Here is a 143,833-nt window from a genome sequence, read left to right as displayed (position 1 = left end):
GCTGTCTTTACCGGAGTACCAACTTCAGCCTCTTGAAAGCAGGGACATTTTCATCCATTTGAGCTCAAGCACCTCCTTGCCTTCATCCCAACCTACACTTGACTTTGAGCTGCACTGTCTTCCAAACTAGAAATCGGCTGCAACTACTAAAATCTCAAACCAGACACTTGCAACTTGGCTAAGGCACTGGGACCCAAGCTGAACGGAGCATCACAGCAGCTCCTCTGGATGCATCAGTGGGACCTGGCTCAGGACCTTGTGCTCTGGAGAAAAGGTGCTGCGGAAAACGGGGCTGTGCTCAGTTGCATCTTTTTTGGTGTCACAGCTATCAGCAGTGATCCTCGCACAGCTGAAGTGTTGCATTTGCTCTTTGGGCCCCCAAACAGGTTATTTGTTTTCATTTTGTTTTTCAAAATATTAAGTTCATGAAGGCTGCTTGAAAGAAAAAAGATGGGCCAGGCTTTATTCTGTCTTCTGGGATAGGCAAAAATATACTCTAAAAATTTATGATGTATCTACATGAAAAGAGCAACTCAAAACTCCATTAACTCAAAACTCCATGAACTTCTATTTTTTAAAGTCACTTATCTAAACCTGTAACTTTCTCAACTACTTGCAAGGGGGTTTTTTGCAGTCAGATTGTCACCATAATGCTTAGAACTGAGAGCTTTAGGTATTTTTAATAGTTTCATTTTGCTGGTATATGTCTCATCTTGTGATTTATAGCGTGCCCTTGTGACTGAAATCCAAGGATTAGGAATTTGCATCCTCACAGAAGTCCTGCAGGAAAACTGCACTTCAGGAAAGCAAGTTCTAGGCACACAAGGTAAAGTTAAATTCCTGACATATTTCCATTGAGTGAAGTCAGAGAATGAATCAGCTAGAACAAAGTTAGCGTGTGAGGGAATGTCTGTTGATACCCCGTGCTTTTGAAAAACAGATCAGCAGCTTCAAATAACAAATGAGAATGTTCCAGGTAATATCAATTATTGTTCCTAGGTTCTTATTTTAAGTGATGATAATAAACAACCTTTTGTTTTGACATTTTTGGCAATGTCACAGAGCCAAAATATCCCAAATCTGTATTTTCCTTCATGTTTATGAACATGAAATGGCCTCAAGCTCCACCAGGGGAGGTTTAGGCTGGACATTAGGAAAAAATTTTTCACGGAAAGGGTCATTGGTCCCTGGCAGAGGCTGCCCAGGGAGGGGGTTGAGTCCCCTTCCCTGGAGGGGTTTAAGGGACGGGTGGACGAGGTGCTGAGGGACATGGGTTAGTGATTGATGGGGATGGCTGGACTCGATGATCTGGTGGGTCTCTTCCAACCTAGTTATTCTATGATTCTATGATCTGATGTTGTGGGTACATATAAAGAAAATAAACTCATTGTGCCCATATTGCAATACCCAGCTTTCATTCCGAGGTCATTGATCCAAGTATGTTTTTCAAAACATTCTACGTGCAAATGGCTTTGGCACCAGGATTAGCAGCTTTGAAATTTGTTTTCACAAACCTCCACAAAATATGGCAACAGAAATAAAAACTCCAGGCAGAAAGCATAATAAATGGAAATAATACCTCTGGCTGAGTAAGGCTGAACTTGCCTTCAGTCTGTTCAGCCCTCTCACAGTTAAGGTCCCATCCCTGCGAGTGTTATTCATCCAGACAGGTGATTGAGATATCCAGTTATTCATTTACAGAGGGAAAGTTCAAAGCCAGGCAGGAAACAACTGAGTGGAGACCCAGGATTCAACAGGAATTTGGGGGAAGCGAAGTAAGAGGACAGAATAGAGATTTAATTTTCTAGCCTTCAAATTCTTGCTAGGGAATAAAACCTTTCAATTAAGAAGCAAGTTCATATTGCCCTCCGAAGCCTTTTTTAAGGCTAGTAAAGCAGAACTAATTTTCCTTTGTACCTCATCTTGTCTGGCTCAGTCTGTCCACCCAGAATGCCCGAGGCTCTTGTATTTGGCCACGTCAGGAGCTTTTTCTTCTGATCCTGTGGGCTGTGTGCCCACGTCTGTGTTTCTTGTGTTTCTCTTATACACCGGCTGACGCTTCATTCTGCCTTAAACATCTTCAAAATCTGACTAAGCCTTTGCCAGTGCCCGAATATCATCTGAGGAATTGTCAAAGGCATCATCATTTCCTTTTTTAATCTCCCTTGGGTATGACCCGCCCTTTATTGCTTTCAGGTAAGAATCCTGCAAGAGATGAGGAAGCAATAAGTGCGAGAAAGGTCACCGAGTTCAGAAGCTTTACAGAAGTAATTATTGCTGGAAATTGCAAATAGTAAACTCTGCTTGTTTAATGTGCTAATAGCTAGGCTGTGCCTCTGTACTTTGCCCTGGGGCAGAAGGTGGAGTTGAGCGCTTCTGTCCTGAGTGGGCAGAGAGCAGAAACCTGCCACCTGCCTCCTAACCTGCTCCTCACCTGCCCTGCGAGCATCCGCACTGGCACAGGTGTGTGTGTCCCAGCCTCCCGTCTGCAGGGGGCTGGAGGGGAGGAATACTGATGACAGAGCAAGACCTAACTCTGTGTATTCAGTGCCTGTTTCAGTGTTCAAGGTGAGCGAGGAACCCCGAGTCAGACTGGGTGCTTCCCTTTGATCTCACCTCTAGTTATTGCAGAGCTTGATTTTAGTATGATAGGAGGATAAATGGGAAGAAGCCTGGATTTAACTGACATTTGAAATAGAAATGCAACCTCAAACTTGTAAAAAATATCTTTAAAGGAAATCCATACAGTAATTCTACACAGAAAAATTGACTTGGTGTCAGCTGGGGCTTAAAAATACAGTAATATTTTTGAGTCTTGAAAGGCAAAAAGCTTCCTCTAATAGCTGTGCTTTGTCAAACAAAGCTGACAGGAGCCTTCTGAGTTACACAGACAGTGTCAGAGGCAGGGGCTGCGATGCTACAAGCAGCGCAATGTGTCGCACATGGTTCCAGGCAGCCTTCCAAGCAGTCAGAGCAGGCACAGGTGAAGCTCTTGTCACCATGGGCTTGTTCTCACACAACAGATTCTGCTGTTCTCCACCTTTGTCTTGCATCACTTTTTTTTTTAAGTCAATAGGCTCATGTTGAGTGTTTGTTGGAAAAAGGAGGCGTTAACACTATATTCATGTGCTGTGAGGAAGGTGGGCACAGCTTGGACTCAAAGAAAATAAGTGTGGAAGTAAGATTTAGCTGAGTAAGGGAGAAGAAATAGTCAAAGGGTTTACAGGTGTATTCTTAAGCAACACTGCATTACTTACTGTCCTGAAATACAGTGCATAGGCACTGTTGAGTCCTGTTGTAGCCTTTAAATGTACTTAGAGAGAAACGCAGCAGAGGCAGATAACTGCTGCCATGCTCACTGTGCCTGACACTGAAAGGGGACCTAAAACCCCACGCTTGATAGCAGCAGGGAAATGCATTAAAACTTTTGCAAATGCTTACACCAACCTTATTCTATATGTAGGCTGTACTGGAACGCCAGCCCACAAGAGCTGGCTGTGACTTCACAGCTGTTGAAGTTGCAATCACAAGATGAAATCAATGCTGTAACTACAGCTGCAGAAATTCCAGAAATTCCTGCTTGAGGTTGCCTGCAATTCAAATCAGGGTGGGAGCCCAGGAGAACTAGTGCTAATGCTGATCTCTCTCTCGCTGTTCCTCCCAAAATAGCTGCTTGCTTTTCTTAAAAGAAAATGTGGTTTACCCTAAATTTATCAGGAAAGACCAGATAATGGGATGATATAAACTGGCATAGCTCCACAAATGTCAATGAGCATTTAATTTCTGGGGGAATTTCTGCATTACTTGGCAGGAGGAGCTGCTGCTTTGCGATGGGCAGTAGGGTCTGTGAATATTAAAGCCTGGGCATTAAGGTATATTGTTACTTAGTGATTAAGCTATAATGTTTTATTTTAACAAGTTTGCTTTGTCTTAATCATTGAATCCAGTCCGCTGGCACTCACACTTAATGACTTTCTGAATGTATCGCATTATACCTACCTGGAATTAACAATTCTGTTTTTCAAATGAACCATTGTTTGTGCCTTTCAAAAATTCTGGCAAAATGCATTTGACTGTAAACTCTGCAATCAGGGACTTGTCACGGTGCTTTTAGATCTCCAGATGTTTTGCTTATTTGCAAGTCCAACACATGCACTGTAGTTTAATCAAGGGAAAAACAGAAGGTTTTTTTCAGTGTCTCATCTCTTGATCACAAGCTCTTAGTGAATGACTGGAGAATTTATGAGATACAGATGCAGCCCTCGGCTCCGGTGACAAGATTATGTATAGTGTAGTGTAAAAACTACACCCTGGCTGCAAATGCTATGCAGTTGTTAGAGTCATGTGCCATTTTTTATGAAGGAGTCTATAATACGAACTCTTGGATTTCTAGCATCCTGGGTTTATAAATATTTCGGAGGTTAAAAATAAGATGAACAGCTCTGTCTAGTGGCAATTTCAATAACTACATCGGAGGGTCATTACTTCTAACAGAATTCAGCCCATATGTGTTGAATCAAGTGAGTTTAAAAATAGCTGGTTGGCTTGCTTTTACACATGGCAAATGCTCCCAGTACTTCGGGAGAGACACTGGATAAACATATGAGGCCATATTCCGCTGTGAGTTTTCTCCTAGTTCTTTTAAGTGATTTGCTGTCTTTATTTCATTGTCGCCAAAAGCAATAAAAATCCCTGGTGCTTTGCCAGTCCTAAAGCTGTGGTCAGAATCTGTAAGGCCCTGTGCTCTCCCTTCCCCAGAAGCACTCGGTGCTGGATGTTCAAAATCCATCTCACGCTCCTGAGCCTGTTGGATGCGCTGGAAGCCTTGCAGGAACAGATGTCATTTTGGTTTGGGTTTTGTGCAAGCTCCATGATATTTCCCTCCGTAGTTCTTAACAAAGCCACATAAATTGGCAAACTAGTATGAACCCTGCCAAAAAGTGGGGGTGGGGGACCCCTACGGGAACGGCTTTAAGCCTGTAAAGGTCCTATTTCTGACACCACCACTGGAGGAGAACTCCTTTTGGACTCCATGCACTCAGCTGATGTGGAAAGCACAAGTATTTTTTATTGATTTTAAAAGACCATTACTCCATTCTCTACGTGTCTTAATATCAGGAGCTGAGGTGCCTCCAGTGCTGGGATGGAAGGTAACACCTGGTGGGCATCGCCCCTGCGATGGGCTCAGAGCAGAGGGGACGCTGGCTTGTGATGGAGAGACGGCTGCCTTCAGTTGCCTGTGGATACTGGGAGCAGAAATACAGCTACAAATAGGACATTATTGTGCCTCCTCGGTGGAGAAATCTTAGCTTAGAGTACACATGCTCAAAGGTTATACTAGACTGTGGCCAAAAGGTACGTTGTCTCCAGGCTGTTTCTTTTGTACAGTGAGTAACATATCTACCCAACAACATTGTGTATTCCTCACAACAGCCCTTTGGATAGCTTGCTACCTTCTGAAGGAAACTCTAAAACGCTGTAAAAAATCTAAATCACTTTGAATCTTCTCCAAAATTCACAAAAAGATGACATTTCCTGCAATATCAAAATTATTTATAACATTGCTCTTCAGAGATCTTCATTTAACCTCATGATTTTGGTACCATAAAATGCATTGCCTGATGTCTGCAACAGGGACAAAATCATACAAATCAGCTGGTGACTATTTTGTTAACAATTTTGTTTTCTCTGTCTCAAAGGATGCTTTCATAAATTCCTAATAGGCTAATGGGGTTGGGGTTTTGTTCAGGTTGGTGCAGAGGCAAGTGACTAGTGTTCCTCTTGCTGGAAGGTGTAAGGGGACAGCAAATGTTTACTTTATTTGCAGATGACCTGGATACCCCAGGTTTCTGCATGCAAACAGTATTAGTTTCATATCTTGAGGTTCAGTTAAAGAAATCAGCTGGACCAAACAGTCTGTGCACTAATAGCGATGATTCTGACTGGGGCATTTAGCAGCTGGTATAAGGAATACCTCTGGATTAAAGCATATTGCCCAGATGCTCCTTCCACTTGGTCCTTGGCAGTCCCTGGGTGCCAAGGTGTTATCTCTAGTCTGTAAAGTTTTAGCAGCCTGACGCCCACGTGCTTGCTCTTGCTATTCTTGCTCTGTCGTACTGAGTTGTGCGCTCTTCAAGATGAGAGGTTTTTAAAACTCAGAGCCAGCCCACCTGCCCTCCTCCACACCTGCCCACTCCTTCTTATCTTTAATGGGCTGGTAGAGAATGATTCAAAGCATGTTGATGGCAAAAAAAAATACTTTTCTATCAAAAGGGAAAGTGGGCGTGAAGGGAGAAGCTCGTTAAGTTGCTGGAATAAGAATTGATGTGTAGATTTGTGGTGTATAAGTGCATCTGCATCTGTGCATAGTGCTGCCAAGATCCAAACCTAGAACTGCCTTTATTAATTGTGGTAAATCCAAGTAAGTAAGCACAAGGAATAAAGAGATTGCATAAAGCATTTCAGGGTAAAGATTCAGCGTGCTGTCCTTGTCTAATGACTCTAGTTTACAGGAGGATCAAAGGCCAGAGCTGAAAAGGTGGAAGATAAGCTCACTAGAAGTAGCTCAGCATTTCAGATGAACTGCATACCCAATGTCTGTGCTGTGGTAAGAGGTTAGAGCTAAAGAGCAGATGCTGTGTAGATTGCAAAGAAGTGGCACAATCCTTTTATATTTAAAACTCCCTTGAAACAAGGACTTTGCCTTTTCAAGGCAAGCAACAAGGCTTTATCTTGTAACCATGGCAAGCAGGTAAAGACAGAAACAGAGCTGTGACTAGTCAAAAGAGTCATATGCAGCAGAACTCCAATGTGAAGTCTCAACTTGCATATTTGTCTGAAATCTCCAATGGAGGCTACAGAATTTTAAAAAAGGAATGCATTCTTGTTAAATCCGTCTCCTCCCTTGCAACACCTCCACTCAGCAACATAGCCTGCAGCTTTGACTCGCTTTTTGCATAAGCAAAGACTGAAGATAAGGAGAGAGAAAGGAGAATAGAAACCTGCAGTTTGCAGATTGCCCTGCCCAGGAAGAATTTAGGACTTGGATTCAATTGCTTTCTCTGGGGTTTCTTTATCCCACTTCTAGGCAAGGGCTTCTCACCCTGTGCCCCAGCAGCCTGGAGCTGTTGCCATTCCCTGTTATACCAAATTGAACCTGGCCACTTAGGTTTTTCAGTTATTTCGTCCAGTATTTTAAAGCCAGAGGTCTTGGATCGTGTCTCCTTTTTCTCGTTCTCCCCTTGCGCCGGCTTTCTTTTTTATACCTCCTTTTATAAGTTCTGACTCATTTCACTCTCTCTGTGTGCTCTCATTTGGCATCTCCCATGATGTCTGCTTGCCAGTTCCTTGCAATCCCCAAGTCTCCTGCACTCAGTATGTTTCTTGTCCGCCTGCCAATTCTCAGACTTTAAACTTCAGTATTTCTAGGATCTGCTCTCTTGAGATTTTTCTTCCTTTATTTATTTCCTCTCCTTTTTTTTTAATATTTCTAATCACTCCTCCTTTGGCCCTGCCTTGAACTCCCTCTAAGCATAAGGAAAACCAGAACGCTCTTTTGCAACCTGGCTTGGAGCATATTGGAATCAGAAGGGCGATATAGAGATTTGTTTAAATATGCTCCTGCAGGCTTTATTCAAAGTGCAAGGGTCTCTCAGCTGCCTCTTTAAAGAGGAAGGGCTGTAAATAACCCCAAATTCAAAGTTTTAATATGCGTAATGATTGATACATGCTAAACACTTCCATTTGTTGACAAATGTCGGGAAGGCAAGATGACAGGGAGCGTTTTTCTGGCAATTTTATTTTGTCCTCTCTATTTGCGATAAAGGGTGTTTCCCACAAACACTCATGTGCAGCTGAATGAGAAAAACTGATTTACAGGGGAGAAAACATTCTGGGATTTTTTTTGATGCCAACACTGTGATAATTATTGCAAATTTGAAACAAGTATACCAATTCACACGTTCACAACTGTACTTTTTTACTAATGGCTCTTTTATTCTCTTTACAAACACATTTCTATGTCTTCTTTTAAGCTCACTGCTGTTTTGGAATTCTGTTGCTGTCTTTGTGATTCCAGTTCATATCAAATGGATGTTTTGCCTGCTTCATTATACAACCAAAAATATGGATGTTGATACCATATACTTGCGTATTTTAACATTAAATGCTCACAGTCACTCTCTCATACTCTTCTTTTCCTTTGTCTTTATTTTGTCTTCATGGGAAAAAGGCACAGAAAGAGGTTAAGACTGTGGATCTAGAAATACTTAGGTGCTTGCAGAAGAACTTGCCAGTGTATGCAGGAATTGCTCTGATCTACGTGAGACATTGCTCCAAGCTGTATCAGACTTAGTAGCTGGCTGAACATTAGATGCAGGCTTGGTTTCCAACTAGCAGTGCTAAGGCAGTAATTTCTCCTGTCATATTTGCCAATTATCACTAACATCACAATTGCGTACTGACAAATACAAATAGAGAGGGGAACTGTCATCTCTTCCCTAGGCTAGAATCTTGTGTTATTCATTAATCTATTTAATTTGTATTAAAAAGGCCATATGGACATACAGCAATGAATGTTCTTTGCAAATTTAACCCCTTCTTTCCCCATGTAGTAAGTCAGTCTTTATTTCTACAAAGTATATGTACTATTGGAATAAACCTATGCGCTGGAATGAAAAATTGATTAAGTCAATGAGAATCTCTCTTTCCACTAAGCTGAACTAATCTGTATTCATATACAATATAGATACATTTATAATCAGATCTTTCTGTGTATTTTGCAGAATAATTTTGATCATATTGGTCATCTACAATATGTGACTGATCAGGTGAGTCAGACAGTACTATTATTTTACTTGAGTAGATGTTTATAACTTCTTTTGTGGTAATGTTAACCTGATTTAATTGCCTGGTAAGGATGTCTACATATATATACACACACATATCATACTTACATATACATGTAAGTATTTAAAAACACAAATTTCCCAGCCAATGCCAGCCAGAAGGTTTCTTTATCTTTGCCTTAGGGTTCCTATAAACTCTAACTACAGTGAAAAACTGGGCAGATTTCTCTGTTATAGACTCTCAAGTAGTCTGTGGTGGAACAGTTTTATAAATAACTGTTTTCTGTTTACTCTCATGAGTTGCAAGTGACAGCGGTGGGACTCTGGTTAAAGTACGTTATGTTTCTTATTAGTGCCAGATGTGTTTGTTCATCATGGCTAAAATACTGCAGTGACTACCAAAGGAATTAGGCCTTAAGTGGAGTCTGAAATGTAAACCCCAGGGTGCTGTTCTCCAGTGATTCATGTAAGCTGTCTTTCATTTGTTTGCTCCTTAAATTCTCATGTTAAAGACACCCTAATCTGTAAGTATAACTGTCACTTAACAATGCCTGCATTTAAAGCGCTCTGCTAAGCATCACTGCTCTTCGCAGCAGCTGTAGCAAAGAGAGCAAGCAGAAAAGTCCTAGAACTAAACACTGAATTTTGCTGAAGGAGAATCTGTCATAGAATAGAATCATAGAATCATTGAGGTTGGAAAAGACCTCTGAGATCACCAAGTCCAACCATCACCCCAAGTACCTACTTTGCACAGTTCAAACGTGAGTGAATTCTACACCAACGCATCTACGAAACAATCACAGTTGTACCTCTGCGATCAACGCCCTGCAGAGAATACTGTGACTTCTCAGATCAGCTGTAGGCACTGTTCTACTCCTCAATCTTGTTAACTATCACTTTCAAGACCCTAGTATAATTTGGTCGTACTTGTTTTGAATTACAACAAAGAGAGAGAGATAAGCATGCTCCTGGCAGCCATAAAGCAGCACAGCCAGCAGTACAACAGCCAATAAGCAGAAAGAAAAATGACACATTCCAGGGTTCTTTTTAATATATTAGAGCAAGGCAGGAAAAAAAAAAAAAAAAAAAAAGAGAAGAGGGACACACACAACGACAACCAGGCCAAAGTGACCCGGGCGATTCAGGTCAGCCAGCTTTTGTATTTTAACTCTGAACATAAAAAATGCTGTGTTCAATGTTACACCTGGCAAGACCCTCCCAGCCTCTTGGACCTCTGCTCCTCTGAAGGATTAAAAAGCAAAGAAAACCAAAATACTGAGTGAACAATGTGCTACTGAACTGCTACAGCTAGGTTTACCAACTCCTTTAACAGCCTCCTACATGAGCTAATGAAATGACGTTTCACACCAAAACACATCAGGGTTTGAAATAACCTTGCATTTCTTTCTTTCCAATTTGTGATGTATTTACTGTTAGGATAGAGACTTCTGGGTTTCCTTTTGTTGTTCACACATAAATAAGAAATCAGATCTCTTGGTCCCACAGAGGCCAATATTGTCCCCTTTTTAATCACAGATGGGAAAGTTTCACTCTTTAAACTGGTGGGTCATCCACCACCTCCCTGCCTTTCTCTGAGTAGAGAAGACTCAGAACTATCACAGTGGATGTCAGAAATACAGTCTCTTTGAAACTACAGAAGATCTTTGGATTATACCTCTTGACCGCTACTTCCTCGTCCTGGTGTTTTTTCAAGTCCCATTTCAACCACTATTCACTTTAAGAATTACAGCAGTAAGAATTCCTGAATGCATCAGGGTTTCTGGCATACACCTCAGATCCAATGAAAAGCTATCTGAAAGCACAACAGACTCGTATGCGGGTTTCCCTGCGTGCGTTTTCCAAGGAGAGTTAGTAACAGGCACCAGAACAAGTAGAGAATGGCTGGTACTTGCTGCAGCATGCGAAGTGAAGATCAGAAAAAGGACCATTCCTTCATGTCTGCTCAGTGCCAGGCATTAACCTAGAGAATATCAGGCAGGAATGTAAGATGGAAGGCTGTAATAGATAAGGACAGTGTGCAGTGGAGGCATCTTGTGAGTCAAAGGCAATGGGAGAAAAAACAGTGTCTGGAGCTCAGGGTCAGTTGATATGTGTTCAAATAACACGTGGTGCTCATTGGTTCTGTTTAAACTAGTTCATCTCCTACAAACCATTGCGTTTTTCTCCCTCAAATATCTAGTATTAATTCTGATGTAATATGCAAGCTAACGTGTATATTTTATTCTGATCTGTGTAGGAAAATAGCTATTAATTAATGTCCAACAGTGATTATCACACTAGATGTCTTAGCTGCACTCTATTTGATGCGGGCAGAATTTAAATGGGACTGGGTCAGCAGTAATTTAGCCTCATTAAGAGTGTGGGGTTTGGACTCTTTGATGGAGTCTTACTGCTGAGCTCTATGTAGATTTGAAAAGAACACAGGGAACTTGTGTGGATGTAAATGAGAACAAAACTTAATACATAACTACTCTCTTTAAGCATCTGCTTTTCCTTTTATGTGTGCAAGGGAAAGGGACAGGTAGGAAAACATAAATGCATGATTGTGTGATCTGTGAATTAATTGCATTGATAGATTGATAACCTCACCTTGTGGAGAGAAGTGAATAGAAATGTGTACTGGATAAGTTGTTATGTGGACAAATTGCATAATACTGTGCATTAATTTCTTTAGGAAAAGCTTTACCTCTAAAATTCAGATTGCTGGCTTAGCTTGAGTCTCAGGCAAGGATACAAATCTTGCTCCTCACCTAATGAGAACAAAGACAGGCCTAATGATGACAATTCTAGGAGATTCTACACCTCATACATGTTTTGCATAACCCGAAAGGATAAAAGTTGTCTTCCTTTCATAAAAACAATTGTCATTTTGTGTACAGTAGAATGTGCCATATCCCCGTAATTTGCTTGTGTTGCCAAATGGCATCAGGTGCCAGTAGTCCTGGATGTTACCTTGAGGTCTTTTCCTTCCTTACTGCAGATCGTGGGCCTTCATAGTGTTCTAGCAAACCAGCCTGGAGAGCTGGCACAGATGCATCAGCCCCAGAGTGGAAATCCATCCCTGGGAAAGCCTCATGAGAGGGTGACCCACCTCAGCTTAGGCTCAGGCTTAGACTCAGGCTCTTCTAGGTTCACATCAGACTGTAATACTAGGGAGCTGCGTGTAAGTAAGATGGGAATTATGCTTCTCTAACAAACTGGCAAGGAAAAGCAGTGGATTTCAAGTTTTCCTGTACCTTTAATCTTGTACTTTATCATCTGTCTCCAGGTGAGATCAGGCAGTCATGGAAAAGCCTCCATGAATTCAGCTTAGGCAGCCTTTGGAAGTAGATGAAAAATGCTGTTAGGAATGAGCGTAAAGTTTTGAGGGAGGCTTGGGGAGAAAGTTTCTTCCATTTGTAATCGAGCAGTTAAGCCAGGGTAACTTTTTTGCTGACTTTATCTCCTCAAGGACAGGGAAATCTAACTTTTTCTTCGTTTGCTTTTCACATTTCTGTTACACCTAGGCTCTTTTTTGGACTAAAATAAGGTGAATGAAGAGTGAATGTACTTCTGTTACTACATGGTGAAGCAATAGCTAAGATCAAATGCTTTTCACACTTTTTCCACCTTCAAAGTTGTAGTCATACTACATTTTCAGCTGGAGGCTTGCAAAGGTTAGTTGGAAACAAGCTTATCAGCCTAGGAATGTAAGTCATGAACTTCTTTAGCTCTTTATCTAGCAGGAGAATTTGAATATAGGAGAAACAAAGGACTAATAGGCCTTGGATTTTAATATCATAGATGCTGTAATGTCTGTTACTGCAGCACACAGAACAACTGACCCTTGAGCAGCCCGCTAACTAGGAGCCTGTAATTTCTTTATACATAAAAACTAAACCAGAGTTGTGTATGGTCAGGTGCTAACGAGGTGGGTGCTGATGAGGGATGGGTGCTGCTGGCTGGACACAGGGCAAGTGAGTCCTAGAGCAAAGGAGAGAATCTTTTCCCTTTTTTCCTTTCTAGCAAGGAAAGAAAGGGAAACTGTGAAGCCATTCTTTGAAGCTCTTCGTTGTGATTTCTGAAGACATTTCGAAAGCCTTTCAGCACCTGCTAATTTTCTGTGAGGTGAAGGAGATAACAGGAACATCAGACTGTGCTCAGCTCTTCTGCTGTCCATCCACGAGTATGTGGAACAAACCACTCTGCAGAGCAGATGTGATCTATGGCATGCCCACATTTCCCCAGGGAAAAGTATTCTAGCTCAGGTCCTGGATGGGACCTGCTCTAAACACGACTCAGATTTGATTGATGCATGAACAGCAGTTCTTGTAGTCTTGGGTCAACACTGGGTGGCTCTGGGACCATGGCGAGTCCCACATCACACATAGGGTCATTGGGCACTGGAACAGGCTGCCCAGGAGGGTGGTTGAGTCCCCTTCCCTGGAGGGGTTTAAGGGACAGATGGACAAGGTGCTGAGGGACATGGTTTAGTGATTGATGGGAATGGTTGGACTCGATGATCCGGTGGGTCTCTTCCAACCTGGTGATTCTGTGATTCTAAGATAAGGGAGGGAGCCATGCGCACAGTGTTGGGGATGAGGTATTGTGATGATTTCTGGTACAGTAACTGCTGATAGACCCTGCCCCTTCTGCCCCATCAGAGTCCGTCTCGCTGCTAGGCAGGGCATAAAGAAGCCTAACAGCAATGTTCTCTCAAACTATGGAAATCAAACCAGAGGCCTTATTTATCAAAATGATTAAGTCATGTATTCATTTTCACTGACTGGAGGTTTGGCCTGTGAATACAGAATTTGGAACTGCTTGTTGTTCATTTGTTTTTCCATGTCTTGGACATTCTCACTCCAGTCATGTTTTGTTCCATCAACATCCATTTCCCTGTAAGAACACAGTGTCTGCTCAGCAGTGGCTTTGTAATAGGAATTAATCTCTAAAGCAGGACACTTGTGCTTTCTTGTCTTACCTTTAGTGGATGCTGAAATATATGAAATAAGACCTAATTTTTTAGGAATCATAGCAACTATCCCTACTTTACATGTTATTATTTTTTTAAAAGGACTCCTTTACTAATTTTACTCTTTATTAAGTGAATAGTCTTTAATAGTGTTTGTCACAAATTGCATTTAAATCTGTACTGTTCTGGGTTTTTTTTCAGAACAGCCTTTTCACTTCTTCTCAAAAGAAAATGAGAATGAACAAAATGTGAAGCATGTGTTAGTGAAATGATGGGGTACAGACTGGCAGAGAAAGTGGATCAAAAAAATAAGTCTTGAAATCTCTCTCTTAAAGGATTGAAAAGTTGTCTGCTTCCTTGCTTGTTAATGGGGGTCTATTGTAACTGCTAGCTCAGCCGCTTCTGTTTAGCTTTGTGAAGAGCTTTTCATACTGTATTTTTTTAAATACAGGACTAAAACCATGCTGAGCTTTTCTTTTGCCCCGACAAGAGCTTTTATGTCTATGCACTGGCTGCCTTCCACTTGCTATCTTGTTCTTTAGTCCTGGGCACAGCTCTGTATGCCTCAGAAATAGGCAGCGCTACCATCCTGGCATCACCTCTGGTTACCAGGAGCTTCTGGAAGAAGCAGCCCATTTTCTGATTCATTACTTGCCTGTCTTCCCTTTGCATAAATGAGACAAATAATTGTTCCCTTTGGGAGGGATAGGGACAATGGAAAATAGAAACTTTCTTGATAAAGAGAGCTCAGACTCTTTGTCAGTGACGAGTCGTCTGTGAATATTTGTATTTCCCCAAACAAACATGTGCTTTACATGTATGCTGATAGTCTATTAAATGTCCTTAACCTCAGCTGCTCTATCCAGCAGGTCTGGAAGTATGCATGGCATGCAGAATAGTCTGCCAGCAGGTACTAGTGATGATGCTATGAGGAAAATAATTGATGACAGAGGGATTTCTAAGATAAATGTTTTGAAAGAAAATTCTGTGTGAACGTATGAGCATATACAGCTATGAGACTAATGTAAATAACCATGCTAACAGAAGAAAATTACTTGCTTTAACTTTAGCTTGCTAAACAGCATGGTTGGCATTGTTTTGTGCCTCTCTTAACAGTCTGAGTAAAGAATTCAAGAGCTGAATGGGCAGAAAACCAGAGCTCCCCTTTCAGCCGTATTTCCCCCTGGGACTGCTGTATCACTCGACAAGGACTGGCTTCTAGAGCCGTGCCAGGGGCCTCTCAGATCCTTTCTGTACAGCTTGCTTACAGCTTTGCCAGCACTCCCATCCTTGATAAACGGGATGTGGCCATTTAGTCTGCGCTGGGATCATTTGTGTAGGTGCTGGGAGCTGTGCAGTGACTCTGCCCTTGTCCCTGTTCCTGGGTCTCTGCTGCTTCTGAGCAGAAATGTCCTTCATGTGCAGACCTTGGGCAGCCTGATCTAGTGGGAGGTGTCCCTGCCCATGGCAGGGGGCTTAGAAGATCTTTGAGGTCCCTTCCAACCCAAACTATGCTATGATTCTATGATTCTACAAGCAATTCTAGGAAAGCCAGACAGCTGTGGATGCATTTGATGACTGTGGACAGAAGGAACATAGATCACTAGGGAAGAAAAAAAAGTGCAGTTATACATATAAGCCTATATATTTAATAATATATATTTAATAATATATTTATAATATATTTAATAAAATGCCCAAATAATTTATTAATGAAAGTGGGTAGAATAAAAGCAGCATTTAAATGTTCATCCCAAAACAATGCATCCCTCTTCCCTGTTTCTGTGATGAATACCAGCGTATAACAGCTTCAGTAGGGACAGTGGCCACGTTTCCATACAGGCTGGTAGAATAAAGACAGGGAATTCACTGTGGCGCTTGGCTCCTGCTGGACTCTCTTAAGCATGTTGAGGGCTGCCAGCAAGATCTCAGAGGCGTGTATTGTCTGCTGTGTGAATGAGATTCCCATTACAGGGAAGAAGCCAAAGGCTCGCAATTTAACAATCTGATTTAATTATCTTAATGGATTAAGGCCATACTTCCATCGTGCTTCCAAAGAACTAAAGAACTAGAATGCCACTTTTTGAAGGAAGAGGTGACTGATAAGATTTGAGATAGTTGGAGTTGATAATTTTAAACAGACAAGGAGCAGAGTGGCTGCAATCTGTCATTCTGAGTTTTCAAAGAATACACAATTCATTGAAACATAGTGGAAAAATTATTTGTATGAGGTTTATAAAAACAAGGTCTCGCAGGATTAAGATGCATGAAACTAGAAGGAAAGATTTTCCTTATCACTACCCTCTGCCTTTCTGTATTATTTTCTGTTTGTGTAGAACTTCACATAACAGATGCAGATTTTTAAACTGAAGATCTGATTTCCCAGCTGTGCTGGAACTGCATGTGCAGTGACATAAAATAATGGATAACTGAGAACCCCTTTTTTCTTTAATTATTATTTTTCCCAAAAAAATGTTTGGTTCAAAAGACAACTTGTGTATATAACACCAAATGTTTTTGTTCTTAAAATCTCAGGTGCAATAACGCAAGGAATTTATTAAAACAGGTATGGACTGGTGTTAAAATACAGTTTTCTTTCTGAAATCATTACCATGAATTAAATGAGTTGGGTAATTAAGGATCAGAATTGGACTGTGCAAAGGGCAAAGAAAGGTCTCTAATTATATAGTAGTTTAAATCTTTCACTCAAATTAGGGTGCTGTGAGAATGGCTATTTTTGGACCTGAATTTTAGAGCCGGCCTCTTTTCTTGTAATTCAATGTACTTCTGATAGACCTGCTGTGTTTCAAAGAGCAGCTTTCAAAACTCGTGTCACAGAAGCTTGCTCTTCATATGTTTATCCTCTGTTGGAAGCGTCTCAGTTTTTGTAGCTGTAATTTTGGATGGCTAGCTACGGTTAAGTAGTTCAGTCCAAGAATATCAGTGTGGTTTTTCTCATTGTGATTGGACTGTTCTGTTAATGGTTTACTTAAAACAAAGTTACATATTTGTTGTGGAGTTGCCTGGCCAGTCATAACTATCTGGAGTATTTCAAGTATTTCTAGGTTTCCCCTCCCCAGGATAAGAACAACTGCAGCTGGCTGTCCTTTCTAATGTCTCTTACTTCTGGTTTAAATCATAGAATCATAAAATCATAGAATAGTTTGAATTGGAAGGGACCTTAAAGATCTTCTAGTTCCAATCCCCCTGCCATGGACAGAGACACCTCCCACTACATCATGTTTCTCTTGGTGTTCTCAGGAGATTTGGGAATGGCTTTTTAAACTTTGAATTACTGATTAATTGGAGCATGATACCTAGTGGGCTGTTCTGTCTGTTACCATGCACAAAGACTCCACTGCAAAGCCTACTAAATTGAGTGAAGAGGCTTCTGATGCCTTGACTATCATCCAAGCTATCCATCCAGCTCGCAAGGGCAGAAAACAATTTGTTTCAATCTCTTTGCAAATTATTTTGCTTACCATTACCCATGTGGCCAAGGTAGGAAGGGCCATCCAGATGTTTTCCCTGCACATTTTCATGGACTATGGATGGAGGTGTCATGAATACGGATGACATTTACCAAAGGTCTCTTATACAGTGCAGCTGAATTCTGCCTTTGGTGGGAGCAGCTGATCAGAGCATTTCTGATACGGGGCAGTTTTTAATGACCTACATAGCAGTAATTACCATTGTGCATCTGGTCAGACGTTTCTGCCTTGTCTTCACATAGGATCAGAGTATTTCCAGTTCTTGTGATGTTTTGGTGCTGAGTGATTACAGTAACACAAAAAGAAGGCCATTTCAGAATCGGGTTCCTCACAGTGGAGTTACTGCGGTGAGCGTTATCATTGAAAAAGTTAAACATCAACAGCAAAGAAAAGAGAATCAGAGTGCAGGATGAAGGATCATGTGCCTGTTTCATTAAGGCATGTCTTCTTATTCTGCAGAAGCCTTTCAGATGTTTATTTAGTGTCTTAATTTGTTCTACTCATTGTTCGTTCTTCTAACAAGTTATTTATTTTTATCCCACTAAAAAGAACAAAGTAGAAAAAAGAAAAGCTATCTGACTGTTGTGGATTGTAGATGATTTGCACTCTGCTGTTTCTCTGGATGGCCTAAATTGAGTGTCAAAGCTATGGGAAGACTCCCCTCCACATTCCAACTGTACATGGTGAACTATAATTTTTATTATATGCCCATTGGATCTGTGTAAACCTGGTATGTATAAATTGAGCTTAAAAATTAATTCTGAATCAGTAAACTCATTTAGGACTATTCACAAAGGAGTTTGGACAGACTTAATTGAATGGGTGATAAGGAATTATTAGTTATACAACCTGAGAGGTGTGGGTTGTGCCATGGTTCAGGCAGTAACGTAAGACCAAATTCCTTTCCTGTGAGCTTTACTGTATGGCTGTTGCCAAGCCACAAGAGTCCATAAAGGCACATGCAAACTAGCCTAGAGTAAAATCCAGAGAAAGTGTCTGGGCAGAGAAACATCTTGCTTGACAAAAATGAACATTTTCCGCCGTTCAGCATGAGAGTTTGCCACTTGCAAGCATTTTAAGACCTGAGCTAGGTCTTAAAAACACCAAAGAGCCTATATAACTCAAAGTGAGATGACCAAGATAATTTGTTTTGGTTATTTTGCTACTTAAAGAATCAATTAATTATGATACAGAGCAACTAGGTATCAAGGTATGTAAACTGCCTTATAGCACATTATCTTCTCTCTTAGAAAAACATGTTCTCTGTTTCCTTTTAGCTTCTGGCTTTTACCACTGAAAACCACAGGAACATAGACTGCATCATAGCATTGACTAGGGATGTTATCCCTTGCTTCAGTAACTCTCGTTCAGCCAGTAGGGTACCCAGGAGGGTGGTTCTAACTGTTGGCCTGACAAATGCCAGTCTAATTCAGTACTGTAGGAGAAAGGATGCCAGCAATTTAGTGTCTCTTTTCTTATTTATCCAATTTTTTAAGGGAGAAAGAATATGCAGAAACAAGAACTGAAAGCAAACTGCTGCTTATAGTTCTCTTTTTTAGGTTTTCCAAGTAATGACACGAAGATAAGAATTTTTTTCTCTTGCTTTCAGACTGCATTTTAAAATATTTTCAGCCACTATATTTGTCTTTCATTTCCTGAGAAACTTTGGATAAAACTGTAAATGAAACATAAGCACTTTGATGTCTCGCATGAATCCAAAAGTGTATTTAACAGCACAAAGCTTGCTAGGAAGGAACCAGGCAAAATTTTCTGAGAGCTGTGATGAAACGTTCTTGCTGTATGTGTGCGTGCCTTAATCCACTCTTATCTTTTTCTCTTCTATGCCCCAGAGGAACATAATTAACATTTAAAAACACCTCAGTACAATATACATACTATCAGGTTGCAAAACTGAAAACCCAAAGCACAGTACGTAACACCATGAACAAATATGAGCAGTGTTGCAACAGGAACCACAATCCACCAAGCTCCTTCTAATCATTCAGAAGACCTCAGAGCATTGTCACCTCAGCGGTAAAACCACTGAGAAGTTGCAGTCCATGTTCCAGCTCAAATGGCTTTTCCCAGGTCCCTAAAGCTGCCTGGAAACCAGCACTTCTCATAGTTGCTGCTCAGCTTGATGGATGATGAGAACAGCCGAGGTGGTGTCCCAGCACATTCAGGGCAGCTCATCTCTTGTTTCCAAAGCCATCAAGTTGAGTGCCATGTTTGCTTCTAGTTTCAGGTACTTGTAAGGCCTTTATAAAGTCAGTGGAGCTCAGCTGAGTAAGTCCTCATCCCTCAAGAAAGGCTCGTGCCTACTAAAGCTCTTCCCAACTAGGTAAAATATGTGAACTGGAAGCTGCCTGAGCAGCCTGCTCTTTGTTAGGCACACGCTAAAGCACGCTGGCCAGCTGACCTCCTGGAATAAATAAGTTCACATAACTCTCACGCTCATTTTTTTTTTCAGAGTAACTTGAAAAGTATTTTAACTTTTTATTAACATTTATAAAACACTTATTCTCCCCGGCAGCTGTGCTGGGCAAGGTTTCTGCTTATTTTGGGTCCAATATTGCCTCTCTGGAAGAATGCCTTTTTCAAGGTCTTAATCACCTTCAGTCTGATTTAAGGGATGAAATTAGTCTGTCGCTAATTTTGAAACCAACTGAAAAGATCTAAAAATGTTTTGTCTGAGGGGACTTGTTTCACAGATAAAATTAATGATCTCAGCCAAACACGCTGCTTAGGCTAGCTGTTCTCCTTACCAGAGCCTTTGGCAAAGCGATCCTTTGTCTCTCTGCTGGTTTTCCTTCCTTTTGAATCCAGAGTTCTTCTCTTTTGGGATTCTGCTCTGCTCTTGGCTCCACTGAGTGTCTCTACCCCCACTTTCTCTCTCTCTTTTCACTCTGGTTAGAAGCGTACAATGAATTCTCAGACTTATCACTCTGCTGCTAACTCACCGCTGTTTCAGCTGGCTCCACTTCCCTGCAGTGTTCTGTTTTACACACCCCCTCCTCTCTGTCTTCCTCATGACTGCAGTGATCAGTGCGAGAATTCCAATTGCCAGAATTACCATTTACAAACCATGCAGTAAGTGTGGTTTGTAAGCTGTGCTTCTGTAACACTTTGTAGTACTGAGACCTGGACACACACGTTTTCACCTCAGCCTGTGGAGACATCTGCCCCTGCTTTGATTCTGCAGGATGAAGTGGTTCCCAGGGTTTGTTATGGTGGGAGATATACTGCTAGCAAAGTTGTGTTTGAAAAAACACTCTGATTCTCTGCTATTACTTCTAATCTGCACCAATCAGAGGCTGTTGGAAAGGAGATCTGAGAGGACAATTGGAGATCTCCTTTATGTAGGATATCAAGCTGTAGAAAGCACTAGTGGTTTATATTTCTTATTGCAGCAGTGGTGTAGCAGAAGTGAGGCTAAAGTGTATGACTCCCTGGGCAATCCTTCTTTATATACTGACTCCTGGCTGGTCACAGGCATGTCATTTATGTCTTCGTGACTTGACAATAAGCTAAGGAGAATGGTCCTCACCAGTAGAGCAAAGTGCAATGACAGCACTCGAGCTGAGTACCAAGACAAGCACTTTTAAGAGATGCTTGAGCTGCTTAGACAATGGTTGTGCTTTCAACACAAAGTGCTACATCTACTTTCTGAGATACCCTTTTGTGTACTTTTTTTACATATACGTCCATAGATACATATATGCAAACATAAAACCATGTATTATTTAAGTATGAGAATTATTTTCGCAGAGCTATACAAGTTCTTGTGCGTTGTATATATAATTCTGTTCACTATTAATAGTCTCCGATCTTAATTAACATAATGTCAAGAGAAGTGAATAACGAAAATAATTTCAGAAGGGCTTATTGTCTGAAGAAGAAAGATAATCCGTTCAGAAAACGGTGGTGTAGGGGATGAGAATGGAGGAGCTTCAGTCTGGGATGTGTCTGCATTCTAAGGATCTTTTGATAAACAGAGCTATAAATGAACTTCAAAGTTCTTTACAGTAGGTTAGGAAATAAGTCACAGCCAAGGTGAAAGATGAAGAAAGGGCTTAGAGAATATGATCTAAGTGAGAAGAGCACTTAAGTGACTGCTGAAAAATAAGAGCATGAATATGACTGGAGAGGAGACAACTTTAGAAAACTTGAGCTTAAAGAAACCAGCTAGTAGCTGAATTTTGGCACACACAACAACAGACTAAATCCCTCCAATTAAACTGTATTTGAGCTCATTAGTGGCTTCAGAGTTGAATTAGGAACACTTCTAATAGCTTGAAGTGGAAAGATAATAAAAATAAGTGCCAATTTTTCACAATGCTTAGGAAAGGAACAATCTTATATATACTGCTATGGGTCAAAAAAAAAAGTCATTACCGAAAGACTCCTTGTGCATTATTTGGACACTACATTGTGCACAGTGCATTGCTGAGTGGAAAGACTGGTGAAATGTGAGAACAGCCTCTCACTAAGTAGGTCGGGGAACTCTATCGAACTCAAAGTTATTCAGGTCCAATTAGTCCTCTTGCAGCCAAAATCATGGTCTCGTTGAAGTTAATACTAAAACTCCCACAGCTTTTCGCAGAACCAGGGTCTCGCCCATTGTGTATGCGTCCATGCATAGTTTCCACTGAAGGAACTTCAGCCAAGAAGCTAAGTGAAGCGTGGAATGTGAATGTGGAGAATACAAATGGGAGACTTGAGTCGAAGGAGGAACGGCACACTGGAGAGTCTCAGCTCATTACAGACAAGCAGATACACTCCAGATTTCCTCATTTTCTGATTTTGTTGCTGTGGTATTCATAAAATTCCAGCATTTTAATGGAGCAAAGGGAAAATCTGGTGCATAACTAGGAGTTAATCAGTTGCTTGAAACTAAAGCAGCTTCAGCATTTCTGACAATCAGCCCATTAAATAGTCATGAGAGATTCAGGTCTAAAAATCTCAGCCCCCATGCACAGACGCTCCCCCACCTGTAGGGGCTGCAGCACAGAGGTTAGCGTATTCCTGTGGGGTTACCTGGTGCTCACATTCAGCAGTTGGCACTGGGCAAGAGGAACCACATCTTAGCTGAAACTGTGGAGCAAGTTGTCCAGCTCCAGCGGCGTAGAGAAGTCTGGATAGTCACAGCCTGGAAGGGGCCACAGAATCAGTAACTTGCTGGCTCTGACTGCAAAGAGTGACAGTGGTGAATCAAACCCATCAATTATTATCTATCATAACGGAAGCAGACGAAAAACATAGTTGCTCTCCAATTCTATTTTTTTTTAATTTCTATATGAGCAGAATGATCATTCCTTTAAAAAAAAAAAAAAACAAACCAAAACCAGACACCCCAAACCCCAACAAAACCCCAAAATAATAAGAAGCAGCTCTTTGGAAACATACCCATAGTCGTGATCCTCTCTTCCTTCTGTCACTTGTTAAGGCATTTTCTGTGCAACATGCAGAGAAAGAGAGAATAAAGAAAGAAGAGACACAGAGCATAGCATCCTTTAACTGCAAAGGCATCTTTTTTGCAGGCTCCCAGCCACAAAATGTTTTCAGCCATGGCAAGCAATGCATCAGTCCTTTTGTTAGGAAATGTTTGAAGTATCTGATCTTCCTGCTAAATTGTTTAAATAGCAACATCTCATGAACTACAGTAATCAGTTAAAAGAGTTTATATATACATTTTTCAGAGACTTTTCCTTAACAGTGCTCCTATAGAAAGGATATTCTTAGGATTATTGAGGTGAAGCTCACTGTCAGAATTTCAAATATGTCAGTGGAATCCTGAAACTGGATGAACGATGTATATAAATAAACTGGAGATGAAGGAACCCAGTTTTCAGTTTCACAATTCTATCTTAAAATTCAAATTCATTACACATTTGCAAAGAACAAAAATTAGAGATAGATGTAATTTTCTGAAAGCCTGATAATCTTTTACAGAACTTACCTACTTTGACAATAGACAGGTCTCATCCTACTGGACCGAATTTACTCCACTGGAGTCCATGTGAGCTTTACTAGTGAAAATGGTGTAGCTGTAAACCCTGTTGGAGAATAAAAACAGAGAAGGATATATAATCCAAGCAAGGCAGGAAATGCTTTTCACATCAAAATTTGAAATACCACATACGTGCACACAAAATTTGCTTAAGATATTGAAATCTCAAATCCTTCCTGCTGGAAAATTCCCAGGCACCTCAATATATGACAGAGTTGGAAGGTAGCTTCCTTCTCTCACAGCAGGAGATGATCTCTGGACCCACTTCGGATGCAGTAAATTAAGAGACATCATCAAGAAATACTGCTGTTGAAGTATCTGGGTGACAAGTAATGTCAGCCTAAGCATTAGTAAACATAAGGTTATTTTTATGATCATGTAGCCAAGAAATTTGTAACTTCCATTACAAGAGTCAAAGAGATAGTAGGACCTCAATCATTGGTCATGTATCTCAGGGTACTCATTTTTTCTCACTCTGTTTGCTGTTCTGTTCCAGGCTACGTCCCTGTTTAACAGTGAGAACAGCATCTTGTTTCAGCCTATGAGCGTTAACAAGTTCTTCATTGCTACAGTACAGTGTGATTTGGCTTTCCCCTAAGTGCTTTTAGTTAATGCTGCAAAGCTTTCTGCTATTGCTGATCATTTTAACAACAGTGAAAACAATTAAGAGGGAGATATAAATAATCAAAGAATCTATCTTCTGCTGTCTTTGATTGTTCAGAGTAAAATCTCTCGCAGTCTACAGTTGTATAGAAAAGCAAGAGGAGGGAGAAGCTATGAGGGCTGTACCCGTTCTCCATGGTGTGGCTGGAAATGCATCGCAATTGCCTCTGTTGCTGGAGTAACAAGTGTCCCGTTCACTAAAATTCGGCTCCTCCCATTAGCAAGAAGCTTCAGTCCCGTGCAGTTCATGTCCCTGCCAGAGTGGAGAAAGCAGTAGCAGAAATATTTCACCCGTGGCCTGGCACCACCACGCTTACATCTTGTCTTGTCTTCAGTTTGTAGTGACCTCTGTCGCTCCTGTTGCTGTGGCAGGGGGTTGTGAGACAGTAAGAGTCTTATTCCTTCATGCATGCTCATTATGAGATGGAGACTTGCCCTAATCTTCTGAGAACAGCTGGTTCTTTTGCAGCTGACTGTAAACGCTGCCCAGAGTCATGAGAAGAGTTTAAAAAGAATGTTAATCATATTAATATTTCATAGCTGCTAGTTAATACAGATGGGGGACACAGCCGATTTCACTGTAGATCGAACAGCACCTGCACTCTCCTTAGAACCATTTCACCCCGTCCCTTTGGCTTGTTGGTTTTTACATTAAGTTCTTATAAAAAGCTAAATAGGTTTTAACCTGTACCCTTTCCAAAGCTCTGTTTAATCTCACTATTACTTGTTGGCTTGTTACCTTGAAAGAATCTCTTATTTGTGTCTGAGTAACAAGATATAATTCTGCTGTACTGAGTTGGAGAGAAGAAAATGGTGTATTTAATATACCTAAAATATGTAAAGTATGATAGTGATTACACTGCTGTGTATTGAGGATTATCCTCCAGGATGCATACAATGAAACTGCAATTGCAACTGCAAAGCACAGGTATTAAATTCATAAATGAAGCCAGAGTCTTGCTAATTCTTCCTCTCTTTGATTTCACAGAGAGGAAAAGTATGCTCTTGATTTGGACATTGGGCAAAAGATCCCCCATTCTCCTTTGGTAGATTTGCAGGGATTAACCACATTTACCACTGAAAATATCTGTGCATGTCTTGTAATCTCTATCTGTGCCATGCTAGTTACGACAAACGCATTCTGCTGGATATCAAGGCATGGTTAGTGGTGAGCAGGTAGAGAGACACTTTCTGCTTTGGTGCAAATTCATAACACTTTCTTTCAGGTCTTTTGTACCAGCTAGGAAGCGGTGGATTGACTGAAAGTTTTCACTAGTAAATGCTCACAGTCACTAACTGGATTAACCCAACTGCTGAAAGCTTCACAGGCAGAATTCTTCCTTCTACATCATGGGGTATAACTGGCCTTGGTTTTTACACTGGTCAGCGATGTCACTGTCCGTGAGGGCCCCTGCAGACGGACACACTCTCCCTTGCTGGTGCTCAGCTCATCCTGGGCTTTTTCACTTCTAAAAGAGTACCTCAGTGATTTTATACTGAGACCTGGCTTTGCATGAGGGGTTAATAACTATGGCTACATTCCTTTCTTCATTAAATAGCTGATTTTACTTCTCTTACGATGGCAATTTTATTGTGAGGGTTTTATTTCTTTTTTACTGTGTATGAAATTGAACACTGAGGGGGCTGTTCAGAAACCAGAGTCATTCTTGTAATTGCATCACAGTTAATAAGTATGTGTAAGAGAATAATCTTGTGAAAGCTGATTACCTCGGTTATTAATAATTAGGATTTAAGTAATATGTTGAAACTATATCCAATTCCTTGGCAATTTCGTATGGAACATTGAGAGGTAATTTTAGAAATAACCCTGTGTGTGAATTAGCTTTAGAATGAATGCATACGGCTGTGAAACTCTTAAGTGACAACTGAACCAGCATTTCAGGTCATGCTCACGGTTTCTCATTGTTTGGTTTGCTTGTTTGAAGCTGGCCTGGCTGTTTGAAGTTTTGCCTCATTTGTGAAACAGACAAATTTGTCAATTTTCATTTCATTGTGCTTTGCTTAATTTTATTCTTTGTAAAATTTTTGGCTTTTTCCTGAATTCTTCTGGTAGAAGAATTAATACATCTGAAGTTTATGTGTGCATACGCCTGGCTGGCTGTTCCTTATCATAGAATCACAGAATCTTAGAATAGTTTGGGTTGGAAGGGACCTTAAAGATCATCTAGTTCCACCCCCTGCCATGGGCAGGGACACCTCCCACTGGATCAGGCTGCTCAAGGCCCATCCAGCCTGGCCTTGAACCCCTCCAGGGATGGGGCAGCCACCCCTGCTCTGGGCAACCTGGGCCAGGGCCTCATCACTCTCATAGTGAAGAAATTCCTTCTTATGTCTAGCCTAAATCTGCTCCTTGCCAGTTTATCCCCGTTGCTCCTTGTCCTATCACTCCAAGCCTTTGTGAACAGCCCCTCCACAGCTTTCTTGTAGCCCCTTCAGCTACTGGAAGGTCACGTTCTCCTCTGCGTTATTTTTCTGACTGTTTACTACCTACTGAACAGGCTCGGTATTAATAATATTTTTAATATCTTTTAAAAGGAAAGAGAGCCCATTTAATCTACACTGTTTTCCTCTGGTTCAGTAATATATGAACTCTTGCAAGTCTGGAGAGAACAATTCATAAGCTAACATTTTTTTTTCTGGTCCTCTCTGTTCAGGTTTAGCCAGGAGCTTAAGCAGTTGCTCATCTCAAAGGAAGCAAGAGAACAGGCCTTATGAGGAACGGCTGAGAGAGCTGGGGGTGTTTAGCCTGGCTAAGAGGAGGCTGAGGGGAGACCTCATTGCTCTCTACAACTACCTGAAAGGAGGTTGTGGAGAGGAGGGAGCTGGGCTCTTCTCCCAAGGGACAGGGGAGGAGGCTGCTGGCAGCGCATCGAGCCCTCCGAGGGCCGCGGCATCGCCTCCCCGCAGCCCTGGAGGGGCTGCGGGGAGGCGATGCCGCGGCCCTCGGAGGGCTCGATGCGCTGGTGGCTCGTTTAGGACCTGGGAAACGTGCCTCTTGCCGAGCCCGGGACTCGCTCCGTGCAGGCGGGGCGGGGCTGGAGGGGCGGGGCGGCTCGGCTCGGCGGCTGTTTCCCCGAGGAGCCGCGCTCGGCTCCGCTCCCCTCCCGCCGCCCGCTCGGGCTCCGGGCAGGCGGGGAGCGGGGCTGAGGGGGTGGGGGAGCTTCTGCGGCGGCCGTGACCCTGGGAAAAGAGGAGAAACCGGGAAAAGAGCCACGGGGGAAGAGGAGGCAGGAGGGAGAGACGGGGAGGAGACCCCGGGAAAAGAGGAGCCGCGCCGGAGTGAGACCTGCGGAAAGGAGGAGCTGCTTGAGAGGCACTGGGGAAAGGAGCCAGGAGGGGGACACCGGTAAAAAAAGCCGCTCGGGAAGCACCGGGAGAAGAGGAGACACCGGGAAAAGGAGCCGGGTGAGAGAAGAGGAGGCACCGGGAAGAGAGGAGCGGCTTGGGAGGCACCAGGAAAAGGAGCCGCTCGGGAGGCCCCGGGAAAAGAGGAGCCCGGTGGGAGAAGAGGAGACACCGGGAAAAGGAGCCTCGGGGGGGAGGCACCGGGGAAAAAACCACTCGGGAAGCCCCGGTTATAAAGGAGACACCGGGAAAAGAGGAGCCAGGAGGGAGACACCGGGGAAAGGAGCCCGGTGGGAGAAGAGGAGACACCGGGAAGAGAGGAGGCACCGGGAAAAGGAGCCCCTCGGGAGACACCGGGAAAAGAGCCACTCGGGAAGCCCCGGTTAAAAAGGAGACACCGGGAAAAGAGGAGCCAGGAGGGAGACACCGGGGAAAGGAGCCCGGTGGGAGAAGAGGAGACACCGGGAAGAGAGGAGACGCCGGGAAAAGGAGCCTTGAGGGGGAGAGGCCCCGCGAAGAGGAGCCGGGAGGAAGGGAAGCACCAGGCAAAGGAGCCGCTCGGATGGCCTCGCAGCCGCCCCCCGGCAGCAGGGCCCGGCCGCAGTCGTACCGCAGCCCCAGCGGGGTGCTGGTCACCGACTTCCCGCTGGAGGAGCGGGGCTCCCCGCACAACGGGTCCGTCCCGCGGCCCGCACCCCGCTCCCCGCGGTGCCCGGAGCCGGGGGGAGCCGGTCTGGAGCCGCAGCAGGTGGTGCTGAGCACCCACAGCCCCGCGGCGCTCAAGGTGGGCACGCAGCAGATCATCCCCAAGAGCTTGGCCTCGGACGTCAAAGGGACCAAGAGCCAGCACGCCGAGGCCAGCAGGAGAGCCTTGAAGGCTCGAAGCGTCGTGGAGAGCATCAACGTGCCCTTGGTGGCCGGTGGAGAAGAAGAGGCTGATGGTGACCTGGACAGCCCCGGGACCCTGCGGCGAGGGCTGCGCTCCACGTCCTACCGCAGGGCCGTGGTGAGCGGCGTGGATTTGGACGGCGCTTCCAACCTCAAGAAGAAGAACAGGATGTCCCAGCCCGTGCTCAAAGCCGTCGTTGAGGATAGAGAGAAGTTCTCCAGCCTGGGGAGGATAAAGGTTAGTGATGCCCCCCAGGGAGGGGGTTGAGTCCCCTTCCCTGGAGGGGTTTAAGGGACGGGTGGACGAGGTGCTGAGGGACATGGGTTAGTGATTGATGGGGATGGTTGGACTCAATGATCCAGTGGGTCTCTTCCAACCTGGTGATTCTATGAGTCTATGCTGGTGGGTGATGCATTGATGTCAGTGCCGTGGGTCGTGCCAGTCTTTGTGCTTTCCACAAATGCGGTTTGATTTTCTGCTATCACAAAACTTTCCGTAGGAGTTGATGGGTTCCACCGGTCACTTCAAGTGGTGTTTTTCAAAGCAAAGCTGGGAGGGTTGAAGGGACTTTTTCCAAGGCACGGAGTGATAACGAGGGGGAATGGGTTTAAGTTGGAAGGGGAAGATTTAGATTAGATGTTGGGAAGAAATTCTTTTCAACGAAGACCCTGGCCCAGGTTGCCCAGAGCAGGGGTGGCTGCCCCATCCCTGGAGGTGTTCATGGTGAGGTTGGATGCGGCTTGGAGCCGCTCTTCCTTTGGGAGGTGTCCCTGCCCATGACAGGGGTGGGACTGGATGGGCTTGAAGGTCCCTTCCAACCCAAACCACTCTATGATGCTGTGAAGAGGCAGAGGCTTCAGGGAGGCAGCTCCATGTGCTGGTGGCAGCCACTCACACATGTTTCCTGATGGATTCCCCGGCACATCTGGGTTTTCTTTCGCAATCGAACTGATGTTTTGAAACCTGTTTCTCAGAAAGTAGTAAACAAGAGGAAAAGGAGTAACTCCCAGGAGTAACCAGACTGGCAGAAAAAGGAACTCCCTCCTTGCTCCTCTGAGACACTAAATCTAAAGTGGTTTTAAAAATCAGAGTCTGAAATAAAGGCCACTTAAATATCTTTTTGGAGCTTAATTTTAATGCCTGCAAGTAAAAGCAGAATGCCTGGTTTTAATTCTTGACTTTAATCCCTTTGGAGTAGTAGATTTACACTGAGTGTTAATGTATTAATATTAAATTATGAAGACTTACTGAAAATATCCCTTTACTTGAGTATGTCCTATTGTTATCTTATATTGCCTTCTATTTAAATATAATTCATGGCTTTTTATAAAATACATTGGTAGATTTTTGAGGAGGGTTTGGAATTGCATAATAAGGTACTCCAGGCTAAGGGCTAATGTTGTAGCTATTAAAGTAATTATCAGCTTTATGACAATTTTCAACCCAATTAATAACTGTGGCTAGGGGAGCTTTTGTGAAAATGCTGCAAGTGGTGAAATAGCGATAGATCAAACTGTGAACGGCTGCTAAGGAGGGAGGTGCTGTGGTTTGGTTTGGGTTTGGTAGTAGACTTTTATCAGTAAGTTGTGTTTCAAATGGGAGGACATGACCTTGTCCTGTCTTTACACACAAAACTCCTTTTTCTAGTATCCTTTTTTTTTTTAAGTAGGCTTCTTAGACTGTATGACTGGTTGCACTGAAACAGCTGTTTTATTTCAAAGGTTTGTTTTGGTCTCAAAACGTTTGTTTAGAAAATACTTGAAGTGGTGGCTCTTTGCAGAGTGCCTGGAAAGAGAGAGATGCTCAGTCATGTGCCTTTGCCCTCACAGAAATGCCCAGTGACAGTGGAGTAAGCAACACGTTCGCTGAACTCCTGTAAAGCCAATATATTGGGCTTTTGAAATGTAGGAAGAATGAAGCATTTGGGGCAGATATATAAAAACAATGCACAAGAGGAGGAAAACTAGAGTAGCTTTTCACTGTCTGGGGTGAAGCGGTGTTTTCATGAATAGTTGTCCAACATCAGATGTTTACAGATTAGGGGCTGTTAATTTGGTGCCTAAGAACTTCTATTTTATTTGATATTTGTTACTGTCAGTTATTTTGTGTTGTTGTTCTAACGTGTCTGTATCTCTGTCTCCTGTCAACGTTGTCAGAAGATGATGATGCTGAGAGGACAAGGGACGTTTGATGGGGAAGGTAAGTCCTTTCTTTATCTGTGCAGACTTGATAACATCCTCAGTCACCACAGAAATGAACTTCAGGGTCCTTTTGCACACTTCTTTCCTACATGGTCAAAGCCTGAGTACCTTGTTCTTATTAAACTGCCTAAGCTATGGAGTCACAGCTTTGGCACTGGCCGTGCTTCAGGGTGTGTTTTAAAGAATATAGAATAGAAGGCTGAGAATCTTTTTTTTTTTTTTTTTTGCTACCTTTTCAGCTTAAACCCCTGACCCTCCTAAAAGATGAACTGATTGATGTCTCTGTCCCTGCCATAATGGTTCTGTAGGATTACGTAGGTGAGGATTTTCCTCCAGCTGGGACTGCCTTCCTGCCTGTTCTGTGTGACTCTGCACAGGTTCAAGAGGTGGCTTTTCTGGATCAGCTGACACGGCTGGGGTCATCGCTTGCAGGGTCCTGGATGGTTGTTAAAGGGTTCGTGGTTCATGCTGCTCTTTCCCTTCTCCTCATAAGGCAAGGGTGTTGGGGTGAATTCCTTGACTTTGTAATCCTTTTCTTCTCCTGATACCTAGGCTTCAAGTTTAAGTGGCAGAAACCCACTGTCCGTATATCTGCTTTTTTATGTTACTCATTAATTCTGGGCTTTGCCAAGTTTGCCACTTTACCTAATATTTCAACAAGAAAAAAAGTTCTGTCCTGGCTGTGAGTCTGTGGAAGTTTAGTTATAACTGCTACTCCCTTGGCTTTTCTCTGCTTAATGCCTCTTGAAGGTCACATCAGCTGCTGTGCCACCCTCCTTTTTCTCTTGTTTCTATTTTCAGAGCTTTCCACTTTGTTGTATTTGCATCACTGCCTGTCCTGCTCTTATTTTTGCTTTTTCTCACACCATCTCCTAATGATGTTCTCTAGAATCTCTTCCAATGGCTCCCCCTTATCCTGGACTGATCCCAACTAATAAATTTCTTTGGAATGCCTCTCAGAATTCAGTTATGGTACACAATTTCCTGTGTTAAAAGTGTGTGAACTATATAGAGGCATTCCAAAGGACAGATGAAAAAGGCCACACCCTGGAGAGTACTTGAGCAGGGCTGTATGGTCTGGGCAGGTGGGTCAAATCTACTAGCCCAACGAAGGACCTCAGGAGTTGCAGCTGTGTGGCCACACCTTTCACTTGTTTTCCCTTTCCTTTGCAGGGGAAAATTGGATATTGTCCAAAGCCTGGCCCATCTCTAGGTTACCTTTTAGAGCTTGCTTTCCTAACAGCTTAATTTTGTGTAGGTTATTCTGCTCTTGAATTTCTCTGCTTTTGAGAAGGCTGTGCGGTCAAGGAGGCAGGGAAATTGCAAGGGTCTACTCCACCCGTGGGTCGCTTTGCCATGGATATCGCTGGATCAGTACTGGCAGCACTGAAATTTCTAATGAGTGTGTTTTGGTCCAAGGGTCACAGGCCTCATGCTTATTCAAGCAAGCTTTGAAGGTTCTATTTAGAGTAGTTCTGACCTGAAATTTCTGAAATTTGGATCATTTCCTTCTCTTAGTGAAGCATGAAGACAGCACTTAAAGCTGACAGAATAAAAGTTGGCATGAGTAGTGGACTGGCCTTTCTGATTAAAATAGCTAGACCTTCAGGTTACTAACTCTGCTCTGCTGATGTCCTTGTTCTGATTTTAAATTGCTGCCACTTATGAAATATTGTAAAGTGAAACAAGGGAGAAAAAATGGTTTTGTTTCCTTTTCCTGACAAAGGACACGTCTGTTTTTTAATTCAGTCAGCGTGAATCTTGTTGGTAGCGGTACAGCGATCCATTGTTACTGTACTGCACCATTGTTCATCCCAAATAAGATACTGTCTTTGTCTCTTGGAGTTTGGCAACAGTACATTGACATTGTGGTTTCTTTTATTGTTTTGATGCTACTTATAATTTTTATGAAAGCAACTAAGCCAACTTTCTAGCAATTAATGGTATGCTGCTGTTGTTTTATAGAAAACGCTGTATTATATCAGAACTATAAAGAAAAAGCTCTGGACATAGATTCTGATGAAGAGTCTGAGCCTCGAGAGCAGAAACTGCATGAAAAGGTTGTTTTTCACCATAAGCCCCTGAGGTCAACGTGGAGTCAGCTGTCTGTTGTGAGTATTTCATCATTGTATAGTCAGACAAAGAGCAGTGAAGAGTGTATAGAAGCAAATCTTTTTACTTGCTACTGGGGTCTTTGGCTGAAGTTTGTCATCTTTTCCATTCCAAAATATAATGTGTCACTGAGTATATTTTTATTGACGAGTTTGCGACTATTCAGGTGTTGCTAATCCAAATCGCAAGGTCTCAACTTAGCTTTCGTATAGGTTTTATGCAACGTAATTGCAACGGATTAAAGCATAAATCAGTCCATTTTAGTAGGTACAGACTGATGCTCGTGCCAGAATCTGTTTCCCAGGTTACCTGACACCTCCCCTTTTCTAGCGCAAGTGTTTGTAGGCTCATGTGGCCACACAACAGGCTGGTTGGAGTATCTGAATTGAAACACCAAGAAAAAAAAAAAAAGAGGTGCTTTACATTTGCTTTGAACAAAGCAAGTAGTTTAAATGTAGTTAATTTGCCTAATCTCACAGAAAAGTTTGTGTATAATGAAGTCAAATTGGGATTTTTTTGCCTTCTAGGCAAACTGGCAGTTAAATGTTCAGCAGCTGAGGTTTTCTGGAAGGAATGCTATTCAGTAATAATAATAATAATAATAATTTAAAAAACGTTAATTTGTCATGAGACCAAGATAGTATAAAGATCTCAGTAAGAACCATTCCTATGCCATGCTTACAGTTTTATAAACCGATTTGTTCTTTACAGTTTCTGGCACAGCAGAATTGTCTTTATGTGATTTATAAGATTGGAGGTGGGAGAGTATATGGGAAAAGCTAGTGCACTGTGAAAACAGTGTGGGAATATGAATCCCATAGTGTCTATGTTTATAACTCTTTGGAAGAATTATATGCTGTCAATGTGCGTTAAAAAGTGAGTGTGGAATTGTGATGGGAAGTCAGCTGGAAGATGTCAGTGTGTTGGGTTCCAACATACATTAGGAAAGGGGAAGGATAATGTTTATGGTATTTGCTAGCAGACACTGTGCTAGGAAATGAAGGGGAAAGGCAGCAAACGAATCTGCTCTTTGTGCAGGACGGTGCTTTGGCAGCTGATGCAGTTCTGGACAGGCTTTCTGTTTGAGGGGGGCAGTGAAGCCATCAGGTTTGGAGCTGTCAAGTCTTTTATGATAAAAACATGCTTTTTTAAAATTCTTATCTTCTTGCCATGTACACAGAAATCTGAAACTGTAATTAAACTTTGTGGAGCACACTTAAAGACTCAGAAATAGGGTGCTATTTAAATACAGTTCCTGTCGAATTCCTCCCTTGAACCCTTTTCCTCTTTAGATTCCTGTTGCAGATTAGACAGCTGGCAGTCGCTAAGCAGATGACGAGGTAAAGAGCCAGCTTATCTACTATCTCTGTTCCTTCCAACCTTCATCTGTTAGTTTAAAAGTTTAACTTAGGGAGAATAATTATTATTTCCAAAATATGTTCCAAAAGTATCTTTTGAGAACTTTGAAAAATTTCCAGCAGATCACAGGCCCTGGTACCAGCTTGTGTATATTAAATGTTCCAACAGATCATAGAATCATACAATAGTTTGGGTTGGAAGGGACCTTAAAGATCATCTAGTTGAACCCCCCTGCAATGGGAAGGGACATCCCACTAGATCGCTGCCCAAGGCCAGATGTAGCATTCGGTTGATATGGATAATGACAATACATTTTATTGCACAGGCGAAGAACCACATTATTGGTCAGGCTGAAAGGGACCTTTTGAGATCACCTTGTCCACCTCCCAGCTCAAGGAAGGATGATTAGAGGAAGCTGTCCAGGCTGTGTCCAGTCAGGTTTTTATTATCTCTATGGGTGGAGACCGTGCCGCCTCCCTGGCCAAACTCTGGTGGAGTTTGACCACTGCATCTGGCTGGCAGACTTTGAACTTAAATGTCTGGTTTTCCCACTCTTTACTGCCTAGCCTGGAGAATATGATGCATGTTTGCTTTTTGTTACTGCTGTCCGTGCCGTGGTGATTCTTATGAACAATCTTGAGAGCTAGCACTGGAAACAGATGTCCCATAGTATGGGTAATGCTCAGAATAATTGGACTATTTAATATTAAATGGGTGGTTTAGCATCAAGTTCTCCATTTCATGCCCAGTAGTTTATGTAGCACTGCATCAAGATTTTGTGTGGTGTTTCTATCCTGAAACTCTTTCCAAACTTTCTGATTCGTTTAAAAAGCTGCCACAAGTTGCTCTCACACTGTCACCTTTCCCCTACTCCCTTTTCTTAGTAGTATCAAACAAAAACTACCTGGTTTTACTGTCCAGAATCTTCAGGGCTAATCTTTGTGTTAGCTCTTATTTCTCTCCTGATATCCAAAGGCTTATGTTCAGTTTGGTTTATGCCACAGGTACCTAGATTTCTCAAATACTTCTGGTGCGTTCCTTATTTTGTAGGAGCTTCTTGTACATAAGCACAGAGTTACCTGTCATTCTTTCATCCTTCCTCCTCATTTTCATGGTTGAATCGGTCTTAAAAGAGTTGCTGAGAAAAGCAAGATGGTATCAGGAGCTGTGCTGTTGGGCCTCTTCAGTTCTTTTTGGCTATGTTTTTAGCTTATGTTAAACTTTTGTTTGCATGTTGTTACAAATATGATTTTTAGGTTATTTCAGCTAAAACATTTTGGGCACCTCAAAAATAGGAACTGAATTTTCTTTAGATGGGTAGATGAGGTACTCGGGGACATGGTTTAGTGGCACATAGGCATGTTTGGACTCGATGATCTAAGAGGTCTTTTCCAAGCTAAGGATTCTATATTAAGCAAATTTTCATGGAGTATGCCAAAAGTAGTCTCCATATTGGTCCTCTTTCTCTTTGGAAGTGTTGCTGTTGATTAGGCGTTAAGGTTGAGCTGTTTGCTTACATGATGAATTTACATGTGTACTTTTCGTGTCCACACCTATATATGATGAAATAATGATCACAAAGCACAGCTAGAGGATTTTGAGCATGAGTGCAGTAGTTGCTGCATTTACCTCGCTGGCGATTTGCAGTTACTGTACAACAGGAAGTGCTGAAATATCTTGGATACGTTCATAGGTATTTCCTGTGTCGCATATTTTTAGAAAAGTCCTCCCCTGCATCCAGGAAAAAGGGACGTTGTGCTTCCTAGCGAGTGCTTTAATGCTTTCAGGTTGTTGATTGAAGGGTACTTTAGTAGTTTAGTAGAAAAGGATCTAATTAGTTCCTGCTGGGTATTCAGAGTGTGTGCTTGTGGTGACAGAGGAATCTGTGCCTTGGGTTAAACAGAAGAATTGCTCGAGCACTGGAACATCCATGTTATTTTTATAGGTATGTACATGGGTGCACATACTTCAGTGAGCCTGCAAACCAAAGAGCAGCGCTTCTTAGTGTTGTTCCGTCTTTACTCTTGAGCCTTCTATCCAGGTTTGTGGTGCCTGGTATGCAGGAATGAGATGAGGAATAATACACCCTTTAAAATTCCTAGGAATAAGTGGAGTAAGGAGAGAAAACTCTTGTCGCAGGGTTGAGGGTGGCAGTACAGGGATGTTTATGCAGGACTTTGCCATGACTGTTTAGGGTCACAGAGCTCCTCCAGAATAATATTTTGGCCAGCAAACTACCTGTCAAGGTAGCTTATCGATGCCTTTAGGTGTGTCAAACAAATAAAGACACTAAGATTTCTCAGGCTGACTCGGAAAATGGACCTTGTGATGTATGTGTGTCAGTCAAGAAGTCTAACTGAAAAGGAGAGAGTGGTTTTAGTGTTTGTGTGTGTGTGTGTGCAGAACCCAGGGATTTGTGCATGCTGGCTGTGGCTCTGCTGTGCAGGCTTTCCCTGCAGTAGTTCTGCGTTTGTGTCTTGGGATAGTTTTTAAATGAAATTTCGTTCTTTTGATGTGTCAAATAACAGATGTTATTGACTTAATTTCTGTTTCTGCTGCCTCATTGCTGTCTATCTCAAGCAGGCAAATTCTGTAGCTGAATTCTTAGTACAGGGTTTTGATAGTTCTGTTTTTTTAATCACGTTTTTCTACAAAAAATGTTAATTTTTTAAATTTATATTTTAGGTAAAGAAGAACGGGTTATCAGAAGCCATCAGCCAGGAAGAAAGAAAAAGACAGGAGGTATTATTTAAAGTGGTTGTTTGGGGATGCACTGCATGCCTGATTTAATACTCTGTCTGTTGATAAGGAGACAAGTTCATCACACTGCTTCCTGTCCTAGAGTGAAGTGTCTTCTCTCCCCAGGGAGAGTAAATAAACAAAGCTGACTGGTTGCTGATGTGTCGCTGCCACGGGTGTCCTGCCAGCATCTGTGGGTCTGGCTGCAGGAGAGGTTTTTCGGAATTCTGGTTCCTGGCCTGTTTGGTGGCCATGCGGTTGCAGCGGCAGGTGCTGCTATGTGTGGTGCCAGGAAGGTGTGCGATCAACCTCGCCTTTACAGAGGGTTGGAGGTGATGCATACATTTTTGAAGGCAGTAAGAACCAAAGAACAGCTTTTTACAGTGCCCTTTGGTTGTCACTAATCCTGTGAGTAATTCTGGGCATGCAAGCGCTGCGTCTGGTGTAACTAACCTTTCCCTGTCACACTGAAATCAAGTAGCTGTATCCATGCTGTCAGCAGCACAGATAACAGCAGCAATTACCAATGTAGTTACCTTTTCTCTCTCTGTCTCTTTCCCCTTTGCTCCTTTTGTTGTCTTTATCCACTTTCCTCTTCCTCTTTGTTCCTTTTGTCCACTTTATCTGCTTTACCCTCCTTCCTTGCTTACAGGGGCTATATCAAAATGAATGAGAGGTGTTGAAAAGAATAGCCTGACCTAGCCAACTGTTTACCTGCAGTTCTTGAGGTATGTCCTTCAAGAGGGAAAAGAAACAGTTGTTTTTTTTAGTAGGAGCACTACCCAGCATGGAAATTTGTTTCAGTACCTCCATTTCACTTTGGGATGCACCTGGATGAGCATAGCCAAATGAGACCTGACTGGGGTTTTCTCTGAAGTTCAGGGATGTGTGTACAATGGCCTTGAGGGTTTTCTGTGGAGCTGATAAATATTTGTTGACCTGCATAAACCTTTAAGGCTTCAGCTAAAGCAGATTGGTTTTGTTGTGTTTTCAGAAATCCAAAACCTATTTCATTATTAAAATCTCAGTTCTTTGAAGCAGACTTTTTAGAAGGGCAAAAAAGATTTGGAAACATGGGATACCCAAGAGACGTTGTATTGGGCCAAAAGCTTACCTAGGTAACAGCAGCAGAATTCACTAGACTTGAACTCTTTAAGAAATCTTATGAACAAATGTCTCTGGCAGAATGTTTTCCATTTACCCTCATGTGTGGTTCGTCTCGGTTGGTGCTGGGGATATTCAGGAAGACTGGTTTCCACCTGCCTGTAGTTTCTCTTGCCTTTATACCTGGTGGTTTCTCTAGAGCACATGCATCAGGCCATTGAGGTGAGCTCCTGCTGCAGGCTGCCAGCTGCCAGACCCTCTCTGTGTTTGTAGAGACGTGGGCATTAGCCTTTCTAAACGCTCAGATGTGCACTGTTGCGTTTAAAGTGTGTATTGCTCCTGCAGTTTGAGAATGCTTAGAGAAGTTATTGCGAGGAACTAATGAAATTATACCTGCAAGAATGAACGTCAACTATATTGAGAACAAAGTTAGATTACCTCTGCTAATGGTATTACTGTGTTAGTAATGCCTAATGTAGCCCTGGTGACAAATGTGACTCGGTGAAGCTCGTGACAAAAGGGTGCATAATACTATGTCATTTTCCCTCATATATATACAAATAAGAACTCTAGTGAATTAACAGCAAATAAAACCTTGAGAGGTAAAAGGTGTCTAAAAGCTGCATAGGTTTCTACATCAGAGTTGAAAAATTCCAGTGGAACAAGTATGTGGATATCAAAGTCCGAGAGTCCATTAAAAGTTTGCTTTGTGTGTCAGCCAGCTGACGGAAGTTACAGTGGCTGCTCTAAGTGGCAGGGTGATAAAGCAGAGGAGTTGTTTGTGGGAGGTGAGGGAACATGCTGGAGGACTGCCTGCCTGCTCCTAATCGCTGGCAGGGACAGAGCTGCCACCCCCTCCTGTCTGCTCTGCTGCCGGGATTCGCTGCCTGCTTCAGACATCTCTGCTTCTGTGTGCCTGCTTTAGAAGTAACTATGGCATCACTGCTGCTATGTGACTCAAACCTGACTTTTGCAAAGGGTTTTGCTTTTTTGCAGATGCTTGGCTGGACAGGCTTCTGTTACTCAAGAATGCTTTCAAGTAAATAAACTTGTCAGCTTCTGTTTAGAATGAGCAAAAGCAAACAGTGACTGGTAAGAAGCTTCCACCTGGACCACAGAAACAGATGTGGTTCTCTTTAGTTAAAAACAAAAGCCAAATACTCCTTTTGGGAGTATGAATGGGAAGGGGTCACAGTTAATGTTCAGTTTTTGTCTTCAAACTCCCTGTTTGCAGTTGTGCTGAAGAGTCTGAATATAAACTTCTTTTAAAAATATTTTTTTCTAGCATTAAATCACTTATTTCTAAGTAAATCATGCAGCTATTACAAATAAATATCTGTGTTATAATCTCTAGCTAGCTTACATCCAATAACTTTTCTTTGCACTCCACCTCCACATTTTCCTTTTTAAGAAAAACAAACAAACCAACCCACAACAAACCCAAAGCCTGGTCAATAGTAAAGTCTCTTCTTTCCCCCTTCTTTGCAGGCAATATTTGAAGTGATATCTTCTGAGCATTCTTATTTGCTGAGCTTGGAGATTCTGATCCGGTTGTTTAAAAACTCCAGGGAACTGAGCCTCACAATGACCAAAACAGAGAAACATCACCTTTTCTCCAATATCACAGATGTTTACGAAGCAAGCAAAAAGTAAGTGTAGCAACGAACTTCTAAATTTTTTGAAAAATGACGCATTTATAAAATATATAAATTTAGTAATTTTAAATTATTTCCAATAAGTGTTGGGTTTTTTTTAATTATATCCGAGGCTGGTTACTAGTAATCACCTTACCTACACTCTTGTGCTTCGAGGCATCTTGCTGTTATTTGGAAAAATCTCCCTGTTGTTAAAGTTGAGTGGCTCTTTGCTTTTCTGGCTGTACTGAGTTAGTAAGGAGAGCTTACAGGTAGGCTGAACTGCAGATCTCTGGTTCTTGTTTTAATACCTATTTGAACAGAAAAGCAAATTTACTGGCCTCTCGGGTAACTATTTTGGAGTGGTAACTGGTGCTTCTAAAGCTGTCAAGCTAGTTTGAAGGTGGAAAATACAGTAGCAGTGGCTTTCACATGAGCTGAGTGACTCACCCCTGAGACTGAGCTCATGTTAGATGGGATAAGCATGGTGTTAGTTCTGCTGAATTTTGATAGAGAAGGAAAGAACATAGTGTATTGTAGTAGAAATAGGCGTCCTTTAAATCTAAGCAGCTCCTGAGCTAAATCTTGATACGTTAAGCAGTCGTGCCTAGTCCTTACAGTCAGTCGCATTAAGCTTAATCTGCCCTTATCAAACTGTTAAAAATTGAGCATGAGTTTTAATACTTGCCCTTAAGAACTGGCTCTTGCCAGTGTTTTCCTTGGTCAGTCAAGTCTGTTTACTTTCTGCCAAGTACTCGGTGCGCAGCGTGCTGTGCGACTGCGATATCGTCAATGGAAAGAGCACGAGCATCTTGTTGTTCATGGGCAGTGCTGGGCGCGCCACAGCACCCAACACCAGCCACTTGGGCTTCTGGTAAAAAGATCTGCTGTGCTCTGTGGGGTTTTTCTAAGCTTTATCAGTGCAAATTCAGTAATAAGAAAAGTGGGCACACTACAAATAGTGCCTGTGAAGAGGAAATGTTGACAGATTTTGCATGATACAAATGCTGACCAGTCTGTTTAGTGATTGCTGATAATCACTGCCAGCTTTATTTAACATAGGATGTGCTTGTACATGTGCATTCCCAGTGCACTTCAGGGTTATGAGTACTTTAAACTATTTCATAAAGTTATTTAGTGAGGATTTGCTTTATTACAATTCACTTGTTAACCTTGCCTGGTTAATAGTCTTGAGTCTTTGATTAATAGTCTTCAAAGGAAGTGGGAGGGGATGAAAAAAAGAATGGAAAAATACTACACTGGCCTAAAATTATAATCTTATTCTTGTGTGGAAAGTCTAGTGGTTTAAGAACTTGTTTGTGTTGTGTTTGGGTTTTTTTAATAGTTTAGAGTAGAAACAGAATATGTAACTCCTTCTTAAACTTAAATGAAAACATATTTTGTTTGCTGAGTTGTGCAATACTGTTAAAGTGTAACAAAACGTGCTGGCTTTCTACAACCTTGTCTGTGGGAATAACTAAAGTGATTTCAAAACAGAAGCCTCTGTCTCAGTAGATCCAAACTATGGCTTCCCATTTTCAGGGTCTTTCAGGTTGGAAAATCCGACCTGTTGTTGTAAAACTAGTAAAATTGAGCATCTGTCCCATTGTGCTGTATTTTAAGCAGCCTTCCCTTTACTTACAGACATAACTACACTTGTACTCAGATTTTATCAGTGGGTTTTGTTGCTCAGACAAAAGTTTGAGGTAAAGAACATGAACTGATAAAAAGACTGTCTTTAGTCAGAATTGTTTAAAGCTTATATCTGGGAACTTTGACTTATAAAATGTTTAATGGAAACTCCCCACAAACATCAAGATGAGCCTCTAATGCCTGACAAGGTCATTTCTGCTGGAACAAAGCCGCCTTTGTTAGAAGCAGAATGCACAGACAGTCCCTGCTTTTGGGAGCTCATTGAAATGTCTCTAACAAAGGCGGGTTGATTTGAATAATTTGTGCGGCATACAGTGTGTTTGCTTATGCAAACATCTTGCCAGGTGCCTTCAGAAAGCTTAGGTCTCTTATTGTGTGTTTGCTGGTATGTGTAAGAAAGATCTTGACTGATGGAACACAGTCGCGCAGATTGCAGCGTGCATCACTGAGAGCTGTTACACTGAGATGTGAGCTGAGGGAGATGCCACGGGGCAGCTTATCCAGATATAAAAGCGTGTGTAGTTGGAGGATACTGTGCAATCAATCTCACAAGAAAGAAGAACTGTCTTCTGTCACAGTACATGGTGCAAAAAGGGTCAGCGTCCCAAGAGCTGGTCTTGAGAAAGAGGAGTTACAGGGAAATTAGTGCAATGTCTTGGAGAACAATTGGTCTGACAGGTCAGATCACCAAATTCATAGGAGAAGGGAAAGCTTTAGCAGTTTGTTTCTCTCTGCCATCGGGCTAGCAAAAGGCAGAAAGCTTATGGAATATCAGACGATAAGCATTAGCAGAAAAAGACACAAATATTTTTACAGGTTCTGGCTGATTTTAATTTCTGATTTCAACAGAGAAGCCCTTGTAAGTGTGTGAGGTAGGGTATCATCTTGCTGGAGTATCTTACTTGAATTTTATGTATGTGAATGTGTTAGGAACCAGGTAAGCTTTCTCATACCGCTTTTTGTAAGTGAAAATAATGTTTCGCCTTTCTCCAACATACTTCAAATGATGCAGCTTCATCTTTTTCTGTAGGAAAATACAGTCCCAGTCTTCATTTAAGTGTATATTGTATTGGTTAGGTAGGCATTAAAAGCAGCATTTTAAGCAACAGAACAAAAAACTAAAATCCCCAACCCAAAAGCCCATATATAATAAAGTAAAAATAAAGTGAGTAGACCCTGGGTGATTCAGGTGAACTATAGGGAAAGATTTCTTCTTAGTTATAGGTCACTGGTTAGATTTCTACATAAGACAGTGATAGAAGTTATTAACGTCCTTTTTTTCCTTTTGGTCTAGACTGATGGTTTTAGCCCGTGTTCTGTATTTTATCACAGTTCTTTGTCAGCAGTGTTTGAAGGAAGCCGACTAAGGACTTGAGGGCATCCAGCTGAGTGTGGTCACGCCACTGGATGAGTGACGCTGAGGTGTGGGCTGGGGAAGAGTGGCTGTGCTCTTCCAAAGGATGTTCACCAGATTTAGAGGTTTGGAAGCAGATAAGTGGCTTCCTTATCAGTCAGGCTGAGTGGATGTTGTGGGCAGAGTAATGGGAACAAGAGGGAGAAAAAGCCTCCCAAATGATCTGGAAGCAGGACACAAGGCACCTGTGGCTCCAGGCAGGTGCTGCTGAGCACTCAAACCATCCATGACTCTTGGGATTTCCAGGTGTAGCAGAGTGCTGCTACATTTACCTTTTGTAGTTTTTGCCTTTCAGCTGTGCTGCATTATCCAAAAAAATTAAAATTTACTGCCAATGGTGCCTTTTTTTTTTATCCTTTAAAGTGTAGATACCCACAGAACATGTGGGTTTGCATCATAGTCATAACTTGGGACAGTGCATTTATCCCTGTGTTTCCTCAGATTGTTTCCTCCGTGGTTTGTTCCAGTATCAGTTCTTGTTGCTGAACTCTTTGGCTTGATTATCTAGGAATTATTTGTTTAGGGAGTTCTTCTGGCAGCTGAAACAACTCTCTGGGTTGACCTGCACTGTTTCTTTGCAAATGACTGGCAGCGTTGGTAAACAGTAACTTTAATTAATATGCAGTTGGTGCTTACATTCCTGACACAGTGAATGTTCTATAATTTAGCTTCCTTGTTGGAAACAAGATTGGATATGTGACTTCAGTACTCGGGAACAACAAATCTGAACAGAATTGTCCTTCCCTCAGCCCATTTTCTTGGGAGAACAGAACTGATGAGAAAGAATGAATGTTGTTTGTTTTGGGTTTTTTTTAAATGAGTTGAGAAATTTTTATACCTATATAGCACCAGAGGAGGGCTACAAGGATGATCCAAGGGCTGGAGCACCTCCCATCCGAGGACAGGCTGAGAGAGTTGGGGTTGTTCAGCCTGGAGAAGAGAAGGCTCCAAGGAGACCTTATAGTGACCTTCCAGTACCTGAAGGGGCTACAAGAAAGCTGGGGAGGGACTGTTCACAAAGGCTTGGAGTGATAGGATGAGGTAATCAGCAGGAAGGTACTGTGGCAGTGACGCTTCTGTGGTGACCGGGGAACGGTGACATGCTCTCTGTGGCTGCCGGCTTTGACAGCCTGGACTTTGATCCCAGAGCTTTCTGCTCCTGTAGCTCTGACTCGTCACCCGCAGTCGCAGCAGTGACCAAATCAAGGAAGCACTTTTGTGGACAGTACCTATGGAAAAGTTGCTCAGGCCAAGATATTTACTGTTGGTAGTAAGCTGGGAAGGGGGAAGGTGTGCCCATTGGTAGGGGTTTAATTCTAAGAGATTTTCTGAAAGCAGTCAGTGGTTTAATATGACTTTAGAGTAGAGTTTTTCCAGTATGTTCCCTTCTGTCCTGTGCAAAGTCCTGTTCCAGCTGTCTGTGGTGTTCTCCATGTCAGATGTCCCTCTGAAGGAATGCCAGCTAATCATAAAGAAAACATAAATAAAGTATTTGTGATTTGGTTGTCTCTGACTGATTCACCTTCCTTGGAGGTGTTTAAGGCATGGGTGGACGAGGTGCTGAGGGACATGGTTTAGTGTTTGATAGGAATGGTTGGACTCGATGATCCAGTGGGTCTCTTCCAACCTGGTTATTGTATTGTATGACTGGTGCGATCTCTGAAATTCGGTATCACTCGTGTTGGATTTGACAGTCTCTGCTCAGGCATCCTTGTTTTTGCCTTCACGCCTGCTCAGAAGTGTTGTAAAGGATTGCTTTGAAGAGGCAGTCTGAGTCTTTGGCAACACTGCATACACAGAAAGTGTCGGTGGAGGGCATTTGCAGTTGTGTTTCTGTTACCAAATAATTTAGCCTGAGCCTGAAGTCTCTTATTAAAACCATGTGGGACTAGAAGCTGGCATGAACTGCCTTAGGCTGTCACTCTAGTGGATTTTACAGCATCATCAAGAAACACCAACTTAAACTGCCTTTATGGTTCTTTTTTTTCCAGTGCTGGATACACTAAATTTAAATATTAGTTGCACAAAACTTGTATTTCTTCAGAAGATCTTCTGTATCCGGGGGGGTCATTTGCAGTGTTACTTAAATGCTGACTGTGTAGCTGTGGTTTTGTTTCTCTCCAGTGTCCTGCCTCTGCAGAGTTTTACACAGCGGATCTTGAAGTGTTTGTCAGGCTCTGCATAGACACAATTTAATCCCTTTAAAGTAGTATTAGCTGGTGCTGTCTTTTAAGGAGATCTTGTGATCATGTTAATGATTGTGTTTACTTATTTTGCTAATTAAAATAGGCACTGTCTAGCTGGAGTTTTTTTTAAAAAAAGAAAAAAGGTAAATCAAGGCAATTGATTGGCCAACGTTCTTCAGATCCCTGGAGCTGCCATCTCATGCTTTGCTCAGCGCAGCCCCTTCAGGCATTGTTCCTGAAAGGTTTCCTGATGAAGCAGTGCATTAAATATCTTGTTTGGGGTTTAGGGTTTTTTATTTGGCGGTGGAGATATACCTTGTATGTATTGGCTCTTTTTACCAGGTAATCAAAACCCAAGGACCCTCATTTGCCAAGATCAGGAGCGACAGAAGAGGGTCCTGTCATTACAAACTGTGTGAAGAGTAGAGGGAACCTATGCTTTTGAGGAGTTTTACTTGGGAATTTTCTAGATTATGTTCTAATGTTTTTAAGTTGGGTTGGGTTTTCCAGTCTGTTCGGTTCACCTGAAGAGACAGGGGATACAAGCTGCACCTTCAACCGTGATGTGTCTGTATTACTCTCTGGTTTTCTCTTCAGGCCTTTGCGGTCCTTCCCATGTAATAATACGCTCTCTCTGGTTCTTATTTCTTCCTTCCTGCAAAACATGATTCTTCTTCCTTATCTCACTTGAGCTAAACTGATAGTGTTGGGGAATAGGAAGGGATAATGTGTGTTTCTTGGAACAAGGTTCAGTGGAACAAATGGCAAGGCACCCAAGGCTGTGAGATACCAATTACAATTGCTGTGTCTTCTCAAATTGTAGATGTGCACTTTCATTGGTTTTTAATTGTGGTTGCTGAAGCTTGACGATGTTAACAGTTTTGTCGGCAGAAAAGTAATCCAATTTCTATTTTAGATTTACAAAAGCAGTATTCTTGCATGGTGGCCATTATAATCTTACTTTGTTTACCCCTTTCTAGAGAGATTTCTAGTAATTTTTTCTTCACTAGCTTTACACATACTCAAAGCTTCATCTGCACGCTGTCCGCAATGTTCCGTGTATTGTATTACTGCCAGAACTATTGACAAATTAATTGTCTCTGTCCCTTTCTGAAGAATTTGATGCTAAAGCTCACTACTGCCAATTAATGTTCTGTGGAAATGCAGCACAGATGGTATGTAACTCCGTGTCCCAGATGCTTATGAGGAGAAACTTGCTCAGGTCCCTTTGCAACTTCTCTCTTAATTAGATTATGTTTCAAAACTCTTCTGCAAGCCCTTGGTCTAGGACTTCATGATCAGTTCTTCCTTTACTTATACATTTGGAGGTAGGGTTTTATTTTTGCTCTTTCTCTAGCTGAGGTCCTCAGCCTAAGAACTGATCCTTCTCTAACTATCTTCTAATGACTGCTTTTGACATTAACAATATTGCTTTCATAAAAAAATACTACCCAAACCCCAAATCTTCTCTCACTGGTGACTTAGGATGGTTTGTGTTATCCAGCAGCAGGTAGTTCTGGCATCAAATAGAAATGCCTCATATTGAAAGAAAATACTGTTTGAAATGCAGTTTGAAGCTATATTCTAGATCAATGAATCAATCTGGCTCTTCTTCTGTAGCCTTACCTCTACATAGTTACTATATGAATCTGTTTAAGGTGAGCAGAACAAAAGTACTTAATATTTTTAAAGCCTTCCAGCTGCAACCCCAAAGCTATTTATTCAGTAGATATTTGTGTCCTTTCCTGCAGAGCATCACTGTCACAATCATCTGGAACTGTGCCCACACAGCTCCTCTCAAGCAGTCATGCTTTTGTTGGTGGGTCTTGCAGGGTTGATTCTAGTAGCAGCTTATGACTCTTTCACTGGTTCTTCACGTTTTCTGTTGCTGTGGGAGTCACAAAATAGGGAAACTGTTTATCTGCGTATTTTTTTGGTAGTAAAGTGAGTGAGCATTAAAGAGTTATTTGAACTCTCCTCTCTGCTTCCCTTGTACAGACTGATAAGGGATGAAGCAGCAGCCTGTCATGGTTGAGACAGAGCGGTAAGTCTTCAGGGGGTCAGTCTGGTGTCAGAGAATGCCATTGCCTTTCCTGCATAAAAAAGAACACGTAGCTTTGAAAAGGCACCAAGCTGTTAGCAAGTCTGGAGAGACCTGTGTTTAGCAAGGCTGTCAGAGTGGGAATATATATGTACATTCCCTTGGCTCCTCTCATGTGTCAGCGAGTCAGTGTGCTTTGTTTAAATGAGAATTTAAAGCTATACAGTCTTTTGTTGGACCTTGGATTCACGAGGTGAAAGCTTTCATTGCAGACTGATGCTGGGCTGCATTGCTCTACATTCCCGTGGGCTGCTGTGAGGTTGGTCTGTGCGGTGTTCACACCTAGGAAAAATATTACCTGCTGAAGAGCGGCATTGCTCTCCTTCATGCTGTGCTGCACCTTCTGCTATGGATGTGACTCTGTCAGTGCAAAGATCGTGTGCACAGATGTTTATTTGTGTGTTTAATAGGAAGGGCGGCTTGATTGCAGCAGTATCAAAACCTACCGTGTTTTCCATGCCTGTAAACACATGTGATAGTTTGCTGCCCTGGATACTTCTACGCATGCCTTGGAAAGAGGCTGAAGTACCCTCCTGCCCATGGCTTTCTCCATGATGAGCGTTGCTGCTCTGTCCTCTGAACCGCACCCAGCTGTAAACCAGCCTAACGTGGCCGTCGGGACACTTGCCATTGGAACTTGCTTTCTTCTGGCGATGGAAACAAGGCGGCTGCCAGCTTGACGCAGCTGCTCTTATGAGAAAGATGAACCTAGGTGTGTCTGGGACTGCTGGAAGGTGTGGGACAGCAGTGGTGTCTGTGGCTGAGCCCACTTAGCTCTGAGAGGGAGTGGGGCAGGAACACAGTGGAGGAATGCATTATTTTGAAAGGAAATCGTGAATTCCAGACTTTCTTTGGGGCGTACTGGGCGCTTTGTAGGTTACCATTATTTCTAGGCTGTGAAGAGCTCCCTGCCCTACAGACTAAGGAATGCTTCATTTATAATTTTTTAATCATGGAATGGGTTGGAAGGGACCTTAAAGCCCATCCAGTTCCAACCTTCCTGTCACGGGCAGGGACACCTCCCAGTGGACCAGGCTGCTCAAGGCCCCGGATTTAGGGTTCATATTTTCATCTTAATCTTGATAGTTGGGGAAAAAAAATGAATCACTTCTCTTGCATATAGTAACAACGTCAGCATCTGTTAGTACTGTGACCCAAGGGACTGCAGGTGACAACTCAGGTTTGTGCAGCAGGAGGCAAATTACGCGTCTGGTCGTGCTGCTCCGTTCTCTGAGGTCTTTGCTTGCTGCGTTTGTTAGTTTGGCCATACTAGCAAGCTTGTTATATGGGCATAGCCTCATCAGTGTTGCTAGAAAGCTTCACAAAATGATTTATATATCTATTGTGATGTGCCAAGAGAGTGTTTTGTTCTGTAACAACTGAGTGTGCAGGTAACTTCAGACTGAGAAAGACGGCAGATGCATCCTGCTTCTTCTTAGCAGCATAAAAAGCACTGCTGTCTTCTGCGTGGGAAGGGGTTTTAAAATGCAGGCTCTTCTTTTGATGTCTTCGTAACGTATCAAAAAGATTTACGCTTCTGGTGCCAAGGAGTGTTCTTTGTGGGCTCATTTGTCAGTAGGTATTAATTGGGTGACTCAAAATTTGTTTTTCTGGAACATGTACCACTGCGCTAGAGCACTTACCGCTATCTTGCTGTAACAGAACGTATTGGCAGGGCTGCCATGGCCTTTTCAGTGTTCCGGATCTCTGCCAGAGCGCTATAAATAGTTGTCAAGGCCAGTGGCTCGCTGCGAGTCCGGTTACTTATGGGTAGATTTGCTGAAAGTTGTTCCAGTTCACTGAAGGAATAGGTTGTTGAGGTCTCTTTTTCTTGTTTGGCTTTGTAGCTGCTCAGTGGGTATTTCCTAATAAAAACTTTTTTTTATGGACTATTAGCTCTGGTGTTTGCTGTTAGGCCTCTGTGTATATGTGGCTTTGCACTATTTAGATTTTACCCTCTTCTTCTTCTATGGAAATAGGGTTGTAATTTTCCTCATTTTTACTATTTGAAATGCCCTCTCCCCTCCTCAAAAGAGGGAGAAAAAAGCAATGAGAATGCTAAGCTACTGTTCCTGCTGAGAAGATTCAGATTTGGAAAGCTACTCCAATTTTTTTGTTACTTTTATCTGAAGTTCTTTGAAATCAGTAATTGCTTTTCCAGTTCCCTTATCTCCGAGAGGAGGAAGCTAAATTGTACTGCCCACTCCAGTGGCTTTTTTCTGTTACTGGGCAGCAACGGGTCAGCGGCAACATCCCTGTGGAGCTACATCTGCATTATAGGCTTCTTTGTGCCAGACGTGTGTCATTATAATTTCAAAAACGTTAAGAATAATAATAATGAACCTGACCTCAGTGATCTACAAGCCAGACCGCATTTCACCCCAGCATACAGAATAGCTTTGATAGTGATGGATTGATATTTTCTGTGATGGTGGCATTGTCAGAGTAGGGACCACAGTGCTGTCCAGAATAGTTTGCAGTGTGGAATTATGTGAACCCACAAGGCAATAAAGACATAAGTACTGTGAGCAGTAGGAGAAGTCAGATTAGTGTTTGAGAACCTTGGTTCTGTACAAAACCATGATGATGTTAAACCATCTGTCCCTCCTGCCTACCTGGGGATGCAGTTACATGTAGTCTGTCTCTTTGCAGACAGAACAAAATGATTCCTTAGTCACTTTGACAAACTGGGAGGTTTTTCCCCCTTGGCTCTCTTGGGTGTTGGGTCTAGTGGCTTCTGGTGTCCCCCTGTTGTTCCTCTTTGACAGTTCTCCCACCAAGCCTGCTCTTCCCAATCTCGCTTGCTGGAAAGGCTCTGATATTTTCTTTTGTAGATAGTTGTGATGTAAATGCTCTATTTAGTTTTTTTACAGTACCTTTGACCCTTCTGTATGTTCTTTTTATGTGTTGTTGTTTGATTCTACTTGCTTTTTGCTCCCAGATAATAACTGATTCTCTAAGATAATTTTTTTTTTGTCTGAGGGTGAAGGGAGAGTAAATGTTGAGGAAAAGATGTTGGCAAAAATGATTGATCTTAGGGCATTTACTTCACGTATTCTTTTATGGCATCTGCTAAAGCAGGCTAAGGAATCCTTGTGTATAAAGGCTGCAGGCAAGACCAGTACTGGAGAGATTTCTCAGCAGCTTCTAGACTTTTAAGGCTTGCAGTGACGTCAGTGCCAGTGCCAGCTGCTCTGATGAGCTGCAGTACATGTGATGCTGATCTGTGTGAGCTCTTATACCCCAAACTGTAAAATATTTTTAATGAGCGTTGTGGAAATTAAGGCTTTTTTTTTCTGGTAAAATTAGAAGTGTGAAGAGGAGCGGAAAGCTTTCAGGGGCCAAAGGGAGTTTGATATGGAGCAGGTGCTGAACAATAGGGAGGTTTAGCTGAACAAGTCAGCTCATGGTTTTGGGTTCTGTTCCTGCTGTCTCTGTTCTGGTCTGTGTGTGGTTTCAGTGTCAGACTTAAGTGGTGTCCCAGGAGCACCTTGTCCAGCTCAGCCTGCTGTACACGTTCTGTTCTTTAGCAGTTCACAGATAAATATTTCATTGAATGTCTCTGGTATTGTGCTTCCTTTATTACATGAGGAAATGTGTTAATGTTGTTCGTGAAGTTTTGTTTCTTTTTCAACCCTGTGTCTGGAAATTCTGGTCTAACCAGGTTGGCAATGCCACTTGGGTTTTGGCAGCCAGCGAATGGGCAGTAACTCTGCCAACACTGCTGGTGCTGAGCTCTGCCAGGTGACACTGCCACCCTGTGACTTGTATCACATCAAGGCTTCCCTTACGGCTCTGCCCAGGGAGAGGTGATCCTACCTTCCAGTTCTCTTTCTGTTATAGAAGTTATGGGTTGTGTCAGGTGAAGTGTGAAATGTTGGGAGAGAAAATCTGCCACTGTTTAGTAAAAATGGGTCTTTTGTTTTTTCCACAGGTTCTTTAAAGAACTTGAGGAGAGACACCAGAACAACATTTTTATTGATGACATTAGTGATATAGTTGAAAAGCATGCTTCTTCGACATTTGATCCATATGTAAAATACTGCACTAATGAAGTCTACCAGCAGCGAACACTGCAGAAGTTACTGTAAGAACTAATTTTAAGATATGATTGCACAATCACCCCCTTTGTAGTCGGAGGGAGTGGTAGGTGGCGGTGTTGGTGCAAAACCTGTGGCGTCCAGCTGAGCCTGTGCTCACATGCTAAGCTTTCCTTAATGAAGTAATGGAGAGTGAAAATATGCCTGGCTACGTAGTCCTTGCAGCCGTGTGTTATGTTCCTTTTCCATGGATATGTACAGTTTCATCAGTGTCAGGGACTTAGTTTCCTTGGATGTTACATACCAGTCCATCTGCACTCAAGTTCATGCATGGGAGAACCTGAGGTTTCCCAATGTCATTGCTGGTCTTGAGTATCTAAGTAAATAAAGGTGAAGGTTTAGATAGAACTCCTGCAAATCGCACTTCCCTGTTAATAAAATCATGATTTAATTAAAATCCAGCAACTTTGTCAGTTCTTTAGGAAAACATACCCTTTAATTCTCTCCCTCTTTTTCTCACTAGAGCCACAAATCCAGCTTTTAAAGAGGTGTTATCACGGATCGAGTCCCATGAAGACTGCCGGAACTTACCAATGATCTCTTTCCTTATTCTTCCTATGCAGAGAGTTACTCGTCTTCCCTTACTAATGGATGTGAGAACAGAATGCTTTTTCTATTTCCCCTTGATGCATGTTCTTTTACTGTTGCCCTTCTTTCATCTTCGATTCCTAGTTCATTCCAGTCTCTTCGTATCACCTTACACCAGGTACAGGGCTGCAGATACTATCGATTGAAGTACTGTAGCTTTTGTTTGCTTACTGGGATTGGTGCCTCCTGATCCCCCCATTCAAAAGCTTAAATATTTAGGCATTCTAATAGAAAAATTGTAGAGTAAAGAGTCGACGTGATTCTGAAGCCAAGGAGGAACCTAGCACAGAGATTGCCTATAGTGTTAGGATTGAAATTATATCCTACAGTCTAAAAACCAAGATTTCCTATCATATAAATTAGGTCAGGGTCCTTTCACAGTTAGTGCCTACTTTCAGGAACGGAGTCGCTAAGACTCTCAGTTAGGAAGATCGCTGCATAACTGTGAGAAATGAGTTTGGTTCTCGGGGGCAGGGGAGCTGTTTGTGAGCGGAGCAGTACTGATACTCTTGGTTTCTCACCAGCCTGTTACCCTGCAAGATGTTCCCTCCCCGGGCAGGTTGCCTGGGGGCTCAGGAAACGTGATGAAGCGTAAATGAATATTTGTGAAGCCAAGTTCACACCAGGTTTCACCTTATTTCAGTAAAAGTGCTAGAATTAAACGTGTAAATTGGACCACTGCCAACAGTGCAGATTAAAATCCAGGCTCGGATGCTGGCATAGATTGGATCCACGAGCGGGGCTGATTTTTTTTTTTTTTTTTTTTTTTTCCCCTCCTGTAAATTTGCAAATTGTGCAGTAATAAATTTGATTATCTGGATAGTTACATAGTTAATTCCTGGACAGTGAATGCTCCCTTCTCTGCAGTACAGTTCTGGGCTTAAAAAAAAAACTGTTTGTTTTGTTTGTTTTTCTTGGAAATGGTTTTATAAACTTTATATTGAGACTTAAGAGTTAATTCAAATTTTAAGGCTTCAGTACCAGAAATAGGGTTCCAACTGCATTCAGAGAGGAGGGAATGTAATTAAACCAATGACTAATTTAATGTAAAAATTCATGTTTATTTCAGACTATTTGTCAGAAAACTCCCAAGGATTCCCCAAAATATGAGAACTGCAAGCAAGCACTAAAAGAAGTGAGCAAGGTAAGTCCTTGAAGTTTACTTGGACAGAGTTATCCTGTTTGCTGCCCATCCTTCCAACAGAAACACTATGTGGTGGACCATACGTGTGAAAAAAGCCAAAGTACTCTCCTGACAGTAGAGAGAGTCTGAATCTTCTTAGCAAACTTAAGCATTCTTTCTGCTTGTACTGGAAGTTAACCGAATCACCTTCTGTCAGTTGTTCAAATGTGTTCTATTCTCCTGTAGCCATGCTTTTATTGCCAAGAATCAGCGGTGGAAGGACAGCAGAAGTCTGTTTTTATGAGTTTTTTTGAGCCCAGCCCCAGAGCAGACCTGGCCATCAAGTTGGCTTGGTCGCTCAGAGCCATATTCAGTCTGGTGTTGAAAATGTTCTGTCTGTGACCCAACATGAGAACGTAGATTCCTTTGTATGTTTTATGATTTCTCAGAAGGTCATCTTATAAAGTTGATCTTGTAAGTCTTGAGTACATTAAACCTGTTAAATCAATGTCTCATTTCTAGTTGGTGCGTTTATGCAACGAAGGAGCTCGGAAGATGGAGAGGACAGAAATGATGTACACAATTAACTCCCAACTGGAATTTAAAATCAAGGTATGGTGGCGATATTTCTGACCATAAATTCTTTAGTGTATGAATAGTTTTGACTACATGCTAATTTATGATAGGTTCATTGCCAGCATAAACGAAGTAAATCAGTGTGGGCTGTAATACCGATGTGACTCTTCGGTCACGAAAAGTAAGTTTACATTCTGGGGATGCTGAAGCCCTGGAAACTCAGAGTCATTGAGGACTGTTGCACCTAACCAAGCAAGTTAGATTTCAAGCTGGGGCTTTTTAGGCAAAGAAAATATCAGGATATATATTTTTCAAACGAATAAATTAGCAGTAATTGCTGAAGAATGAGGTGTGACCGGATTCTGGGTTTAGCTCTGTGGGTGAAAACCTGTCTTTGTTGGAGGGGCTGAACTCAGTGCTGCCAGCCATGGTACATCTGGTGCTGGTTTATGTCATTATAACAATGTGTGTGATGGTTCTGTCACAGCTGGAATTGCACCTTGCTCAGCCTCGGTGTCCAGCCTTCTTGCCATTTATTTCCTCAAGGCTTGCCAGAGTTTGAATTGCTTATCTCTCACTCTCTCTTCTGCTTTTGTTTTACATGAGGATGAAAACGTGCAGCATCATTTGTAATTCGTATGAGAATTGCTGACATGGAGGCCTTGTCGTTGGACACCTGGTTAAGGGCAAATCTGTTGAGGGCTCTTGCAGAACAGGAACTTGCTGGATGGATTAAAGAATTGTTTTGGGGAGGTACTGCCTGGTGAAGCAGTTCTGGTTCTCACTTCAGCACCATGTCTGGCAGGGCATGAACAGGTTCTGATAAATCTCACCCCGTGTGAAATGAATCTTTTCGGTGAGCTGTAGGTGGTTATGAAGTTTTGCTTAGGTTTCTGACTGCAGCTGAAGTGCTAATCTTGTGTTTCCTTAAGTGAATTAGTACTTGTAATTAGTTGAGCTAACAGTAGAATTTAATAGCATCCTCATATCACACTAATTCATGCAAAGACATGATCTGTTATGGCAGGATAGAAGTTATAGCTCCAGTTATTTTCATTTTACGTGGAAGGATTCTGTTATAGCAAAATGTTTGTTTAATAGATATTGAACTTGATAATCTTTGCTGTAAAGACCAAGTAAGTTGCTGCAAAGGTTTTGCTGTTAGGAGAGAGGCCGACTGCTGCTGTTTGACTGTGAGATGCTCTCGTGTAGGTGAGAGGAAAAGATAGCTATGTAAATACTTCTGGACCAGGGCAGGGTCTGAATACTGTTGACTGTCTGGATTTGTAGTAGCACGAAATACAAACCCAGGCCTGTTTCCAGTCACATCAGGATGTGTTTCTTTGAATTATGTTCTATTTCTACAAGATTCTGATAATCAGCTGTGAACTGTCAGTTTGAGGAATCCTCCTTTGTGTGGAGGTGACTGAGAGCAGGGTGACATCAGAGTGCTGCCACTGTAGAATTCCCACTGCCACTGCAGAGTTCCCAAGTCTGTGTTTTGCTAAGGCAGGTGGCATTAACCCTCAAATAACTTTACAGAGTCAAGGGGTACTGAGATATTCCAATTTCTTCTCTTTCTCATAACGAAAGTACAGTCTTGGCAGGAAAAAATAACATGGCCATAGCGAGGGGTTTATTGTACTTCCAAGATATTTCTTCAAGAGCATCTGCTTTCTTCTATTTGAGGTTTGCTGAAATACTGTTTCTATAAGTAATGTCTCATTTACTGTCATTTGTAGCAAAGACAGATTCATGTTTTTAAAAACACAGTTCTTTGAAGGATATTGGTAAATCTGTGAGGAAACGCTGTCTCCAAAAAGATTTTTTTTTCAACTCATCTGAACTATTTTTTTTTTTTTTTTCAAACTTTGACTAAAAACTGAAAGCATTAAGAATATTATTTCAAACTACAACCAAAAAAAATATACCGATCTCACAAGCAACATCACTACATTTGCTAGCCATGGTGGATGACAGTCTAGGTTCTTTGGACAGTCTAAAATGGACTTAAAGAGAGTGTGAAGTCCTTGGACAATCCGCCTTGAGGCTTCATTCAGGGTTTTCAGATGGACAGATGTACCTCATGGTGTTTAAGTGCTTACCTTGTCTGTCACCTCTTGCGTTCCCCATGGGAGGAGGATGCACACTCTTATCCCAGTTTTGCAGGTATGAGCGGCCCTGATATAATTCTGTACATGCTGTAACCAGCAGCTCTCACTACTTTGACAGGAGTAATAACTTTATTTTGGTTTTCTCTATGCAATTTTTTTCTGTTTATGCACTTCAATACATGCCCTTAGTGGTTGAGACCTTATCTTTGGTTTGAGAGCTTGCCAGCTGGCCTGTGACAGAGCACTTTGGCCAAGTTTCAATATGCTTTAAGTTCTGACTATTTTATGTAGAAAGGAGGTGGTATATGCGATGTACTCTTGGCAATTAAAGAAAAATTAATATCAAAGTACAAGCAAGCTGCCTCTGGAATAGAATCAGTTAGGAAAATGTGACTAACACACTTGGAGTACAGGGTAGAGGCGTTTTTAGTTCATGCTCAAATAGGAAAGTACTTGTCTAAAACAATCATCAGGGTGCTATAATTCTGGTTTATAACCATTATAAATGAGGTAACTATTTCTGTGCTTGCTCAGCCTCCCATGGTGTTCTGGGATTTTTGTTGATTAATTTGTTAGCTGTAACTGCTGAGGATTTCATGGGTGTGCAGGAGAAGCTGCTCAAAACTTACATCGCTGGTACATGGCTGATCTGTAGAATTCAATCATTTTAATCACGATTCAGAAGGGTTTATTCTTACATTTTTCATCTTTACCACCAGAAAAGTTTTTTTTTGCAGACATGTGATCACAACACAGACTTTTTGTTTGACTTCTGTGTTCAAGGACCACCCAGCCCAAAGTCCTTTGGTTTTATAAAGTATCAAAAATTGCAATGGTGTCACTGTTGGCGTATGAGCTGACGTTTCCATTCCTGTATTGTCTCACAGAACCTTGACTGCATTTCAGGAAACTTAAATTCTGTTTATTTAAAAAAATAAGTAGTGTGGGCAAAGTGGGCAGCTCTTGTTCCCCAGTGGTATCGTGTCCCTGCTGCTCGAGGACCTGGAAGGTGCAGGTTGTGCAGCCATCCCCTGGAGCACGATCCTGTTCCGTGCCCGTGGGCGGAGGTACCAGACATCTTCAGATCCTCAACCAGGCACGTAGGCAGTACCCAAAGGTGCACAGCAACAAAAGTACCAGCTTCTTAAGTGTTCAAGTTAGGACCCAAATAGGACATTCCAGCAATGAGGGGTGAAACCTATGGAGGAGTTCAATGTCTTGCTTAGGATATTGCCTGGTGAGAGCACAGTCTAGCAGAAAGAACCTGTCTGCTGTGTGCCATGGGAGAACCATTCCCACGGAGCAGCTCGGCTCAGTTCAGCGCTAGCAGCAGTCATTTTGCTCGCTGACTGAGGAATCCTGGTCAGCAGGACAGCTGCCAGCACTGCAATGGACCTTTGTCTTCCTGGCATCGCATGTCCTGGTACAGCTTCAGAGATAATATGCTCTCTGTATGGCTAGGACGTGCAGTCTCACATCTCCCTTCGTGTTCAAGGCCTGGAGAAACAAAAGGTCCTTCTGTGGTGCCAGTTTCTCCCACAGTTGGGGATAATTTGGGACTAATGAAGCTTGGTCTTCACATCAGGCAGCTGTGATCTTTGGCTCATGTCAGCTGTTGCAGGTGTTGGTCCTTACCCTAGAGAGAAGTGGAGATCCTGCTCAACACAACATTTAGTGTTCAACTGAATCAACCAGATGAAAAGTAAGAGGAGCTATCATATCCTTAATGATCAACCTTGGATAGAGCTATGACAGTGGACAGATAACTGTGTGGTATTTCAGGAGCTCGTAAGAAGAATAGCAAGTACTTGGAAAACTTCCTGCAATCAAGGGGAGCAACATAAGTGGTTTGGTGTCATGTTTGCCTTGGGAGAATGATTCTACCTGTACCTCAAACTGAGCGACTGTGGTCAAATGTAACAGCCACCTTCTCTGTCCACGTGGAAGATGGCAGGGAGGGAAGCTGAAGTTCATCCCAAGGGTGGATAGTTATTTATTGTCGTGACCTTTTATCAGTGGAGACCTGAAGAGAGGCCCCTAAACAGTTTCAGATGTCTTTCAAACCACTGGTGAATTTATGATGTCTTGAGCACAAACTGTATTGTTTTGGCATTAAAATGGACAAGTAATCCAAACCCTACATATCACATACGGCTTTACACATTCTTTTGCAAAGCTGTGTTGGGACTTCAGTTTACTTAGAGTAGAAAATGGATTTTAGCACATGCAATTGGTAAATTTCTGGCATTCCACATGCCCTTTATCATGGAAAAAACAGTCTGCATCCTCTGCACATCTCAATAACAGTGCTCAGGACTGCATTAGGAGCAGTCTAACCTTGGATGCTGTCTCCATCTGTCTGTCTGCTTCCATATGCTCACAGACTGGTTCAAAGCAGATTGTACCGTGTGTTTCTCTGTTAAAGTTCTTGACAATTTTGCTTCTGTATGTGGTACGGAACATGCCTCTGAAAGAAGGCACAGTGTTGTTGTAACCAACCTTAGAGATGTGGTGCAGTAGCCCTTGTGGCTGAGATAAGAACCTGCAGCTCTTTCCAGCTGGTTAGGTCAAAAAGCTGTGAGGTACACAGAGGAAAATCCAGGATTCTCACATGCTTAGAGAATGATTGCTTGCTCTGCAAAAACTTAGATGTTCCTGGAAGATGAAAATTGTGTTTTTAATCTGCTTAGATGATCTCCTATAGTCTTTTCCAGCCCAAGTCTGTTAATTTCTTAGGTGAGCAGTTAAGTCACGTGCAGGAGTGGTTCTCGAGCATTTGCAGGCTGTGGCATGTATGTTGTATGAAGGAGGGAGATACCTTAAACCTCGATAACCTCTGTTCTGTTCTTGTACTCACATGCTCTGAGCATTGAGTTTATTCAAGCGTTTTTTTCCCCAAGTATATAATACTCCATTAGTTTCTTTTAAAAAACTAGACTTTTGAAGGACCAAAATTCTGTTTTCTTGCTTTGTAGCCATTTCCATTGGTTTCCTCTTCACGATGGTTACTGAAGAGAGGCGAGTTAACAGCGTATGTAGAAGACACTGGACTCTTCTCCAAAAGAACTTCCAGACAGCAGGTGTACTTCTTCCTCTTCAACGACGTCCTCATCATCACAAAGAAGAAGAGGTAAGCACTTACCAGATTAGCTTTGTAATGAACCCCTTGAATCACAGAAGAACAGCTGAGTTACCGTTGCCTTCTAACATTCCATGAGGCTTTGGTGTGGGCAAACGTGATTGTAGCTCTGGCATTTTCACGTATTTTCTAGACACTTGGTGGTTTGAAAGAATGGAGGAGAATCAATGAGGAGTAAGTGGACCTGGTGCAGTTGTAGCATAAACCAGGAGGAAATACAGACTGAAGATGTTTTATGTCCAGTAAATATTTGTGAGCCATTTGTGTGTGTCATTGTGCCATGGTTGAGAGAGTGAATAAAGCATGTAAATATCAGAGTTCCTGCTGCTCCAGACTGTGTTTTGATATGACGAGTAACCGCTTGTTAAACAGGATGCAGTTTGGGCAAATGCAATTGCAATTCCAAGTTGTCAGACAAATTACAAAGTTCATCCTTGACCCCTTAATAAGAGGAGGAATTTTGGAAGGATAAGGAAATGCTGATTTTTCGTTCCCCTCCATGCTTTCCACAGTTGGGCTGTTTTGCAGATGATTTATGGGAGACCTATTCTAGCAGCCTTCATTTAATTTTTTTTCACGGGATTATTTAGAATAATTTAATGGAGTGTAATTTACATCATCTGCTGTTGCTGTTAGATAACACTTGATAGGTAGAAACCTTATTCTGGACTAAAAGCTGTTTTGAAGAACACTTGTTTTGCATCTGGGTTGGCCAGTTAAGCTAAATACTGGCTATGTTTAAAATACACTCTTTTGTGAAACTTCTAATCCATAATTTAAATAAATTTTATTGTGTGATATAAAATCTGAGAAGAAAACACAATATTTAAGCAAAGAGAAAACTAAATGCAAATGAAAGGGAAAATATCACAGAGTCACTAGGTTGGAAAAGACCCACAGGATTATCGAGTCCAACTATTCCTGTCAATCACTAAACCATGCCCTTCAACACCTCATCCACTCATCTTTTAAACACCTCCAGGGAAGGTGGCTCAACCGCTTCCCTGGACAGCCTCTGCCAGTGACCAGTGACCCTTTCTGTGAAAAATTTTTTTCTGATGTCAAGCCTGAACTGCCCCTGGCGGAAAATATGTTTAAGTGAAATAATATGTTTAAGTGAAAGGGTTTTTTTATAAAGTTGGGAAGGATAGTGAATAGCTTTCTCCCCAGCCTTCTTACCAACGTGAACATGTTTGAGATTCAGTGTTTATCGAAGCTCATGCTGAACTGTTTCTGTGAAATTCCCTTATTAAACCACTGGCAGCACATCAGAGCTGCATCACACTTTTAAGCAGTGCCTTTCTTTTCTCATGGGGCTTCTGTTAGCTTGATCCTGGGTTAGTAGCTAAGCAAATGTTTGAGTTGGAAAAACAGTAAGAAATCCATTATCTATGTTGTTACATTGTTTATTGGTTTCCTATGTGATGGCTCCTTTGTCCAGATTATAAACCAGATTTTTATAACAACATATCTTATCCAAACATTGGGGCTTTTGATTTATAATGACTTCAAGCTATTGGAATTGAAATGCCTTAAGGGGGCCCAGAAGCCAGAATTAAAGAACTCATGATGTTTACGGTCAGATTCCCACAGTCACTCTCCTGAGATCCCCTAAACAAGTGGATGCATTTGGAAAGGACCGATTTCTACAAGCCACTTGGATACTCTAAGCATGAAGCAAGTACTTAGCCCAAGTGGATAAGCTTATTAATAATACTGGAGATCTTGGTGCTCTGTTCTCCCACTCACAGTGTTCTTGCGGACACCCGGGCAGTACGCAGCAGTCCTTGTTGCTAGCTTAGTTTAAATGTTTATATTTTCCCTTGGGCAGTTGCATTTCAGAAGATTCTTAGCATGGCACAGAAAAATCACTCCTCACCACTGCACTAAAAATAGGAATTACTTGATGTGTTGTTTAACCCTCATCCGAAGTTAATCCTCAGCTACCCTGCTGGAGCAGTTTGCCATGGCTCAGCCTGGGCTTTCTAAAGGCTCGGTGGTAGCTGTCGGGAGTCCTGCTGGAAACTGTTCCTGCTGGAAACACCCCCATTTTGGGGACACTTTCCAGTGTCAGAATCACTACTGGAAGAACTGCACATCAAACACCGAGGGAGCAGCCTTTCCAGAAACCTTGTAAGGAGAACTGTTACACTTTAGTTGTAACAAGGATAAAGGGAGGTCTTGTTGGTGCATGCTTAGGCGTGCTCCAGAGCTCCTGTTTCAATTTGAATTTTAATTTATTCATCATCATCTTCCTCAGCTTACAATTTCACCTCCTACTATGAAATTGCAAGGTGTACCTCTCTTCTCTCGCCACCTGGGCAGGTTAAATGATGCTTAGCTACCAAAATCTCTTCCTTTTTAATGTGTGGCTGTATCTCTTGCCACTGGGATGTATTTCAAGTCTGATGCTTGTCCTGTCAGCACCTGGGCAGTCTGTTTGTATGTGTTACAGGTACCTTGGTAATGATTTGTGCTCTGGCATGGGTGCTGTACAGCAACAGGGTAGCCAGTGCTTCATCACACTTGCCCTTTGAAGAAGTAAGGCCAACAGCTACTGAATAGTCCTGAAGCCTGGCCCTTGAGATTAGGCCAGGCAGGGATGCCTGAGCTTGTGATAGATGTCATTCTACATAAGATTTTGGAGGAAAACAAAAATGGGCATTTCTGCACTGCTTGGCTTTTAGTTTATTTGGAACTTTTTACTTGTTCAGCAGGTCTTTCTTGTAGCCCCCTTCTGCTGTGGAGACACAATCTGATTTTTCTTAAATGTCACTTAATAAAAACAGACTCTCTTAATATATAAAATTTTAATGCATTGTCTCGAAAAGAACAATCAATGCAGGCATGCGTCGGGATGTCCAGATCCTGGTGGAAAGGCCAGCCTTTATATGGATGATGCACAGGAAGGTTTCAGTTAATTCTTGTTCGTGGACACTGTCAGCTGCTCGATGGCATGCAGCGAAGAGCTGGGTGACATTTGGGCTGCTCGGCTTTGGGTGCCTTGGGTCCCCTTCCAGGTTACCTCTGCAGGCAGTGGAGGAGGTGGGTGCTTTGGAGAGCAGTTCAAAGTAGAAGCATAATTCAGCTTGTCCGTGTGGCCCTCCAGAAGACCATCATTCTTTCTCTGGCTCTTAGGGAATTTACCTTAGAAATGTGAAAATTTAAACATTGTGAATAAACTTTAAAGATCTCTATGACCTTAAGGGACCTATGTAGTCAAGGTATTGTCCATTCAGCCTTGTGGTGGCATTGCTGAACCACTGCTGGTTTAACCCATTTGTTTCATTCTCTGACTCTAGTCTCTCTTTGCTCCTTTTCTGCCTTCTCTTTGTTTCCATCCTTGCTGTACTGTGAATTGTGCCCAGTTTGGCTGAGCTAAGCAGGAGTAAAGCAGGAGCTTATGCTGGATTTTGAAGGCAGTATTCTGACATAAGGGGTAGCACACAATGTAATCCCCTTTGAGTTGTTCTTTCAAGCTGCCTCATGATTCACGTGCGCTACGGTACAGTTGTTACTCATGTTGTGTTTGGGCGATTTGCTTTCTTTTGAGCTAGTGAAGGAACTATTCCAGGTTCTACAAATACGATTAAATTAATGCTTTATTAAAACAGAGAACACTTGGTTTCAATACACACACTACTTGCATGTTTGTATGCATTTCCTTCACAAGGAGTTTCCAGTTGTCTCCCCCTTCTAACCCAGGGGTATAGCTATGAGTGTCACCCTTAGTTCTACGCACCCCATGTGTGTGGCTGTTGCGTTTGGATTTCCTAGTAGCGTCCTTGCAGCAGACACTGTGCAGCTGCCCCAGGAGAGGACCAGGCTACAGAGCAGGTGGTGTCTTTTGCAGGCTTGGAAGTGTACACCGTAACAATATTCTTGTAAAAGCAGGCTACAGCCAGCTTTGAACTCCACCAAAAGTCAAATACCAACTTTTATTCCACAAGCCATCCTGGTACCACGAAGATCTGGTTACGTATTTTGGTTGTTAATGCCCAAAGGCGCCTATGTGCCAGCTCTGTGTCCTGTGGAACCAGAAGAACGCCAGAATTATTTTGTTACATACAACTTGCCAGCTGCCTTATCCAATTCAGAAAATCCACTAGTTACAGCCCAAGTGCTTTCCAAAGATTTCAGGTGAACTCCAGAGGTGCTTACATTTTTGAATGAGTGTACACGTATTGAACGTTCCCTTTTCCATAACCCCCTAAGGATACCACTAGAATCCTGTCTGTCTAATTGCTCTATGGCTTGTCAGCTCCTGCAGTACCTTGACAGTGGAATGTGGCTGGACTTCATCGACTGGGAATCGCTCAGAGGTTCTCTGCCACTTGGGAATGTTACCTGTTCGCAGCTGCTTGCAAAGCTATGGCTTTTTTTCAAGGTGTCAGGAGTGATTTTGTAACTAAAGGCAAGCACAAATGTGAAGCGATGTCTGTGGAACACCAAGGATTGCACAGTAGTGCAGCTGAAAGAGTAAAGGAAACTGGGAGACTGATAGGGTGCTTTCCATGAGTGTGGAGAACAGATGATGCTACATTGATAGATATAGGGTCTTTGTAAAATTCCTCTAGAATTTGGATACTGCCCATGCAAAAGGATATAAAACAGTCCTATTTCATGTTCTGAATCTAAATAAAACCTAGCGAAAAACTTCAGTTTTAAACCAAAAGCAAAGGTTGGCACATTCGTATGACCTGGTCACGGTTACTGGAAAGAATGTGTTGGATGTCCTTTCTACTGCTCCACTGCCTGGCTGAGTTTAACTGGATTAAGCTTCCATTTATGTACATCTGCTCCAGCTCTGTCAGCTTTACTAGGATGTTTCATTATCCGTTTGGAAGGGGGAGAGTTTGTGGGCTCGCAGTGAGCCCAGGAGTTATAAAAATGAGGACTGCCTAGCAGAAAATGCATAAACAAAAGATGAGAGGAAAAAGTACTTGTGAGAAGGATCAGAACGTGATAGCAATGGAACTGTTGGTCATTTGAGAACATACAAAGCTGCACTGAAAAAAACTCATTTCAAGTATTGAATTCAAAGAACAAAACCAGAAAGATATGCCAAGTAGCTGAAATAAGAACTTTGTTTTTATACTAAGTGCACTGGCAGAAACCAAAGGATCTTTAGAGCTGTCACCACTTGAAGAGAAATTTTTGTAGTGCTGCACGAGTAAGAGAAATGGGCAATAACTTCAGTTTTGAGTCATAATGGTGCTTGGTTGCATTCTAGCAATTCATTTTCTGAAGGATTAAAAGTCAGAATTATAAAGACCATCATACCATTGACTGAGATGTTCACAGGGATTGCTCTGACAGCTCACAAGATGGGCAGAATACGTCTCAACAGATGTGAAGTTGTCATCCATCTATGTTCTCATAACAGTTGAGCAACCCTAAAGGAAGAACACGCTTCATTTGCACCTGCCAGAAAGGGGTATGTCAGTAGCAGCATCCCCAACGGCTTTGGGTCCAGGTGTTAGGGATTTGCTCTGTATCAGCTCAGGGCTTGGATTCTTGTACGTCTCTGGCAGCAAAATTAATCTTCTCAAGCATTTTTTCAATTTCAATTATTTTAATGAGCTGTAGTAGTGTGAGGCTCTAGAATTGCTTTTCATTCCTCAAGACTGAGGTCTACATGGATTTTTCTTTAAAGCGGAGTATGTTTAGTTGCACCTTAAAATGCGATGTATTTGTTTTACTGCAGAATTCGACAAACGGCAACGTGTGGGCTGGAAGGCAGGACTGGCTTCATACCTCTGAAAGTGGGTTTTTTTTATCTTTTGGATTGAAGAACAGGGGTTTGCAGAAACTGTTCACTGCTGCCGTCCAGCACTGTCAGACATACGTAATAGTGCCGTGTCCAAACACGCTGCTTCAGTCTTTGCTGTGTCTTCATCTGTCAAGGAGATCTCGATTAGCTGAAGTAATTCTCATGTTTGCAAATCAAAGCCAAAGAGTGTGTATTTTTAAGTCCTTCAATTGTTAAATCAGTGATGCTCACGTTCTGCTTTGAGATGTCTAATTGCATTTCTTTTCACCTATCTGGGAAAACTATTGCAATGTCATAATTGGCATAATTCAGTATTTAATGACCTTGACATAAGTCGTTTGGAGGTCTTTTGCTTTCCACGCCAACACGAAGATAAAGTTTGTCCCCCTCTCTGCCTACACTTCAACAGTAAGGAAAGCAGACCTAACTTGTTTAATTTCTTGGACTTCTTTCTAGTTGCTTTCAGGCGGTTTGTAAGCACATGTAACCATCTTTATTGTATTGCTCAGAGTTGGTATATTTAGTGACAGTGTGCTTTGTAAAAGGTAGATTGCATAGTGCATTCTGCAAGAACAGTGTAGGACAAGCCTTTGCCCATTTTTTAAATTCACAGTTGACTACGGTTATGTTTTACAATACTCAAATAGTTTTGAGACCAGACCTTCCCACATGAAGATCGACAAGAAGTAGAGAAGGACAAGGAGTAGATGATCAGTGGTGTTAATTTGGAAGCTGTGTACATACCCCTAGTTTCACAGGCACAGGAAAGGTGGTATTTTACTTTCTTTTTACTATACCGTTCTAAAGTTAAATCCATTGTTCATTTGAAGCTACAGAAGAAGTCCAGTTCTGTACAGTCGCTGTGCCTGTTTTCAAATGGAGTGGAGTAAGCGTACACCATCTCAGTAATGCCAAAGTCAATTAATTGTGCCACTAAATGAAATTCCACAGGGTTAAAAAACTTATCTACTTGATATCTTGGAAAACTGGTCATTTAAAAAGCAAATAAACAGGAAAGAGTAAGATCTGAGGTGTCAGAAGAATTGTGCTATACATAATCAAAAGTGGGTTCTGTGACAGAGTTTGCTTCCATGCATACTGAATGGAAAACTGAACATTAAACTTGTGGGTTTTTCTTCCCTTCTGTGTTCTGCAGTGAGGAGAGTTACAATGTCACCGATTATTCCTTAAGGGAGCAGCTGGTGGTACAACAATGTGACAGCGAGGACCCCACTTCTTCCCCTGTTAAGAACGCTTCAGCGATGCTCTACTCGCGGCAGAGCTCTGCGATTCACCTCTTCAGGCTGACTGTCCTCAGCAACCACGCAGGAGAGAGGGTGGAGATGCTCCTGGGAGCAGAGACTCAGTAAGGAAACAGTTCCCATTTCTGTAATCTCTTTCCTGATCCTCTCTCAACAAGCTACCTCCCCCACAACAGAGCCAAGGGGGAGCCTGACCTGCCCAGCTCCTGTCTGACAACTTGGAGTTGATTTAAACCAACCAGCCTTGTCAGGAGAGGACTCGGTGGCTCTAAGTCCATGTCGTATAAGTGGCGTTCTCTTTCCTTGAGGTCATAGGGTAGGAATAAAGGAAAACTGAGTACATAAGCTGAAATTCCGTAAACAAGTATCCCTTACTGTGTGCTCCTGTTTTGGGTCTTCAGGCCATGAGTTTACTCTGCCTCTGTCATAGAGGCTCCCTAGCCAGGGATTACTGAATCCCTTCCTGTTATTGTTGGTGAGGCAAACGAACTGAAGGACAGAGATTTAAGCAGTTTGGATTTCTTGAAGGTTGCAGAAGGAATTTCCGTTAAACTTAAGGTATTTTCAATGTAAGTGATATCACAGTAAAATAAGAAATCAAAATTCTGCGTTGTAGCATGAGTTTGAAGTGTTTCCGCGCTTCCGTAAGAAACCTGGGAACTGGAAGCTAAGACACAGGTTTCTGCCTCTCTTACTTGGTAATGCAGGGGTTTTATCTAACAGTCATTACATCCTAAAGCAGACCAGAACAGCAAACAGTGCACTGGAGTTCAAAGCACTGAGTATTTACGCATCATACAGCCTGCTCAGATATGAGCTGTCCTGCAAACAGTTCAGTCTGTTGCAGATGTTGAGGAACAGAACTCTTTGCGGAAGAGCTTCAGGTTCTTAGATTTCTGACAGAAAGTCTGTTCCAAGCAGTTGAGGTGGTGGGATTTTCAGGCTTTCACGCCATTCCCATCTCGTTTTCTGGAATGCTGAGGAACTGCACGTGCAAACTGAAGTGTGATGTGGGTTACTGTGAGCAAAATTTGACTTTTACTGTTGCCAGTAAGGGAGGCTTTGGTGATGTTTATCTTGATAAGAAGACCTTGAATACTCTGCAGAGATTCATTGAAGCTTGCTCTGTCTCTGATACCTTCCTGCACTGTTTTGTTCTTTATTGCTTTAAAGTATCTTATGCTAGTTGTCTGTTCTCTTAGCAGTTTGATGTTTATCGCGTGTTGTGTGTGTGTAGAGCCCAGTGTCCGCAGGGAAAAAGCTGCAGGTGCCCCCCAAGGCATAGTGGTGGTAGCAGGGAAACGTCATTAGAGAATAAATGTAACCTGGGCTTCTACTGCAGCAGCAGCAGCTTATTGTAAGGATGGTGCAGAAGTGGAAACAGTACTGGATGACCTGGGAGGAGGAGTTTGGCATTGCCTCGGGGAAGCTGTGGAGCCGTGCTGGGATAGAGGTGGTCCTTGTTCTCCTGCCACAGTTTCAGAGAGCGTTCCGCTTTAGAAACACGCAACAAGAGCTGTCTTGTTCTTTTTGGTGCAAATATGGGAGAGGTTGTCCTTTCTCTGTGGTGCCATTAACTGCCACACAGCAGTAAAAGATGTTATCTGTTCCAGTGGAAGCTGTGGGCAGGACAGAAGATATAAAACAGCGCTCCAGACGCGTCTTGGCCTGGAGAAATGGACAGTTTTAGGTTTGCTTTCAAAGTTTAGAATAACCCTGAAAGAAACTACAGATCATGAATGATTTCTGTTAAAGAGCTCGTTATAAAGTAAGCAGATGATTCAGACTTGTTTGGAAATGCATTTTTATTGGGGAAAAATGCAGTATGTTTTTAGTTGTCTGGGCTTTTCATCCAAGACATTTTGTCCTGCAGAATTATTAATGATTTGGTATTTACTCTTTATAATAGAAATAGCAGTCGAGCAGATTGTCATTGAGAGGAACGGATTCTGAAAAGGATTTTATTTGAGAATTACCTATTTTTATAGAGTGTGATGATGTGTACAAAAGGTACAGAAAAACTTCACTTTCTTTGAACTTGGAGAAAGACGGGAAGGGGATCTACAGCAGGAAGGCCAAGCGGCGTGGGTTAGAGTGCTAATTGAATGGAGACTTGCAAAAATTAAATGGCTTTGCTGAGACAAAGGTTTCTAGCACAGCCTGATTGTGTTCTGTCACTGCCTGTGGTGTGTGGTTCCCAAGTACAAAAGTACCAGCAATTTTATTTTACCTTATAATGGAATAGGGCACAAAATACGTGGTATACACAGATGATGATGAAATATACACTAGAACTTGGAGACAGCTCATGCACAATGTATACAAACGTTCTTATTGTGGCTGACACACATCAAGTTTAGTATCACCTACTTTTAATGACTAAAATGTCTAAAGTAGCGTGCGGTATAGCTTGGCTGTCTGTGCGAGATCAGCAGGTATCAAATGTTAGCAGGACAGGAGCAGTGGTTTCACCTTTGAGGCGGAATGTGTGTTGGGAATTAAAAAATGCTGAAAAAGCAGTACGAATATAAATATTCCAAATAGTGAGTGGATATTTGTTTTGTTCTGAAAGAAGCATGCTGAGAAAGACTTAATCCTGCATCCCCTCATCCAAAGGAAAGGTTGAGAGTCTGTGAGCAGAAGAGAGATTTTTGGAGCCTGCTGGAAGAAAGGCCATGAGGTGTCTGTTCTCGGAAGAGATTGATGAACTTTCTCATGGAATTATGTGTAGGGGATGTTCAGGTGATTTCTGCCCTTCCCCTGCACTTCAGGCTGGGCTTCACAGGCTAACAACAACCCCTTGCTAATGGTCTCCTCTCTCCCTGCGTGACGGAGCATCCTAGAGGATGCACTGCACTGGTCTCCCATCACTGTGTACACATCCTATTCTCTGATGCTTCTGAGGACACCACAGTGCAATTTCCAAACAGAAATTTCTTCTGTTTTCCGATGTTTCAGAGATTTGACAAAATCAGGTCTCAGCAAAAGGCAGACAATTTTCATGATGCTTGGTTAAAAACTGAAGGTATCCAAAGACAGCAAGAGAATCACTTTAGGGGAGGGGGAAATAAGGAAATTCAGTCCCACAGCTCCTTGTGTTAGCCTGACCTGTGCTGACAGCAAAGCCCTTCCACAATCACCAGAGAAAATCTCATTTCACTGAAATATTTCTTGTGGGAATCAAGGTCAAATTTTGATTTGTCAGAATTCCAGGTTATAACGATGAAGTTGTTACAGCTCAGCTCTTGACAGGGATGATGCAGGATTAGCTTTCCTTTTCCTTCACTGTCTGACATCACTTTAGTTTGTTCCACTCCCTTCACAAATCAGCTGTCAGTGATTTGTGCTTCTGTAATTTACTGGATAACACTTGGGACCTCAATAATTCTTTCTTCTCTGCCCAGACATACCAACACAATTAAGCTGAGATGGATTATGTTTTCCCTAGGTTTCCCAAGGTGGGATTCAAATGACTAGGATTCAGACAAGGACTGGGTTTGGTCCTTGTTTATTTGTGTTGGCTCAGATTTCCCAGACTGGAAACGTAAATCTGTCCTTCTGCGAGCACAGAGAAACTTCGTTTTTTTTTTTTTATTTTCATTCTTGCTTTTCATTCTAAGCACTCGGAATGTCTTGACAGGGAACCTGCTGGTATTGTAGATCACAACTGGTGTATTGCATTTATCAGAGCCTTTGTATGTTAGATTGATTTTGTTAAGGTTTATTTATGAGTGCTAGTCCCAGACACCAGCAATTTATCTGAATTATTTTATACCTTTATTTTCGTTATTTTAAGACAATCATGCCTGTAGATCCCATGTATATAGGCTTTTTTTCCCTAATCCAACATGGCTAAAATAGTTAAGTATGTTAGAATAATGTATTACTAGCAGTGCCATCACATCTCTGGCCATATCTTGAGAGGAGAAAAGTGGTTTCATTTTGTTTTCTTTACCTAACAAGAAAGAGGAAAAAATTAAATACCGAGTTTTGAAAAGGGGAGAAATCACGACTTGGGAGTTAAGTCTTGGGAAATGGAGTTTTGTCTCTGCTGGTTGCAGGAGTGACCGAGCTCGCTGGATTGCGGCGCTGAGACAGGACAGAGACGGACAGAAAACAGACAGGACAAGTAAGTTATACCGAACGCGATTTCTGAGAGCGCTGTGAGAGGTGAATGGGAGTGCACTGCCCCTCCGTGGGGACCTGAGCAAGGGCAGAGTACGGATACTTTTGGAAATCATGTCCGTTTCTTTCCCTCGCCTGTTGCTTTAGTGTAGGTGAAGTTCCCCGTGCACAGGGGCTTCTTTGAGTTGTCTCACACAGTGACTCCCGTTTGCAGCCTTTAACGCCGGTTTCGAAAGTTGTTTCCATCTGTTAGCAGAAGTGCAAAGCCTCTTCCCTTCTGTTCTTCCCAAGTTTGTCTGTGTGCACACACTCAGGCAGGAAGCATTTGCATTATTTGCTGCCTCCTTTGGGGTTTTGGCAGGGAGTATATGTTGAGATGGATTAAAATAAATCGCGTCTATGTATTTTAATAAAAGATGCTCTGTTACGCGAATTGTTTAATTCAGGCTGGCCCATTTCTCCCACAGCTTTGACTCAGGTAGAGATCATCAGGACTTACACAGCAAAGCAGTCGGACGAACTCTCTCTTCAGGTTGCTGATGTTGTTCTGGTTTATCAAAAAGTAAACGATGGTGAGTGAAACTTTTGCTGTTAGCAACCATACATCACCACTACTGCTGAATCCAGCTAGAAGAAATTATTTCATAATAGCATTGGCCGTACAATCAATAGAAGTTGTACTTCCAAGGAAGACCTGAGTGTTTCAGTTCAGGTTTCAGAAGGCAGACAGTAACTTCTTGCCCGCTATAATTTATATCAGTAAATAGCTGCAGAGTACGTGCTGCTGGGTTTTGACCTGTGGAACGTCCACACATAAGAATCAAATTCTGCCTAAATCTATGGAGCTTAGACCTGGTAGTGAGAGAGCAGCAGGTGAGAGCGACACAGGAGTTACTGGTGGTGTCAGTCACTGGGCTTCATTGCCTGGTATGTGCAGGGGCCCTAGCACAGTGATTTTGCCTACATTTTTCCATAGCATCAAGTACTCAGAGGTAAGAATTAATTCTTGCCTGGACGTGCAAATATATCTCGTGATGTGCTGACTTGGTGGTGTCAGCACTTGAGTACTAAATCTGAACTGAATGATGCTATTCCATATTTACATAGAATCAAAGATCCTACCCATTGGTGCTGCATCGCTTTTTATAGATTGCAACTATATTCTTTATATTACTTCAAAGTGACAGGGGACAGGACGAGAGGGAATGGCCTTAAGCTCCACCAGGGGAGGTTTAGGCTGAACATTAGGAAAAAAATTTTCACAGAAAGGGTCATTGGTCCCTGGCAGAGGCTGCCCAGGGAGGGGGTTGAGTCACCTTCCCTGGAGGGGTTTAAGGGACGGGTGGACAAGGCGCTGAGGGACACGAGTTAGTGATTGATGGGAATGGTTGGACTCGATGATCCGGTGAGTCTTTTCCAACCTTGTGATTCTATTATTTGAATTACAATGTAAGAAATGTATTTATTACACTTGTTTCATATAATATTTTACATACTATTTTTTTCTGTACAAACCAAATTTGCCAAACCTATCTTAATCTTGCATTTTATTCTCTACAAAGGCAAATATATGATGCGTGTGATGGCTACGTCAAGCATGACACACGCTGTTCTGACAGTGTCTTTAATGCTATGTGAAAAGGTTTGTGACTCCCCCTCGCTTCGCCCTTACAGGTTGGTATGAAGGGCAGCGACTGCGGGATGGGGAGAGAGGCTGGTTTCCCACGGAGTGTGCTAAAGAAATCACCTGTCGCGCCACGATTGACAAGAACATGGAGCGGATGGGACGCTTGCTTGGACTTGAAACCAACGTGTAGGTGCCCGTCGCTTCTTCACGCTCTATTGCCCAGGGTCTGCACTACCTGTGGTCGGGAGGGTGTTTGCACCCCCCGTGGCTCCCACATGGAAGATGTTGGAACACAGATGTGAAAAATACAGTAACAGAGCACTGATGGTTGTGGTTCTCCTTTTCTGACTTGTGTTTTGAGAGCTCTGATTGGAAACCTGACTTGACCAGTAGCAGATGCCAACTAAAGTACTTCCTTAGGCACTGGAGCTGAGCTGTGCAGTGTTTTGACTCATATTCCAGTTGCAGCTGTAGTTCCTCCATCCCTGCCTCTCTTCTCTTCTGCCCCATCCATTCCTTCTCCACCTGTTTTTGAGCATTTTGATTTTTCTTTCAGAAATACAAGCTGTGGATTATCTCTTTCTTGGAACCATTTTAGCAAAGGTATTTCAAAGAAGTAGAACTGCTGGAAATGTCTGTTTTGTTTCAGCTTTCTTCCTGTGTTTAAGGAATTCTTCATACTAAATTATTGCTTTAGAGCCAGGGGTTTGGGCAAGGACTGCAGAAAACATGAAATACTTTGTTCTGGGGCTGGGGGGGTTGTTTTTTGCTTTTTTAGTCTTTCTGCTCTTCTGTGCTAAAGGAGAGTGATTATTTCCTTCTGTGGAGGCAAAAAGTTCAACTGAACCTCAGTTTACCTACATCTTTAGCATTTGTTAGAATCCTGGTGAATCCACAGGCAAAAAAAGTGAGGGAGAAGTAAGAAGTTGGATAAGGTGCCAGGTCTCACTGCCACTGTCTATAGAAACAGCATGACCACTCCTGTGGGAGCAGATGGCTCAGCATCAGGGTTAATTTGGTATTTTGTTATCTTTGCCTTCCTGGCAGCACTGGGACCTGGAATCAGCGGCCGCTTCAGGTGAGAGATGAGGAAGAGGGGAGAGAGGGACAGGTGAAATAGTAGCTGGAGCCTGCTGTCCAAGGAACGTGCGCTGGTGCTGCTTCACACGTGCTCTCCTCCGCTTCAGAGGAGACTCTCACAATTGCACTACACCCAACACCCGCAAAATGTTTGCGTCCGCAGTTTAGCTTTGGAATTTCACAGAAACCCACGACCACTTAACGTTGTGCAAATGAAGTGCACTCAAAAATGAAGTAATTTCCAGCACCCCCCTTCTGTGACTGTTCCTATTACAGAAATTCCTCACTGTGATAAGGACCAGCTGCTCGCTCAGCAGGTAGAATAGATGTTGTGTATAAATGAGGGAAAAACTTGCAGTACCAAGGCTTTCTGCTTGTTGCGTTCCCTGCCTTTTTTGAAATTTCTATACTGTAATATGCTGATTGAATTTGTGAATGAATTGGATGGTTATAAACAAGTATCTCTGTAACAATTTAAAATACAGTAAGGCAGCAATAATTTTGTACAAACACACACTTACCTTGACAGTCTGGCAGTGGTTATACCGCCTTGTAAATTAATTTATAAGTGGACTGATAAAATAGTAATGACATAAATTGTAAATTGAGCAAAGACTTATTTAACATAGTAAAAATACTGCTAATATTTTAAGAAATGTTTTGTACACAAACAGATGTTTAACACAAGTGAATGTATAAATCCAGACATTAATTTTATTCAGATGTTTTTAATACATTGTATATATTTTTTCATACCTAGTTTTTCAAAAAAATGCTGTAATGTTTTTTAAAGACACTTTTCATGTTTCCTATTGTCAGACATGGTTCTTCAGGAATTAAAGACTTCTATGATTTTATAGGACAACAATCAATAATATACTTTTAAATTGTTACTAAAAGAAAGCTGCTGGTTTTCCTTTAAGCAACATTTTCTTACACTGCACTTCGTTAATGCCGTTCTTGCTGGAGAACTGAACTCTGCTCTGTAACTGGTAGGAGTTTTCTGTGCTGGGGAGGAGCTCCATGTGCCACCGAGCCCAGGGACACGTTTGCCTGTGACGTTTGGAGGAGTAATCGCATCAAGTGCAGGCCTAGGAGAGCAGCTCAGTCTGACTGGAACTGGAGACAGCAAAAGTCAGAAATATGAGGCTCTTCAATAACCTTTGCTTTAGTGGAGGGGGAAGGTACCTACACCTGTCATCAACCCCTTCAGGGCTGACCAAGGGCTAAAGGTTGGTATTGAGGGCATTGACTCCCTCTCCAAGAAGCCTCTGCTAGTGTTTGACCACCCTCTCCATAAAGAAATGCTTCACAACATCCAATCTCAACCTCCCTGGGTGGAGCTGAGAACCACTCCCATGTGCCCGGCCCCTGGGTCTCAGAGCTCCCTCTCCCTGTCCCCTCAGGTAGCTGTAGGGGTCAACAAAGGTGTCACCCTCAGTCAACGACAAGCTCTGAGTTGTGCCGCCCAGGCCTTCTCCAGCCTGGCTGCCTGCTCTGAGCCACAGGATCCACACATTTTGCACACCTGACTTCAAAATTATTGGAGGAAATATAGAATCACCAGGTTGGAAAAGACCCACCAGATCATCTAGTCCAACCATTCCCATCAATCACTAAACCATGTGCTTCATCCACCTGTCCCTTAAACCCCTCCAGGGAAGGTGACTCAACCCCCTCAACCCCCTGGCAGAGGCTGCCCAGGGACCAATGACCCTTTCTGTGAAGAATTTTTTCCTAATGTCCAGCCTAAACCTCCCCTGGTGGAGCTTGAGGCCATTCCCTCTCATCCTGTCCCCTGTCACTTGGGAGAAGAGCCCAGCTCCCTCCTCTCCACAACCTCCCTTCAGGTAGTTGTAGAGAGCAATGAGGTCTCCCCTCAGCCTCCTCTTCTCCAGGCTGAACAACCCCAGCTCTCTCAGCCATTCCTCATAAGGCCTGTTCTCCAGCCCCCTCACCAGCTTCGTTGCTCTTCTCTGGACTCGCTCCAGAGCCTCAACATCCTTCTTGTGGTGAGGGGCCCAGAACTGAACACAGGATTCGAGGAGCGGTCTCACCAGTGCCGAGTAAATAGAATCATAGAGCAGTTTGGGGTGGAAGCGACCTTAAAGACCATCAGTTCCAACCCCGCCACGGGCAGGGACACCTCCCAGTAGCTGCACTGCGGTTACTTAACACTTGTAGCTTCTAGGCGAAAGGATTGCAGTGCTGCAGCCTCAGGGCTATTGTCTCCCACCTACTGGCTGCAGCAGCCTGGGCTCATCTCAGGAGTGGTGACCACCTCGGCCTAGGAGCTGGTGCTGCCTCACTGATCTATGGGGCAGACACAAACTCATCCCTTTGTGCCTGTCCCACCTGGTTGTGTGCCTCCTCCTCCGGGATGCCAGGACAAAGGAGCAAAATAAAAACAAGGGTAACCTTTTGGTGAGCTGCTGAAGCTCTGCTTCCCAGAAAGCTCTGAGTTTTCGAGGCCATCAGTGTTTTCTAAGCTGCACAGCTCCAGCCTGCACTCCATCACTTCCCCATCCACAGAAATCACTCCACACCATGTTCTGTGCCAGGAGAAGGCAGCCAGCAGGTACAACAATGACAACATATCAACTTTCCATCATAGCTCACAGAGGTCTTAAAAATTTAAGACAGCATGACAAGAAGTTTATCTAAATTTTACACAAAACAATTTTCTAAAGCTAAGGGGTTTCAGGGCTTTTTTTCCCCTTCTAGAAACTCCACTACCTTTTCCTTAGCAAAAAAAAAAACAACCCCCAAAAGCCATGTTTAAGAGCACATCAGAATTATTGCAAAGGGCATTATCAAAAAACCTCATTCCTTGCTTAACCAGCGTGCACACATTCACACACATGAGCAGCCTCTCTCCTTCTCCCCCACCCAAGGATGAGGACAAGACACCAGCACCTGCTCTGTAGTTAAACTGACACAATACAGAGTTCAGAGTTTGTTAGAATTATTAAGATTAGAATAACTTTTATATCAGTTTTTCAAAGCCTGAAAATGGTGCCCCTTCTTCACACGGCTTCTCTAATCAGATTTTAAGCAAGGTGACCAGAAATGAAAGGCTCTCAGTTCCCCCAATCAAAGCTTCATTTCACATGATGCAATTAAATACATGTCAGCTCAGGTGGGTGAAGACCATGCCCAGTCCTGTGTGTCTGACTGGCCCAGGGATTGGGTACCAGCACGGATGAGAATGAAATCTCACATTTACACCTGACACCAACCTGTCCAGCATTTCCACACTCGCTTTACAACTAAACCACCGCGATTAGCACTGTCTTTTCTGCTCCTTCATGCCACCCCTGCAACAAAACGAGCACAACATCTTTATCTGCTGCCCTTTTTTAAAAGCAACGCCACAATGCAGCATTGTTCTCAACTTACAACACATCAGAATAAATCTGTTCTCCATTATGCGCAGCTAATTTGCTGAAAATAAAAAGGTAAAAGCAGCATCGCTTCTGTCAAACTACCCATCCTTGAAATGCAGTCTTGGCAGGATCGTACAGGCATGTACCTTAAACTCTTTAATCTATAAAACATATTAATACAAACTTTCTCCTGTGTATTTTGTTTTTAAGTAGCATATTTTGTCAAAACAAGTGGACAGCACGCAAGTGTCAGAATAAGTTTTGATGCCAAGATTCCCATGGTCGGAGGAGGACTTGGTTCCTGGGAATTACACAGATAGCGTCACTCTTAGCTCTCCTGTATTCTGGAAGTGATTTTTCAGCAGCTGCATCATTACAACCACAACTTCCAGGTCCACTGGAGATAAGGTGGAGATAAGGCAAAGGTCAGGAAGAACCAATTACTACCACTGAATTTCACTTCATTCCATAACCTGGAGTTCCAGGAAATGCTGAGCATGGGCAGAAACAGCCTTCATTAAGTGCACTGCGAACTGGGAAAGAAAACATTGATGGTCTCTGGCCAACCAGAGGAAATCATAACCTCACAGACTGCAGCAGAGGTTGTGGTTTAACCCTAGTAGGCAGCTAAACCCCACACCTCGCTCACTCACTCCCCATCATGGGAGCGGGGAAGACCATTTTAAGGGTAAAAGTGAGAAAACTCATGGCTTAAGATAAAGACAGTTTTAATTGATAAAGCAAAAGCTGTGGGTGCAAGCAAAGCAAAAGCAGGTATTGATTCACTGCCTCCCACTACATACAGGTGTGCAGCCACGCCCAGGAGAGCAGGGGCAGCCAGCCCAGCTGCATCCCCTGAGCTTCTTGCCCACCCTCATAGAACCACAGAATGTCCCAAGTTGGAAGGGACCCACAAGGATCATTGCATCCAACTCCCATCCCTGCACAGAACCCCAACATTCACACCATATGTCTGAGGGCATTGGCTGAAAGATTTTCAAGTATTGTCAGGCTTGGGGCCACGACTGCTGCCCTGGGAGCTGTTCCAGTGCTCTACCACCCTCTGGACGAAGAGCCTTTACCCAATATCCAATCTAACCCTCCCCTGGCACATCTTCCTGCCGTTCCCTCGGGTCCTACCATTGCTCACCAGAGAGCTCAGCACCTGCTCCTCCTCCTTCCCTTGTGAGGAAGCAGTAAACTGCAATGATGTCCCCCCTCAGTCTCCTCCAGGCTGAACAGACCAGGTGACTTCAGCTGATCCTCATACAACTTCCCCTCTAGTCTTTTTACCAAGTTTGTGGCCTCCTCTGGACACCCCAGTAGCTGCAGATCCTTTTTTATACTGCAGCACCCAGAACCGCACATCATACTCGAGGTGGGGCTGCACCAGTGCAGAACAGAGCAGGACAATCCTCCCCCTCACCCAGCTGGCAACACTGTGCTGGATGCACCCCAGGTTCATGGTGTGGAGCAGCAAGGTTCAAACCAACCTCTTTCCTCAGCATTCCCAACACCAAGGGCCTGAGCTACTGCACCACACTCATTTCATTCTCATTTCCACATAATTTATCCCTTATTTCCTTTTTCACCTTTCAATTCCAGGGCTCACCTCCAGCACCTCCATACCCACCCTGATGCAGGGGGACCTACAACTTCTTGCGTTTCTTACCAGCATCCCGAGTGTCTGGAGGGTCCCAGGGGCTCCTCACAGCTCTGCTCTTCCCCACAACCACCCCAGGCAGCCCTGGAGGTTTTGCTTCCTCTCTCCTCCTGCACCCAGCTGCTGCAGGGCAGGGGGTTGTTGGAAACCCCACCCTCAACACCTGGGCTGAATTAAACTGACTGGGAGGAGGGAGGTTGAATTATATGGGTGTTTCTGCAGCTGGGCTGTAAAAATAACGAGCTTGACAGCCTCCACTCTTGTTAATGGAAAGAGTTTCACCTGAGCAGTTCCACGTTCTTCAGGATAAGGCTCATAAATCCTCCTGTACCTGGTGGTTAAGGTCATTTTTGCAAAGCACAAGAAATAAAACCAAACCAAGGAGAAGGGGTTGTGCATCATTTTGTTTGCCTGGAAATGCAGGAGCTGTGTTCCTCAAGGATAATCCCAGGAACAGCAGGGTTGGAATTAGATTATCTTTAAGGTCCCTTCAAACCCAAACCACTCTATGAATAGCAGAGCTATGGCTGCAAAGTGCAGGTAACAGTTGCCAGCACCTGTCCAAGTTAAACCCCTGTCCTTTGTCTCAGCTCCATCTCCTGCCCCAGCTCCCAGCAGCAGGGAATGGGGCCCGAACCCACATCCAGCCCAACCCCACATCCAGAGCCCCCTGGTTCCAAGGGGACAGCAGCTCCTTCAGAACCGTATTGCTCAAACTCATCACCCTATTCAAAATCCTAAGTGATGTTCTTACCTATTTGGAAGCATTCAGAGCAGAATGGCATTCAAAACACGAAGAACTAAGAACAGATGGAATAACATGTTAAAGAAAGGACTTTTAATGTAACACTATAACCCATACACGGACTGTTTAAAAATAACGATAATTAGAATGACACCTTAAAGTGTATTCCACCGTGACTTTTACCTAACCCTGTCTTCTGTACTCTCAAATTTGTCAGCAGTGATGACAGACGGGCATTAAAAGTAAAGAAAGATTACCTGAATGGAATGAAAGGCAGAGGAACAGAATACTCCTGAAAGCGGTTTCCTCCTCCCACTGTACAAATTTAGCAAGTGTTTTCAAGTATAGTTTAATTAAGCTATAATTACCTTCTGTGGAAGCCTTGGTGAGAAGACTGCTGCAGAGCTAGAATAAAACAGCAAGTATAATTGCTCACCAACCCCAATTAAAAAGAAAGTCTTTTGAGATGTTTCTACCAATAGCAAGAACAGTTTAAGCATTATTAACCAGTATTCTAGCAGGTTTTTTTAATATCTACCTGTAACCTGATGGCTAAAACAAAAAGAAAAGCTACAGCAGGACAAGAACCGTACATCACCTAACACTGCGGGTATTGCATTATTAAAAAAGCTACACCAAACACACATTACCATGCATATACAGATATTAACAACTATTTTGCAATCACTGCTCTTCAGCATGAGGGGATTACCATCTTACCCTAAAAAACTTTTTCCTCTAGCTAAATAAATGCTATAAAAAAAAAAAAAGGTGAATATTTGCTTTATTGATACAGATGAAAGTGTCAACTATAGCGTTCACTCTGGAATCGTGGAGCATAGTTTCTGGCACTTTCATTCTCCTGTGTTGTGATTAAGTCTATAATAGCTGTCAGTACTGCTGTATCCCTGGATTTAGTATCATTCCAGTCCACAGGATGTGGGTTTTCTATTTTTTCTTGTAGAAGATCATCGAGCTCTTGTCTTAAGTTCTGCAAAGAGTTTGTGGGAATGAAAGGAAGAAAAAGACAAAAGAAGAGAGTCAGGCAGTTAGAGCAACACGACAACATGATGTTACTACAGCAAGTTCAAATCCCTTGGGCCCTCTTTTTTCTTCATCTTTACATACATTTTTCTTAATCTTTACATGTTCTCCTATCAGTTCATTCCAACTTTGCTATCTTCGGGATCAAAAGTTGCTTCTCAAGACCTAACAGTTTTACTGCTTATGATGATGACCACCTCTGGATGTGAGGGCCTTTAACAGCCTATCCATGTATTAGCTGACTAGCTCTGGATTCAAAATATCTGGGGCTAAAAAATAATCAGATATGATTTCTAGGATCTAATATTAAACAGAGCTCTATTCAGCTCCCCCTTACTACTGCCAGCCGAGAAGTCCCATCCTCATGCTTCCATATCCACATGGACATTTCATGGAGTGATCGAGTCATCCTACAGCTTTTGCTATGAAAAGCTACAGACAATAAATCTCTTCTAATCTCTCACTTGACATGTAAGACATGTTTACAAATCCTTTAAATCCACCCTACAACTCTTGCTCTCAAGCTTCTACAGTTTTTCGGTATCCTCATGAATTTTTCAGCAGAGACTGCACGAGCTGAACAGGAAAATCACTGCCACATTCCCAGTGCCTCAACAGGCACAAGACCTCGTTCTCATTAGCCAAGCTATTACACTGGAAACAAAACAATAAATCAATCTGACTGCCTGTTCCTAAGGCCAAACATAAAGGAGTGCACTACTGTTTACTTCTGCACACTTTACCCTGTGCTGCAGCCTGTTCAGAATGTTGTTTTCCCTACTACATTTTGAATGAACTTGCAGCCATCTACACACCTTTGGTTAATTGTTTTTGTTTACTTTGTGTACTTGAACTGCTTACTGGGAATACATTTAAACAATCATCATCTCAGTAGGTACACAGTGATATCAAATACAGAAATGCTAAGAAGGATCACAGAATCACAGAATAACCAGGTAGGAAGAGACCCACCGGATCACCGAGTCCAACCGTTCCCATCAAACACTAAACCATATCCCTCAGCACCTCATCCACCCGTGCCTTAAACACCTCCAGGGAAGGTGACTCATCACCTCATCAGTGTTATACTAAGTCTTCCATATAACAATATTATTAAACACGGTCACCTTAACTAAGTGTGCTATTCTTGCCGGAGACTGGAAAACAATCCACTCATCCACAGCGATGGTATCCTGATCTTTATCCTTCTGAATGGATATATCTCCTCCGAAGAACAAGAGACAGTATGGAGAGACCTCTGTACAATCATATAAGTAAATCTGCAAGAAGACAAAATTTTCCAATCACCCTTCAAAGCATCTGAATTGATATCCGTAACCCTTAACGAAATTCAGAGCAGAATTCCACAAGACCATTATTCAGTAATCCATAAATACGCAAGACATATGAAGCAACTCGCTTGGAAAAGTTACATGAAATTAGATTGAACAGTAGCAAAAGTGGTCCCTGTTATAGTCCTTCAAACAAAGTGGTGAAATCAAACCAACTATTCCATAATAAACAGAGGAAAAGAAAGATTTCAGCAGATTCAGAAGTGTTACACTGGACTGAAACAAAAAAAACCCCCTACACATTATTGCCAGAACCTTAAACAACCCCAGGATCACAAAGAACATACTGATGACAAAGGAATGACCCAAGACAGGAAGACTTCAAACAAAGACACTGTTCACATCCCCTTTGAACCTTGATCCAACCTCATTAAAGAGCTACACAAATAAATCACACAAATATAAACCCTTTACATACACTGCTAGTTCTCATCTTCAAATGGTACACAAGCCAGTTATAATGGAACTCTGTTTCTTCCACGTTAACTGATTTAGGATGAATATTAACTGTTCCATCTGTCTTGGTGCAGACTTTCACCCTTAAAGAAAAAAGATTTTATTTTAGGCTTGAAATAAGATCTCGAAAGTTTAGCGCAATCGTGTCCCAGGATAAAAAAAAACCCTCCAATTTTCTACTAGCATATGAAACACAAAGTACGTGGATGTCTGAAGAAAGTTTAATTCCTTTCCCAAAAGATTACAATTGAATCTGCAGACATCCCTCTCTCTGCATTTAAGATTGAATTGTCAAGTTTATCCCCTTAACAAACCCTGTCATACTCTCCAGTAGAAAAAACAAGTGGCATTCTTTCTCCCAGTGAAGGGCTGCGAGTTACACAAACCAAGTTTCAAGCAATTTCTTGGAAAAACACGTAAGGAACTTATGTATCTGAATCTGTTGCTTGGCATCAGGTGGTGGCAGTGTGGAAGAAGGAAGCAGCTATAACACTGCTGACCAGCTAGAGTCACGCACCTCTGTTTGTACCACGTGCCTTTGAATGAATCCAATTCACAGGACAGTCAACTGCTTTGGTAATACTTGCTACCCCAAAATCACACTTCCCTTCTAAAATAACACTGCAGTGAGACAATAAAAAGCAGAAATGAAGCACAACTGTTCTCTTCCTTCCTATATTTCAGATATGAATGTTTGAGTTCGGATCACTGAGCTCTCTATTCATACTGCAGGATTTGGCAAAATAGAGTTGGCAGCTGGCTTACACCTCACTCCACTGTGCAGCAAGGACACAGCCACGCAGTTACCTGCATCTGCTTTGCAAGCTTACTGCATCTTTTAGGTGACTCCAGCACAGCAGGCTCAGTTTAAAAGGGATTTTCAACAGACTAGCAATGTCAGCTACAGAACAGTCTAAATGACGCAGTCTAAAGGGTAACTTTGACTTCTGTTCCTACTCCTTTCATAGACATAATCACTTGGAGGAGGGAAGGGGTGTTCGGGGTTTTTTTTTTTCAGTTATAGGCATAATGATTGCTCCTAGCTTGATGTTTTGACATTACACACATTAATTTGACCCAAATGTACAATCCTTCATTCTGTCTTAAATTATGTCCACAAAGAAGGATATCTATAGTCTGAGGAGTGTATTGTTAGTTAGTAAGAATAAATTGTCTGATAATAGAAGAAGTGATAAATCATCAGACCAGACTTTCTGGGCTCTGTCTTGCCAAATTGTAAGAAAGGAGAACACTTAACTGCTGCTGTAGATCAAAGAGGATGGCAGGACTCCTATTAGCAGCAGTATTAGTGATACACTGCAACATCTGCATGGCACGCTAAGGTCATAAAAAACATTTTACAGACTAGCAGGTATAAAATGTTACACAGATTAACAATCTCATGCTCTCACCTATGCTTTTCAAATGAGGTAAACGCACAACCATGATTTGCGCTATGAAGAGATTCTTTCTTGCACTCAAGCCATTGCTTCACCCTGACAAATTACCTAACGTAGAAAAAAACCTCGAATACAAAACAACATTAAACCAAACCCTTACATTTTTCTCTTTTTGCTGAAGCTTGGCCGGATCTTTGCAACTTTTGGATATAAGCCAGCACAGATGACCGCTTTGAGCAACTTCTCATTATCTGTAGAGGACAGCAAAGTAAATACCACAGTTCTGCAAACTGAAGATTTCAGCTACCAGAAACTCTCCCTTCCCTTCCACAATTCACCTGAGTTGGTATTGGATTTAGGATCCTTGGGGTCTCGGCTATTCACAAATCCAGCTGCAAGGAGATGTTCAGCAAACTGTCCTTTCATGTTATGCAGCATCTAGGAAACAAGAAAGATCGTTCCAGAAAGATGCTACACCAAAAGGCGGCTCCTCTCATTCCCACAGACACGATTCCCTTTTTTGAACTATCAGGATGTTACCTGGAGCGTATTTGAAGAGAGGAAATACTCCCAGCAATAGTCTTTCTCAGTTCTGAAACCACGGCGTCGAGTCTCTTCCCAGCCCTAAAAATTAAAACCACAGTTCAAATATGTTCAGAACATACTAAATACATGCTAAAAAAAAAAAAGGACAACAAAAAACGGAGGTCAACAAAAGATAGTTATTTTTCTCTACATGAGAGAAAGTAAATCCTTTGATCTCTTTATGTACATGCAACACAGAGCAGGAAAACAGAACTCTACAATATTTTGAATCAAAAACTTCCTGTTTGCTCTGGTGAGGAGTGAAACGTAGCTAAATTTGCCAGTACTTCATTTGTTGTTATTAACAATCCTGGGCAGAAACTGCATTCGAGGCCATTTATTTCCTCCTCTTCTCACCCCAACACTAGAAAACTAAACTTCCAATGCTTCCAAGACCAGCTCCCGCCTCTGCTAGAGGTCAGCAGGACAGGATTCCATGACTTCAGCAAGATAACTGTCACATTATTTCCTCTGAATAAGTCTGTGAAAGAGGTTATTGAGCCTGAAGACAAGACTCCTCAACACTAGAAGGATGAAAATTAGTTTTGTTTCTGTGGAAGCCAAGAAAGAAATTCTACCGAGCTTAAATGATTTGGTTTTTCCTTAGAATAAACCATATTACTCAAATTACAATTCTAGAAGAAAAAAACCCAACATTAAGACATGCCTACCGTGAAAGCATTCACTACAGTTAGATGGTCGCTTTTAGTGTTCTTTGACAGCTCCTTTCTTCTTGCATCTGCTACTTTCTCCTTGCCCTAAGAATAATAAGAACCTATGAAATATTCATGACTGACACGACAGTTCTTTTCCTACTTGAGGGATCTTACAGCAAACTCAGTAGGCAACACACGTGAAAATTAAAGCTACTTCTAACAGTCTGTAGGTAAAGACAAAGCTTCATAGGATGCGAAGGCAATCTTCGTCTAACACAAACACAACTAACATGTTTTTAAATTACAACTTCTCAGTAAGTCCCAACATCTTTCCAAGATTTTAAGAATCTTGGGCAAAATTCTGCTCTTAGAAACTTTACCAGAGGAATGACGAAAGGGTCTTTGAAGCTGAGGCTAGCTGCAATCGTAAGTACTGGATCCAAGCAGCAGAATAAAGCTCCAAAGAGTATCATTTTTCCAATATGTGGTTCAACTGGTAATCGTGCTAAATGAACACCTAGGGGAGTCAGTTCTTCTTGTCTGTCCAAAGCATTCTGTCAGAAGAAAAAGAGGAAAAAAGAAAAAAAAAAAAAATGTAGTGTTTAAAATGGGGAGGATGTCCTTGAAACAGCCTTGCTATACCTACAGAACAAAAGAAAGCTTAACAGCAGGAGAATGCAGCGAGCTGCAATATGGTGCGCTAGCAAAACGATCCAGCAAGTTATGGAGAAATGGAAATGTTCAGTTAGATCCAAGAAAATGGCAACAACCATTAACTGTGTTTTAAGTGGTCTGCCAGGGCTCAGTGTCTTTCTGGACAAAAGCATGAAGAATTATTAACACCTGAGTGTCTTTAAACTACCCTGATGAAGACTACTTCTAGACTTATATCTTACTCTCAATATCACTTCTGTTTTTATTTACTCTGCCATTTGCTACTACGCAGCATTATCGCAAAACATGCGCAAAGCTGAATTTTATCTAAAGATTTATCAAGCCACTGGTCTAAACTGCCCTTCACCTACACCAGGTGCTTCAACTTACTGCTACAACTGGGCTGTACTGATAATACCAAGGCAAGAAGTCAGCAGTAAAAATGCATCATTAATCTCTCCTTCCTCAGCACCCAAAGAGGCAATGACAGACAAGGTCTTTCTTCTGTAAAGATCTTATTTACCCACAGAACAAGCCTCAAACTGTTCACTGATCCAACTGGGTTAGGAGGGCTTCATGGATGCAGCCATGAGCAGGGTGGTACAGAAGCAGCGAGTTAACTAAATACTTGTAGGGAACCGAAATGCAAGGTGCATTTATACATTTTGAGTGATTTAGAAAGTTCTCTGGGAACTACTCTACGCAGCCCAGATACGTCATGGATTGCGGGAAATCCTTTCCTCTGTTCAATAAGCATACATAATGGGTCTATGCTGGACACTAAGAGGTTGCAAACATCCAGGTCTATATAATCAGAACTGTCTGATAACAAACAATGCAGTAACGTGGTTTTAAACAGATCTTTCCTTGTATGTACATGAAACAACACTTTACCAGCTCCATTAGATGATTTATGGCCAACATTACAGCATCACGAGATGGCGGATCCATTAGTTTGCTCAGAAAATAAGCAATTCCACCAAGCTTTAGAATCTGAAAGAAAAAAAAAACAACACACAAACCTATAGCAATCTGAGAAAGAAGGCTACCTAAAATTAGTAAGCAGCGATCACATTAACTGAATGAAGTGTGAATAATTCACAGCTTGAGTTTCACTGATTAAAAACTAAGGACAACCATTAAAATGTATTAATGAAGTCTGAAACATAAGGATCCATTCTTCTTAAATAATAAAAGGCGGACTAGGGAGACCATACAGTCCCTATTGGACACAGAAGGGACAACAGTAACAGGGGATGAGGAAAAGGCTGAGGTACTTAATGCCTTCTTTGCCTCAGTCTTTAGTCGTAAGGAGGGTCGTTCCGTCTGTGTACAAACCCAGGAGCTAGAGGAGCATAATGAGGCTCCCGTGATCCAAGAGGAGGTGGTCAGAGCCTTGCTAGCCCGACTGGACAGTCACAAGTCTATGGGGCCGGACGGGATTCACCCTAGGGTACTGAAGGAGCTGGCGGATGTGCTGGCCAAACCCCTTTCCATCATCTTCCAACAGTCCTGGAAGACTGGGGAAGTCCCACTGGACTGGAGGCTGGCTGATGTTGTGCCCATCTACAAAAAGGGCCGCAGGGAGGACCCAGGAAACTACAGGCCTGTCAGTCTGACCTCAGTGCCAGGGAAAGTCATGGAGCAGGTGATCTTGAGTGCTATCATGAAGCACATGCAAGAGAACCGGGTGATCAGGCCCAGTCAACATGGATTCACAAAAGGCAGGTCTTGCCAGACTAACCTGATCGCCTTCTATGACAAAGTGACCCGGCTACTGGATGAGGGAAAGGCTGTGGATGTGGTCTTCCTGGACTTCAGCAAAGCCTTTGACACAGTTTCTCACAGCGTTCTGCTTGAGAAACTGTCAGCCTCTGGGCTGGACAGGCACACACTCTCCTGGGTGGAAAACTGGTTGGATGGCCGGGCCCAGAGAGTGGTGGTAAATGGTGTGAAATCCAGCTGGAGGCCAGTGACAAGTGGGGTTCCCCAGGGCTCAGTGCTGGGTCCAGCCCTGTTCAATGTCTTCATCAATGATCTGGATGAAGGCATCGAGTGCACCCTGAGCAAGTTTGCGGACGACACTAAGCTGGGTGGAAGTGTCGATCTGCTGGAGGGTCGGGAGGCTCTGCAAAGGGATCTGAACAGGCTGGACCGCTGGGCAGAGTCCAACGGCATGAGGTTTAACAAGGCCAAATGCCGGGTCCTGCACTTGGGGCACAACAACCCTATGCAGTGCTACAGACTGGGAGAAGTCTGTCTAGAAAGCTGCCTGGAGGAGAGGGACCTGGGTGTGTTGGTTGACAGCCGACTGAATATGAGCCAGCAGTGTGCCCAGGTGGCCAAGAAGGCCAATGGCATCTTGGCTTGGATCAGAAACGGCGTGACCAGCAGGTCCAGGGAGGTTATCCTCCCTCTGTACTCGGCACTGGTGAGACCGCTCCTCGAATACTGTGTTCAGTTCTGGGCCCCTCACCACAAGAAGGATGTTGAGGCTCTGGAGAGAGTCCAGAGAAGAGCAACAAAGCTGGTGAGAGGGCTGGAGAACAGGCCTTATGAGGAGCGGCTGAGAGAGCTGGGGTTGTTTAGCCTGGAGAAGAGGAGGCTGAGGGGTGACCTCATTGCTCTCTACAACTACTTGAAAGGACGTTGTAGAGAGGAGGGTGCTGGCCTCTTCTCCCAAGTGACAGGGGACAGGACAAGAGGGAATGGCTTCAAGCTCCGCCAGGGGAGGTTTAGGCTAGACGTTAGGAAAAAATTCTTTACAGAAAGGGTCATTGGGCACTGGAACAGGCTGCCCAGGGAGGTGGTTGAGTCACCTTCCCTGGAGGTGTTTAAGGCACGGGTGGACGAGGTGCTGAGGGATATGGTTTAGTGTTTGCTAGGAACGGTTGGACTCGGTGATCCGGTGGGTCTCTTCCAACCTGGTTATTCTGTGATTCTGTGATTCTTTCTATACGCATCCACATGGTATTCTTATGCATGTATAAGGAATTCAATGCAAGCTGCCAAAAAGGAAATTAACATCAGTTCTAAAACTATTTCTTAGTAAAATTCCTTTAAGACACCATATCCCTAGTCTTGCTGGCATTCCCACTGAAGCTCCTCTGACTGAATTTGGGGGAGAGGAGGAATGCACAGTGAAAATTGTGAGGAGACTTCAGCTTTTATTTAGACTAGACAACTCTATTTTTCCTGGGTTTGACGCATCTGGGTACAAGTACTCATTTTGCAAAAGTTGCTCCAATTACTGGATAAATACATTGTAATTCGGGTGTAACACAGTCCTGACTTAAGGACAACACAGTTGCATTAACCTAATCCCCCAACCTTTTATTCCAATGGAAGAGTAGACAGCAAATGTTTGAAGATTCATGTGTTTACCTTTATTTGTAAGCAGAGCTCTTCCAAAGGCGTCCTCAAGATCTCTGGTAACTGATAATCATCTAGAAGGCTGGCACGTAGTCCATTGTATAGATGGTAACAATGGCCTGGCTGAACTCTGGAATTATTTAAATAAAGAACTGTTTTGGTTTGGTTTTTTTCTATGACACTGACATTGTAATTGTGTTTGTTTATAAAAGGCTTTCCAAAACACCTCAAGGAAATGAGGTACTCAATTGTGCTTTCAGCTTTCTGAAACAGAGCCATCAAAAGGGAAAAGGGCATGCGGAACACAAACCTCCTACCAAGTGCTCAAAAAGAGTAATGAAGAGAATAGTCTAAGTCTGAACAAGAGAGAAAACCTTCCACAAAGTATTTTCAGAGGGGTAGAAATTTCACAAAACACTAGGCATACAACTAAGCAATATGAACCTGTAGGCAATTTTCACTTTGATGTATCACAGCCTCCCGATTCAGGTGTGAAGGCAAACAGTGCCAACCAAAACTAGAACAAAATTAGAACTCATTCTTTTACAAGGAGGGAAATCCATGAGTTAAACAGCACAGTTAAGCCAGTTTCCTAGAAAGACAAAGGAACCATTTTTCCCATCAGAACAAGAGTCAGTTGCGCTGGCATCTATTCCTGGACATCAGAATAACAAAGCAGTATTTCCAGCACACAGGTGCTCCAAGACAGAGGGAAACTTCACATCATAAAACTTTTCCAACTGTCCCCCGTTATTCTTACCTTCCTGCACGACCTTTCCTCTGCTTGGCGTTAGCTTTACTAACCCACTCTGCTGCCATCGTGCTGATGTTGTTCTGGGTGTCAAAGTGTGTTTCCTTTATTTTTCCACCATCTATAACGAATACCACGTCATCTATCGTAATGCTGTTTAAAAGAGAGAAAAAACCACAACTCTTCATCTTCGCAAGCTTCACCTAAGACTTGAAAGGCGTTTTGCCTCTCTATCCCCTCCCAAACAGTGAGCCAACAATAAAATCAATCTGCATGTGGAATTCTATTAAGAATTACATTACTGTACAGTTCAAGAAAGAGCATGATTTACTCTCCTAGGTCTGGCAAAAGTCACCACCTGGGATTATAAAGACTGCAGAGAGGACAGGCAGCTCGGTTTTATCACACACAAAGGTGAGTCATTACAGTAACATCCACGTTTTCATTGTCCATAACAATTAAATGAAAAGTTCTATTTAATCTATAAACATTCCTAAAGATAAAGTGTTACAAATGAATGGTACAAACGCACAAGCGTATGTTTTTTGAAACACTGAAGAGGTTTATACTTTAAACTGTCACTTTAATTTATTTTGTTAACATACAGCTTTTTTGGTCTGTACAGCCAGCTATTTACCTAGTCTCTGCAATGTTGGTAGCAATCACGATTTTCCTTACTCCTGGTGGGGTCTTCTTAAAAACCTGTAATTATCCATGGCCCATTTATACATTTGCCAAAATCAAACATAGGCTTAATTAATTTTTTCATAATTGTGAAATATTACAATAAAAGAAATGCGTACCTGGGTCTGGTTAACAGTAGGCATCAGTGAATGTAAAGGTATGATAATAAACCTATCTGAAAATTAAAAATCAGTAAGAGATTTGGTGTAAGCACAGAAACTTTAATTTACAGGAAAATCAACTATGTAGAATAGAGAAAACACCCTGCAAGTAAGTCTACTGTTTCTTCTTCTGGATTCACAGATATAGGGACCATCACGGCAAATTCTTAAGTAAAAAAGTATAAAGGAATTTGTTTTCACTATGCTATGGTGACTCAGAAAGTTTAAGAAAATGAGTTATGTACAGTAATCTATATTTCATTTTTAAATTCTCAAATTACTCAATAATTGCTCAAATTCAATAAACCGACACTCCTCAATCTTTTAATACATTAAAGTTCTTTATCTGGGGAATGTACACAAAAAGAACTGTAAGACAACTATCTGAATAGGCAAGAGCATAGTTAGACAAGTTAGATGAAAATATGAGTTTTGCAAATGGGACAAATTAAAGTGTATCAGACAGGCATAGAACATTTTAGTGTCCTATTAAAGTAGCTTCTAGGAATAAACAGGATTTAAAAGAACTATCAGCAAAGCAGTAGATAGAAGCTGCTGAACAATCAATAAATGTGGAACATGGAAGAAAGAGTTTAGTTTCAGATGGAAGTTATCATAGGTACAAGGACAAAAGGAAAAGGATGCAGGTCTGAGTTTCTTTCTCAGATTGTTCACTCCTACACCGAGGAAAAGGAGTTGTCTTTAGCAGATGAGATACCACAGAAATGCCAACAATGCTGAATACACTGCAATAGTTTTGACAGGAGAGAGAAAAAAAACCCCAAATCCAGTGCAACACCAGCAGTCACATGCAAAAGTCAGGAGTCTGACACTACCACTACTGCTAGAATCCCCACGTAAAATTCTGGTTTTACCTGATTTAAACATGACCTGTGACATCAGGAGATCATGCAAAGTGCTAATGTTGTCCCAGCCTGGAAGAAACACCAGAATTGCACCATCCTATATACAAAAGAGGGAGTGAAGGGAAAAGAGATTAGAACAAAATACACGCTCTGCAAAGAATCAGCTGCTTGCACCCCACTACACATAAGCAGTGTATGTGATATTTGAAAAAATCTTTGCCTCAGGTTTGAAACTTATATAATACAGATTGTTTTATGCAAGAGTTAGGTACATATATTTATCTGAACGTAATAAATAAATTCGATCTTACAATTTTTTCCTCTGCAGCATTTTAAACAGAGCCATGGCAACATGAGAAGAATGAGTCAGAAAATAAAAAACTGGCATAGAATTTTCAACACAGGAAGAACAAAATCAAAACAGCAACTCAACCTCATTATCCACAGCTTAAATAATCCATCAACTGAAATGTGAAATTATTTGATATTTGTAATAAGTTCTCATTAAGGAATCAGTTTAAGGTGTCAGGTCTTCCACAGATGTTTTTGAACACAGATACACGCACATAACTTCGGGTTACGACAATCTACATACATTATATCTACAGTAACAGAAGTTACTTGGTATTTGTCACCACTTCAGGCACAAATCCTTCTGATATTAATACTCCAATAGTGTCATTACTAAATCACAAGGTCAGGCACAGTTGAGGATAACTTAATGCAGCTGTACTAACCACTGATCCTGACCAGCTGCAAGCTAAGCTGGAAGTCTCCCAGCTGTGTGTTTGGTAAGGGTGACCAGCCTTTTGCAGGGCTCCATAAAAATTCACTCTTCACAGCATCTGAGTCATATTTGGATTGTGCAGGCAGAAAAACCATTAAAGCCAACTGCACAGCGTAGACAAGCGGCAGTGACTATCACCTCCAAGCACTGTTCTTGCCCTCTCCCTCCCACTGCTAAGGAATTAAGAACAGATATTTAAGTGCACACTAATGAGGTTTTCAGATCATTTTCTACAGCTATTTCAAAAAACGTTAAGTTTTACTAGGGACTACAAAGAATGAGATCTTTGACAAACATGTACACAGTCACAAAGAATCAGAGGACAAAATTTCATTTGTAATTATATTCCTTTCCCTCAGTTGACCAAGGTGCATAACTAATTTGAAGGCTTATTTAAAAGCTTATCTGAAAGACAGAAAGGCACCAATATGAATTGAAACAGCACCCACACCTTCAGCTACCTATTTCATGTTATTTATGGGACGGTCTTACTGTCAGTGAAAGAATTCAGGCTTTTTCTTGCCCCTTGCTCAGAAGGGACCATAACTGAGAACATCAAACATATTGGTAAGTTTTTCATGTTCCTTATGTACACAGTTCTCGCTAATACCACAACCCCTGTTCAAGAAAATGTAGATTTGTGCTCCCCTTTAAACATGGTTTCTATGCCATCCTGTCAATGAACGCTGTAACCAACCACATTCTAAAGTCAGGGCTCAAACAGTAATTCAAGCTGTTAGATTACTTCTCAGAAGAGCCAAAAGAGCAGTTATTCTTGCTTACATCTGTATGGTAAGCCAAACTATCAGGTCTGACACTGCAACAGCCATTGACCACAAGTCAGTCACATCACTGATGTGAGGACAGGAGACAGAAGCGTACCTCTTCTTCCAAAACTATGTGTCTGATAAGTGCTGCTATAAGGTCAAGGTCGACCTTGTCATCATCCATCATTTCCAAGGCATCTATAGTACTGGCTGAGTACCTGCAGGCATTAAAAACACACATATTGGTAACTTTTCAACACACCAAGTCATGCACTCATGCTTCTGTTCCAAGGCTCTGCCATCACACATTTATGTAACTCACTACTGATCAGTTTTTGCCTTTGTCTGTTCAACTATTGTACCGCAAAGTACTCTCCACATTTAGTTCAGTGCAATTATTATCAGGTTAGATTAGTAAGTTTGAGAACTACCATGTTACAAGAAAACTGCATTTGAGGCATTTACATGGTCTCTCTCCTCCTCACAGATTAACTAGGACCTACACAACTTGAGTTCATCCTTCAATTTTGTCCTCACTCCCAGCAAGCAGGAGGCATCTTATCTGCTCAGCCCATTGACTTCATGAAAGCAACCGCCACAGAAAGAACTGCCAAGTGGCTCAAAAGACATGGTGGGAAAGGGAAGATTGAGTACAACCGTGATGAGCAGAGCACTGAACAGGCCAGACCACAATGCAGCACTGAGGACTTTTCTCCTAGAAAAGAGGGATAAAACTGAGACGCCTACATTTACTATAGTCACCAAGATGGATATACTGACAGCCCCAAAATGCAGAGGACAAATAAGACAGGAGAAAAACAGGAAGATGCTGTTCCTGAAACAAATCAGCCAGGCTATACAGTTAATCAACTTATCCAGACAAACGCTGATCAACAAAAGAACTTTTCAAATTGACAATCTCCATGAGCTGCTCAAGACACAAAATTATTTAGCTTGGTTTTAAACCACTCCAGAGGAATATTAAAATAGTCTGAGAAAAAGATTGTGGTGTTTTTGTTTTGCTGGGTTTCGTTTTGGGTTTTGTGGGCTTGTTTTCATTTTAAAACCAGCACATTTTATATTATGTTGATTACGAGTGAAAGCACTGAGATCTTCCTCAAGGAAAAAAACTGAAGGGGCAAATTCATCAGAAGAGAACTAATGTCCAAAGCTCAAGCAGCCTAACACTACATACTGGACAACTCCAACAGCAAGAGCAAGTAACTCACAGCTGTAATCTCTCTCATGACTTGCCCAGCAAAAGAAGTTAATGTTTGGTGATGACTCCAAAGCACTTCAAGGGTTGCCAGCCAACTGTTCTGGCAATTCCATTATTAGTGTTTTCCACAGATCACATCATTAGTAAGAGCACAGAGTACAGCATTAATTTCTCAGTTAGGCGTCTAAAAGCTTAAGGTAGAAGATAGACTTGAGAACAACCTGCCCCGCAGCTGCCGTAAGTACTCTGGCCATCGCTCCCTGTAGATCTCCTCTTTCTCTTCTTTTTCTGGCCTGCTCACATGCCCTTGCATGAAGCCTTTCTTCCACCGTGGCCGACGATCAGTGTTTTCTGGAGTATACCTTAAAATTTAAATAACAAGCATTACCTTCAAAAAGCTGTTATGTAAAGCCAGCTGCGTATTAGTTTTCCAAACTATAGACAATACGCCACACTTTAGCTATATCATGTACAAAAGATTATTCAGATTTCTTTTCCTGAAGGAAATCTTACTTATAAAAACAGGCATCATAGCTAGTAAGTACAAGAACTTGTAGAAAAAAAAAAAGAGAAGTCTGAACAAACAGAACAACCAGCTTGATTTAGTAGTCTGAAACTTCATCGCTCAAAGACAAACAAGGATTTTCTCCTCCTCAAGCCAACATTTCCAGGCAGCTATGTGCCATTTTTGATTACTGTGACAGCTACTAAGCTTCATTTGGAAGGTTTTCATTGAGAACACAGCTAATTCTTCCCCAGGTTATTTATACCGAGATAATCTTTGGGAAGACATACTAAACAAATACTCCCAAAATACCCCCTATAATGGTGTTCAGAAAACACCCTTACCTCAACTTCTCTATTACATCTTCGAGAAGATATTCCACCACAGGGAAAGTGAATCCAGGTATGTGAATCATTGGGCAATGATCTGTTGAGGAAGGCACAATACAGTTTTTAACCCGCAAATAAAACACTGTACTGAAATAACAGAGGCAATAAATGTTCTTCACTATTTTTGCAATATAGTTGCCAAGTCTATAAGGGTTTTCTGTTTGTTTCTTTTGAAAATCTCACAGAAGATGCCAAATTCCATTCCAAATAAAGCTGCTGAATAATAAAAGCATAGGTAGCAAGCAGTATGTGGCACTCCAGCACATTCATCTGGTTCCAGCTACATGATAAAGCTGGAAGAGTAAACAACTAAAGGCTTCCATCTGGCTGCCCACTCACAGCAAGATTTCTAAAATATTTTAAATATTTACTAATATTTACTGTAAAACCACTTTGGAGATACTGTTTCCACAATACATCTGAAAAGCAAATACTGAAGAACACACGTGCATAAGATAAAACTAAGGGAATAAGTATCTTCAGCAGCAGGCAAATATTTGTAAAATTGAAGCCATTACCTGTTTTGATAACAATCTTAAAATCTGAGAACTGCATTATATTGTAGAAGCCTAAATTAATTGAGAGGAACTTTCATAACATTTCACCTACCAAAATACTCTGAAAACTTCTCTGCATTTAATGTCGCGCTCATCAGTATTACTTTCAGATCCAAACGAATATTCAAAAGATCTTTAATAATGCTCATTAAAACATCTGATTGAAGATTTCTTTCGTGAATTTCATCAAGGACTACATGGCTAATGCTGGACAAGTGCCTAGAATAGAAGAGCAGGAAGTTAAACATTTGTTTTTAGCAAAACTTAAAAAACAAAACAACAAACCTACAAACCAAATCTGAGACTGTCAGAAGCAGCTCAGTAGTAAAGTGATTTCATAATTGTATTCATTCTTACTAAATAAGAAAACTCACTTATCTGACTGGAGCCACTGTAGGACAATTCCTGTGGTACAGTATAAAATTGAACCTTGTTTCCTTGGTAACCGGCTGAAAGAGATACATGAAGAATTCCTCAGTTCTCATCTGTATTTTACTAAGTATTTTAAAAGCTTAAAATCGAAGTGCACAGAGCCATTATACCCATTATGAAGTATATCTCATCCTTCTAACTTGCACACTTAAGAGTTCCCTTGTAATAAAGAACTAGGGCCACAGCTGCAGCATCTTTGGGGATGGGGAATGAGCTACTCATAACATGATGGAAGTCCTGACTTCCCCAGACATTGCTTTTCATTGTTTGCACATTGATCTGCTGACCCCAAATTCTTACAGCTAAGCCCAGCACAGGTGACAGCTAAATACACTGCAGTGCAACAAGCTTGATTAAAGAAAAATAGAAATGAGATTCTATAAACTCAAATTAAAATGCTGTCATCTCTTGCCAGTGTTTTTTCTTCAATGATAATTGAGATTCCATTATTTGCAGGTACATTTCAGATAATTTTAAATTACAGATGAGTCCAAATGTAACAGCCTTTGCTTTACAGCACTGCTCGACTGTCAATGCAGCTGACTATTACTGAGTAATCCCACTAAGATCAGGTAAGTGCAGCAAGTACAGCTTTCCACAAAAACACGGTTTAGAATTTCCATTTTTTCTTGAAATTCACGGATTTGGGATATCGGTTTTACCTCTGCCTATAGCAGAACCTTTTAGAAGTGCTGAAAATTACTTACTAGACAAAATACAGCTTGGTGCCAGCCAGTGTTACACACTGCATAAAGTACAGTAACCGCACTCAAACTTTTTTGCTAAACTCAAACACCCTATTTCTTACACCAGCTATTCACAGGAATTCCTTTTGAAGAAAATACCAGAATGAACAGTGATCTACGTTAGGAATCACTTTTCAAAATTCTCTTGCTCGAATACCAACAGACACAGCTGTACCTGAACCAGAGAGCCTCTCTCACCTCTGTAGACGAATTTGGTATCCTGTACTCTTGCCATTACCACACACTTCTGCCCTTTCAGCAGCAACTCTCTCAGCCACCTTAAATAAATAATATCAACACAGTGCATTAAAGAAAATTTTTAAACATCCCACAAAGCAGATCGATGATGCAGCTACTCAACATCAGAGAATACCTAGAATCAAGAGGCTATGTAAGCAACAAGAAGACCCTGAAAATCACCTTTTCTCCTTTGCCAAGAACCGTGTTTCCTGAACAAATTTCTGATGCAGGACACTTTAAAGGAACACAATCATTGAGGCACTAGCAATGCACACACCTTTTCCTCAGGGCAAGCTTTCCACGTAGGAAGTAAGGTTCTATAATAATTTGACACTCAGCTATCATGAACAACAATTATGACGCACTTAAAAGTCAAATTCTTTCTTGCTCATTAATATAGCTCTAAAGGGCCTGACACAACATTAGCATCAACCAGAATTCACACTTGCACTTCCCAAATCCATTAAAATAACAGATATAAAACACGATTAAATTCAGGGGAGAATGAGGCTTGCAGTGCCACTATTCTATTAAGGCCAAAACTTATGAAATATCAAATTAGCGTATATCAACAAAATCCTTATTTGCAATAGAATTTCAGACAACTGGAAATGAACACACAAAAAGCCATCTTTACTGTCCACTACACACTAAAGGCTTGTCTCAAGGTTTAAACTTCGCATGAGTACATGTGGGGGCAGAGCTGTTTCTTACAGAGGTGCAGTGCCCGTCTCGCCATTCGGAATTTTTTAGATGTTAAATGATCTAGCAGGCTGCACACTCAGTTCATAAGCTTGCCCGAGTATCCTAGACCCAGTAACAAATGCATTTTCATTCAATGATTCTGAGCAAGGCAGTAAGTTTACCTCAGATTTACTGGGGAGAAAAAAAATAAATAATTACAAGTAGTAAAAAAATAACCACACTTCATTTGCCAAAGCAGTGCTTACCGAGATAGCGCTGATCCTCCTGGGCTGTGTACAAACAATCCTGCATGTCGAGCCCTTCCCTCGCTCTATGTAATCATCCAGGATGAACTGTGTAACCTGGGTTGTCTTTCCACAGCCAGTTTCACCACTTATCACTGTTACCCGATTATTGTTTATAAGGTTTACCAGTTCCTGTTTCCAAACAGAGAAAATATTTATGGTATTATTGTCCCAAACAGATTTTAAAGGAATTTCACAATTATCTGCTACTGTGTGGTGAACTTAGAAGAAAGTGCCACAGCAACTACAAACACAGATATTCATCTGCTCCTTGTAATACTAAAAAGGTTCAATTTAAACCACAGAAGTACTTTCTGCACATTTGCACTTCACATGTGTAAGGTTCAAAGCATATCAAACCTGAATACTAGCTACAAATAATTAAGAACGTGCATGAAAACAGACTAAACGAAACTAAACTAAAATGAAGGCGTGAAATACATTTTTAAGCTCCTCTTCTTGCTACTTGCCTTCTGCCTATCTCTGGTGACTGAAACCAAGTGCTTTCCCTATTGGACTGCACTAACTGAAGATTATTTTCAGCACAGTATTTTAACTTTTCTAATACGAACAGGAACAGTTTCTTTATGGTCTTAGCCTCTACTTCTCAGTTCAAAGGACCAGGAAGGGGAGCATAACTATTTTAAGAAACAAACACTAACAGGAAGGACCATGTTATGACAAAGACATTAACTTAAAAAAGGAAAATTGATAATCATTCATTGAACCTACAAAGGAAAACAGGAGAAAATATCCAATTTCTATTTCATATAGGTGACATCAAATGAAGAATTAACATGAATTAACCCATACTATTACTGATGTTATCCTTTGACTGTGGAACTAATGGCAGTAAGAGCCAGCAGCACAGCCATTAAGCCTGTGATTACAAAAAGGTTTATTCAGCATTATATTCAACTCTAAATTGGGGAAATGTTCAACAGATGGCCAGAACTTTATATATGCATACTTTTATATATATATATTTTTATATATATTTTATATATATATATTTATATATATTTTATATATATTTTTATATATATATATATATATAAGTAAGAAAAAGAATGTGTGACAATTAACGTAGAAGTCAATTATTTTATACAAAATCCAAGTAACTAGGAATGCCTGCAAGTTTAACTGGCAGAGAAAGAAGAGACCTATACTTAGAGCAAAAGGACTTCAACATATCTAGTCTTCAACACCATTTCCATGAATAATGCTGCCCTTACTGATAGAACAGTAAAGCTCCTGGATAACTTTGTATGGATCATGGAGCAGTGAACCTGAGCTACTTTCTGAAAATAAGGCAAACTCAGTGTTAGAACCCGGGAGGCTTCAGCACCTTCAGAAAAGGAATCAAAGGTTTCCTGTCAGTCCCAGTCACGTAACTCTTTTCTCCTATTTTACAGAAGAAATGCATATTCTTTCAAATTAAAGACACATTTACCTGTCTCATCCCATATGACGGAAGTTTCTCTCGGAATCTCTAGGAAAAAGAGAGTAACAGTACATGTCTTTAAACATCTTTTCAGCACTGAAGTAATATGACAGATTTAATCTATGATGAAAGCTGAACTGAGAAATAACACTGACTGGAGAAGTGGGCCTGTGCGAAAGCCATGAGGTTCAACAAGGCCACGTGCAAGGTCACCTGGGTCAGGGCAATCCCCTATTTCAACACAGGACAGGGGACGATGTGATTGAGAGCAGCCCTGCAGAGAAGGACTTGGGATGCTGGGGAATGAAAAGCTCAACATGAGCCAGCAACGCATGCCTGCAGCCCAGAAGGCCAAAAGTGTCCTGGGCTACATCAGAAGAAGCGTGGCCAGCAGGATGAGGGAGGGGATTCTGCCCCTCTATTCCTCTCTCATGAGACCTCATCTGGAGTACTGTGTCCAGTTCTGGAATCCTCAACACAAGATGGATATGGAACTGTTGGAACAGGTCCAGAAGAGGGCTAGAAAGACTATCTTTCAGTTTTAGACATAAACATAGGCACGCAATCCATTAAAAAACAAACGAGAACACCCCTACTCCCCCCAAATAAACTATGCATAGGCTTCAAATTTTACATTTTATGCAATCAGGAATTGTCACTGAAAGCCCATTTTTTAATCGCTGTGCCACTGATAGGTGAGCATTCTACAAATTCTGAAGGGAATTTTTAGCTGAAGTAGCATCATGACAACTTCCTAATAAATTGCAAAAAGTTACGTTTTCTGGTTAGTTTAATTAAAACAATCTAATCAAAAGCTTTCTACTTTACACACGGAAAAGTACCTGCATTTCAATATATCTAGGATCAGATTTCTTCTTTCTTAAGTCTTCTTTAAGTTGCTCATCTAAATCAGTATCCTGCTCATTTTTTTCAAAGAGATATTCCACATCCCGATCAAGAAATGTTTCCTTCAAGACCAGCCTCTGTCTTACAGGAGCTTTTTCAGCCTCTGGTTTCACTTTTGCTGGCTGTTCTGGCCTGAAATAAGCACAGAGAACAGAAATTTCAGAGATATCCCCGCTGTGCCTGGCTGCTGCAGAGTGCACCCACTCATTCCAGGGAAACCTCACTTCTACTGAGACATTAATGAGCTACCTGACTGCCCAATGAGAAAATGACTATGTCATTAAAACAGTTAGCCTGCAAATTACAAGCCATCAAAAATTTTGCATCAGTGGCCAGACATGTAAACTGTTCAGAAGGAAGGTAACAAAGCAACAGGGCATCTCCAGAAAATTAATGCTTAAGCCCATGCCAGAACACTGTCCTGTAACTGCGTCATTCAGCCAGGGACCGAAATGCCTCATGTTTCAGTGGACTTGGAGTAAAAGACCCGATTGCCCGCTTTGCTGCTATTTTAAATCACAGAATCCCACCCAGAGTGGTAGGGAAGGAAAGGCCCTCTGGGGCTCATCCAGTCCAACCTCCTGATAAAGTAGGGTCACCTCTAGCAGCTGGATGGGAGCACATCCAGGTGGGTCTGAATCTCTCTGGAAAAGAAGACTCCACACTCTCCCTGGGAAGCTGTTCCAGTGCCCTATCACTCCCACAGGAAAGAAGTTTTTCCTCACGTCCAAGTGGAACTTCCCATGCTCCTTTAAGCATTAAGAACAGATCCTAATTCAGAGGCTGAGAAGACATTTCAAGACTACACAATAACTAAAAAATGATATCAAATGCCACCTCTGGAAGAGCAATTCCAGAGGCCAAGACAGCTCAAAAATTCCATGTACCTACTCTAGCAGACCTGGAGATCATTTACAGGGATTTATGATTTTAAATAAAGGCATTAACACCTCAAATACAAAGACAATCTGGAAGAGACTTTTACAGCCTTGCTGACAACTGTTTCAATATGAACATACAGGCAAAGAAAAATGAGTGTCTGTGTTCATCTCAGTCACTCGCTAAAGGTAACTCTTTCTTAATACACCTTCTTCCCAGTTTGTAGAAGCATGTCTGATTCAAAGTAAATAAAAGCACCAGTAACTTTCTCTTTACCCTTCTTCATCTCCAGACCACCAGGACATGGCCTCTTGGTCCTTTTCAGGTTTAGTTTGGACAGTGTTCAACAGCTGCACAATCTGCTCTTCCCGGCGTTCATCCATCCGCACAACAGCTCTCTGGTTGAAACAACACCACAAAAGTGCAATTTCTGTCAGCATATCCATAGATATGATGTTATTAACAGTTAAATGTCATTCCCAGATGAGTGAGAGACGATAAGAGTCAGAATCACAGTACAGTTTGGGTTGGAAGGGACCTTAAAGTCCATCTAGTTCCACTCTCTGCCATGGGCAGGGACACCTCCCACTGGACTAGGCTGATCCAAAGGCCCATCCAACCTGGCCTTGAACCCCTCCAGGGATGGGGCAGCCACTCGTTCTCTGGGAAACCTGTGCCAGAGTCTCCCCATCCTCATTGTTAAGAATTCCTTCCTAATGTCTAATCTAAATCTCTTCCCTTCCAATTTAAAGCCACCCACCTCGTCCTATCGCTCCACGCCCTTCACAAAGCCCCTCCCCAGCTTCCCCGCAGCCCCTCCAGGCCCCGAAGGCCGTTTCAAGGCCTCCCCGGCGCCCCCCGCCCCTCACCTGCTGCCGGTCCGTCTCTTTGCTCTTCTGGCCCTGCTTCCGCGCGTACCACAGCCCGATCTCGCGGCCCTTGAGGTGGCTGGGGTGGCGCCCCCGGCCGCCGCCGCGGCCCCCGTGCCCCGCTCCGCCCGAGGAGACAGAGGCAGCGCCGCCATCGCTGCTGCTGCTGCCGCCCCGGCCGCGGCCTCGGCCCCAGTCCCGGTAGCTCATGGCCGCCCGGCAGCCACCCGCGCACCGCCTCCTCTTCCCCCGCACTTCCGGCCCGGAGCCCCGCCCACTTCCGCATCACAGCCCCGCCTATCGCCACTATGCCCCGCCCACCGCCGCACCCGCGACTGGTCGATGACGCAATAGGCCCCGCCCACCGGATCTAAGCCCCGCCCCCATGCGATAACTCCGCTCAGCCCCGGCCGCTGAGCCGCGGGTTCGAGTCCCGCTGTGACGCCGCCGGCGGGGTCATGGATGCTCTGTGCGCCAGGCGGGCAGTCGTTATCATAGAATAATGAAATCACAGAATCATGGGAATCACAGATCATAGACTCACGGAATCAGAATCCTAGAATCATACAATCACAGAATGGTTTGGGTTGGAAGGGACCTTAAAGCCCACCCAGACCCACCTCCCACTGGACCAGGCTGCTCAGAGCCCCATCCAGCCTGGGATGATGTAGGATTCTGCGTCCTACATAAACTAACAGCAACTTCACAGAGTTCTTCAGAAGTCCCACCGTGGCAACCCACTAGGGAGTAAAAAGGAAGCAAGAAAAATGAGTACAAAATAAATTCTCAGAAATCTATGAAATGTTCAAGATCCCCGGGTGAAATGCATCGCCTGTGCACTATGGAGGCCACACGAGGGAGAACAGACAAGTCCTTCTGAAAGGGTCGAGGGGGTGGGATACTAGATCATAGAATCATAGAATCACGAGGTTGGAAGAGACCCACCAGATCATCGAGTCCAACCGTTCCCATCAATCACTAACCCATGTCCCTCAGCACCTCGTCCACCTGTCCCTTAAACCCCTCCAGGGAAGGGGACTCAACCCCCTCCCTGCGCAGCCTCTGCCAGGGACCAATGACCCTTTCTGTGAAAAATTTTTTCCTAATGTCCAGCCTAAACCTCCCCTGGTGGAGCTTGAGGCCATTCCCTCTCATCCTGTCCCCTGTCCCTTGGGAGAAGAGCCCAGCTCCCTCCTCTCCACAACGTCCTTTCAGGTAGTTGTAGAGAGCAATGAGGTCTCCCCTCAGCCTCCTCTGATGTGAGCATGTGAGAAAACACATCCTGCTGCTCAGACATCCTCTGCACAACACCCCCGCACAACCCAGCTCGCCTCCCACTCCTCCGGTAGCCAGCAGGTGAATATCAGCTGGGGCAGCTACCATCTCCAGTTCTGTTATTGAGACACACCAGGACAGGAGACGTGACTGACAGTAATCAAAACTAATGAAGCCTAGAATGACAGGGGCACTGGTGACCATCTGTCACGCATCCCACCAGCCGGGGCTTATGGTACGCATCCCACCACAACATGCGTGGCCATGGTCACTGGTGCTGCCTGACATAGACTCACTATTGCATCTCTTGTTAGGCTCCGCGTGCCTCTGTAAGCTGTCAGGAAGCTGGTTTGTCTCTCATATCTCCTAAAAATTACTGAAGAAAACTGTTCTGGAGTTGCCTTGCTTCACTTGGTTGGACTCGATGATGCGGTGGGTCTCTTCCAACCCGGTTATTCTATGATTCTATGATTCTGTTTGATTCAGTCTCTCTCCATGGCAGCATATTTGGACACCTGAGCAGTGCACGTGTTTGAAATGAAAAGGATTTTAGTGCAAGAAGAAATTTCCATACGCACATACATAACTACTGCATTTCAGCCACCTCTTTAGCAGTGCAAAGCCACCACACAATCTGAAGAAAACATTACGAATTCTAATATTTGAGTAGATTTAAACGTTGGAAATAAATGTACATCTATACATGTAGAGATTATTTTCTAACATGTGTGAAAAGATATGTTTCTTGAAAGGGTTGGACTCGATGATCCAGTGGGTCCTTTCCAACCTAGTGATTCTATGATTCTGTGATCTCAGTGGTTTGCAAAGTACCCGGCCTTTTCAACTCCTTTGAACCACTGTTCATGTTCAGTTTTCAGCCACTTGGGTTTGCTCTCATGAATAAAGCAATGCATCTGCTCATACCAGCCCCTGCACAGCAGCACACTCGCAGAGAGGACAGAAGACAATGTTCTCCTGTGAATACTTTGAAGTGACATTCCTTGAAGTCAGATTCCTAACGAGGAAACATGAACCCTGTCAGGTAAGCACCGAAGAGATGTAATAAGAGGATCCCACATTACAGCTCTCAATCCACTGAGTAGAATCTACTGCCCACCAGCTGTTCCACGGTCAATAGACTCTCTCTAGGGGTAAAGACTGTGCAGGGGCTGGAGGTCTTTATGTTTGTTTTATAAAACACAAAATGTACAATGCATAGGAGCACACAGATACGGGTGTTGTAATTCTTGTGGGAGCTGTTGCTTGGAAAGCTGAATTTATTCTGCTCTGAAACATCTGAACCTGCAAAAGTCATTAAGAGAGAGGAATGTAACATTCAAACCCTCATCTTGGAATTCATTATAGTGATACACACCGGGAAGTGAAGTCGTGTTCCAGAATCTGTGCATCAACCCAAGTCTATACAGGTAAATTAATGGATAAGTAACGTTACTTTCAATGAAATTACTGAATTTTGAATCAGTGTGAGGCTGTAACGTATGTCTTCTGTGAAGATTAGTATAGAAAACTTACTTTTCAGCACCTGGCTATATCTTTCATTTCAAGAAGCACAATCCTTTGAGGGACCTGGCCCTGCATATTACAGATATTATTAATCCTGTAACTCTGTCAATGATGTCATTCTCAGCGTACAGGGCTGCTGTCGGAAGGAACCTCTGGGCCACTGGGTGCACCGCTTACCAAAGGTTAGCCCAAAAATGACTTCTCAGTTTCTTGTTTTCTCTCCGTTGCATTATTCAACAACCCACATCCTATGAGCAGGGGAAGCCCGGGTGCTGACTCAACTCACGTTTTCCAAGGGAGTTTTTTCAGTGAGTCACAGAATCACAGAATCACAGAACAACCAGGTTGGAAGAGACCCACCGGATCATCGAGTCCAACCATTCCTATCAAACACTAAACCATGTCCCTTAGCACCTCATCCACTCGTCCCTCAAACCCTTCCAGGGAAGGTGACTCAACCACCTCCCTGGGCAGCCTGTTCCAGTGCCCAATCACCCTTTCTGTGAAAAATTTTTTCCTAATGTCCAGCCTAAACCTCCCCTGGTGGAGCTTGAGGCCATTCCCTCTCGTCCTGTCCCCTGCCACTTGGGAGAAGAGGCCAGCTCCCTCCTCTCTACAACCTCCTTTCAGGTAGTTGTAGAGAGCAATGAGGTCTCCCCTCAGCCTCCTGTGATGTCTGAATAGAGATGAGGTCTCTTTCAAGTTACCTCCAGATGGTCACTGACAACACTTTGCCCTCAAATGTCAAGCTGTTATGGAAATACTTTAAAAGGTCATTAACAGGAAAAACAACAGAAAAGGAAGAAATTTTTTTTTCCTTAAAAATTGTTATAAAAAGATAGTTTTACAAATTCAGTCTGAACACATTTAATGAAATGATAAATGAAGACACCTTAACGTTTGTGTGAATAAATAACCCAGGAGTCAATTTTCTCAAACAGGAAGTTTTCTGGTGCTTTGTGCAAGAGGTTGATACTTACTCAATAATTACAGCTTGAGCTTGCAGACACTTGGAATTATTTAATGATGTAAGTCATTTAGAGCAAAAAATAAAATGACCAGACATTTGTACATTGTCAAATTTACAGTCATGAAAGAAACTGTTATGTTTTATTACAGCCACGAGACAACACTCTACAATTGGGTCAAGCTCTGGGTCACAGCTACGTGGGATTTTAGTGCCTCCAAATATTAATCCTTTGTAAATACATCCATCAGAGTTTAACACATCAGCATGTAACCTCGTTAACATAAGCCAGGGCAAACAGAACAACGGACCAAACCAAAGATGTGATGGACTGCATCCTCCACTGCAGCTTTGCTGCCTTTATCTGGATTGAGTGTGGCGGTAGCTTATAAAGACACTTTCTGTGTTCCTTCTATGGAATAAAAAGAAAAACAACAGCAGAGTGTGGGTCTCTGCTGTATGCGTCTGGATGCAGATTTACTCAATGGACTTACCACCAATCGCTCCTTCTACCACAGGTTCTTGTTAAATCTGAAACATGACATAGCATCTTAGTGGAACAAAGGGCCCTGAGGAAATCTTAAGAGAACCCTTGTTTTCACCTTGGAAAGGCAGCAGATGAAAAGCACAACTTGCAGAGTGATCCATCTTTTAGCACAGCGACCTGCAGTTCTCGACCCTGGTTTTCTTCAGCACTACATCACTGTCACAGCAGCACAGCCCCACTGACTGTGCTGGCAGGCTTGATTTATGTTGCTGAAGTGAGAAGGCAAGTTGCCTCCTTGTTTTCGTACCTCCAAATCAAACACGGAGTGCAACCAAACGGAGTATTTGGCCCTTTTCCTCTGTCTGTTCATAACCCATATAGGAATCCCGAATAGGGTTTTGCTTATTTTCCCTTGCAGGTTCCCACTGAGTGGAAAACTGCAGACACCTAAATGACTGTGTTGTCATGTATACCTTTGGAAATAAAACCCATTCATTAAAGAACCATACTGACAAAAGTCCCGGGAGTATATTTACCTCTTTAACTGAGATGAATGACAAAACATCAGAAAAAAGAGCTCTCAGTCAAACTACACTATCATTTCAAGTATATGCAGGACATTTAAGGTAAGACTTGAGGACTCCATTCACTGTTTCTGCCTTGGCTTATCTGAATTTGACACAAAATAGAGTATTCACTGGTTTAAGGTTGGTTTTAGACTTAGTTCTAGGTTCCTTGTAAGTCACTAGGGAGATGGACTCCTCCTGAGGGTGATACAGGGTAGAAACTTGGTTTAGGTAACCAGACTCAGTCTCCTGAGGTTGACATCTAAATTCAGTCTCTAAGCTTGACCATCTTGAATAGCTTCTTTCTCCTGACTCAGGTCTAAAGCAAGTCCACCCAAAGAGCAGTGGTGAAGGGTGTGTGAAGAGATAGAATATACAGGGAAAAAAAAACCCACATTAGTGTTTTTGCTGTGAGCCTCCGGGGCTCTCGCAGCTCTCTGCAAGCTACATGCACTCTTGTAGTTGTGTTGATACAAGCACTAGCTTCATATGGGCCTCGAGGAGCATGATGACATTGTAAAGCTATTCCTTGCTTAGGGACAACTAAGACAGGAAGAATTATTCAAATTACTTCTAGCACCCTAACTCTTAAAACATTTCAAATGCTGCCTTTATCTGCATTGAGAGCAAATATTCTGCAAGGTTGGAAAAGTTCTTAACTTGGTAAGAGATCATGGAGGCAAAAGGGGACTCCTCAGTGGAACTGGCACAAAAGTAACCAACATTTGTCACATTTAATCAAAGAAATATCCAGCCATGAGAACACTCGGAAGTTTCACAACATCATATTTACAAAATGTGCATGCTCACATTTCAGCCACCCATATTCAAAGGCCTCTACAACGGCCGCTTATATCGGTATTACATACAGATCAGGTATAGTGCAGTAGAAAATTAAACCACATACATCTTTTAATCTTCTACTCAAACAACTAAATGAGCTCATCTTAGGTTTGGGCTACAGGTTTGCAGATAAATGTTTCAAGTCTGGCACATCACTAAGAGCAGAATTGCAAACCAGACAAAACTGTCCTAACTTCCCACCTGTGGAACTGCCCCTACATTTACCACAGATCCCACAGACAGACCACCCAGTGCCAACCAAAGCTGGTTTTTAAGCCTCTATTTAGGATTCCTTTTAGATACACTTGTTCCTCAAATAAATACATATATAAATAACTTGGAATTCACTATGCAAAGCTGTAAAGCACTTAAGTATTTCTTATTCCATCCATCTATCAATAAAAGTTTCCATCTATTTAACAGTGCACCCAAATTAAATTAATTTATATGTTAAGAAAAAATAGTTGGCATTGTATTTGCTGGGGGAACTTGAGTCAAGAGGAGCAGTGTCTGTCAAATCAGTTTGAAAGTCTAGATTAAATGCATTTTAATTGCTGTTGTCATCTTCTTCCCGTTTTCTGTACGCTTTATTCAACATCTGAATTTCTTCCTGATAGCCACCTCTTTCCATATGCTGCTTTTTACTGTTCTGCCGATGAGCTTCGACAGTGTCTGGAATTGATATGTTAATATCACTGTCAGGATTGTTTGATGGTATGAAGAGGGAGTAGGAGGCAGTTTCCCCTAAGTCACAGGAGACAAACCTGTTTTCTTTCCGTGAATAACGTAAGGATGGAGACCTTACCTGTGTGGAGGACTGGCTGATGTTGCTGATGATTGACACAGTATCCAGGGCCTCTTCATTGTCACAGATTTCAAGAACCTCTAAATGAATTTTGACACTCGTGTCAGCAAACGTATTAGGGGGCTCCTCTGGGTTTGGCTCGTGTCCAACACTTTTAGATCGATACACCTCAATTTTCTTTGATGTGGGTGTTATTTTTTGCCCTTCAGTGCTTACCTCATATGTAGATAATGAGAGCGTTTTTCCCGTGGGTGCCTGAAGAGATACAGTTCCTTGAAATGCACACAGAGGGATAGCTAAGGCCCCGCCTGATCTCTGAAAAGAGAAAGAAAGACCATTATCTAATGCTAATTTTTGATGTTAGACTTCATTATAAATAAGCCAATTATGCTTAGTTTGTTAACTTATTTTACTGTTGTAGATTTTTTCCTTGAAGTATTTTAGAAACCTGGTATTTATGACTTAAAAGAGTAAATGGAGCTATTTATAATTATACACTTTTGTATAAAAAGTCATGTCCCAAGTGGCTGTGACCCAGCTACAGCTTATGGACACACATACGTTATTAGAACAGTCTACACACAGTGTTTCATTGCAGCCAGCCCACAGTGAGACAGCCAGGCATCTCTAAAGGATCTCCAGAGCTTCTCATGCAGTGATGAAAAGGAAAGAAATGACACCAGGGGACTGCTGAACCCCAAAACCTTCTGCTGACACCACCTGTCTCCCTTGGGCATCCTGTCTTAAATAGTCTTCACTAGTGAAGACCAATTCAGGTGCCTAAAGTTAGATGGCTTAGCTACCAAGCTGAACTTCCCAGAACAACTTGTCAGGTATTATCCTAAGATTGTTTTTCTGTGCATTTTGATTTATTTTTATGGAAATGTGCATTCAACAGTATCAGTTGGAAATCCATAATAAGAATATACAATGATGGCCAGAGGGCTCGCCCAGAACCTCACTGCTGAACAAGTTGCACAGTGATTCTAGAAGCCAATACAGCATGTTTTTCAAGAACAAAGCTGAATTTTTCAGTAGAGGAATTTTCACACACTTGAAGGGAGAGAAAGAAAATTCTGTTATAGCTCTGCAGTACTAAAGGTCATTTTCAAACCAAGAACTTTTAGCACTTGCAATGAAAATCGTGTTTCAAAGGCTCTAAATAAATAAAAGCTTTGCACAAAGAAACCACTGCAAGTGCCTGCATGGAGAACAGAAGGCATAACTTGCTCCTGTGAGGACAGTAGTAGCTCACCCTTTGGTAGGTTGTTGCATGTTCCCTTCCACAGCACTGCAGGGCAGATCCTGACTCTACTCTCATGCTACAAAGACTCTCAATTTTACTGTGGAGGTTGTTGGGAGACTCGTGCTGGACAGAACAAAAGCAATGGCAGTAGTAGGCACACACAGTAAAAAAAGCATCTGACCTAGCTTTAGGAGAATCTCACTGAGGCCTCATCTATTGCTCCATCCTCATCTGTTTTGCTACAGTTGGGCTTTGACTGCTTGCTGAGAAGGGCAGGGATTCACATTTGAAAACTTGCTCTTTCGCACTAAAAAATAATATTAAAGTGAACCACAGCTTTGGCAAAAGTGGAGTCCTTGGTAGGCAGTGAAATACTGACTTTGGGACAGGACAGCTCATGAGGAAAGGCTACGCTGGTTTGGAGAGAAATGCACGACAGAGAAGTTTACTGAAAGCAGGGAAAGCTGCAGAATCCAGCTCTGCACCCACACAGACACTAGGGAGAAGCACGCACCGAGGGTATTGAAAAGCTGCCAGGTAGCAAGGTGAATCACCCTGCACAGTCTTCTGTGCCACTGTTGCCATAGAATCACAGAATGGTTTTGTTTCAAAAAGATCTCCGAGATCATTGAGCCCAACCATCGATCCAGCCCTGCTAGGTCCATCACTAGACCATGTCCCCAAGTACAATATCTGCTCAACTTCTAAACACCTCCAGGGATGGTGACTCAACCACTGCCCTGGGCAGCCTCTTCCAATGCTTGGCAACTCTTTCAGTAAAGAAATTCCTCCTAATATTCAACCCTGGCTAATCTTAAGCCATTTTTCCTTTTCCTGTCACTGGCTACCAGGGAGAAGAGACCAACCCCCACCTTGCTACAACCTCCTTTTGGGGAGTTGTAGACAGTGATAAGGTCTCCCCTCAGTCTCCATTTCTCCAGACTAAACAACCGCAGCTCCCTCAGCTGATCCTCATAAAGCCTATGCTCTAAACCCTTCATCAGCTTTGTTGTCCTCCTCTGGAGAGGCTCCAGCATCTCAATGACCTTCCTATAATGCTTTTGGACTCAATGATGATTCTTTAAATCTCCCTCCCTATTGTGCTGCAGCTCCCTCTCCAGCTAAGGTGCTTCCCTACCCTCATTGGTGCTGCCCGGTGGGGCAAATTAGTAGCTCAAGCCTCATCCTCCTCTGTCCTTCCTCTAGACGCACGCCAGCACAGGCACAGAGACCCTCCTTAGAGCAAGTAGCTTTCTGGATGGTTTGGAAATAACAAACAATATTAGAGAAATTTGTGCATGAGGTGAGAAAATGACAGACAGTTGATTTATCAGGTTGTGTAAGCCTGAGGCATTTAAGGAGTCTGGATAGCACTCAGATTTCTTACTGTCCATGCAAGGAAGAGCTAAGATAAGAGAAGGAGACAGCTATTTAGAAGAACAGGATATGCCTCTTTGTGGGTATTGTGATTAATCTACCTGTAACCAAGAGAAAAACAACAGAAACCCTGGGCTTTGGGGAGGACCAGTCTTTCCCAGGCAAGTTCCAGAGGCATGCCCACAGCTCACCCTCGGAAGCAGACACTCCGCTCTTGTCTTGCTGGGTACTGATCTGTTCTGTGCAAACTGTGTGAGTAGAGAGAGAGGAAGAAAAGGAGGAGTGAAAGAAAGACCAGGTCTAATAATGGGCAGCATGGGGCAGTGATAGCACCACTTCAGCACTGGAAGGACCCCTTCCACCTGGATGGGTTCTGTTTAATGTTTCCTTTCCAGTAAAACCGAGGAAGTGAGCAGAAAAGGAGAGGTTTAGGATACTCATTGGAAAGGTGAAATTGTTCACAGGGAGCTGGGAAGGTCAATTATGTGCTGATTATTAAAGGAAGCTGTTGTGATGAGGCTGTTATTGAATTAGACACACCTTTGTAACCACACAGCTAAATCAAGTGCCACATTACCTCGCCTTCAGGAGAGAGCATGGAAAGGAAATCAGGTTTCATTGCATAGAAAAATCTCACCAGACTGTGACTTAATGTGGTCCTACGACAAAAGAATTTGCCTGACAAAGTGCTAGGAGCTGGCTTGCCCTGCTGAAAGGAAATCAAAGTTGTATTAGTCTCCTTAATAGATTTATCAGAGAAAAATGGTCTTCAAGTGTTCTTCCAATGTGCAGGTACGGAGGAAATTATTGTGCTGTGTCATTGAGCTGGCAAAGGTCCTAGACTAGTGAATGTTAGATGACAACAGCCCTCTGCCAGCTTCTGGCTGCTCTTTGAGAAGCGTGGTGGGCACCGGGGCTCCCTCAAGTGTGGCTCTCCTGAGGGCAAGCACTTTTGTTTCAAAGCAATGACAAAGGAGCCTTTCTGAAAAGCAGATAGGTGTTGGCAGTTACATCTTCTGTAGCAATTATTAATTAGGATCACTCCTCCAGGAAAGGAGTGACATGAGAATAACCCTTTTTTGAGCTTGGGGAAGCTCTTGTCCACTTGCCTTCCATCCCAGGTGCTTGCTAAGCCCACCAGCAGAGACAGAGCAACAAATAAGCTCTGGGGAAGATCAAGAGGGCAAAAATCTACTGTTTCCAAGCACTGCAGATGGAGGCACAGGGTTAGTGTCTTGCATATTGCAATAGATAGAGCCTGGACACCTAAGCATTCTGGTAACGCACATTTAGAATGCTGCTTCTGCAGGAAACAAGCCTTGCAGCTCTGTTTCCAGCCTTCTTTCTAGTTCCTGCAATCAACACTGAAAGTCCTTATAGAGTCAACATTTCTGCATTTCTGGAAGTTAATCTGGTAGTGTCTGCATTTCTGGTGGTTAATCAAGCTCAGAGTCTGTAGAGCAGTCTAAACCAGCACTTAGATTGTACAGAGAGACATCTAAAGAGGATGAAAAAAAAAAGTGAAATGAGAATTGATTACTTGAGTGCAAGGTTACATTCTACTTAATAAAACACTGCAGGTTTGTCAGAGCGAACATCAAGATGGAAGATATGTCTGAGGCACCTGCAGGGAGATAGTCAGCAATCCTCACTCACTGGAATGAATAATCCAGTTCTGGAGAATAAGAAATTTTCCAGTGACCACAAACCTAGTGGTTCTTTCTGAAAGTCTGTTTTCTGTTGAGAAACAAGCATTTTCTTTTAGAAGTGACAGATGAAGTCTTCTGTGCCACTTCTCAGTCACTAACGAGGAAGCCAGTAAACTACATCTTTTTCTACTAGAAGAATTCCAGTAGAAATAGTATTGAATTATAGATAACTTCACCTGCTTTTGCAAGTAGAGAATCCACTTGTCCCTTTGCAAACTGTACCCCACAATGCTGTGCACTCATAGCTGTGACAGACACCGCCTGGCAACCACTGCTCTTGCAGGGAGCAGCTTTCAAACCAAAGCTTCAGCTCCCTCAGTGCAGTAACAGAGCAGCAAGGACCCTGGACTGTTATCTGCAAGTTTTGACCAGGTATGTGGTTGAATCACCTTCCCTGGAGGTGTTTAAGGGACGGGTGGACAAGGTGCTGAGGGGCATGGTTTAGTATTTGATAGAAATTATTGGACTCAATGATCCAGTGGGTCTTTTCCAACCTGGTGATTCTATGATGAAACATCCCCACTCATGACCAATGGAAAATGTTCAAAGTTCAAAAAATTCCAAATAAATACTGAAAAAAAGTAAGCAGCATTTGTATGATGCTATGGAACTTACATAGCAGAGTTTATTAAAAATTAACCCAAACCCTGGAATTACATGATAGGGGAAGGCAGGAATAAATCTGAGCCACTGAACTGAAAATTCACCACTAAGTGCTGAAGAGAACCAGCACTGCCTGGCCTGGCCTGAAAGTGCCTCCACCCCAGGAAGCTTTCTGTGCTCCATGTTGGAGAGGAGAGCCTTATCTTGTCCCTGTTGTCATTATTAAATATCCTGATACGTCCTGTGAAGAGGTATTTTATCTTCCACTCCCACTGTTACCTACAGTTCAGCCTTCTGGCTTTAAGCCTTGTGATACAATTGAATTCTAAAGGCATAGGAACAGAAGCAATTTCAGTAATGCTTAACGGTGGCCTTCAGCTGATCCACCCAGGTTCTGTATCTCATCTCTGCATTATTTTAGTGTGAACAAGAGCACCCACAATTTTAGAAAGATTATGATTCATTTTTAGTTGGGTGAAAACAGAAAGAGATCCACTGTGCTGTTTCTGAACATCTGCCATCTCCCTCTCCACAGCCTGGGATCAAAATTCTTTTTGAAAGAGTATGACTCCACCGGCCTCTTTCCACGCTTTTCTGTCCACATGCTTTGTGTTCCTGTATTTAAAAGAAAACCTAGTTTCTAAATGAAATACAGACATTAACTCCTCCCACATATTTTATGCTATGGGTTTTCTTTTTAAAGCACTTCTACGAAGATGTTTCTAAGCAGGTCTAGGAAACTAATAGTTGCTTGTTTCTTGGCTTATCTTCACAAAGACAGTGCTGTCTTGACAATGCATGCAGGAATCAGGCACTGGCATGAAAAGCTTTGTGAAACAGAAATAAATTCTCCCTTTTCAACCACAGTGCCATTTAGCAGCTTTTGTGTCTCAGCAGTTCTGCCGCATATCAGATACATGTATATAATCATCATTATTCTTGTATATACATGTGAATGTAGAATTGTAGAATGTAGAAAATTTTCTACAACTCCACTACAGTGTCTATTTTATCGGAACCAGTCATACCAGGATTTGTAGTGCTATCACAAAGACATGCCAGAGCTGAAGTGCATTCTTTCTGACTCTCTTGCATCCCATAATAGTTTGGCATCCATGGTAACTACACAGGTCAAGGAAGCCTTGCTGTCAACGATTCAGATCCTGTGAAGTGAATCCTCCTCTCTCTGAGACCTTACTCACTCTCAACTAGGAGAGGTGAAGGAAGGATCAGACACTTACCTGCTTGAACACAGCAGATGTTAAATTAAGTGTCTTCTGTTTTTTATATCCACGTACAGGTAGCGTTTCTTTTGCACAGACCCATACAAGCATTTATTTATTCACTGTACAGATCTGCACATGTATATAAAACACTTAGATTTTTACAATTTTTTTAAAATCTCTGGTAGGACCCAATGAATGGTTTCCATTTGGAATTGCTGAAATGTTTCATTTAAAATAAAATGAAGAAACTCAAAACATTCTGTAATCCCAAATCACCATCTTTCTGCTGAGGCCAGCTTTAACTGAACCCCACTAAATATCTGCCAGGTCTCAGCAAAGCTGCAAACCAGCACTAAATCTGAGCTCCCCCTCTGGAGGGTTGCTTTCTGCAGGTCTGCATCATAAAAACAGCGAACATTTATAGTTGTCGAATGTGTTTAATGCATGGCATTACTCAGGAATGCTGCAGGACCACTATTGCTGTGATGTTTGCCATGAATTCCGCCAACGGGAGCAGCCCTTTCCCTTGCCTGGTTTGACTTTGCATGGAGAGTGTTCATTAGAGACCTCATTGCTCTCTACAATTACCTGAAAGGAGGTTGTGGAGAGGAGGGAGCTGGGCTCTTCTCCCAAGTGACAGGGGACAGGACGAGAGGGAATGGCCTCAAGCTCCACCAGGGGAGGTTTAGGCTGAACATTAGGAAAAAATTTTCATGGACAAGGTCATTGGTCCCTAGCAGAGGCTGCCCAGGGAGGGGTTTGAGTCCCCTTCCCTGGAGGGGTTTAAGGGACGGGTGGACGAGGTGCTGAGGGACATGGGTTAGTGATTGATAGGAGTGGTTGGACTCGATGATCTGGTGGGTCTCTTCCAACCTGGTGATTCTATGATTTCCATCCTGCCCTGCCACAGAATACATCCCCTGTGCAGCTCCTGCCAGAGATGTGTGGCAGCTGCTCTGTCTGTTAGAATCTGGGACAGAGATTTCATGGGAGGGGTAAACGTACCAGCGCATGCATTTTTAACAAGCGAAGACAAAAAATTACAATGAAATAAATCACAAATGTACTTGTCCCTTAAGGAGTGCTGACGCGTGCTGAACAGCGAAATCTCTGCATAATTGATAATGCAAAGCCTTTCATTATTAAATTAAATCATCCACATTCCAGATATCACAGAAGACAGAAAGCAGTTGTTGTTGCTCTGAGGCAAACCTTACTTGTAATCATTGTCATTTAAGACTGGGCTCCTCTGCCCTGTTCCAGCTGCCTGGGCAGAGTTGGAGCTGGATTCACCTCAAGAAAGCTGCTGGCACATGCAGGAGGACTCAGCCTCTGCAGAGGCAACTGAGCCCCATGGCAGCTGGGCAGTGGGTCTGGCATGAAGGTTTCCACTTGGAAATGCTCAAGGCAGTTGGAAAGGGCCCAGCAGGAGCCATCTGGCTTATCCTGCTAAGGATCCTACCCAGGCCATTTCCAGAACCTAGAAACTCCCCAGCCTTCCCTGAGCAGAAAACAAGTTTTTGATCCCTACAGCTTTTTTTGATGGGGAAGGGAAGGAGAAGGTAACTTATACAGAACCCATCATTGCACTTCTCCTTGCAAACTGGCAGAAATCAAAGAAAAACACTCTTTTCATTCTGGTTTGCCATGAAACAGATATATATGTGAAATATTAATAAACAGGTATTAAGCTGCAAGTACACTTGAAGAAAATTGTAATTTCATCACTTGCCAGAGCAGAGCCTCATTCTGCACACTGGTAAGAGCCTCCCAAGGGCATACGGGGTTCCTTCTGCTTCCCTTTAGTGTCTGCAGGAGCTGATCAGCAATTTGCAGACCTGGGTGCTTACAGAAAAGTCAGGAAAGTATGACTTTGATCAACTTTGAATCCTGTTTCTGATGCATGTGGTGTTCAAACTAATTTAAATTTCTGGTTTACAAGTGATCAAGAATTCATTCTGCCAGAGGAATCCTAGAAGACTCTTTAAGGCTAACATATTAATATTTCAAGTACCCAATATTTCTACATTCGTTTCTCATTTTATGTTAAGTGTAACTGAATTCATCCTGTGACAAGGATCATAAACTTGGCAGCCCCAGTTTCCATGTGCTTAGCACTTGGAGAAACCCTCTTCCAGTCTGGATGCGCACACGCTTTCCAGGATTTCCTGCTAAGTTTTTGTTTCATGGAGTGGACGACTGTGCAGCAGGGAAAGGGAGTCACAAACAGCTCCATTCTCCAATCGAGAGTTACCAATGAATAATTCAACTCCTGAGAACAAAGCTGACTCTGTTCCAGCAGTGGATCCTTATCTAGGTGATGCTTGGTAGAGACTGAAATCAGACATGTCAGTTCAGAGCCACGTGGCCTGAACAGCATCTCAGGTAGCTCACAGCTCAGTTTGATTTTAAAGACGATATGTTACTGTTCTGATATGGTAAAGGCCAGTGGATTAAAAAAAGGTTAACGGGGGAAGAAGAGAAATGCTTAAGGGCCTGGAATTCCTACATGATCAAGGAGAAAAAGAAAATTTGTTTGGAGGATACTCCAACACGCCTGAGACAGGAGTCACCCTCCCTGCCCGTGCAAGAAGGCTGAGTACTCAGATATTTAAAGTTTGAACTAGTTGCCCAGACATGATTGCCTAACACCATCAGAAATGCCAGTGAGGAGTCAAGATATCTTCAAAAAACTTTCAGACATAACAGAGGACTAATGGGAGACCTATAGCCTCATGAGGAAGCAGTTGGAGACCAAGTGGGACACCTTAAGGCATCTCAATTGGTTCTACACATCCACGTCTGAGTAACAGACTCAAGCACAAGGCCCTCTGTAGACTCTCCCTCGCGATTCCTGCTTTTCAAGTGTTGTGAATCATAGACCCTGGAATAATGAGACAAGTGTAACATTACAGCAAAGTAGAAATCCTATCAGAGTGTGCCTCTCATCTCTAGAAAAGGTAGGAGAGCTCAGAGGGGAGATTCCAGAATGGAGAGCGACTGTCCCAAGCCTGCTGGGTGGCAGCAACAGAGCCAAGAACAGACGGCAGGTTTTGCTGGATCCCAGTCCAATGCCACTCCCATCGCGCCAGGCTGCCTTTTCAAACAGAATTATCAGCAACCTAAATAAATCTCTAATGAGTTTGCATTCCTAATTACTTTGGTGGAATACAGCTCTAGCTGAAAAGTTCTATTTTTAGAATGTTTCCAGTAAGGATTCCGACGTTTCTCTCCAGAGACAATGTGTTTTCTGTTTACTTTAAAATAGAGGCTTAGTTTTCCACTTCTCTAAAAATAAAAAATTAGCTGCAGTGAAATTAGTTACTGCAATGATTTGCCCTTTGAGAAGTTGACTGCAGTAAGTTCAGAGCTAACAGGGTATGGCAAGAACAGACAAGCTCACCTCAGATGAACTGAACACCAGTGCTTGTCACTGGCCTGCCCAATGCGCACAGACCTTTATCTGGAGCAAATTAGTGATAGAAAGTGCAACAGAGACATCCAAGGCAAGAATATTTGCATCTGGCTATTGGAATTTCTACAATCGGTTTTCTGGGGCAAAAGTGCATGAGCCCAAGAGAAAGCCCGTCAACAATCCACAGGTAACGCATAAGGCACCTTAGGGACACCCTGCCCTGTGGGTCAGGATGCTCAGTAGTTGCCTGGCTGCAAGGCCACTCAGATGAGTTCATGGATCTCCTTCCTGCTGAGCTTCGTGGGAGTCATCCAGAGGAGAGTGACAAAGCTGGTGAAGGGGCTGGAGAACAGGCCTTATGAGGAACGGCTGAGAGAGCTGGGGGTGTTCAGCCTGGAGAAGAGGAGGCTGAGGGGAGACCTCATTGCTCTCTACAACTCCCTGAAAGGAGGTTGTGGAGAGGAGGGAGCTGGGCTCTTCTCCCAAGTGACAGGGGACAAGACGAGAGGGAATGGCCTCAAGCTCCACCAGGGGAGGTTCAGGCTGGACACAAGGAAAAAAAAAATTCACAGAAAGGGTCATTGGTCCCTGGCAGAGGCTGCCCAGGGAGGTGGTTGAGTCCCCTTCCCTGGAGGGGTTTAAGGGATGGGTGGACAAGGTGCTGAGGGATGTGGATTAGTGATTGATGGGAATGGTTGGACTCGATGATCCGGTGGGTCTCTTCCAACCTCATGATTCTATGATTCTATGATCTGCAAAAAACTGGGCCTTATGCCTTTCCCCAGACATGGTGAAGTGTATTTGATGTGTGTTCTGCCAGTCAGGGAAGAAAGTTCGGAGCTCGCAAACTGGCCTTCTGGTGAGCTGCAGGTATTGTAAAGCTGAACTGAAATGCTCATTTGCTTACTAGGAAAATATAATAAAGAAAAATATTTTGAAGAACAGCACAAGCCTTTGAAAAACAGAACATATCAGCCTACAATGTAATGGCTTTATTGGAAGGTGTCTAAATGGCACTGCCTTTGTAACTCCTATTCTGTTAAGTGGCATTAGGGCTAATATCCAAGTATCCCTTGGTCAGTGTGATATTGATTTTGTTCATAGCATTGTCGCTTCTCTCAGAGAAAGAACACTGGTATCAGTCAGTGGCAGTTTTTGCAGGACTGATTTCCCTAAGAGTCCCTGACACACGGTGTCATTGCCCACCTCCAGAGGCTAATTTATCCTCAGTCCTGCTCCACAGCCCAGTCTGTTATTTCTTCACTCTACTTCCCTGTGTGCATGTATATTTAGAATCATAGAATCATAGGATCATAGAATCACAAGGTTGGAAAAGACTCACCAGATCATTGAGTCCAACCATTCCCATCAATCACTAAACCATGTCCCTCAATGCCTCGTCCACCCGTCCCTTAAACCCCTCCAGGGAAGGGGACTCAACCCCCTCCCTGGGCAGCCTCTGCCAGGGACCAATGACCCTTTCGGTGAAAATTTTTTTCCTAATGTTCAGCCTAAACCTCCCCTGGTGGAGCTTGAGGCCATTCCCTCTCCTCCTGTCCCCTGTCACTTGGGAGAAGAGCCCAGCTCCCTCCTCTCCACAACCTCCTTTCAGGGAGTTGGAGAGAGCAATGAGGTCTCCCCTCAGCCTCCTCTTCTCCAGGCTAAACAACTTGTATCTAGCTTTCACAAAAAACAGTTTAAACAACAGATCTGAAAGGTGTTGCTTATTTATCTAAGCAGACAAAACAAACAGCAGCCACAGCAAGCTGGCTGCAAGCATGAGGGAAGCGCTATAGGAGCCTGTCTATACTCAGCCTTGCCCTCCTGGGCAAAAGTTTCTCCTCTCAATTATTTCTCCTGTTTGTGCCCTCAAGAGCGCCCAGGGAAGTTTAACTGCCAGCAGAGGAGTCGCCAAGCATCACAAGGACTGCAGCGCTTTGTCCCACTCAGAACAAAGTTAGAAGATGACAGTGAAATGCTACATTAATTTTGCAACCAAGGGGACACAGCTTGCAGGAAGAGATCTGGTGAGAACATCACAGATTAGTACAGATACAATTGAATAGGCCAGTGGAAAGCAAATATAATCTTCAAGTCCATTTATACATAGACGTCTGTGCTGTGCCTGGTGTTTACAGCTTTCCCGGAGTGAGAAAGATCCTGTGTATTTATCACTACCAAAAAACCTTCAAACTGCAGACGTACAGTGCTGACTCCTCCCAAGCGAAATAATTTACACAGCCTCCCCCTCTTTCTCTTTGCAGGGCACGTAAATACTGTTCTGTACAGAGTTTGCTTGAGGCAACCCATAGATGAGATATCAAGTCAAAGAAAAAAAATAATCAGAAAGCCTGTAACATCCTGCAAGCCTGGGAGATTTCTGTTGCCTGAAGGCACATGAGTACAGGCAACAAAATACATGACATATTTAAACTCCATCTCTACAGGAAAGGGAGATACACTAGTATTTTATGAGATGTTAAAGGTATCTTTCAAAAATGCAGCTGAGCGAAAGTTAGAAATGACAAGTACCATTTTTCGTCTCCGTCTCAATTATAGCAGCCTATACAGGTATTAAATAAAACCCGCTGCCTCATTCTCCTTTCATGCCACTTCTATTCCAGAGAAATTGCTTTGATGGAGTAACTCTGCTCCCAGAACAGATGAGGAGGAGACAGACAGCTAGGACATCTTTGCTATCACTCCAAGGCAGCGCCACCTTCCAAGAAGGACAGAGCTTCAAAAGAAAATCAAAGGCACCCCATGTATTGTCTGGCACTCTGTTCTTCAAAAAGCTGAATCAAAGTAATTGATACCTTTCTCGCTGCTTCTTTAAGGTCTGAAAAGAACAGCATAAAAAAAACCCTGCTGTCACAATAGAGCTCAAAATGGGCAGCATTCTGCAAGCATCACTTGTTGCTCAGAGAGGGGAAAAAGTCATGTAGGGAGAGACTTCTTATGCCTTGTTTCCTTGAATTGCTTCAGGCTACTGATTCAGCCACTATCCCTCCTCTCAGCAGACAGCACTGGAAAATAGCGAGTCCTGCTAAGTGTTACTTCCCCTGAAGTGCTGGGTTGGATGGTGGCATCAGCCATATGAAAACCCAGCAGTTTCTCAAATGAAAGCTATGACAAAGCCCCGCTAAATATAACGGATTATTTACCTGACTAGAAGCTGGACTGTTGGTCTTGGGTGCTTTTGGTCAGATCCGCTCTTGACCAACCTTGCTATTCACAAACTTCAGTAAAATGTGGTTGGGTTTTTTTTTCCCCATTTTGAGAAATTTGAGTTGCTAAAGGTAACCTGCCCACATCGGCTTCTCACCACCCGGCTTCCAAAGCCAACTCCATTTTATTACCTGAGGTAAGACGATCGTTTACTGGGGAGAGCTGTACCTTTTGACACTATTTTAATATTAGACCTCTGCTCAGCCTGCAATGCTCACCCCTCCTCGTACACTGCGTGAAGAGGCCATCAATGAGGACCACCTCCACCGTAAATGCAAGATTGTGTCTTAAACTATGAAATCTGTCTGTCTTTATCTCACCCTGTGAGTCACTTGACTTTAAAATCAGCAAAGACAAAGTCATATTCACAAGCATCCGATCACAGGTATTAATGGCAGGGTTTGAATTTCAAACCCCCGTGTCCTCAGTGCTGGACCATTTCCATTTGGCTGAAACTAATTCTCTTTTGTCAAGGTGGCTTCCCAGGTTTTAGCCAAGCACACAGTTTTTTTTTCATTTTTTATTCTTAATCACAGTGCAACCGGATGGTTTGGTCACACCAGAACATCAGATTCTATTTCCAACTGTACCTGACCTAATGCTGAGAGAAGACCAGCAGTCCCAGTTCCCTATGCCATTAATTTTTCATCAGAGATGCAAAGCCTTTCACGGGATCCTTACCCTTCCCTCACAGTGCAAACCACCTTGAAATGAGATGGAAATTGTCACCCCAAATTCAGCAAGATTTCAGCAAGTCCTTTGCCTCAGAAGGTTTTTTCACTGTTAAGAAGTGGTAGCCACACTGGGACGATCCACCTAACGCGCACTGTAAGTCTAGGGGCAGCAAAACAGCCGACATGACATTTCTTTGTAACTCAGAGGACAGCATTATGACCATCAGTGATGACTGTGACCATTTAACAACCCCGAACACCGCCTGCTGCAGAAGCAGAGCTGGGAGGAAGCGGATAAGACAGCTTTGCAGGACAGAAACATAGTGGGGCACGTTTCCAGGACAAGGTGTGTGGTTCAGCCTCTTGACTTCCATTAGTGTTAATGGGAAAAACACAGCTATGTCCCTACTGTCAGGATGCAGCCCAAGAGGATATTTTTGCCAGTAAACACTGTGATTTGGTACGCAGCGCTACACCCAGTGTTCCCACCTCTGCCTTCATTTCAACAGCGCAGCCACTGCCATGTGATACCTTTGCAGCAAGACAAGATTTATGGAAGCTTTATTTTTGCGTTCATTTTCCCCAGGTTGAAAAAGAGGCAAAAGCACAGCTTCTAGATGAAAGGGCTGAGTAAATTTACCAGAAAGTACAAAAGAAAGAAAAAAGTGGATGTGAGATAGTAGGAAGGAGCCTGGGTAGAGGGTTGAAATAGGTGATTCTTTTCACCTCTTCATATACTGACATGCAGGAAGGTACATCATGCAACCATAGAATGTTTTCAGTTGGAAAAGACCTGTAAGATTGAGTTCAGCCATTGATCCAGCCCTGCTAAGTTTGCCACCAGACCATGTCCCCAAGTGTGACATCTAATCACCTCATAAACACCCCAAGGGATGGCGACTCAACCATCCCCCAGGTAGCTTCTGCCAGTGCCTGAGAACCCTTTCAGTGAAGAAGATTTTCCTGATGGCTAGTCTAAACCTCCCCTGGTGCAACTTGAGGCCATTCTCTCTTGTCTTATTGCCTGTCACTTGGAACAAGAGACCAACACCCATCTCAACACAACCTCCATTCAGGGAGTTGTAGACAAGTGATAGGTTTCCACTCAGCGGTTGAGTCACCATCCCTGGAGGTGTTTAAGAGACAGGTAGATGAAGTGCTCCGGGATCTGGTTTAGTAGTGGACAGGTGAGGTTAGACCTGATGATCTCAAAGGTCATTTCCAACCTAAGGATTCTATGATTCTATGGTTCTGTGAAATAGTTGCACTTCTTTAGGACTGTGATATAGTATGAATAAAAACGTTTATAAAAGGAGTTTCAAGGACAAATTTACTGCCGTAGCCTAAGAGAGTCGCTGTATCTTCCCATTCCTTCCTAGCATTTTCTCTTGAATGTGTCCTTTTCTCCTGTAGGACAGAAAGGCTCTGCCAGCCTGCTACCCCCGTCCACCCCAGCTCTGGCTGCTCGTCAACTCCAGCACTGAGGTCCTGACAGGGAAATGCCCCAAGTCTGCCTCAGGCTCAGCCTCATCTGATCAGACATTTCTTCCTGCTCCACTCAGTGGAACACCAGCCCATCTGACAGAAAATGTAACAGGAAAACATTACTTCTCTACTGTCTTTTGGGCCTTTGGTGTTGGGCTCCTTCCAGAAAGGAAAGATAAAACTGCTTCTAAGCAAGCAACTGTCAGGCAAAGACTCTGCTCTCATTCAGAGCCATATCAAACTTAATTTTGCTGGATATTATAACTGTGTCGTGACCAGAGATGGCAGGCAGCAGCAGCTCATTGTACTGCTGGGCTATGTGTCCTTTTTGCCCCAGCTTGTCTTGTAGGATGCTCAGGAGAGTTCATCCAGATGATGGACAGGACAGATCTAAATTCCACTTCCCCTCCGTATTCTCAAGAGGAATCGGTACTGGCCAAGCAAGCAGACTCGCATCTCCAGCTCAGCCCAGGTTTCCTTCCCCTGGGCCCTCAGCAGATGAATGAGCAGAGCAGAGGAAAAGAGGGCACTGCAGAGCACCTGCCACTGCGCACATCGGCTTCCTCCCTGGCAGAGGGAAGGTACTAGAGACACCACAGTTCCACAGACCTAAACCTCCAGTTTTAGTACCTTATAGCGCTGGCATTACACGCATCTCAGTTTCAGAAGAAACTGTCAGCTGCAGCAATACAGGAGCTGTCTGTGGAACTCCACCAACTATACCAACTCCTGATGTAACCCAGTTATCTTAAGGCCAGAACTAGGATGAACTCTCAGTAAGAGCAGCAGCATCTCCAATCAGGCAGGGGACTAACACATTTCCATGAGAGAAGGTCAATTCTTTTTGAGGGCAGCCTGCAGAAAACTGCAGAGAACTTCAAAGTGCTGCCAGTACAGGCAGAGCTCACAAGAGATGCTTTGCAGAACAATCAGGGGGTTTGCCAGGAAGTATAAGGGAAAACACAGTCTATGGATGTTTCTGGAAATGACAAAGAGAATGCTTCATACCCTGCTCTGCAGCAACTTTTTCTTGTGGTCTGTTAAAAGCTCGAAGAGCAGCAGCCATACAGTCACTGGAACTGGGTAACAGCGCAGGAGTGGGCGCAGAACTGGATTGAATTAGTGAATGCTAAGAAAATAATAACTAATGGTATATAGGAAACTAGACACTCCTCAAAACAGAATGCTAAAAAAAGAAGACGATCTTTCTAGAGCTGTGTCACATTTGACCAGCACAATTTCAGTGGCTTTTGGAGTGTTTTTTGTTGGAGCAAACACAAAGCCCTTTCACTCTAATCGAAATCAATGCATGCGACTGAACTTAATCTTCCCCTTCCTGCTTTTCTCTGTTTTTACCCCAGTTCTGAGTAAACAGGAGTATAAAACTAACAGCAGCAAGATCTCCTCCCCAGTTCTCTGGGAACACGACTTGCAGTCCCTGCTGCCCTCTCAGGAACAACGCGCCGAGCAAACACACCGCAGGGAACGCAGCTGCACTGCATCTCCCAGGCAGCAGCAGCAGTTTAATGTTATCAGATTAATGTATTTCTACCCCCAGATCATTACAGATCCCTGCCAAAACAGCATAACTAATTAGCCAGCTTAATGTAAGTCAACACATGCCCACACACACACACAAATTTCTTTAAACAATGTCAATTTTATAGATCAGTGCCAGTAAAATCTCGCTCACTGCTACAAACGCTGGAACCTGACATGGCCTTAGTGTGCTCTGTGGCAGAAGGACACGTCCTCATTACAGTTCTCTACATAATCATCACCAAATAATATGGTCTGCAGAAAAAGCAGAATTGATTTCGAGTTATGACTCTATCTTTTAATGATTCCATGGCTTTTTAAAACAACTTAGAGCCAAATGTCCGTGTGTTTCAGACAGGTGCCCCAAAGGAGGACTGAGAATGTTTTTTCAGCTTCTCATGCCAAGTATATCTGCCCTTTGCTATGTGAAAATTCAGCATGTAAGGATGCATTTACCGCATCTCTTAATAGCTGAGCTGAAAATCCACCTGTAACAGCTATTCTTCCTCCTACTGCAAGTTAGTAAAGTTCTGCTTACTGAAAAGAAAACATTCTAATAAGAACATTTATATTTACTTCTGTGACAAGCATTTATAATCTGAAAGTACTGAAGATGAGGAACTTTTATCCTATTAGGATAATCATCCCTTTCTTTGCGAGGTTTGGTACCTTCTCCCCAGCTGACTGGCTTACTTGACAAATTCACAGATGTATATGGTCAAAAATGCCAGGAAAGGCTCCTTTTTTAATAAAGGAGAGAAATGGAGAGTGATGAGGAGAACGTGACTTCTTTTAGTTACTTACGGATTTACATACAGGATAAGTAGAAGGGGTGGCTTTCAGATTATTTGAAGTTTGGCCCAAACTGATCTTTCTCCCAATACACATTGGAGAAGTGCATTAAATATATTTTTACAGTGCTTGCTGGAGTTTGATATTCTGCCCTTTTTCAGCAGCAAAGCAAATGTCAGCGCTGTGAAGCTCTGGAAGCTCACACCGAATGTCAGAAACACTGAGATCTGTAACTTAGAAGCCTTGAACTTTGAGACCAGAGGAGTCTTAATGCCTGGCAGCTGCACACCGGGTTATAGCCTGGAAAATGTCAGAGAAGGGTGAACTGGGAATCCTCCTAACGCAAGAAGTACATCCAAAAGTGACATAAAAACCCCAGAGCAAATAAAGCCATCCACCTGCAGCCGTTGCCAGCTACTTCACAGGGAGATGCTCATCCCCACACTAGTGGAAGGCACAGGGCTGGCGACTTGAAACTGCAGCCACAGGCGATGTGAAAAGGAAGGTTTTAATTTTTTTTAAACACCATCTGGAGCCGGCTGCAAGGGTAGCCCTGGTTAACAACAAAGCTAGTGATACTCTGGCTATTAACCAGACTATACATGGCACACAAGGGGTTAGCAAGAATTAGTTTATAAAACCAGGCTGAGCCATCATTTATTTTTGCCCACAAACAGAGTAGTTCACCACCACACAGTGCAAGAGAGCGAATATTGGCTTTTTCACAAAAGGGATGATCAGTCACATTTGAAAGATCAAACAAATCCCTATTTGGACTTGAATCATAAAATTGTATTTGTCAGAGGGAGAAGGGATTCCTTTATTTAGGAAATCCCTTTAGATATATAAATATAGATATATTTGTGTATATATAGGTATATAATCTATATAGATATAGTGGGAGAGTAAGTGCTTTCACATGACATGGGAATTTCCCAGATATCAAATGGAATCAAATGGAATATTTTTCCCAGATATCAAATCATCATCCCGACTGCTGAGGTTTTCAAATAAGTTTTTGTTCATTCCTTAGAAGAGAGACACACCCCCTCTCTATGCCACAATCCTAGAAAAGACTAAAGATTTGCTTTACCTGTAGCCAATATGAACTTCTCAATGTGCAAACAGAGCAGAAGAAAAGCAGTAATTTTGCCACGTGCTAAAGAAGTTCCTGATATTTAATCAAATAAAATGAAAACTCAACCTCAGATAGAAATAAAGTATTTTTTTAAACAATTCAATGCTCTTTGCTTTAGTCCTTTCACATGTGTTTCCTGGTTGCTCATGCATGATAAAGTAAAAGTTGATACTTCTAGATTCCACCAAGGGAAACTTCCAAAGGTGAGTGGGCAGAACTGAAATTTTAAGTTGTCTCAGTCAATTTACAGCAGCAGCAGCATGAACCTGAGACTGTGTCAAATATAAAACATGAACGCTGTACCTGTATGGGCACAGAACTTTCCTGTTTTTTCCTGAAAATCGGTATCTACGCTGCCAGAAGACCATTGTATGTGCTATTCATGCAGACCAAGATTGAGTACTGGAGCATAAATGCCACGGCATGGGAAAGGTGCACACAGAAGCAGCAGATAACTGCACTATACAGTATTGCCTCTTTTCAATCCTTAGGCCACCCTGTTTGGCCTTTGGTTTGTAATCATAAATGTTTAGGAGACAGAAAATCCTTATACCCATGGCCTGCTTGACAGACGGTTGACAAGGAACGGCTAACAATCCTTCCCTTCAATCTTTAAGAGCATCCAACCTGCAGTGGCTGTTGTGACGTTTTGCTCCTTAAACAAACACTGATTATAGAAAACAAAAGTAAAGCTTGGCAGTTCCCCTTCAAACCCATGTTCTTACAGGAGCCAATAACTGTCCTTTTGCTGGATCCAATTTCAGTCTGCATTCTACAAACGGCAGCTTGGGGCTATTCTCTCTCACAGCTCTTCTTTAGTGTTGAACTCAACTCTCTTTAGAACAGACCATAATCCTGCAATCTGATAACTGGAAGCAAACCCCAGCTGCTGTGGCAATAGTGCTACATCAACAGGACACGCCTTTCAGTGAGAGCTACATGGCAAGATTGGAGCACTTTCTATTAATTTTAGATGTTATAGAATCATAGAATCACCAGGTTGGAAGAGACCCACTGGATCATTGAGTCCAACCATTCCTATCAAACACTAAACCATGCCCCTTAGCACCTCGTCCACCCGTCCCTTAAACACCTCCAGGGAAGGTGACTCAACCCCCTCCCTGGGCAGCCTGTTCCAGTGCCCAATGACCCTTTCTGTGAAGAATTTTTTCCTAATGTCCAGCCTAAATCTCCCCTGGTGGAGATTGAGGCCATTCCCTCTTGCCCTGTCCCCTGTCCCTTGGGAGAAGAGCTCAGCTCCCTCCTCTCTACAACCTCCTTTCAGGGAGTTAGAGAGTTATGTCCTTAAAGCCTATGGGGCTTTGCATTCCTCTTCTCCTAAGCTGTGAAAAGCTCCATTGGATTCAACAGAGAGCACAGCAAATATTACAGAGAAGAATCAGAGCCTCTCCGCAATGAATGACACCAGCTGAGCTAACAGACACTTTTAACAAGCCTTTAAATTGAGGTACTAATATATTAAGGCTCCCCACCTCATTTTTCTCTCAGAGTTCTTGAAAACTAATAAACCCCTCAGAGTTTCTTCTTCCCAATAACTGTCCACAATCTAAAGGAAAGCAATGAACAATTTAATATTTGGAGTGGTTTTGTCTGACACCAACAGGAATCTCTGTGACCAGATTGATATCTATATTTATCAGTGGACTTACCATTCAGGTTTGGTTTTCCAGTTCTTTTTCTCCCTATCCAAAATGTAAGCATAGCAATGTTTGGAAACACTCTTGAAAATGTAATCTTTTGGAGTCTACTGGAGAGAAAATTCCTATTCATTAAGAAGAATAATCATAATTCATACTGTGTTCTTACCATATGCAGATCCTGCAGGTGCACACAAAATAATAGTAATCATTCAAACCCCATGATTAAGAAGAGAAGGTAGACATCATAGCAAGATTAGAATCACCGAACAGGTGTGTAGTTACTGAAACATACAATGTTGAGCATGATTTTTACTAAAAGTATCTACACCGCCAATAGGTCTAATAGTAATTTCAATGTAAGTATAAATTATTTTTTTTTTTGTAAGGTAACTCTTATATTAGAGAAAAAAAGGACAAACTCATCTTTTACCTGCCGTGGGGTCCTCTCTGATTTACTCCTGCACCATTCCCAGTCTGTGAGTTCAGGTTTATGGCTTTCCTCATGCGACAACCTCCTTTCTGGTCCTTCGAAAAAGGTTGACTCATCTGAGTGCCTGTCCTCTTCCTTTCCGCTGGCTCCCGCTTTGCCTGGAGGGAGGCGATGAGAGCTGGGCTCGGGGTGGTGGGAGCTGGGCTGGTGGTGGGAGCTGGGTTCGTGGAGGTGGGAGCTGGGCTGGTGGCCGGGACCTCGCGGGGTGTCCGCCGCAGCTGGGATGCTGAACCCAGGGCCGGGGGGATCCCCTCTTCCTCTCCCAGTTTCTTCTGAGTTCTCGCAGTCGTAGCTCACCAGGTTGTGGTAGGACGTGGATTTCCCATCACCGGCGTGGTGGCGGTGGTTGTCATGGGATATTTTGTAGATTCCATAACTTTGCTGGAATGACAGGTTGAATTCAAACCCCCTGCGTCTGGCTAAGTAGAAAGGGAAGAAATGTCATATTAAAGAGTGAAAAGCAAGAAGAAAAATGAGATGACAAATACAATGAAAATTGCACTCTAAAACATGGAATAAATCATTTCACTCATGCAAGAAACAGACAATTTTCTATCCATAAAAAGAATGAATTGCTAAGAAGAAAGTCTTCTTAGATACTCTGTTATTATGCTGCCTTCTTAATGAATTCAGAAATTATACATTCCAGAGTTAATGGATTCCCAGAAGCTGGTAGATTATCTGCCATTTTCAAAACCACGCGATATATTATGTGATACAAACAAGAAGAAAACATTTAAATGTTGTGATACTCTTCTTTACAGAGCCTGTTTCAGCTATGTTCCTAAAGGTGAAAAATTGTACAAAATGAGAAAATATTCTTTAGTCCATAACAAACCTTCCACGTCAATTGTCAAGCAAGGAAAGCAGAATTCTACAATAATAAATTAACATTTGAATTATTTGCACAATGAGATTTTTGTATATTCTCCACTCTAAATTCAGTGTTCCAGATAATTCTACACAGAAATTGAACAATTAAACAAAAATCCTCACTCATTATTTATATCCTTTCATTCTTCTTCCTTTCTAAGAGATCACCTGAGATTCTTCATCCTCCCACTCCTCATCCTACATTACATAGGAACTAAAGAAGGGCCTTTTTATTTCACTAATGAAATCGTCTTCCCACCAAACCGCACTAAATTATAAAATAAGAACTACGGGGATACATTTATACAACCTCTATTTCTATGCAGTAGTTTGTGCACTTACTGGACCATCTTTAACCTTGGATGAAATTATGACCTCAGCAGCCATTGTGTTAAAACTTGGGAACGGTCCACAGTACGAATATCTGAAACCCACAGGCTTACTTTAAATAATTTTATAATTGCTACTTTTCCATCTGCTGTGCATTTTCCTCTCTAAATAGTGTTAGTAAATACATCTGAAATAAACTGCCTTCCTGATGAGCAGCAGTCATCCTCTCAAGGAAAGTGGCTAAAAAGTCATCGGTTGCAGCACAAGATGTTCTGCATTCAGAGAACGTGTTCGAAGCAAGTAAAAGCCATGAATAAATTTTTTTTTTTCTATGATTCAGGAACTTTCTTTCCCCTTAAATATGCAGTAGATGTCTGGAATTCACCCACTGATGTCAGAGGACTTTCACTCCAGAGAGTGGGAAACAATACCCAGGTCTTCAGTATTTATCTCTTAACTTTCACAGTTGGACCAGATGTCCCTTTTAGATCCCTTCCAACTCAACTATTCCACTCTATTCTAATTGTAATTCTAATTCCAACTTTTAAAATAAGAATTGCCAGCACTTTCAATTCCCCTTGGACCAGACCTCAGGGGACAACAGTATCCAAGCGTTAGCATCTCACTTCTGAAAGACTAATGCATAAATCTATCACTTTATATACTGATATATTTGCAGCATTATAAATAGGGAACAGATTTTTTCTTCTGTTAAGTTATTCTTGATAATAATTATGAACAGAAATAAAAAAACCGCTATTGCTTTGTCTTCCCTCCTTGTAGGCTCCTTACAAATATTTTTACCTGAAGCTTCAATGAAACATTTTAATAACAAATACTTCTCTCAGAAGAATTCTGGGAATGTATTTTCATTTGTAATTCAAAATGCAGTCCCTCTGTGTTGATACACAAGCACTGGAGATGGAGATATTCCATAGGTCAATGTGGCCAGGACATTTACAGGAAAGCATTATGCAGGCTTGTTGCCACAAATATAACGTTGTTCAAGTTCACAGAAGCTTAAGTGTGTTTTTCACTACAGATAAGTTCATGGAGTAATAGCTGTCTGTCTTTGCTTGCTGTTTCTCTGGCTAAGCATTGCCACATGGTCAAGTTCTTTAGGAAAAGAGTGAACGTCGCATCACTGCAGGAGATGGGCTGTGGCAGAGTTCCTGCAGGGATCGCTCCAGCTGGCTTTATGTGGAAGCCCAGAGAAAAACACAGCTTTAGAAAATCCCAGGAAGGTGACCAGTGAGGGCCTGGCATCCTCTCTTATCCCAGTGATAAACATGCAGGGAAATACTTTTAGACAAAAACTGGAGGAGTTCCTCAGCTTCCAACAGCAGCAAGAAGATAGTAAGATACAGGCCAGTCCCATAAACCGTGTCCTTCGCTATCTGCTTGTCAGTGTCACTGTGATTTCTGATTAGCAGCTACAGCCCAGGTGTACAAATAACAGCCCCTCTCCTTCTTATCATTTGCTTACCATGAGCACAGTTTTCATAGGATCATAGAATCACCAGGTTGGAAGAGACCCACCAGATCATCGAGTCCAACCATTCCCACCAATCTCTAAACCATGCCCCTCAGTACCTCATCCACTCGTGCCTTAAACACCTCCAGGGAAGGCGAGTCAACCACCTCCCTGGGCAGACCGTTCCATTGCCTAATGACCCTTTCTGTGAAGAATTTTTTCCTGATGTGAAGCCTGAACCTCCCCTGGTGGAGCTTGAGGCCATTCCCTCTCGTCCTGTCCCCTGTCACTTGGGAGAAGCTCCCTCCACTCCACAACCTCCTTTCAGGTAGCTGTAGAGAGCAATAAGGTCTCCCCTCAGCCTCCTCTTTCCCCACAACATTTAACATGTTTAGCATATTCCCTCTGTTTGATTAGTAGAAGTCAGATTTTGGCAGGTACATATTTCCAAGGGTAAGAGAGGGGGGTGAAACTTTCACTCAGAGTCCTCATACTCTGCTAAAAGGTCCGACAGTGACCTAGGAAAATCAGTGAAGCTTCTCTACTTCAGTATCCATCCAGCCATCTTGCCTGAATGCTGAGAGTGTCATTTATTGTTCTGAATAATTTCTATATAATTCAGGTAAATGATTTCAAGGAGTACAAAGCACTGTTAGTGACACTAACTTCCTATCCTGTTCATGACAAGGCACATTCCAGCTGCATGCCACCCTTCCATACTTACTCTTGAGTTCTTCTGAGGACACTGCATACGAATTCCTCCGGCAATTGATGATGCATCCACAGGGCAAGTGGATCCAGTGTTCTGACAGGACAAATATTGGGGTGACTGTGGCTGCCAGCAAAGTCAGCAGGAAGCTAAGGGTCTCAAACGGAAGGCTTTGAAAACCAGTGATGTGCTGGACAACCATTTGTATCTGAAAGGCAGAGCATTTTGTAATTAAACCACCTCAGGCACTTAAGATACTTCCAGGAATAAAGAGAACATCTCACTGTGTATTTCACATACAGAGGTTGTCATTAATGCCTTCTAAACCTAACAATTTTGTTTCCAACAGAGAGGGAAGAAAACACACTGACAGAGACTCTCCTCCTCATTCAGCGTTTCTCAGAAAACGCCTCCTTAAACCAACTACAGACACCTGAGCACTACTGAAACAAGCAACTTGCAACCCAAGCAACTTAGAAGAGACTGCTATCTTGGTCTCTCCTGCAGGGTATTGAGAAACTCAGCTCCTGATGGGGAACAGGAGAGAGAACTTAGCAGCACGCAGGGCTGTGCTGCAGATGATCTGTAATGCTCTCTTCCCATGGAGAAAAGCTCAGGTGCTGAGTCTATAACATCCCAGGGACAGGGATAACACTGCCCCAGATCCATGTGCTGTGCTCTCCACCGACCCCTTTCTAACTATATATGAATGTGCCAGTTCCCAAATATAATAGTGCATGCACATGGACAGCCCTCCCTCCCCCTGCCCCCAGTGCTACAGAGATAACAGAAATGCCTACAAACCTCATTTTTCTAGCAAACTCCTATTTGTTAACCAGCTCGGCAAAGAACGTGACTCAGAGCTGTGGGGGGGGGGCAGAAGAGCTGGCTTAGGATAATTCACAGATCCCATAATACTGAACAAACGCGTGTCAGATAGCTGGCAATGCAAAAGGGTGGACCTTATTCATCCCCGTATTCGTGTGATACAAATGGTGTGATGATAGAGTAACGTGCTGATGAATCAGGCTCTGCCAAGCCTGCTGAAAGCCAGTTAAATTCAGGTAGTGACACAAACCTGCTTAGAGGGACTTTTGCCAGCACAAACTGTACTATAAGGAACAATTGCAATGGTTACCGTTGATCTGTTTTAATCCATGGCACAGCAACTCACATGCCATTTAAATGTAAGTAAACATGAGAAAACAAAGCAATCTGACAATTTACCATCATTGGAAGCCAGAGAATGACTTTTGTCAGTGCAAGAATCAGTGAGAATCGTTTCTGGGCAAAGCCCACCATGAAGCTCCTGTTTCGTATGCCGTCCATGCAACGGGGCTCGAGTGCACTGCTCTCAGCCACGTCTTTCCTAAAAACTGCCTCCGGGCTTGGACATGCGTTTGAGAAATGCTTCAGGGTTTTATCCACAGGGTTCACTGGTGACAGTGATGGGGTAGCGGTGCTGCAGCCTACGGGTGTCCCAGGGGTGATGCAGCCTCGAGAGACTTCCTGGTAATCCATGTGTAATAGCTGCTGCTCATCTGAGCATAACAGCTGGTAGGTTAGAGGAACAGACAGCACCGTGAGGAGGCAAAAGCCCAGCGAGTAGACAATAAATAAAAACAAGATGTAGGAACTGCCACAGTCAGCAAAGCAACCCCAGGAGGTGGGGGAGTACTTGCCCCAGCCACAGAGAGGCAAAATGCAGATCAGCAAACTGACAATCCAAATGGTAAGAATGGCCCATACCATGCTCACTCGTCGCTTGGAAGTACTGTTCGTTGCTTCAGTTTTGTTAATGGCATAGAAGTTGTAAGAAACTATAAGAGACCCTTTCAGGGTGCTCGAAATGCCCTGGAATAAATATATCAGCGCTGAGGTGGTGCACAGAGGCTGGGGGAGGGCATTGCTTGACCACTGGGTGAGCATGAAAATAATCACTGGCACAATGCTGATCAAATCGTCTATCGACAAAGAGGTCACGATCATTGAAACTGTGGTTTTGTTTTGCATTTTCAGCAGGGAAACTAGTGAATAAATGCTGCCCAGAAGTGCTATGAATGCGATGATAAAAGTCAAGCAGAACAGAAAGAAATTCAAAGTTCTCTGCTCGCTAGGCTTATCCATAATGCTATGATTTTCAGCAAAGAAACTCGTCCCATTGAGTGACAAATTATCAGGCGTTACCGACATTGTCCTTGGCAATTTTTTTTCTCTGCCTTCTCACTGCCTGCAAGTTTTCCGTTGCTGAAACCAGAACTGCTAGCTCCACATCACAAGTTTCTTTGTTTTCCTAGACTCTCCTTTGTGGCATCTGATGGAGAAATATTCAGGTGAAGGAATCCTTGAAAGCCAGAACAAATCATCCTCTTGAAAAATCAGGCAACAATGAAGTATCAAAGGTGCTGAAAAAATGCAGTTCTTCATAATCCTTTCGGTACTGGAAGATGGTTAATTTAGGCTTTTCAGGTAATAATATGCCATTCACTCTTGAGAGACATCAGGTAATGTGCCTTACTCACGAGCGCAGCTGAAACGAAGGCAGCATGTCATGTATGTTCAAGCTCTAGTAGCTCAGGGAGAAATATAGTAGAAAGGAGAGGCTGTTGGATTCACCCTGCGCTGTTCTGAGCTGCAGGAGGGAGGAGTCAGATGCAAGCAGGATAGCAGAGCTGCGGGGAGCGAGTATCTTCTCAGACGGAGCTGCCCCTTCACTGGATCAGAAGACTGAACCAGTGTCCCTGCTAAGCCACACCTCTGATGCTGACACTGAAATCCAATGCAAATACTCAGATCTGATGTCAGCTGTAAATGTCATTCCCGTAAAGCCCATGGCTGCTCCAGGGCTGTGCATCGCAAGCCAGAGCGCTGCTCATATTCTTCTGCACTTCTGTACTCCAAGCTTAGCAAGGGGAAAAGCTGCAGGAGCCCGTTATGAAGATGAAGCAGAAGGGGTGTGTCTGCTCTGCCTCCCTGCATTCCTACTCCCACTGCAAGTGTGCGGCTGGACGTGCACACACTGCGCACGGATGCTGACCGTGTACTTAGTGGCCATGTTCATTAAGAACGGGTAACTGCCACGCCTGCCCTCCCTGGGTCACCTGCCTGGGCGGCATCTGTCGCCTGCCTATGCAGAATAGCCACCCAGTTTGGGGGTTATAAAACTTTCATTCCCTGCATGATTCAAATCTGAGCCACATCAAATGCTGCCTCTCTGCTGTAGCCGCATACACGGATAGAATCACCGCCAAGCGCATGCTGGCACATTATGAACATCTCTTGAGAATGTGCAAGACTGGGGAAACTTAGATGCTGGCAGAATTTCCAGTACTGCGATGTTAAGTGGACAGACAGGTTCAGTGCAATCTTCTTGGAGGACTTCGCCTTTCTTTTCTTTTTGGCACCACTTTGAGTTTGAATACGCGATGGCGATGCAAGACCAATATTTCCTGATTAAGGGTAATACTATAAGGCTGCTGCAATTACTTGCTATTCTAGGTAACATCACAAATGCACTCAGTTAAAAATTGGTGCTACTAACAACCCGGTCCTTGCTCTATTCTACCCAACGCATTAGCAGGGTTGGAGGCAGCAATTTCCAGATGCTGGAGCCCCAGACGGGACAGGCAGCGGAAGAGAATAAATGACCATGGCTGAGTTCATAGTACAAGGAACAGAGCTGAGGACAATGACCATTTATCTGAATGACTCCTCATTAATTTCTGATTTCCAAGCTGCCCTGCCATGGCATGGGAAGGTTTATGCCCCAAAACAGGGTAGGTCTTCCAGTCAACCTCTCTGCCCCATACAGCCATAGAACTGTCCTCCTTGCAGGACCTGTCATAAAACCAGGCTCCTCCTACACAGGCTTACCAAGAACCATTGCCTTTCCACTCTTCTGTTCACATCACAGCTGCCTTTGTTTTGAGGATCTGGCATTATTTATCAGGACCAACTGTCAAGCCTCATGTCAGATATTGGCAAAGAGAGGAGCATCCATCCCATCTTCCACACAAGGCACAGTTCTGGATTTGGACCATCCATCTGGCCTTTAAGTGTATCTTGTTTGACTTGGCTCTTGTGATTTATCTGTCCTGCTGGGCTATTGATTGTTCATCTGTGCTATGCCAGCTAAAGGCTGTGGCTCATTTCCTTCTATTTACAAATCACGGTCACCTTTGGCCCCACAAGTCAACTTTAAATTAAGGACAGTGTTCTATGTCTTAAGATTAACAGTGTGAGCCTGGTCGGAAGTACAGTCAACACAAGAAGAGAAAGAAGCATCATTCATCCTTGTTTGGACCACTGTATTTCGGCCCAGCTTCCTCAGGAAACACATGGCCATGCTGCCTGACAGTGGATAAATGCCTGCGCACCTCTCTCTCTTCTACTCCTTATCCCTCAATTCCTTTTGACAAAATGATTGTTTTCATCTCTGTCTGGTGGTGTCAAAACTATTAAGTTCCCACAAGTTGTATGAGAACGAGTGGTGGATCGGAGGAGACAGATCACAGCATGTTCCCCAGACAAGAGACAGGTTGCAAACGAGTTCCCCCTTCGCTAGAAACCAGTGAGAACAAAGCACTTATAAATACTCTTTACTGATAAATAAAGAAAGCTGAAACTTTGATTAACCTGGGTGCTAAACTGTGGAAACCATCTTCATTCACCCTGGCATGCTCTAGTGCTTCCCGCTCTGTGATCAGTCACGTTCATACTCAAGTTCCCTGTTTCCATTGCCTGTGTCATCTTCATTTGTTCTTGGCACGTTAATGCTGGGTATTTAGAAACAATCTTAATGATGCACTCTCACCGGATAACCAGTATCCCTGATGGCACATATCAAACCCAGCTCTTCCGAAAGTTACCTCAGTACAATCCTTATTGCATACTTTATGGACAGAGCATTATTGGCTGCGCACAGCAGCCTCTCTACGCCTCTGTACATTTTTGGACACTTTGGTAGGAACAGTCCATTCTGTGCCTTCCCTTTGTATTTGAAATGAAATGCTCATTAGTGTTTTGAAGAAGAAAGTCACTTGTATTTATCACCATACCCATTCAAGTCAGATAATGAATTACTCACTTCCCAGCAGAACATATTTCATTGTATGAACTGCACCTCGCTACTCATTGCACCAGCTTTTACCAGAACTTACAAGATAGGGAAATGTTCTTTCCTCTGGTCATTTCATAGTCACAACCAAAGGTTTTGGAAACAATAAATTCAAGCAGCTTCCCCTCTTATTTATCTTTCCTTTACATGACTGATAAATTCTAATACAAGTTGTACATAAAGATCAGGTTCATCTTAATACTATAGAGAGGATTCAATTGGAGTAAGGAACAAGCAGCTCTATGAAGACAAGCAGCATCTTCCACAGAGCTGTGCCTCCAGGTAGTTCACTTGCATTCGCAGTAAGGTCTAAGCTCTGAAACTTCTCTCGTAGCTGGGGCAAATGGATCTGAATCAGATTCTCTGTTCCCTTCTAAAGGATGAGTTTATATTACAGTCTTTCAAAACTTACAGGAAAACTACTTTTGCAGTTGTAATTTCACTCCCACATTTCTCTGAAATTCACGAACACTCAGCTAGGGCTGGGGGTGGCAAGGACAAGTCAGCAAGCAGAGAGGTAGATAGTGACAGTACAACTCCCCTTCTCTCAGATCTGTTAAAGAAACAGCACGGGAATGGAATAACAGAGAGCTGTCAAAAAGCCAGGGGTAATGGTTTTGCAGGAACCGAGAGAATGGAAAAGACACCTTTACCTGCTGCTGTGTCCTTGGTCCGGACTGTGAATGAATTTATAGATTAAGAACCTTACAACCTTCCTTCCTCCTCTACATTAGCCCCCTGAATTATGGGAGATTCCTAATACAAACACTGTCCTTTGCAATATTAGTATATATTTTCTTTATCCCAGTGTGAATTGTCTTTGCTAGGGAATGATCACAATGAAAAAATACATCAGGCATGGAAATCTCCTCTCTGGCCTCGTTTCAAACAGCACTGCACAACGATGACTCTTTAAAGGGAATCAGCACTCCTCACCAGTCTGTGAAAGGGTCTCTGAGACACACTGCATGAAACGACTCAGAAATACTGGTGAAGATAATTGAATAGTCACCATTCATAAAACACAACCAACAAACAGAGTATTAAAAATGTATCCTATTTAGTGTATGAGTCACATTTTATTTTCATACCTTGCACTAAGCTAAGCCTTGACTTATGGTAACGCTTCCTTTTGTCACTCAAGAGACAAGGTTATTACAGCAGCCATATGAATGCTTCATTTCAGAAGGTGATATAACCTCTCTGCCAGCCATAAATGTATATGCGTAAAATTCCACAATAGCTTTTGTCATTTATTCCTCAAGAGCGTGGTGAAAGAAAATGCTTTAATTTTTTTCTAGAATTTTTAAAACAGATTTTTAAAAAGATGTCAAACTAAATGATGATGTTTAGTCTATTGGGCTCAGACATCACGTTCAGATACAAGATGGTTGAACTGCAGCTAATTATTTCATCTTGTTATTTGCTCCACATGAATTAAATCCATGGTGGCTTCTAGTAAAAGGGACATACTCTTACGCTTCATCCACGGCTGCTGCAGCTGTACAGACATGTGGTAGGAAGAGAGTGCTCACTGATTCAGAGCAATCAGAGCAATGTCAATGAGGAGTGATTCCATTAAACCTACAAATATGATGTAACTGATTTGCTCAGTATGGGCTAGACTGGACCAGCTCTAACTCGAGCACAACAGAACCTTGTTGGGCAGGGACTCCTTTGGAATGGAGGGTCTGTCAGTCCCATGATTCTGTGCTGTAAACACAGGCAGTATATTGAGACTCCACTGAACTGAACTGTTTCAGAGAATCACAGGAATATTAAGAGACAAATGGAGCTAAAAGTGGGCAAGCCTCAAAGCATCCATTGAGTGAGGTACATTCGTGGTGTGCATGTCCTTCCCCAAGACTTCCAGAAGCCAATGGAAAGCACACTGATGGAAAATAAAAACAGCATCAGCACTTCACTGATGTTGGAAATAAACAGGAGGACTAAGAGACGAGAATGAATCCATCCAGGTTGCTGTCAGCAATGACCATGTGCTGTTATTCAGGAAATGTCCGAAGTGGGACCAACTAAAAGAAGGAATTCTATAATAGTCATTCCAAGATGGCAATGCTGACAGGCAGGAGACATGCAATGTATACAAGGAGGAGAATGGGACCGTTCTAGTCAGGAAGGTGTTACTTGTGTAGTGGGCGGCAATACAGAGATGGTGGCACAATCTGCAGCTTCCAAAGTGGAGAGAAGCTCAGTTCTAGATAGAATGCAGAGTAACACATTCTGCTAGGTGGGGCGTAATTGCTCTCTTGAGAGAAGACACTTCCCAATGTCACTCTTACTGAGCAGCCCCTGGCTCACTGAATTGATGATAGGAGGAGACCGACAGCTAGCAGGGAGGCAGTTCTTCAGGACACCTCCTCGAAGCAACTGCTTGCTTTCTAAATAGAGACGATAGACAGCTAGGAATACAATTCCCAGAACAGCACGATATGATTGCTTTTGATTTTGCTGCACAGCTCTGCTGGCAGCAGCACCCCCGTAATGCAGCTGTATTAGCGTGATCACACACACTGAACAAATCCAGTAAATGCAACACTGATCGGTATCGGTAATCACGACTGTTTTAGAGACTGCAAAATGCAGCCTACTGGAGGAAAAGCAAATGTTGTGCAGTCCAGCCGGAGCTGGTCAGCAACAATACCACGCTACTGTGGAAAACTGCACTGAGAGTTAACTGGAAAATCCAGACAGCCGGGAAGAAATAATCATCCCTTTTTGATGGGTGAAAAAAAAAGGAAGAAGGCTTTGAAGTGACCCAGCTCTGACCCCATCTGGAAGCAGCAGGCAAATCAGCTGTATATGTAGAACTTTGTCCAATAATCATAAAATTAATGACCGCAAGAATCATTTGTAATACTGTTTGCGCATTTCACTGCCAGCTGTAGAGTCTCATGAGCTCTGCAGCCGGTTGTCTCAGCCCTCCGTGTCTCTTCCCAGCATTACTCCCTCGCCATCTCCCCCACTCACCTTCAAGAAAGGCTGAAGGAGCAGACCAGGAAATGCAGCCCCAGGAGTCAGGATGAAACTGAGTTTTAATGAATGAAGATTGAAAGCTCTGGAATCAAATTCTGCCTCTAGAGGATGAAGAACCTGTACTCGCTGGTTATCACTGCTTTTACCTATACCAACAAAACTATTACCTTTCTATCAGGACCTGCTTCCTGAAAAGATACTATTGTTCACCAGATATTTCTGCAAGGAAACCAGTATTTTAAGTGTTGCTTTACCCTGAAACCACAAATATAAATGCTGTCACAAATGATGTCCAAAGAAAGGGGACAAAGCACAGGACAGAGCTTACCGCATATAAAGTCAAAGGAAACATGAATTCTCTCTATTCTGCACATACGTTACAGAGACTTTTAGGGGCTTTACTTCAAGGGAAGAGTAGTAGTCCTTCTCCAAAAATGCAAAGTAGCCAGAATGTGCTGCTCTTTCCCAGTGGAGGAGAGGAGCAGCTCTGCAAGACGATGCAGCCTTTCACCAGTTGGAAGCAGAAAAGGCTACAGGGAAGTTTAAGCTCACCCACTAAAAAGGGGTGCTTAGTGTGTAGAGGTTCTTTTGGGACTTCCTTAGGAAAACTTCTATGCTGACTTGAAGCTTTGGAAAGGTTTGGAAAAACAGGGAAAAAAAGAGTCTGGGGTAAAGCTAAAATAAACCCAACTGATATTGTAAAAGAAATACAGAAGATAAAGCTAATTTGGTGGTTTTCAGCTATCCTGTGAGATCTCTGAAAAAAACAATAAATGTTTCTTTTCTATAGCTTTAAGAAATTTGAAAATCTATGAAAAAAATCACATGGGCTGGGAATGCATGTGCAGGCTCCAGTCACTGTCTTTTGCGATTGCTGTGTTCTGGGGTCCCTCAAAACCACACTTCCTAACCCAATCGTCCCCCCTCCCTTCTTCCTCAAGGGCAACCAGGTGACCATGTGTGTATGAAGTGGTTTTAGAGCACTGAATAAAGACAGGTCTGCTAATTAATTTTGACTGACAGCAAAAAGGTCTTTTATCTTTGCTGATGTAAAGGATGACTGAGTTTGTACTGGAAAGGGCAAAAAGCGTAGTAAAAGACGAACACAAAATGAAAACTTCCCTCTTATCAAAGAATTTTTACTTTTCTAATGGAAAGGTTTAATTGAATTACGAACTCATCAAAAGGACAATGTTTGCATGAAACCTGTGGCACAGAAATGAAGGAGTTCTGCAGGCTACAAAAGAAATCAGTCGTTCTTTCCAGCTACCTCACCAGGTGGTACGTGTTCAAGAAAGAAAATGTTCGCTTCAAATTATGATGGGTTTTAAGTTTAGATTGCTCTAAGCAAACTTCACTTTTCAATAAGTGGATTTTTGTCTGTAAAGTATTTCCAAAAACCACTGTGCAAGGCCGAAGGTGACCAAACCATGAGGCGGTGTGGCGTGAAGAGGCGTTTGGGCTTCCCCTCTACCAGCTCACTCAGCCACACACAGCACGGTAGCTACGCTGTTTTGCACTCTGCCTGCGCTGCTGGTTGCCCATCTCTAGCTCTGGTGGTTCTGCACAGCATTAATATTCTGAGTACTGCTACACAATCATGAGATCCACACAACTTTTGCTAAGACCCATACAGTTAAACCCCAAAGCTATCCTGTGTTACTCTTGGTTCTCAGCAAGCCTATCGACACCACCGCTGATGTTATTATTCCAGCTTTGGGCTGATCTTATCCCCAAAGCAACAACAGCATTGACAGTTTGCTGTGGAGATGTTGGGAATTGCCTGAATGCCTTTGTCTGTAACTATCAGCTCAAAATTCAGGTCACATAGAAGACCCTCTCTTTTAAACCATACACTGTGATCTGATGCTTGGTATCATATCATATCATGTATTTGCAAAAACTAAGTAAATCAAGATGGGCACTGCTAACAAACCTTTACTAGCTGAGCTTAAAAACCCACACCATTTAATAAAAAATCACACATTTCTCCTAAACCCCCATCTTCCTTCACAGTCATTTCAATATCATTTGTGAGTATGGGCATCATCACGGGTACACAGTGGTTCTCAATCAGGTTATTTTTCACACAAGTAAGGGCTGAATTAGTAGTGTAACAGCCTGTGTTATGCCGAAAAGATGTAATTACCACATTGGTCTCCTGGAAATGCATTCATCATTACTTAGTTTTCATTATGAACTCTTAGGTTTGTCAACTGCTCACCAGGTTCTGAGGCTGTTTCTAAGCAGAGGATGAAGGACAGAAAGCTCTATTGTGATTGAAAAGATCTGACAGCTGTTGTTACGTAAAGTCTATAAAGAATGTATTTTGTCACAGAGGAGAAATCAGAGAAAAATAGATGTATAGAAAAGGATGAGACAACCAGTTTTGTGACAGTGCGGCATTTTCTCACCAACTCCAGAGACGCCCACTGAGTAAAAAGAACGAAGAGGAAGGTCATTAAGAATGGTTTCACATCATGCATATTGATTACTGAACCTCAAAATTTTCAAAGAGTTTGTCTGGATTCAATCAGTAATTCTGCTGATTATTTAAGTCAAAGCAAGTTACACACACATAAAGGAGCTGAAAAATAATGCCAGAGTTAATCTGCCTCTCTTGTGACATGTCTGATATTTTCTGTGTTCAGTCTTGGAACAAGGTAAGAAAAATGTTCTTTTTTTACCCCCGATATGAATATTGCATGTCAGCAGAGAGGGAAAAAAATTAAATCTTTATGAACCTCAATATAATTTCAAAGAAGATTATGACCAATTTAACACAATACTGACAACAGATGGATAGAGGCTCAGGTCCTTCATACAGTCAGCTTTCTGCAGGGCTATAAAGCAAAATCCAGCAACTACAACTGACTTTGAAGACTTTCAATCTGATGGCTTTGGTGGGCAACCTCCCGCCCCACTGTGGGAGCTGCCGAACTGTATCAACAGCTCATACTGATTGGTGCTGCAAAGGCATCGCATTACGGAGCTGACTTCACGCCTGCTGTCAAAAGGTCTGGCATAGTGTCTCCCCATGGATCTCCAGCAAATGCACTGTGAATTCTATAAAATGAACCAGACCGGTGCAATGGAACAGGAGTTGCTAAAGCAACGCCCACTGTTAGAGCTGCTAACTCACTGATTGCCTTGGCCCTGGGAACCACAGAGTTGTATTTTCATTTGTATTAACAATGCCTAAAGGGATTTGAGTTGTACTTTAACAGCAACTCTCACAAGAAGTATTTTATTCTCTTTAATCGATCTGTCATGCTCTGTCCTTCACCCTCCCAACATGAAAAGCTGCTTGATGTAGACTCTCTTAACACTCAATGACAGAAAAGTGCACTATTGAAAAGTGATAACCTGAGGTGGCACAATATGGAACAGTTAAAACAATTGGAATTATTTTTTCCAGTTCTGGATGCAAACTAAGAGGGCGAGTCAGTATATTGCTGTCTTCCCAGTCTTGCTTCAAGGAGAAGAAGTTTTTTTACTGTGAGGGTAGACAACCAGTGTCCAGGTTGCCCAGGGAAGCTGTGGCTGCCCCATCCCTGGAGGGGTTCAAGGCCAGGCTGGATGGAGCCTTGGGCAGCCTGATCCAGTGGGAGGTGTCCCTGCCCATGGCAGGGGGGTGGAATTGGATGATCTTTCAAGTGCCTTCCAACCCAAACTATTCAATGATTCTATGATAATTTAAATCAGCTGATCATCAGCAAAGGAACTAAATGTATTATGCAAACCAGATGCGACTTTCTATATAAGAGAATTCTCAGTGTGGATTCCTACATGATCTGAGCAGGTTCCAGTGGCACAAAACTTCCCTGGGCAGCCTGTTCCTATTCTTTACAGCCCTTTCTGTGAAGAAACATTCCATAATAACCAGTCTAAACCTCTCATGGTGCAGCTTGAGGCCATTTCCTCTCATTCTGTCACTAAAAGCATTGCATTGCTTGTCATAGTCTATTTGACAACTGCTCTCTCAGCTTTAACAACATTGTCTACTCTTTGAACCAGCCCTCCTACAAAATTTTCAACAACGGATCTGCTTATGAAAAAATAACTTTACAGGGATGTCTAAAAAAGCAAAATACCCTGACTGAGAAAATTCTATGTAAAGTGTGAGCATTAGTGAGCTCCCTTACTTTGGAGAGCTACGTAGAGGTGAAAGTAGTCACAATGGATGAATGCAGCCTCCGTTAAAGTATCTGTGGATGCAAGGAATTGAGTTTTTTGTCTGTTGGCATCATCAACAAAGCAGCTCAAGGTTAGCCTCTTGATGTTGGGAAAACACTGAGTCATGAGATTACCAGCCTTTTCTATTTTCCAGCCTTGTCCTTGCAGCTGTATGATAGACATTTTAAAGGGCCAATGTTTCCCTGAGAATGAAATCCTCCAAAAATTCACATCACCCCAGATTTTCTCCTACATCTCCTACAATGAACCCTGGGAGGTTCATTGTGCAGATTTGCAGCGCCTGTCACAGTGAGAAATCACCTCCTCACTTGAATGTTGCAACTTACTTGTGTAGCT

At 42.7% G+C, this 143,833-nt stretch overlaps 3 protein-coding genes across 5 annotated transcripts; 1 reads left to right on the top strand and 2 right to left on the bottom strand.

Annotated features, from left to right (window-relative positions):
• Nucleotides 1–27,244: 27,244 nt before the first annotated feature.
• ARHGEF26 (Rho guanine nucleotide exchange factor 26) lies at nt 27,245–73,125 on the top strand. Of its 3 annotated transcripts, none has more exons than XM_069865227.1 (14): nt 27,245–28,477; nt 30,397–30,439; nt 32,407–32,552; nt 36,598–36,654; nt 39,244–39,404; nt 50,678–50,830; nt 51,307–51,436; nt 52,501–52,575; nt 53,077–53,166; nt 58,220–58,374; nt 65,313–65,522; nt 69,480–69,547; nt 70,011–70,115; nt 71,218–73,125. In XM_069865227.1, the coding sequence occupies exons 1-14, from the start codon at nt 27,914–27,916 to the stop codon at nt 71,358–71,360; spliced, it is 2,100 nt and encodes a 699-aa protein (XP_069721328.1). In that variant the 5' UTR covers nt 27,245–27,913; the 3' UTR covers nt 71,361–73,125. The 3 variants fall into 3 exon arrangements, with proteins under 3 accessions (XP_069721328.1, XP_069721330.1, XP_069721329.1); XM_069865229.1 differs by having other exon boundaries at nt 27,246–28,477; nt 30,403–30,439; XM_069865228.1 differs by having other exon boundaries at nt 27,247–28,477; nt 30,400–30,439.
• Nucleotides 73,126–78,108: 4,983 nt separating this feature from the next.
• DHX36 (DEAH-box helicase 36) lies at nt 78,109–100,985 on the bottom strand. The gene is made up of 25 exons (XM_069865208.1): nt 100,755–100,985; nt 100,162–100,283; nt 98,943–99,138; nt 98,110–98,148; nt 96,618–96,788; nt 95,626–95,705; nt 94,624–94,698; nt 94,302–94,468; nt 93,648–93,729; nt 93,020–93,160; nt 91,695–91,797; nt 90,035–90,122; nt 89,118–89,173; nt 88,952–89,016; nt 88,324–88,467; nt 87,576–87,693; nt 85,086–85,184; nt 83,918–84,091; nt 83,553–83,639; nt 82,837–82,920; nt 82,635–82,734; nt 82,457–82,547; nt 80,859–80,979; nt 80,216–80,368; nt 78,109–79,035 (listed from the first exon to the last, which is right to left on the bottom strand). Exons 1-25 carry the CDS (start codon nt 100,962–100,964, stop codon nt 78,850–78,852), a joined length of 2,952 nt encoding a protein of 983 aa, XP_069721309.1. The 5' UTR covers nt 100,965–100,985; the 3' UTR covers nt 78,109–78,849.
• A 5,275-nt stretch (nt 100,986–106,260) lies between these two features.
• On the bottom strand, nt 106,261–133,946 carry GPR149 (G protein-coupled receptor 149). Its single transcript, XM_069864588.1, has 4 exons — nt 132,418–133,946; nt 131,206–131,398; nt 127,745–128,223; nt 106,261–107,536 (listed from the first exon to the last, which is right to left on the bottom strand). The coding sequence occupies exons 1-4, from the start codon at nt 133,381–133,383 to the stop codon at nt 106,964–106,966; spliced, it is 2,211 nt and encodes a 736-aa protein (XP_069720689.1). The 5' UTR covers nt 133,384–133,946; the 3' UTR covers nt 106,261–106,963.
• Between the last annotated feature and the right edge of the window lie 9,887 nt (nt 133,947–143,833).

This window comes from Phaenicophaeus curvirostris, chromosome 10 (assembly GCF_032191515.1).
Source record: "Phaenicophaeus curvirostris isolate KB17595 chromosome 10, BPBGC_Pcur_1.0, whole genome shotgun sequence".
Lineage (NCBI taxonomy): Eukaryota > Metazoa > Chordata > Aves > Cuculiformes > Cuculidae > Phaenicophaeus > Phaenicophaeus curvirostris.
Note: the sequence above shows the minus strand (reverse complement) of the source record. Positions and strands in the feature narration are given on the sequence as shown.

What these genes read in the sequence shown, in the direction of transcription:
- ARHGEF26 (XM_069865227.1), top strand. Translation starts at nt 27,914, where the DNA reads ATGGCCTCGCAGCCGCCCCCCGGCAGCAGGGCCCGGCCGCAGTCGTAC. An exon ending in CACTAAAAGAAGTGAGCAAG is followed by an intron (nt 52,576 to 53,076) that starts GTAAGTCCTTGA and finishes TCTCATTTCTAG; the next exon opens with TTGGTGCGTTTATGCAACGA. An exon ending in TTATCAAAAAGTAAACGATG is followed by an intron (nt 70,116 to 71,217) that starts GTGAGTGAAACT and finishes TCGCCCTTACAG; the next exon opens with GTTGGTATGAAGGGCAGCGA.
- DHX36 (XM_069865208.1), bottom strand. Translation starts at nt 100,964, where the DNA reads ATGAGCTACCGGGACTGGGGCCGAGGCCGCGGCCGGGGCGGCAGCAGC. An exon ending in CGTCATATGGGATGAGACAG is followed by an intron (nt 96,789 to 98,109) that starts GTAAATGTGTCT and finishes GTTTGGAAACAG; the next exon opens with GAACTGGTAAACCTTATAAA. An exon ending in TGAAGATGAGAACTAGCAGT is followed by an intron (nt 80,369 to 80,858) that starts GTATGTAAAGGG and finishes GTCTTCTTGCAG; the next exon opens with ATTTACTTATATGATTGTAC.
- GPR149 (XM_069864588.1), bottom strand. Translation starts at nt 133,383, where the DNA reads ATGTCGGTAACGCCTGATAATTTGTCACTCAATGGGACGAGTTTCTTT. An exon ending in TTCTCTGGCTTCCAATGATG is followed by an intron (nt 131,399 to 132,417) that starts GTAAATTGTCAG and finishes TCTGCCTTTCAG; the next exon opens with ATACAAATGGTTGTCCAGCA. An exon ending in CAGAGAGGACCCCACGGCAG is followed by an intron (nt 107,537 to 127,744) that starts GTAAAAGATGAG and finishes TTCTCTTTTCAG; the next exon opens with AGATCAGGCGGGGCCTTAGC.